The 144,179-nt window shown below is 45.9% G+C and overlaps 1 protein-coding gene across 2 annotated transcripts; it reads left to right on the plus strand.

Moving 5' to 3' along the window:
- Positions 1 to 28,157: 28,157 nt before the first annotated feature.
- LOC146184117 (uncharacterized) lies at positions 28,158 to 104,961 on the plus strand. 2 transcript variants are annotated; one of them, XM_084609269.1, is made up of 6 exons: positions 28,158 to 28,496; positions 35,193 to 35,478; positions 45,814 to 46,077; positions 52,271 to 52,330; positions 56,550 to 56,748; positions 104,411 to 104,961. In XM_084609269.1, the coding sequence occupies exons 1-6, from the start codon at positions 28,329 to 28,331 to the stop codon at positions 104,829 to 104,831; spliced, it is 1,398 nt and encodes a 465-aa protein (XP_084465395.1). In that variant the 5' UTR covers positions 28,158 to 28,328; the 3' UTR covers positions 104,832 to 104,961. The 2 variants fall into 2 exon arrangements, with proteins under 2 accessions (XP_084465395.1, XP_084465394.1); XM_084609268.1 differs by having other exon boundaries at positions 28,159 to 28,496; positions 56,517 to 56,748.
- The last annotated feature ends 39,218 nt before the right edge of the window (positions 104,962 to 144,179 follow it).

Here is a 144,179-nt window from a genome sequence, read left to right on the forward strand (position 1 = left end):
GGGATGTAGTGATTGTAGTACCCAGTCAGACCCAGGAATGCTCGAATTTCCGTCTTCGTGCTCGGCCGCGGGTAGTCTGCTACCGCAGAAATCTTAATCTCGCTGGGTTTCCTGAAACCTTGACCTACATCGTGACCCAAGTAGTCCACGGTCGCCCTTGCCAGGCAACATTTCTCGGCCTTTACGGTTAGTCCAGCTTGACGCAAAAGGCTCAGTACAGCTCTTAGATGTACCATATGGTCCGCCCATGAGTCGGAAAAAACCGCAATGTCATCTAAGTAAGGCACTGCGAATGTTTCACACCCCTTTAAAACCCTATCCATGAGTCGGGAAAAACAAAATGGAGCATTGTTGAGCCCGAAACTCATCATTGTTGGCTGGTAGCTGCCCGTCGGAGTGACGAAAGCCGCGTATCTGCTGGCGCGTTCAGTGAGCGGTACTTGCCAATATCCTCGAGTAAGGTCCAGCGTAGTCACATATGCCGCTCTACTGACCTGTTCTACTCTCTCCTCAATATTCGGAATAGGATACACTTGATCCCTGGTGAGAGAATTTAGCTTTCGGTAGTCTACCACAGGCCTAGGGTCTTTACCTGGAGCTTCTACTAAGATCATAGGCGAAGCATAATCGCTTTCCGAGTGTTTTATTACTCCTAATTCCAGCATGCGAGTTACTTCCCTATCCAGAATTTCTCTTTGCCTTGGAGAAAATCGGTAGCACCTTGATCGCACTGGCACGTCTGAAGTCAGCTCAATATCGTGCTCAGTCAAATCAGTCCTGCCTGGCCTGTCCACGAAGCAGGCCTCAAACTCTGTTATTATTTCGCCCAGATCGGACAGCTGGGATTTCTTTAGTTCTCCTCTCTGCTCCGTCTTTCTGAGAAGCTCCTGAGCGTTGCTTCCTTTTCCGCTGAGGCAAATCAAGTTATCCCCAATCTCCTCAGGAAGGTTTAACGTTAGATTTACCATGGTTTCCCTCTGCTCATAAGGCTTCATAAGATTGCAATGATAAATGCGCACTGCTTTACGCCTATCGGGGATTTTCACTGCGTAGTTAGTGTCAGAAAGCTCTGCAACGACTTTAGCAGGTCCTTCCCACTGTACTTCGAGCTTATTCTTGGGATCATTGGCTTGCTCCATAGCTAAGTCCTCTCGGGTTACACTTAGAAGTCTCGTGAGATTACTAGACACCGGCGGCAAGAGGTTACTCTCTAGAACGTCCTCATTCCGTGTCTTATCAAGCTCACTTTCTAGTTGACTTATCTGAGATGCCTCGCTCTCAAAGTTTTCTGACCCGCTATCTTCCGCCTCGACCACTGTTTTAACTGCCGTTTCTTCCGCTGTGAATTTTTCTGGAATGAGCAGTGTAGCTAGTTCTCGCGCCTTTGAACGTGTTAAGGCTTGCACAAATCTGTCTCCGAAAAGGATGCCCCTCTTTCGCAGTAGCATGTCCGATTTGTTAGAGAACAAATACGGATAGCACTTAGGAAGCTTTCCTGAAACGGCAGCCTCGGTTGTTAACTTGCCGAAAGGGCCCTCGATGACCACGTTCGCGATTGGCAAGCACACACTCTGTTCCTCCACTACCTGGCGGATCCATGCACACTGTCCTGTATAGTCGGAAGGCGACACATACGCCGGATGGACAACATCCATCGTTGCGGCCGAATCGCGCAGTACCTTGCAAGGCTTCCCGTTGACTACTAGGTCATGCAGGTAGGGTTCCAAAAGCTGCATATTTTCATCGCAGTCACTGACATACGAGAAAGCAAACTTTTCTTTCCGGCAGTTGACGGCAATGTGACCTTGCTCATTACACCTAAAGCATGTGAGCGGCTTCCTAGCCTCAAACTTATTCTTTGTGTTCTGCGCGTTGGTCACTTCCTCACTTTTCTCACTGCCGTCCTTTCTAGGGCGTTTGCCCGAAAAAGCCTTCCTTTCTTCGTTTGCAAATCTAGCAAAGTGCCTTTTCTGACGGTTATTCACACTCAACTTGGGCTTGCGGAGCCTATCTACTGCTGGGTTGCTGAATTGTCGGCGCGAAGCGTACTCCTCAATGAGTTCGGCAGCTTCAGTTGCCGACTTAATTTCGCCTCGGTCCTGTAACCAATTTCTTTCTTTTTCTGGGAGGCAGCTATAAAACTGCTCCAAAAGAATTCGCTCGACTACAGCGTCCCTATCACTGTAGGAATCAGTGCTCTTTAGCCACTCGCCCAAATTGACTCTTAAATTGTACAGGAATTCAGGGTAACTCTCGTCCCTGGTCTTACTAGCTTTCCGAAAACGTTGTCTGAACGCCTCGGCGCTAAGCCTATACTTTTTCAGAAGGCAAGCCTTGACCTTCTCGTAGTTGTCCGCGTCCTCCTTGCTAAGCCGCGCGACAACCTCCGCTGCCTCGCAGGGCAGAACCGTCAATAATCTCTGAGACCACGTGTCTCGCTGGAAGGACAGTTTTTCGCATGTTCGCTCAAAGTTAACCAGATACAGACCGATATCCCCTGATATCACATATGGCTGCATGTACTTTGACATCTTGAAACCTGCCTCCTTGTTGAGAAGAGGTACCGCTAGCTGGGGACAATTGCCCGACCTCTTGCTCAACTCTAGTTCTAATTTCCGGAGCTCAACTTCTAGCTCCAGCCTTTTTGCTTCTCTCTCAATTTCACGCTTCTTTTCCTCTTTTTCCCTCTCAAGTTCACGCGCCTTTTCCTCTTTTTCCCGCTCTTTCTGCTGTCTGAGCTGTTCCTTTTTTTGACCGATGAGGTTCCATGCTTCACTGAGCTCCTCATCATCGGTTCCCAGATCAGTGATTGCCTTTATAATCAAGGGTTTTCGTGCCAAACCACTTGTATCAATTCCCAATTCCTCACACAATAGCAACAGGTCCGGTTTCTGCAGCTTTTGTAGGTCCATGATCGCTCCGAGTGTCGGCTACTTCCAAAACAACAGTGCAAACTACCAAACCTAAAGGCGTTTCAACACTTTTTACCAGTTCTAAAATCTAACCCTGTTCTAGAACCTGGTCCACATCAGAAGAAAAGCCAAGCACTCACCCACACATGCGATCGATGTTCCGAGCTGCTCTCTTGTTGGCCGATTGTTGCGCCTGCTTGTTGCTTGAGATGCCACCTCCGATCACCAGATGTTGTGGCTTGTAGCTTCAGATCCACCTCCAATCACCAGATGTTGTGGCTTGTAGATTCAGATCCCAACGCTGGTCGCTGCCACCAGTCGTTGTGCTTGTAGATTCAGATCCCACCGCTGCCACCAGTTGTCGTGACGCTGGGGCTATGGCGACCCGGCCTTCACTTGGTAGCGTGCAGAGACTCCGGGTTGAAGAAGGACTGAATCTTCGAAGTTGGTAAAATATGTACAAGCAGGTTTACTGGCACTTTGAGAAAACGTATTTACAAGAATATTTACATGAAGAAGAAGGGTACATCAGCAAAATGACAAGCGTTAAGAGTTCATAGCGAGAAGCGACTGGATGAGCCGTTTACCCAGGGCCCAGAGCGACATTTCGTGCTCTGCAGCGTCCTTAAAAACCCCCTATGTCCAGCCCCTCTCTGAAGATGCTGACCAACCAAATCCAGGGCACGCCCCTCAGGTATCGGCATCCAATCGAACACATCACTGCACTGATGGTCTGAAGCACTGACTGGTCCGGCATTCATTCGTTGGGCGTGATCACTTGTTGGCGGGAAAAGCTTGGGAACGGCGAGGAGAGGAGGTACATTTCTATTCTTCAGCAAAGAAACCACAGGCTGGTTCTGGGGGTTTTACTTCTCAGAAACCCGAGTGCACGTGGCGCCGCATAGGGCTCCCAACATGGTCCCTTTTCGACAATTGCAAATCTTTCCTGCATTCCCGGGAAATCACTTAATGGCCGTATGAGTCATGCTCTTCTCTTGTCCTGCACGTCAGCGGACATGTCACTCTGTCGTCTCCTTTGGATAGGAGGCATTCATCACTGGAGGATAGCACTTCTCGACTGGAAGGGTGAACAAAAGAAAGCACTTCCTGCTATTTCCCGCAGGGGGACGTTTCTTTGTGTTTTTCCAGACGTTCTCTTGACAGGGCCAATTTGGCATTTGCAGGTTGTCCACAAAGCAAAACATGCTTACAAAACAGGATTCCTGGAAACAGGCTCACTTAGAGCCAATGGACCATCACCACATATTCACAAAACTTTTCCATGCCCACAGGCGAACAATAGAGCGCGCAAATGCGGATGCTTGGTCGTAACACCGCAAAGAAACGTCCTCAGTTCATGAACTTCAATCGCACATGCATTGAGCCAGCGCTTCGAACGCATTATAACTTTGGTATATTGAATATATTATCGACGTTTTACCCGCCCTGTTTGTTTACATATTATAGATGGCTTCGGCTTGTCTTGACTCAAAGTGTACAAATAATATTATTAAACTGCTGTTAAAAAATTGTTTTAATACAAAATGCTGCATATTATTTATTGTGACACATTAAAAATTTAACTGAAAGTTTTTATTTTGGCATAATGGGGTAATATGTGACATATATGTTACTGGCGGCTCGGCCAAAGTCTCGGCTAAGCCAGCCTAAGCCTACGCCAGCCATAGCCATAGCCGCTAGTCGCTCAGCACGAGTGGCCGTGTTCTCACCCTAGCTAGCCACCCTACCGTAGCTTCGCTCGTCGGCGTGCGATTCACAATCCGGTGCATCTAGCCGTGTCGGGGTAAGTAAACATCTTTTAATGCACTCATCAGGGTTTTTTAAGGGCTCTTCATTCTATCTAGTAATTAGCAGCGCAAATTTTGGTTTTGGGAGTGGTTCATTTGGTACGAGCAGAGGTGGGCAAATGCCCTCATTTTGGCCTTTCCTCCCTCGCCCTCAATTTACAATCGGCAGCCCTCCCTCACCCTCACTTAAAAAAAAATATTCGCCCTCCCTCGCCCTCATCCTCACTTAAAAAATATTGCTGGTCCTCACTCACCCTCACCCTCATCTCATTTGCCCTCCCTCACCCTCAACCTCATGCTCAGCAGTTTGAATATTTTAGTTATTTTTCATTATTTTCGATCCATGACAACGTTACAGCCAGTCAAAGTAGGCGCAAACTATTCTTATCTGCGTCTGTTTTAGGCAGTGTCAAGCCGCGTTGATCATTTAGCAATCCGAATTTTTCGAAGCTAACAATGGACTTAAATAAATGACGGGGCTGCGTTCATGCTGTAGCGTATCACTGGCAAGAGCCATCTGGTACTTGTTCCGACAGTTGCTGAGATTAAGATATGCACTGCACATGGAAACCAGAGGCTGTGAAAAGTGCAAAGAACAATTCTTGCAGTGCCCTAAGCATGCCAATCAAAGGCGAAACTTCGAGGAGGAAGGAAAATAACCACTGCCATAGTTTACCGGGCAAACCTGCCCATCGGTTCACACGCCATGTGTTTGAAGGAGATAGAGTGATCAAATACATTTACACAGCGCATGAGGAAGGAGGAGGTTCTAACTTCTAACCAGCCGCAGACGGAAGGCATGAGGCATATACGGCATATTAGACAACAGAACAATGTAATCTAATTCAAGTAACAGAAAAACGCTATCACACAGAAGCGTAAATTTCGAGGGAGTCAGGGGGTCATGACCCTCGATCGCTTCGCAGAGGGGGTTGGGATGGGGAGACATAGCATGCGAGCCCGGGGCCGTGCGCGATTATTCCAGACATGTACATGTAGTGTCATTTGGGAAACGCCGCATAAAAATGCGGTTTTTAGAACACGACGCCGTATCGCATCCCGCTTTCGTCCAAGAACAAACCGAAAACGCAAAGTGAAACACGTACCTCTGTTGCGCTTCTGGTTTTCACGAACGCCGCCTCAGTATTGCGTAAAATCTTTTTTTTTTTTCAATTTCTATTAAAGCTATACGAGAATAGGACGAGACAGCGCCTAACTAGAGCAGTACGATGTGCAAAGTGAACAGGCCAGAATTTCATGCATAAGGTTTGATTATGCTTCCTGAATAGTGTGCTTAAATCTAGGATCACTTATGAAAAAAGCAGTGCTTACAGAACGGGAACAGAAGAGCAACACATATGCGCCAACTAGCCGAAATCAGCACTCTGCATTAATTCGCCTAAGTTCACATCTCCATAGCTGATCTGCTTCATTCCGGACAAACCCGCATATGCAAAAGCCGGAAAACGGATTGTCTGCACTGTGAAGGCAAGAGCGGCAAAAAAAAATGACACTCACCCGGAACCTGCATGACGTCCTACACACCTTTCACTTGGACCGCGCATTTCCCAATAATATCCGAGGACACTGCCATAATTCAAACTTATTGGCGCACATAGTACACAGACGTCCTTGAGCATATAGAATTTGCAACAGCGCACCAAAGTGTTGTTTCAACAAGCGTCAACAACTTGAGCGATCCGATCGAAAGGACACAGCAACACAAACTGAAGGGCTTCCCCAGCCATTCCTGCAGTTCGCTGTTTCTTTTTCTTTTTTTTTTCTTTTTTTTTTTGGGGGGGGGGGGGGACAGCTGAAAGAAGACCCTTTCTTTGGACAGAGAGCGGGAAAGGACCGCGCGGTGGTGGACGCATGTGTATCCTTCCGAGAGCAATGCTGCCACGCCCATCCATGTCTCCACCCGGTGCCTCAGAGAGATCTGATAAGACCAGCCACAGCCGCCTTTTGAGCCCAGCCGTGGACCAGCGTGCGTGGTCTGCCCACCGCTCTGATATTTTTTTTTTCTTTTTTTAACAGCTTTCCTAATGACAGCTGCCCTCGCTATGGCAGGGGGGGGGGGGGGAGTCAAGCGCCTGTCGTCGGCGCATTGCCACAGGGTGCAAAGCTAGGCGCACACTGATTGTTTTGTGCGTTATCTGTCGCCCTCCCAAGAAGTCTTCAAACGAAGCGCCGCTAACCGAACCTCTCGGGCATGCAGGCTGAGGTGCACCCCGGCTAACAACGTTCCGGCTTACAGCCTTGTAGAATACTGTAGCCCGCCGAATGGAACATCTTCCCGCGGCCTAGTACGAGCAGTGGCGTTCGTTGCTTCGTTCACACTTCACACTGCTTCGAACCCATTCTCGAACCCGTCCACTGCTTCACACGAGAAGCAATCAACCGCTTGCACAACAACATGGGAAATCCGCGGAAGAGAGGAGGCCTCTTTCCTTCCACAGAAATGGCTAAGCACCACCAGGTGCACAAAAATCAGGCTGCCATAGTTTCAACCTGCCAGATGGAGATCCTAGGACATACCACGACTACGCGGAATTGGGCTTACTTTTATCTCAGCTGTCTGGTTTATTAATATTGAGTCAGTCTTAGAGTGAATGTGGGGCGCTGAAGATGAGAGGTAGTGTTGAGCGTTCGAGAGCAGGTATAACGCAAACCCTTGAAGCCTTCTTCCCTAAAGTCTTCCTCTTCTTCCGACCTGGTAGACGTTTTAACAATATGCGAGACAGGTGCTCTCTGGTGCGACTTAAGCCTTAGCGGCATGTATCTCAGCTGGTTATCTTTTTGTTAAGAAAATATAGGGACACTTATTAAAACGTTCTTATAAAGTCCGAAGCTTTGGCTTTGAGGCAGTGGGTCTTACTCGAGGTCTAAGCGTCCTGGAGGGCTGGAATTCGACGTCACCCTCTCATCGCATAGGTCAAAAGCACTCAGTGCGGACCTCTATAACCAAATGTGAATTGATGTTTTGTAGCTTTCCTGAAATCTAAAACCCTGCTTTACGTCAGTTAAAAATTCCAGTTCAGCGGTTGCCCTATTCTGCAGCATTGAGTCTACATCACTTTTTCGCTTTATATCGTGACGTACCAAGCACAGTAAATCATGCTTTGGATAAGAAGGTGCTGAAAGCCGACATAAACGTGGTCCACGCCTAGAGTGAAGCTGATCTTGGCAAATTAAGTAATTGCAAAATAAGAACACTGGCACGTTGCCGTACGTGCGACTCCTTAAGTTATGGATAAGGCGACGGAGGCTTCAATTGCTAACACAAGTGGTGAATTCCATCTTAATGTATAGTATGCTTCGTATACTTTTCTGCTTGTTTCGAACGCGAACTTCTTCAAGATTGTCGTTTCGCAGAATGGAGGTGCACGTTTTTGGAACAGAACCACGACACTGACGACATAGACGGCCAGTTCCCCACCACCCCGCCAGTACGTCTACTCCTGCGTGGAGCTCTGAAGTGCGACGTTTCTGCAACATCCAATTTGTTCTGTGTAGCTTCTGACACGGGAGATTGGTATATGGTAAATGACGGCACTCTCCCTCGGCACGAACCTGCCTAAGTGTTTGATACTGCATCCTTAGCTGCTTGTGCTTTCCTTGCACTATATTGCACAAGCTAGCCAGTTTTTCGTGTACAGTGATGACTACCAATACGTCACCTTTCTGAGCCATGTTTTTTAAGCGGTGGGAAATTTGATAGTTATATGGAATGACAACGGATCTTGTACCTTGCGCTTCTTCAGCGCAGCGGTGCTGCTCTACATCCCTAGCATCCCTGGCAAGGTCCTCTAAAACAAAGGTGACCACCTCAGAGGCAAATCTTGCACTGGGCAGTGTTTGCAGCCAGACATCCACGCTTATATGTGCCATTCCCCGTAGGCAGGATTTGTCAAGAGCGGCACACAGGTAGTTTTTAGCAATGCTCTTCTTAGGAACCTTTGAATGAGTTAACTGCTGGCTTAAAATACCTTCTTTTTTTATAGCGAGGCTGATACCTCAAGCATGGTTTGATTTTGCGAACAGCAACACATGTATCTAAGAACTGCAAGCACCCTTGCGCACCCAACCCGAAAGCGCATTCGGCAAAGAATTAAACCTGGTACAGTATTGTCATATCCCCGTCATGCGTGAGTCTATGACAGCATTCAGCCTTACGATCGTCGGGCATTCCGATGCATTAAACTTATTCTGAATACAGAACAGATGCTAAAATCAAAGAATATTAAAGAACCTTCTCCGGTGCAGGACTTCAACAGGTTAGCACGAAATGAGAACGCTCTATAGACTTTGGATACTGGAAATGAAACAACTCTTTCGCGAAATTGTGCTCAATGCTCACACGCTGTAGTTATTACTTTCAAATCGATGCTATGTTAACACCCATCTCAAGAAAACTGTCTTCAGAAAATAGAAAAAGTAAAACTTAATGCTATTGAAATTGCGGAAAAAACAATGCGCTGTAATTACGAGCCACACATATTAATGAACGATTTGGCAATTTTGATAATTCACAACAAGGAGAAAATCGATAAAATAAATAAGAAAATATTTCTTGTTCCTGCAAACACATGACAAAGATTGCAACGGATATTGAACTGTGGTTTATTTTATTGCAGCTATTATCAGCCCAAACTCAATGCTGTTTGTTTATTTCCGTTGGTTTTGTTGCGAATTGTAATTTACACAACTTATGAAAGTTTTATGTAAAACCTTGCTAACCAAACAGTCAAGTAACACTGTCAAGAAACATTTCGCATGCGTCGGCTACTCATGCAAGCTATCTGGACGAGAAAAAAAAACATGTGGCAGGGTCCCAGCAGATAAGATCACCCCACCTCGGTCTTTTGTGTTCAACGTTTCTCTGCGCGTCCCCTCTACTTTAGACGCGCTTTTTTTTTTTTCTGGGCGTGTTTTTTCCTAAATGGCAAAGAAACGTTAGCAGTTAGAAACGGGGGTCCTGTCTATTTTGCCGGTCCTGTCGTGTTCTGTGAGGCTGGAAAAGGCGACATCGTTCTCTGTGACTTCCTGGAGCTTCCTAGGGTCGTTTTTAGACTTTTCTTCAGCACAAGCGCCGGGGCAATTTTGTGGCTTTCGTTCCGGCATCTTCTATAGCTGCAGCGCCTGTGCCCCGTTCCATTACATCTGTTTTCTATACAACACATGCCCAGTGGAGGAGAAAGTGTGTTGTCCCTCATGCCTTTCGGGTTGCCGCGTGTTTTTTCTTACTGCAGAAACTACGCCTTTCGTGGAACATTTGCCCTCGCCCCTCAAACTCTGTATCTTTCCCTCCCTCACCCTCCCCTCACCGCCTCTACCCTCCCTCACCCTCGTCCTCACGAATTTTTCAGCGCCGATCCTCCCTCGCCCTCACCTCACCGAGTCAGATCCTCACGAGGTGAGGGTGAGGACGCCCTCATGAGGGTTCACCCTCGTGAGGATGCCCATGTCTGGGTACGAGTGTTCTAACGGTCAATACGCACCGCAAAATGCTTCTGTCGGTTAAACCGCTCGCTTATTCACGCTGAAATTCGCCACACGTATAGCATACAACCGTCTGTCTTTTTTAATACCAGTTTAGATTATGTACTTGCCTGATTCGACAACAAATCATTCGAAATCCTTCTGCAGCATCCTTGCCGCGGCGACCCATAAGCAGCCAAGCGTCGTTATCTGGGCCGCCGATCCTGCAGACACGTTTCAGCTTGATTCTAATCCTATCAGGCAAGTAAATTACCGAAACTGATATTAAAAACGATACAGTTATGTACTATCTGGCAAATAACAGCCGAATAAGCCAGCGGATTAACCGACAGAAAGATGTTACGATTCACGTTTAGCGTTACGCAGCTCTGGTTAAAATCGCATACGTTCCTACTGTTTGCTCCCAGAGGCTCTGCTTTTATCTTTTTAGATAGTAATAGTAGTATTCTCATCCTATGATTGTCATTCGCTGTGCAAATTTTTTGCGCGACCAAATAATTTCGAGTTCTCATTGTGGTATTTTGAACTGCTTTTTTTTTCTAGCTGCAGTGAGGAGCCTACACTCGGACTCAAGGGGCACCTCTGAGGCTGTCGCGAAATCGTGGCCGAGGCATTCATCGGAACGGTCAGCTCAACCCTCAAGAGCACATCTGACTAAGCACGTTCTTCTTGATGTATGTACATATCGTGAAATAAAACTTTCAATTCACTTGCGACTAGTTCTTTTAATGAAAACAGTGGCCTGCCACCGTTTTACAAACAAATGCATGTAAAAACCACGCGGATTTGCTAAGTATGCATGCTACTATGAAACGTCCGTACGTCCGCGCTCGGACGTCCGCTGGATTAACTGTACATGTCCTGCGGTCTTGCATCGGATGATCCGTAGGACGTCCGAGAGATGACTTCGGGACAAAAACCGGATGACCGACGGAGGTCCGAGCGTTCGAAGCGGGCGTACCGACGGTCGTCCGTCGGATATCAAATGCCTTGTGGGTACTATCAAGTTTCTGTTCAAGACAGCTGCCGCCGGTACATTGCGGCTCATCGTTCTGCTTATATTAGCTCTGCGATTAATGTATCGCCAAAGTTTATCATATCGTTATTTTACGGTGGGAGAATAGGATTCACAATAAAGATGTTTCATGAGTACACCATTTCGACAGCGTTGAACAGTTCCAAAGCGCCGATCGTCGCGGCTTCGAAGAGAAATAATTTAGGCCTATCGACGATTAGGGGGTTACGCACCCCGCCGTAGTTCGCCGCGCTCGCTCGCTTCACCGCCGCGGTAAGTGTAACGTACACATACCTCAGCCTGCTGGCAGCATCCCGCACTGCAAGCGTTGCGAACTTGCGCACTTTCATTATAAAGCTAAGACCGCGTATTTTTTGACGTTCCGCGCTCAGCACCAAGCCGCACAAACGATACTGCAAACACAGGACGGGGTTTCAGTATGCAGACGCTTGGCTGTAGGCCGTAACCGGAGACGCCGGGCGGCACAGTAGACAACGGATATTCAATACGGGCAAACGAGTACACTGCTGAAGCAGACACGCTCGTACGCTTCGCACACTCGAGTGCCGACCAGCGGCCTCCGTCAACAGACGCCGCCATAACTCGGTTTGCGATAACCACGGTTATACCCTCTTTACACGGGCGGAGTTAACCACGGTTAGCGTAACTGCGGTTACGCGAAACCGTGGTTAGCCCGTTTACACGGCAGACCGAACCATAGTTACACCCCTAACCGTGGTTATCGCAAACCGAGTTTGGCGACCTCGGTTTGCGTCGTTAACCGAGGTTATGGCGGCGTCTGTTCACGGAAGCTGCTCGTCGGCACTCGAGTGCGCGAGACGTACGAGCGTGTCTGCTTCAGCAGTGTACTGGTTTGCCCGTATTGAATATCCGGTGTCTACTGTGCCGCCCGGCGTCTTCGGTTACAGCCTACAGCCAAGCGTCTGCGTACTGAAACCCCGTCCTGTGTTTGCAGTATCGTTTGTGCGGCTTGGTGCTGAGCGCGGAACGTCAAATAATGCGCGGTCTTAGCTTTATAGAAAGTGCACAAGTTCGCAACGCTTGCAGTGCGGGATGCTGCGAGCAGGCTGAGGTACGTTACACTTACCGCGGCGGTGAAGCGAGCGAGCGCGGCGAACTACAGCGGGGTGCGTAACCCCCTAGTCGTCGATAGGCCTAAATTATTTCTCTTCGAAGCCGCGGCGATCGGCGCTTTGGAACTGACCAACGCTGTCGAAATGGTGTACTCATGAAACATCTTTATTGCGAATCCTATTCTGCCGCCGTAAAATAACGATACGATAAACTTTGGCGATACATTAATCGCAGAGCTAGTATAAGTAGAACGGTGAGCCGCAATGTACCGGCGGCAGCTGTCTTGAACAGAAACTTGTTAGTATCGCGGTTATCGGTCTTGCCAGCAATTTGCCGCTGGTCAGTGATCAGGAGTGATTCAATTCTGATATTCGGCTCAGTATTCCAGATGCCAATAAATTTAGCACGCTTTGTTTCTGACGTCGGCGCTAGCGAACCGCCGTGTCGTTCGCGTACCGTCTGCGGGAGGAGAGGCCAACGCGGCGGTGTTTACGATGGTCGATGAGGTGCTGCCATCGTGCGGGGCTTCACCGCGTTGTTGACGCCTTGCCGGACGGCACTCCGGAAACTAAATTATAAATAAAATATTTGTAAATGCTGCTTCGTTCCGCAGATCACCGCGTCGCTTCGGTTGTACTACTCGGTTGTACTTACTTTAAAAAGTAAGGAAACGTTGTTAAAAGCTTTGGAAACAGTCATAGCGAATAAGCAAATTCCGGACAGCTGGCGGCAGAGTAAAATGAATTTGGTTTATAAAGGGAAAGAAGAAAGGATGCACATAAAATCCTACAGGCCGATTACCATAACATCTGTAATGTACAGGTTAGCCATGCAGGCGGTGAAATTAAAGGTGCAAGCATGGGTTGAAAGTAACAAGATACTCGGAGAACTTCAGAACGGCTTTAGAAATGGTAGGCGCTTAGATGATTGCCTGTTCGTGCTTACCCAATGCATCGAAATATCTAGAGTGGAAAATAGACCTTTGTATTTGGCCTTCCTGGACATAAACGGGGCGTACGACAACGTAAGCAGGGAACTCCTGTGAAACATATTAAAAGAAGAAGGTAGCGGTTATGAGATAATAGAGTTCCTACAGGAAATATACCGGGATAACAAAGTAGAAATTACGTGGGAAGGGATAAGAAGTACGGAGGATGTCAAAGTATGCAAATGATTAAGACAAGGCTGTCCTCTATCACCGGTGCTGTTCATGCTTTATATGATAAACCTGGAACGGAGGATACAAGACAGTAACCTAGGTTTTAACCTGTCATACAGATTAGGTGGAAAGGCGGTAGAGCAGCGCCTCCCCGGTTTGATGTATGCAGACGATATTGTGCTGGTAGCTGAGAGTCTGGAAGAATTGCAAACCCTAGTTAAGTATTGCGGAGACGAAGGGGACGCTCTAGACTTCAGTTTTAGCGCAGTTAAGTCGGGCCTGATGATTTTCAACGGCTCAACTGATCAGGGTCTTAAAATTCAAGGCCTTGAAATACCTAGAGTAGCAGAATATAAATATTTGGGGGTATGGGTAAACGAAGGATTGGCATACATTGGAAAGCATGAGCAATCACTTAAGGCCAAAGGGCGAAGGAATGCCGGGATAATGAAGCATAAGGCATTGTGGGGATACAATAGGTATGAAGTATTGAGGGGTATTTGGAAAGGAATTATGGTGCCCGGACTTACTTTCGGAAATGCGGTTTTGTGCCTAAAATCAGAGGTACAGTCGACATTAGAAACAAATCAGAGATCCGTTGGACGATTAGCACTAGGTGCCCACGGCAAAACTACAAATGAGGCGGTACAGGGAGATATGGGCTGGGCATCTTTCGAAGTACGGGAAGCTCAGAGTAAAATATTAAATGAGGAACGCTTGAGGAAATTGGACAGTAACAGATGGGCAGCTAAGGTATTTAAATACCTGTACCTAAAAAGCGTTGACTCGCAATGGAGGAAAAGAACTAGGAAACTAACTAGTAAGTATGCTAGTAACAAGGACGGAGAAATAAAGAGCATTAAGCAACAGGTGAAAAACACAGAAGGTAAAAATTGGATAAATTCGATGGAAAAGAAACAGAGTGGAATTATACCGAAAGTGGAAAATGCAGATCAGGAAGGAAGATTTCTTTAATAACTCAAGAGGCAGTGCCCAACTTTTTGAAGCTAGATCAGGGTGCCTTAGAACACGCAGCTACAAAAAGAAGTTTAACAATGGAGATGACGCATGTGCTGTATGTGGAAACTCCAGTGAAACAATTGACCATATTATACTCGAATGCAATGGTATCCATCCGGAAGTTGATGCAGGCGCAATCACACTTCCTGAAGCTCTGGGGTTTAGAGATAACAGTGGCCGGGTGAATAAACCGGCGGTGGAAACTAGCAAAAAACGGCTGGAAGATTGGTGGCTTAAAAGCAGAGAAGTGACATAATGTTAGTAATGTAGGAGCAAAATTTAATAAATAGAATGATGGTTTAATTAACGATTCTAAATCAATAATTAAGATATATGAAGAAAAATGAGCATGATAGCTACTGCTACCACCCCGTTTCAAAGGGGACGCTCCTATATTCCATCCATCCATCCATCCATCCATCCATCCATCCATCCATCCATCCATCCATCCATCCATCCATCCATCCATCCATCCATCCATCCATCCATCCATCCATCCATCCATCCATCCATCCATCCATCCATCCATGGGCAATGGCAGCCGTAACCGAGAACGGTGGCGAGCTGTGTAAGCACAGCTAACTGCGATTGGCGGTTAACCGTGGGTAACTTCGGTAACCTCGGTTAAGCGTAACCGTGGTTAAGCCGGCCGTGTAAAGACCGTATAAAGAGGGTATAAGCGTAACCGTGGTTAAGGCGGCCGTGTAAAGAGCTGTGGCGCAGCCAGGGGGAGGGCTTATGGGGCTTCAGCCCCCCACGAAATTTCTTCGTACCGTCATGCACCGCAGACCAAAAAACAACCACCAGAGCCGGAAATCAATCTAGACTTTATCTCCAGTATGTCTTTTTCACACTCAAAAAGAGATATCGGTGGGAATGAAAAAAGCGAGGGGTGCATTTAGTTAAGCAAATTAAGCAAATTATTTTCGTCTGAAACAATACATGCGCAGAATACTCGATGGAATGAAAGCCCCGGACGGTACTATTCTTCCGTGCAATCATTGCATCCGGGCATGCAGAATTTATGGCGCATTTGAGAGGCGAGATGTTGGTGATAGGTATCTCGATACGTAGGAGGCTGAGCACCAACGTCAGCCCCCCCGAAAAAAGATTCTGGCTACGTCACTGGTAAAGAGGGTATAAATGGATGTGAGATAAGTCATATTTGAACAGCGATGAGAAATAACACTGTTCGGCATGAAATAATTTTTTTTCTTTCATTTAAATGGCGCGATAAGACGAGAAAGTGTAATGAAGGCTGGTCCCACATATTATTTTCCACAGGGTGGCTGGTCAAGCTATTAAATTTACTCTATATGTTGTTACGGACAACAGGGCTAGACTTGACTAAAACGACGGGACGAAGCTGTACCAGCAGGCAAAGTTCGGCGCACAGCACGCGAGTCAACTTCAGTGTCCTCTTCTTCCAGGCGCAGCAAGAACATGGGGACACGGTGGCAATATTATGTGCTGTAGAATAAAATGATGTAATTACTCCTTCCGCGTTTAACGTCATGCGTAGTAGTAATATACACATGATTTTGTTAGTGCAAAACTATAGGCTCGATCTTTGGTCTGCACCTCTTAATTTTCTCAGTTTCAAAATTTTGTTTTCAGTTTTGTAATGTCAGTAAATCTACTTCTACAGGCGTAACTTTTTTTCTCTTAGTACCGCTCCAGGCGCACCTTGGCTACACACGGATCCCCCCCTCCCTCTTTTCATACCCATCCTTTCCCAACCCTCGCAACGTTTAAAGGTGTGAGGAGAGAAGAAGGGTGGGGAGGGGGGGGGGGGGCGTCGTCGAGAGGGGTTGTCGATAATGGGAGAGAGACTGAGATTCTGAAAGAGCGGGGACTCGAAGGCTGGAGAGGTAGCGCCTTTGGAATACCGCATGGAAATAGCGGCCTGGGTTTCGACCCCACGGCCAATCTCGAGGGAGAGCGCGCTTTCCAATGGGGTTTGTTTCCACCTCCCGCCGCACCTCGGTGGGGTCGCCACCACCCCACTGCTGCGCCTCTGCTACCGCCGCTCACGCGCAAGGGAAATGTGCGCTCGCTCTTCGCTCCGCCCGCATCAGTTGCAACCCGCAGTTCCTGACATTTCACCCCTTTTGGTTTATGCAAAGACCTATGCGTCTAAGGTATTCAGCGTCTAAGGTTTATCTTGTACGAGGAATAAAATACAGTCAATAATCCACGCGCGCGGGCCTTCGTCAGGGCGGCCGCGCAAGGTCGAATGAAGCTTCGCGTACACTTAGCTCAACACTTTTTGCCCCTACATTTTGTACCAAATAAAAAAAATATGTACCAGGCTATGCATTGGGTCTTTGAAAGCTGTAAGTAGATGTAGGGCGATCTGACGCGAGTGCATAGCATACTGATGGGTGGAGATTTTGTCAACCGCTGCCGTTTTCGTTCGGAGCAAAAGAGGACGGGCGAAAATTCATGGCGCGTCTCAAATTCAGAGTAAGGAACAAAAATTTGCACATACAGTTAAAATTTCAATTGTCTATTGGAGTGGGCTGTTCTAGCTTCGTTCAAAACATATCAGTCGGTTGAAAGACCGAAGATGTATATGTATACTCTCGCGACTGACGCACATATATGACAGACGTAGTCTGTTTAATACATAGATAAAAAACAACTTTTAATCAAGGAAATGGGCATAAACAGTTATGCATAATTGAAAAGAGCGGCAAACACTAAGAAAAAAATGGTCCTTCAAAGTTACACATTGTACTGCATATTCATCATCAATTTCTCAAAATGCGACCTGCGGCTAGAAAATTCAGTCTCAAAATCTTCCTGCATGGCTAGTGCACATACGGAGTTGGCCACTCGTTCCTGTCTGTCACTTTCTTGTCATAATTAATTGACAAGAAGGATTCTGAGAAATTTTTCAAATATCAAAGAAACGGACCTTATAACATGGATGTTGTCAATTGCTTCCAGCAACTCATTGGTGAATTATCAAGTGCTGATTGAATCAGAATCTTAAGTACTTCGAGAACATTTGTGTGTAGTAGGTGCACGGCAGCTTTTAAAAAAAAAAAAACTTGTCCATTAGGGCAACAAGCTCTGGTTTCGAAAAATGCAGTCCACTAGAATTTTGAAGAGTGTACAGAAGAGTGTACATGGAACTGTTTCTTTCGCTAGTTTCAAGAAGAATAGCGCAAGCGTCACACCTGAAGTTGGTTAATTTACCGATATATCCAGCGACGTATGGTAAACCGGAATATGTGTGACAGTGGGTAATGGGATAGCAGGAGATTCCATCACTTCCTTCAGTTCCTCGCGATTGCTGATTGCAGCACAGCAGAAATTATGTTTTTTTTTTTTTTTGGCATCGACGCAAGGTGTCTTTGTTTTGCTCTCAGATGAAACGTCCGTCTTGACAATGTAGTCAAGTGCCGCTAGCTGTTTCGGCCCTCGCATCTAGCATATGTCGTTCCCTTCCGCACATTAGCCTTACTTTCCCGAAGAGAGCCTCAATGGATCGCTATGGGCTAGAAATGTGTCTTCAGTGAGAGTGTCCTTCTTTAACGCTTTAGAAATTTCTTGAATACTTTCGATATAGCAGGTGAACTCATTTGTAAGTCACTGCATCGAGTATCACCTACGTCATTTATTGGCCTCTTTTTACCATTTCCAGCACAAGTGGTGTCATGAATATCAAACCATTTTTTATTGTTTTCATAATAAGCTTAATATGAAAAATTTCATTAAAAGAACGTTTATTTGCAAAATATAAAGTAATGTTTATAATTCAACACATTTGGCAATATATGAATTATAATAAGATTTAGAACTCAACCCTACAACGTTTACTTTGACTGTTATACTAATACTTTATATCATGCAAGCATTTTGCAATTTACATTACATTCTTATGAAAACACATGGATGGTTTCGCATCTAGCGCTGAAATACGGTTTTGCTGTTGCAGACGAGATGCTGTCATGTTAGCCTTGAAGGGCTTCGATGTGATCACTGCTAACTTAGTCTTTTTTTTTTATTCCTATTCTTGTACAGGCTTGGGAAAAATTCGTATTAAAATGGACAAGAGTAGCTACCATGCCGCAATGTATGTCATATGCTTGTCGAACGTTTGCTGAGCGACGGTCCCGCACCGCTGCCTGTTGTTGTGGTGGCTGTAGAAAGAAGGAAAAGAAAATGCACGGGCCTGCTACTGGCTCTGTAGCTGAGCCACTTCCACTGCCTCGTGCGGACAGAAGAAAGAATAGAGAAGAAAAAGAAGAGGGAGAGAAAAACGCGTGCCGCAACAACAGCCGTCATCCACCACCGAAGCAGTGGCTGGGGCAATGACGGCCTACAACAGATAAAATTCAGTCGCAGGCTGGCCCCCGCCCCAAGCGGCGGTGACCTACCTGTCCCAGCCCCATCAGGGCCAGTATCAGCCACCCTTCACCACCTCCAACCCCCGATTCGTTTCAGTTCGCCCCGCTGCCCCCGTGCTGATGAGGGCAGTCGGGATGGCTCTCGGACCACATGCTCCGGATGGCCACTCTGCGTTGCGGACGCGGCCTGCTTGCGAACTCGACCTGCGTACGCGGTACACATATCGGTACACATAGGTACACATATTTAAACAGATGAGGTTTGTCTGCCTCGAAGCGATATTTCTGTTCCTGAGCTGAACGCTTTAACCGAAGCTGCAGGCCCCACCGAACGAGTGACGCTTCCTTCAAAGCTCTGGTGTCGGCTGAATTGCAACAGTGAGGCCAGCATGCGCTTCGCAACGACTATACAGAGAGACGCGAAACTTGAAATTCTCCATGAGAAATGCGTGCTCTTCTTTGCAAATGAAGGCAAAACATCCAGCAACAAATCAAGCATTTCGCACCGCCCCTTCATAGTAGCAGACAACACAGAACTAGGCAATTTTTCACCACTGCTGAAGTGCTCAGAAAGCCAAGATACGAAAACAAAATGCTTAGATAATTACACTGAAGCTAGTTAAAGCAGCGGCATGCAGGATTATTTATTAAAGAAGCATAAATGCACCACAATGGGGCAACGACACAGTGAAACACGCACAAGTGTCTGAAGCGGCAGCAATACCGCCGCTAGAAGTAGTTGCAGTGGCGCCATCTTATGGTCTCTACGCCAAGGAGCACGCCTGCGCCTCTCCGTTCGCGCCACTAGGAGAATATTCCAGTTCACTATAGTTTCGACACTTTCTTGTTTCGTGCACACTCGCTACGGTATTCTAGTACACTGTAGCTACGGGGTGTGCACGAAATATGTGCCGCCTAGACGAGAGTGTAAATAAAAAGTTTCCTCGCGTCCGAAAAATGGCTGCTGTAAAGTCAACGGCGGATATAAAAGCGGTGACGAGGAACCAGATTCGAGTCCAGCGTTAAGCTATGCTTGTTCAACACCTTGGCTGCGCTCGCGTTTCCTTTACGGATACCAAAATTCAACGGCCTTACTTTGGCTTCGGTGTCACGGAGAGCGCCCAGAAAAGAACCCGTGCACTTGCTCAAGCTGTGCGGGAAAGACAAATGACACCGTCTGCGCCGTGGTCCAGCCAAGCATGCCAGCTGCAGGTCTGCTAGACTATTTCAACCCGCAGTCATCCGAAGTCAGCAGACGGACAGCTTCAAAAGACAATGCTAGTTGGAGGGAGAACTATAAACTGGCTGTCGACAGCAACTTCAGAACACTGCCTATGCTGTATTCGTATATATACGAACACAGCAGCCACCGAACAGTCAGCCGGATCAGTGTCTCCGCTATCGCTTGTTAACCCGACAGTGTTCCCATTGGAGGTCATGCTTCGTGACCAAGCCTAACAAGAGCGCCGGCTCGCTGGAAAGGACCTTCCTTTCTAGAAAGCATGTGGCGACCCATCGAAACAGTGCACCAGACCAGCCGTTCGCACAGCCGGATCACAAAACGAAGGTAAGTTTGGAAAATCTTACAAAAGTTCGCTGCTGTCGGAGCTAGCTGTGACAAACAAAATACACAGACATGCCGGTTTCAAGAAGTTACGAGCAATTTTTATTTGCTACCGGCGTGGACACCTGGAGAAGGCCTGCATCACTATAAAGAAGCAAAGTAAAGCAGCTATTTTACGTAGCCACAGCTCAGATGCTTCACAATTACACAATTTGGTACATACCAACGTCAGTCAACTTCGTCAACGCTGTATGACCTCATGATCTCATATATTTCAAAGAAAAATATTGTCACATGCCCAGCACCGCGCGGCACCCGTCTTCTCCATCTTCTCGGACGACGTTCCAGGACACATTCTTGCCTACCTGGGCTGCTAAATGATGGTATAAAGAGTTCTTCAAAACATGGGCCATTACAATTTGCTTTTGTTGGCTCTCTGCAGTTTTATATTTGTATATTCGTATAACCGTTCTTTTGGTATGTGAACTCTAAACTCTCAAACCAAACTTTCGATTGCTTGAACTTGCATCATGTTGATAATATTGAGTTAGTATAGCAATGGGTATTTTAGATAAATCCACCGCTGTAGACATCCTACTTTTGCTCTCACCTCTGTAAGAGGCGGACATGACATTAAGCGTATGCGTACGACATCCGCGGGCGATATGAAGCAAAATTTGATTTAATCAATTGACCATAGTGCATCCGATAGACCATTAGAGTTGCGTTCCCTGTCTCTGAAATCTGCGAACCAAACGTCGGGAACTGTCTCTGCCTTCCCCTCACAAAAGTTGTGTAGGATACAACTGCTGCGACGACAGTAGGCATAAAGCTGTAGTTGATGTCCGCATGGCACCACACTACACTGTCCCTTAAGTCTCCCAAACGCATGCTCAACCACGTTGCGGCCGGAGCTGTGGCAGACTTCTGTTCTTTTGTGAGTCTTCCCTGTGAAGATGTGTAACCTTTCAATATCCGCGCAATTGCCGCATAAGCAGGATCACCAAGCAGCAAAAAGGGATTGCTCATCCAAGGAATTGCATGCCGATGGAAATCCTTCTCTCCTTTCGGCAGTAGCTCATCGGTTCTTCGATATCCTGAGGACTGTTGCATCACGGTCCACTTCCAGGCACGTTGCTTGTCACACTTCTGAATCTGCAAAGTAAGTGTTTACGAATTTGGACACTGAACACGCTCGCGATAACAAGGCTTTCATTATGAGGTGGAAAATGTTGGGAGATAAAATTAAAACGTTTGCCGAATTTTAATCACGCAAAACCTATAATGCTCCGTTCTGTATAGTCAGAAAAAGTTTTATGCATCGTAATTCCCTACGATTGTAATGCCGTATGGCGTGACAGACTCATCTATTGCTGTCCGCAAAATGCAACCGTGCTGGAGGTATCAGCCTCGCTAAAAAAGAAGGTATTTTAAAGCAGCTGCATGCCGCTCTTAACAACAGTCCTGCCTGTCAGCGTGGGTGTCTGGTAGCAAACACTGATTAGTGCAATATTTCCCTGTGAGGGCCTCTGTTTTAGAGGCTCTTGCCCGCCGCAATGAAGAAGCGCAAAGGGCAAGACCCGTTCCTATCTCATATTACCATCAAATCTCCCACCACTTCGCCTTTACAGCACCAAAAACAAAACTGGCTGGCGTGTGCAAGCACGTATAGGCTGCAGTATCGTCCCGTGGGAGAGTAGCGTCGTTTAGCGGATACCGCTGCCCTGTGTCGAAAGCGACATAGGACAAATTGGATGTCGCATGAAACGTCACTCTTCAGCGCGCAGGAGTAGGCACACTGGCTAAGGTTGGGCAACTGGCCGTCCATTGCCGCCACTGCCGTTGTTCTTTTCTACATGCAGAACCGAGGCGTGAGCCTCAGTTTCGTGAAACGACAATCTTGAAGAAGCTAGCGTCCAAACTCAACAGAAAAGTACAGGAAGAATATTGCTTTAAGATAGAGTTCGGCTGTTATGTTAGCAGTTGAAACCTCGGTTGCTTTATCCGGTAACTTAAGGAGTCTATGATGATAGCTTTCCCACACACGGCAGCGTGCCAGTGTTCTTACATTCCCATTACTTTTCCAAGATCAGGCTCACTGTAGAGGTGGACCACGTTTATGTCAGCCTTCAAAGGCTCCTTATTGAAAGCATGCTTTCCTGTGCTTGGCGCGTCACGATATAAAACGAAACAGTGATGATGGTTCAGTGCTGCAGAAATTGACTGACCGTTTTACTGGAATTTTTAACTAGCACAAAGCAGGGTTTAGATTCGAGGAAAGCTACAAAACATCACTTCACACTCAGTGATAAAAGTTTTCACGGGCCGGGCCCGACCCGCTATGGAATGTTTTTGACCTATTGAAATGGGAGGGTGACGTCGAAATTCAGCCCTCCAGGGCGCTTGGATCTCGAGACACACCATGTCCCAACTCGCCGCAGGCACTTTCGTTGGGCTTGGTTAAAACGGTGTGTAATATCGTAACTTACGACTTCATGAAAATGAGAATGTTTTAAGTGCCCTTCATTTTCTTAGCATACAGATGACTAGATGAGATGAAGTACTTTTATGCATGCCGAAAAAGTGAGAGTATCACCAGAGAGCACCTGTCTCGCATACTGTTAAAGTGTCTGCCAGGTCCGAACAAGAGGAAGACTTCGGGGAAGAAAACATAGAGAGTTTGCGTGATACCTATACTCGAACGCGCAACACTACCCTTCAGCGTCTCACACTCCACTCTAAGTCTGACTCAATAGTAATAAGGCAGACAGTTGAGGTTACATTAAATCCGATTCCGCGCAGTCATGGTATTTCCTTGGATCTCTAGTTGACAGGTTAAAATTATAACAGGACTGCATTTGATTCTGCTTAGCCATTTCTGTGGAAGGAAAGATGTCTCCTCTCTTCCGCGGATTTCCCGTGTTGTTGTGCAAGCAGTTGTTCGTTTCTCGTGTGAGCAAGATGCCTGCTTTCAGATAGCCTCCTGTCCTTTTTTCTTCCTTGTACCAAGCACACGTATACACCATGTGCGTCTTACTAAACAAACTGAAAACGAAGCAACGAAAACCACTATGTTACAACAGCGTTAGAACACGGACAGATAGAGAGAGACAAGCGCACATTCATTCATCGGTCCGTGTTCTAGCGCTGTTTTAACATACTGTTACCAACTCACTAAGCCACTCCAGAAGCCGCTACTCCTAATAGGCCGGGAAGATGTTTCATTCGGGAGGGCACAGTGTTCTTCAAGGCTGTAGCCGGAACGTTAGCAGGCGGGGAGCGCCTCAGTCTCCGCGCCCCAGAGCCTTGGCTGGCGGCACTTCTTTTAAAGACTGACGCGGCACAAGAACAGTAAGGTATACACTGCATGGGAGGCGACAGATAAAGCACAAAGCAAGCAAGTGTGCGCTGGCTTCGCTCCCTGTGCCAATGTGCAGACTACAGGCGACTCCCCCACAGCGATGGCAGCTGTCATTAGGAAAGCTGTTTGAAAAAAAAAAAAAAAAAAAAACTGGCGGACAGACACGCACTCCTACTAATGTTGGTCCACGACTCCACGGCCAGGCTTAAGCGACGGCTGTGTTGCAGCTGGTCTCACCAGATCTCCCTGAGACGCATGCAGGGCGGAGACCTGGGTGCATTGGTAGCATAGCTCTCAGATGGATACACACGCGTCTACTGCCGTTCGTTCCTCTCCCGCTCTCTCTGTCCAAATTTCGAAGGGTCTGCCTTTAACTCAGACTCCGACAAAAAAAAAAAAAAAAAGAAAGCAGCGAATGGCAGGAACGGCTGGTCAGGCGCGCTTCAGTTTGTGTTGCTGTGTGACTTTCGATCGGACCTTTGAAGACGTTGACGCTAAAGCAACACTTCGCTGCGCTGTTGCAAATTCTATATGCTCAAGGACGTCCGTGTACAATGTGCGCGAAGTTTCCACTGAGGCAGTGTTCTCGGATATTTTCGGAAGATGCGCGGTCCAAATGAAAGGTGTGTACGGAATCATGCAGATTCTCTTGGCTTCACAGCGGAGGTAATCCGGTTTCTGCCTTTTGCATATATGCGGGTACTGTCTAGAATGAGTTGATCAGAAAATGTGAACATAAACAAACAGATGTAGAGAGCGGATCCGAGCTAGTTGGTGCATGTGTTGCTTTTCAGTCCCGGTTCTAAGCGCGGCTTTTTTTTTTTTTCTTCTTCTTCTTTTCTACCGATAGCTACATTGTATACCTACCGTATCGCTATTTCGCCGTACCTGTCCGAAGAGCTGTGCCTGTCCGAGAGAGAATAAGAAGAAGATGAATACAGATAACTAGGTAGTTGGTATAGGCGAACAACAACAGCGAGTTCCTAGGACAGAAGGCTCGTTCGTACGTTGTGACGGCGATGTGCCCCGGAGTTCGGTCGAGAGGCAAGGGTGGCTCATACGTGAAGTGATTCCCCTGTGGAATAAATAAAGCAGACACCATAGCGTAAACCACTATGTGCAAAAGCCATGTCTTTACTGTCAAGCCGAACCTAAGCGCAGCCATGCAGATATATGTTTTTCTTTTTTTTTTCTTATAAGTAAACCTAGACTTAAGCATGTTCTTCAGGAAGCATAATCAAACCTTATTCACGAAAATCTGGCCTCCCACCTTGCACTTGGAAATGCTCTACTGAACCCTGTCTGTTCTGCTACATATGTCTGAAACTGCAGCGCCCCAGGTTCTCAAGCTATGCCCCGCCTCCTCTACGCGAAGCGATCGACGGTCAGGACACCCTGACCACCTAGAAATTTGCTGTGTGATAGCGTTTTGCTGTTACTTGAGTCAGATGACATTGTTCTGTTGTCTAGTATGCCGTATTACGGCTCATGCCTTCCGTCTGCGGCTGGCGAGAAGTTCGAATCTCTTCCTTCCGCATGCGGTTGTGGATAATTTTGTCACTCCTTCAAAAATATGGAGTGTGAACCGGTGGGCAGGCTTGCCTGGATAACTACTACAGCGGCTATTTTCCTTTCTCTTCGCAGTTTCACCTTTGGATTCTTAGGGCACTGTCAGAATGAATTGCTTTTTGCACTTTTCGTCAGCTCTTGGTCTTCCTGTGCAGTGCATATCTCACTGTCAGCAGCTGTCGGAACAATTACCAGATGGCTCTTACGACTCGCCACAGCATGAACACAGCCCCCGTCGTTGTTTTAAGTACAACTAGAAGCAAAATGAAAGGAAACGCGGGAGCGCGTGGCCTACGCGCTTTGTAAAGCGCTGAAACCAAGATAAGACTAGAATCGGTGGCACCAAGGGCACGCTCGGAAAGAGCAGACGACCAAGATTACTTTGGGTGCGTCTTTACCACTGATTATTGTCACCTGTCTGTAGCAGAGCATTTGAAAGAGTGGAGGCCACGCGCTCCCGTGTTGCCTTTCATTTTTCTTCTAGCTGTACATTGTTAGCTTTGATGAATTCGGATTGCTAAGCATAAAATGATCATGGCTTGACACTGCCGAAAGCGGACGCAGAGAAGAGTAGTTAGCACCTACTTCGACTCAATAACATTTCCATGGATCGAAAACAATGAAAAATACCTGTAATAATAAAACTCCTGAACAGGAGGTTGAGGGTGAGGGAGGGCAGATAAAATGAGAGTAAATTTAGTAACCCGTCGTTCCGCCCAACCAGGGGTTGGCGCGAACTGGTTCGTTCTCCAGGCAGGGACCCGTTGCACCACCAGCGGTGCTTCTCCGTCAGGGACGGGTATCTTAACACCAGACTGAAGGGTCTTGACAGATGAACTTGATTACGAACTTTATGTAGTACATCTATTTACATATGTACACTTTTACAAGATTGCAAAGACATGACAACGACTGGAACCTGTTGGTCGGTCTTCCCGGGAGAGACTCCCAAATTCGGCAGAGCCGATGGTGCAGAGCACCTACCTAAGACCCGATCCAACCAAGAACACCCAACGAACCTTCGGCAACTTCAGTTTACACCTCGGGTTCACACCCCTTGGCCCGAGCTATCCAATCACTAGCCATAAGCGGCGTGATTGGGCCAAGAAAATTCACCCTTGCCCCGTGCCCGGTCACCGCTGTCTCCAGCGCTCTTTCCACACTGAAACAGTACAGGCAGGTGACCCATGGAGCTTCTTTTCTTTTTTTTTAGTTTAGGGGGAGTTGACCCTGTGAGCACTCGCGAAGATGTTCGTTCCCACGCATCTGGCACGCACCTGTCTGACCATCCGCGGACGACACCTGTCTCCTTCGCTTCTACACAGGAGTGATTAAGAGACACTGCCGACGCTTTGTGGCGCATTCCTTCGAATGAGATAGGGAGCGGCTCCCGCTTCCCATTCAGGAACTCGAAGGGGATTAACTAAGCAATGCGCTGCCACCTGCGCGCTAGACGCCGGTTTACTCCCCAGCCCCTTCTTGTCGACTTCCAGTCTACAGCGCAATGTACGCCCCCGCGCGCACCTTGACGATCCCTTACAATGAGGGTGAGTGAGGACCAGCAATTTTTCTTAAGCGAGGGTGAGGGAGGGCCAGGAATTTAAAAAAAAAAATGGGAGTGAGTGAGGGCTACCGATTGAAAAGTGAGGTTGAGGGAGGAAAGGTCAAAATGAGGGCGCGCCTGCCCACCTCTGGTCATGAGGCGGCCGGGGGGTAGGGTTGTTGCTCTGTTACTGGCCGCAATTTGCTCATCGCTCAGGAGTGTTGCCGTTGTCCACTCGTATTTATTCGCTTTTATGCCTTTGTAAGGCTGCTGTGAAAAGAAAAAAAAGAATAGAAGCACAGTTTGAACAGTCCTGAAAAGAAAACGTTCGTCCCTCAGTCGGCACTGGCGAGTAAGTCGCCGGTCTTGGCATTGCGAGTCCAGGTGCTGGGGATCAGGCCCTAGACGCCGGATACCAGTGGCGAAGTCTCAGGATCTTCCGGAAATGCGTAGCTCGTTGGCGGCGTCAGCTGCAGCGTAGGTCCGGAAGGAAGCTGGTCTCAGCTCCGTCGAAAGTTAAGATAGGGCATGTTTATGTCCAAGCATTACACTGGGACAAGCCACGTGCAGGCACTCGAAGTCGGTCCTACCATGGGAATCCCTCGGATGCAGCCTATTTCCTCTCGCTCGTTCTTCCATCGACGCTTTCCCGCGATGACGACGGGTAGCATGTTTTTCTCCTCTCTACAACCACATTTGTATAGAATCATTATTCAAAATTCTCGCCGTTTTCTTTCTTTTCTTATTTACAGTCGCTGCGTTTAACCTTTTCTTTGCAAGCAACGCAAATGCCCGTCCTAAGTGGCGTTCATTTAAATACGGCTTGCTGCTATCGCGCGCGCCGACGTCGGCCGCTCTCACCGTATTCCAATGGATGGATTATGTCAAGAGCGTCCCTGAATGCGCTGCGCGAGGAAACCATGCTAGTGGAGAAGTACACTGTAGCTTTGGTTTGCTATGTGCACTGCCAGCATGGATATTAAACAGTACGAGAAACTGAACCAAGCAAAAGCGTCTCAGGAACGAGTTCGGACTTACGAGCAGGCCTATCTTCTACACGGATTCAACTACCGTATCTCCGCGATGATATCGCTCATAGTCCTCATCGGCGAGCAGGCGCTCGAGGAATAAGCGAATAGGCGGAGCAGAGGGCGGTCGTTAGCCGACTGCACTTACTCTTCTCTCTCCCTCTGCCTTCACGTTGCGCGAGGAAGGGAAAACGGAGAAGACGCGCGGACGCGCGTGCGCCGTTCGCGCGCGCGGCAGTGTCGGCGGTGTGTTGAACAGAACAGACACAGACGTCCGCGTCGGCTGGGCCGGCAGCAGCGGCAGCGGTGCACGGCGCACCCATGTGTGTGTCGCCGCGGAAGGGAGGCTCGACTCGATTCGTTGCGTGCGCGCTGCAGCAGCGAGGCGTGCGTGATGCGATGCGTCGCCGTTGGTTGCAAAACCGGCAGAAAAAGCGGCCTGCGTATCCATTCCTTCCCACGGGACCCCAAGCGCCGGCTAGAATGGGCAGTAAAAGTGAACATTGCAGAGAACGGCAAACTTTGGGTACCTCCCAGGGATTGCTGCTACGGTATTTGTGAGGTAGGTTTCTTGCTGGTTTCTGATGAGCTATGCTGCAAGTCCTGTTGATTTTAGTTTTAAGAAAATTTTTTGATATCTGTCAAATGTTCTGTGTTTGTTAGCAAAAAAGAAAAAAAAAAATTTCCGTTTCCCTCGTGTAAATGCTTCAGCGTCAGTAGCCATGTCAGTAGCCATCTTGTTCCCGACAAAACGTGTGTTGTTTGCATTAGCTGTGTGCGAACTTCGCCGAGCTTGTCGAGATAGCGTCATAGCGTTTCGAACAGCGCGGAGTAAATCGTTGTCTGACCACCACCTCCGGGCTTTTCGCAGATTGCAGCCAGATCGGTAGGCAAATTGTGCTGGCATGATAGCTGCTTCGAACCCAGCAGCCGCAGCGCGCGGCCCGAGCGCTGAAAGCCAGCCGAGGTTCGGACAGCCCATCAAAATGTTTATCTCGTATCACCGTTGTGGGCTTCGTGAATTCTCCGACATAACAACGGGCTCTCAGTTCCATCCGCAACCGTATGTCGAGCTGCTTTTCGTGTGAGGGGCTAATATGGATTCGACTGCTTTGTTCGGGCCTGAAAGCTGCCGCTGTTGAGGGAGGTCGAACGCTGCAGTACTGGAACTTATCGGACTGATATTGTCGAGAATAGATTAAACGTGACTGACGGTAGCTGTCAGCAGCACCTTATGTGCGCCTCGAATGCCCGAACTTTTTTTTTTTTTTTGTCAGAAACGTACTTGGGAGCCTTTTTTTTTTCTTTTGACGTTTTTGAGGCAATGCTTGTTTGGCGCGATTCTTGTGCGCGTCGATCAAATAGCCGCAGCATTACTGCATTCTATTCTTTATTAGCTGGTCTTCCTTGTTTCATTGCGAGATATGCTTCTCATGAAGCACGTAATAGTGTAATTTCAGCTGAGGCAGTGGTGCTCTGCTCCACTATCGGGGATAAGCGGCCTTCATGTTGTGGCATGATCTCTTAATTCACAAGTGTTACATTTGCATTACTATTCTCTGCAAGCTTTATGGGTCTGGTTACAAGTTGCTACTGATAGCGTGTAATTAATGCCCTTTTCCAAATTACCTTTAATGATTTATTTGTTTTTGTTTGCTAGAGCTTAACTGTTTACTGGCTGTGCCATTATCTTTGCTGCGTGAAGACCTTTGATATGGTCAGCAGTGGCAGCACGTTGGAATTATGCATGTAAAGTGCTTCTATCGAAGTGTTACTGTTTGAAGATATATTGTTCCCCGCCACAGTGGCTCACTGGTTAGGGCTTAACTGATGAGCAGGCTTCGATCCTGGCTGTGGTGGCTGCATATTGATTGAAATGAAATGCAAGGTGCCTCTGTGCTACATAACGGTGCACGTTAAAAACCTAAGGTGATCGGAAGTTATATGGAGTTCTCCACTATGGCCTTGACTAGCGTTTGCAAGGTTAAACCTTGTACTCTCATGTTCGATTTCAAGACGCTGCAATCACGTTAGAGCACTCGGTCATTGCTGCATTGCTTGTCAGGCGGTCCCGAGATGCTCTGTGCTTGGCAATTTTGGATTGAGATTTGTTCGGGGGGGGGGGGGGGGGGGTCACTTAGTTGGCAGCAGAAATTCTACTCATTGAGATGCACACAATCAAATGGTAATTCTTGGAGCAAGTGTGACCTTTGTGATAAGGATGAGTCTTGTGTTTTGACCACGCTGCTGCCTCTTTCTCTTTTTGAACTGTGCTAAATTTTTGCCCCAATGTAGCTTCCTTCCTAACAGAATTGTCCCCCTAAAGTCATTTCGAGATGTGCTTCATCTTGATGCTTCATTATGTCATAGCCTGTATGGATGCTTTTGTTTTCCTTTTGCGGGAATTCAGTTTTTCTGCTTGTGGAGTGATTCTCTTTGAAGGCTCTAGAGCTGCCTGGTCCAAGTGGATAAATGTGCTTAGAACCTAAAATGAGGTGCAGCCAGTCTGTAGTCCTGGCCTGCATTTTTTTTTTCTGCCACAATTTCTGTAAATAATGGCTTGGGAGCAGTAACACTGGCCATATAGACACACTTAGGTGACAAAAAATGTTGCCCAAGTGGCCTCATATCAGTGACCATAAAAAAATGAAGAGATCCTGAGGGGTCTGGGAAGCTTTTTTTTTTTTTTTCTTTATAGATGCACTAAATAAAAGATCATTGTGTAACATATATTGAACTGTAGCTATTTAAATGCTGTTTCATAGATGTGAATATTTTGCTTTAAATAACTAGAAATATAAAAAAAAAAGTTTTTTATTGCAGTCTTTAAGGAAAACGGGGCACAGAAGGCTCAAAAAGCATCAATATAAAAATAAGAAACTCTAATAAATTTTAGAATATACAAAATGTGTTACAATTCCTCTTTTTTTTTTTTCTTAAATGTGGCTTGTGTATGTTTAAGTTTTCCCATTTTGTTGCTACTTTTGCAGCACCATGGAATAAAACAGGTGACTCTAAAGGGCCTTATAAAAAAGAATATTCAATGACATATTTACGTGATTCTGCCATTCTGTTTTAGTATATACTAAACAGAGGGGCAGCAGCTACGCCAATTTCGCCAGTTTGATACAGCTGCATATTTCTTTGCCAAGCTAGAGATCATAAGCGTGAAATTTGCGCCAAAATGCCCCGGCTAAAAGTTTGCCATACTCGGGGACAATATTCTGCGGCCGTGATATGGCCAGGTAAGACGTTTCAGACGCTGCAGCACGGGCCACTGGCTGTTTTATTTTGAGGTAGCATCTCGCCGTTCTAACGCCGTCATATTTTCTTGCAATCCGCGTGATTTGCGGTTTGAGGAGTCACGGATCATGCGGTGAAGCATACCCATAACGCAAATGGGCGTTGGTAACGAGGCTCCGCTGCTACTGCATCACATTGCGAAAAGGAATTTGCAGTTTTGGAGAAAAACTTCAACGTTCTGTTTTAAGCGTTGCATGCTTTTAATAGATGTATCTCTAGTTTTTTGTGCATCTCTTGGAAGTTTTCGGTGTGTTGGGCCATTCTGCAAGGTGGTCTCTATGCTGTTTCGTCGATAGACTCTTTCCCGTCATCACATAGCGTAGGAGGTGCGTCAGTTATGGCTTCTGTGTTTGTGCTAATATAACGATGGGATGCATGTTAAATTTATTTCGGGCGCCAGATTCAGGTCGGGAAACGTGCAGCAGCCTTAGATTTTGAATTCCATAACAGTGGAGCCCGTGACTGCCGAAACTAACGTTTATGGATGCTGGAAAGTTAATGCTATAAAGTCTGCTCTGTGCACGAAATGTATAACCTAACATCCCGAGTCATCGCCCATCTCCCCTTAATAAAAATATCGTTCAAAATCACCCAGTCATCGCCAGCCCATGGAAATCGTAATTCACCGGCTGAAGACGCGCTCGCTCGCCAGTTCGCTCGCCAGTTTTGTTTGTTTACGACTTGCTTTCTTATCTTTCGGCATCTGCCTTCTCGCCTTTTGGTCGCAGTTTTTCATTTCTTTGTCTTTTTCTTTCTGTGCTTGCTTTTGATTTTTTTTTTTTTTTTTTTTTTTTTTTTTTTTTTTTTTTTTTTTTTTACTGCGCTCGCTTTTGGGCACAGGCTGATTCCGTTCATGGAAGCTATGAATGGAATCAGCCTGTGCCCAAAAGCGAGGGCAGCTCCAGAAGAGCGTAACTTAAAAGCTAATTACGCTCTTCTGGAGCTGCCCTCGCCAGACACAACCTGTGGATTAGACAATAAAACATTGTTTTGTGAGTTTTATGATCAATATTCTAGATTTAAAAAAAAAAAATATATATATATATATATATATATATATATATATATCCTTTTTTCATTTTTCTTCAGTCCCTGAAGTTTAAAATTTAACCTCCTCGGTTTTATGGCTCACATTCTTAGCATGCCTTGCAGAACAAAATGCTTATTTACAAAAATTATGTGCTTGCCAGATTCCTAAAAAACATATACTAAGCGCCGGTGATAGGTGGTTCTAGCTAGATTTCTTTTGGATATCACATTCATACATATATTATGGTGAGGCTACCCAAAAATAATATAAAATAATATGCCTCTGCCCATGCCACTAGGTATAACGGGCTATCACATTCATACAGTCAGATATTCACATGTGTTCGTTTTTTCTACCGAAAGTAAGGTTTCTTTCCTGTTTAAAGGCTGCAAGATTTGGATCGTGCATGCAGTTTGTTTGTTTTCTTTTTTCTTTTTTTCCCGGTGTGCTGCTCCAAATATGGATTTTACTGCGCCAGAAGTTGCTGAATATCCTATTTCAGCTGTTGCACCCCTGAATAAAGGGCAGCTATTTAGATGATTAGTCAAATACATACAGATATTTTTGTTCAACTTGGATCCCAGAAGTAAAAATGTTATGAATATTAAAGTAAAACATCTATAGGTTTCTTTTTTGAGTGCTTTTCTGAAGCAGTCTTTGCCATTCAATTCCTACTGCTGTTGTTGCAAGTTGGATGTACATATTTTCCCACCTGCACCAACAAAATGCAGTGCAGCCAAATTACAAAGAAACTAATGTGTTATGTTACCCATGTTACACGGGCAGTTTCAACTGCCGTTCAGTTAAATCACAGTTCAGCGTTCCAACTGACGTTGAACTGATCGGCAGTCGACTGTAGTTACACGGGACATATCGCGAACCTCAGTTGACCCCCAGAATCCCGTGATCCTCCACATGCAAGCAATTCTTACTAAAAAAAAGTGCTTTATTTTTCATATATAAATTACTTTGTACAACATTTGCACACTCTATATTATTAAATTGCGGCTTTTGCATGCGTTTTCTTTTTCGAGTATGGAACAAATGGACTCGACACAAAGCCAAGTCAATCCATTTGAGGCGCGTCTGGCTTTGCTGCTTAATCGTCTTTTTTTGGTGCCGCTTCGCGCGCTTGTGTTTTGACACTCGTTTGAGTATTTAAAGTTGCAAGCTGGGACTTGCGCTAGCTAGGGCAGCAACCTTTCATGTGATTTTAGAATGCACAGCGGCTGGAAATGCCGCCGACTCTGTCGATGCGGCTGAAAGCCACCTTGTCAGTTGACTGGTTCAACTGGGACCGCCGACCTCAGTTGAACTGAACTGTAGTTGAGACTTCAACTGCAGTTGGCGCTGCCGTGTAACATCGCTAGTTCAACTGACCGCTAACTGAACTGCCGTTGAAAACGCCCGTGTAACAAGGGTATAATCTGTTTTGAAGGCATACCGGTGTCATAATATTGCTAAATTGCTCAAACATTTGTTTTCAGCCTTGTTTTCGTTTGCACCTAGCACAGCTTGCAGGTTTTGGGTTTTGTGGTTTATGGCTGGCATGCTTCAAGGTAAGTTTTACAAAGGATACGCAGTATGATCTAGTTTATCATAAGAATTGAAAATCTGCTCTTTGTAAACTATAGATCTCAAACCCTACTCAATGTGACTGAAAAAGCTTCACAATTTTGATGTTTATAAGTAAACAGCGGGTATGCAGAGTGAGCAGATGTAACTGCTCAGTAGCGAGCTAAATTTGAAAGTATGCTTTCTTGGGGCTTGGGTTGAAGTTTCAGGCTGATATTTGCCAGATTCATCATCTGAGATGAAGTCTGGGCTTGTGAAATCTTTGGACTTCTTGATACTGTTCATCAAAAAAGTATACAGTAGAATCAACGAAATCGAATGATGGCACCAAATTCGTAGCGCATCCTGATGCGAGCTTGACATTATTTTTGTTGACACGGCCACTCCGCTTTAAATAAATATTTCTTCTGCATTGCTGCGCGCTAAAAAAAGAAGTCACATGGAAATCAAAACTAAGTAGTCATTCTGTCTGCCTACATAGGGCTACATTTTCTTGAATAGAAATTTGCGTATGGCAGCACGTCAAAAAACCATCGTTCATATTTGAACAATAACTATTGAGGCACCCCTTAAATACACAAAATTAGGTGGTGTGTCGTTTTTATGGAGCCCCACTGCAGTGGTGCAGTGGTTAAGGCAGTTTACAGTTGTGCTCATGGATATGGGATCAAATTCCAGTTCTGGTGGCTGCTTTTTGGTGGAGGCGAAAAGCAAGGTGCCAGTGTGCTGTGCGATGTCAGTGCACCTTAAAGAAAACCCCAGGTGGTCGAAATTTCCTCAGTCCTCCACTATGGCTTCCCCTATAGCCCGAGTCGCTTTGGGTTGTTCGACAAACTAAATCTTTCTGTGGAATGGTACAAAAGCCATTAGTAAATGTAGATTTTCACATTAACTTGCTGGATGATAGTGATGCTCATTGAAGAACGTTAGATGATCGAAATTAATCCAGAGTCTTCTTTTATGGCTTCCCTCATATAACATATTGCCTGTGCTTATAGTTCTGGTGTAATTTTCAGTCCGAATGCTTTTCAGCACTACAGGTACAATCTAAAATGGGGGTACATAGCTGTCTGTCTGTATCCTCCAGTCAATGCTGAGTGATGAGTACTAATTGGAGTTCGCAGATGCTTGCTACAGCTAGATAATGACTGTTTCGAGACTTAAGACAGGTGGAGAAAACCATTTCATTGTTACCAGTCACTTTAATGATGGTTGGCAGGTTATCTGGGGCACCCATCAGCACCCCTGCCCGCTCAAAAGGCTGGTGGTGTGCCAATGATGGCATGCATTAACTCAAGAGGGGCACAGGACCACAGTTCTGTCTACATCTCTTGTCACTGCTTCCTGCAGGCACATTTTGAAGAGGACCAGTATGAACCAAGGCGGACGGACCGCAAGCTCAAGCCGTTTGCAACGCCAACTCTTTTCCCCCACCGGAAAGCTCCCAAGCGGCGTCGGGCGCTTGTGCGCGTCAACCAAGCGCAAAAAAATGGGGGTGCTGTTGGTGAGGCTAGCGTTGCATCCTCTTCTGCCGCAGCCACAGGTGCTGTCACTGTCACGACGGCCACTTCTGGGGTCGTGACGCCCACTGGCTCTTCAGCGGTGGTCACTGGCCAGCAGGCTGGTTTGGGCTCAGGTAGGTTCTCAAGTTACGTTGATTTGGGTCCTTGTTAGCCTTTTCCTTCTTCAGCATTCTTAAGCAGATTCTTCCTTCTTCAGCATTCTTGAGCAGATTCGTGCAGTACACTGGGAAGCCCCAGGCAAAGTGTTCCTCTGTTGTGCTATTACCAGTCTGAAAACGAGTTCCTTACTTGAATGCTCTTCATTCATTTGAAAACTAGCTGAGATCATGCACTGACTTTACCACGTATCATAATCTCAAGTGCTTTGGATCTTTTTTGCAATGTTTTGACTTTTGAGCATGCAAAGGACACCACATGTGGGACTTCCTGATACACGCAGTTTTCTCATTGTTCTGCTTCAGCAGACCTGTGTGTAGAAAGAGTTTCCCCTCACAGCTTTTTCTAAAGTTCTTTCACCATTCTTGTACTGGAAGTGGCATGTGTGTCAGCATGCACAGTATTTCCATGATTCTGCTCATCGACACGCTTTTAACGAAAACCAGTCAAGACCGGCTAAGGTGCACTACTCGCCACATTCTTGCCCTCTTTCACTGTCAGTTGCAGCAGATGAATAAGTTTGGCAAAAAGTAGCAGTCTAACCTCTATGTTGCACTATTAGCCAAAATGCCATTTGAAGAATCTTGGAGGATAGGCATCAAGGAAACGGCCAGTAATTTTCAAGCGCTGTGCTATGCACACAACCACCATGATTTTGCGGGTGGTTTTTATTTGGAAAAAGATTGTTACTCTGGTGATGGGAGTGTTTTCTATATGTTGGAGGATGGTAAAACTCTGAGCCTCAAAATGGCCCCATCACTTTGCCAGTGTGGCATTTTTTGCTGTTAGGGCTAGCTTTTGCTAGAATTTGTCTTTCAGTAGCCTTTTTTAGATTTCTAGCAGCTGACACTTTGATCATGCATGAGTAAATATGTTGGAAAAGACCGGTTCCACAATTGTGTTCATGTTGTTCTGTAGAATTCAAATTTGTTTGCATTTTCGTGTGAAATGTATGGAACATCGATTAAAAATAATTGCTGGTGTTTTAAGAGCTATTCAGAATCATAGCGAACTGCATCACTGTGTCATCTGACAAAGCACTTCGGATGTAGCATGCCGCAGTGCTTTGTAAGGTGGTCAACTGCACCGATTTTGAAACTGACGCAGTTTCTATTAGTTTTGTTCTGATAGTACCTAACCTTGCCGGCATCTCAGTGGACTAAAAATCTGTATGATAATTTTTGAGCTTGCTTGGGACGTTTTTTCTGCCTGCCTTCTTTTGTATTTATATGACAGCCATACTTTTCACACTGTGAATGAAAAATTTTTCAGCAATCTCGTATATTCGTGATGAAAACTGCAGCCGCAGTTTCAGCCTGATTAGTTGCTTCTGTGTTAGGCAAGTGAGTGGCACATTCTGCACCCACATGCCACTCGCTAACTGCCGCTAGGCCTAGCTAGCTTCACATCGAAGCTGCTGTGGATGATGCTTTGCAATCGGCCGTTGCCTAAGAAAAATAGATCATGACACTGAAGCATACAAAGCGGCGCGCACCCAATACAACAAAACTAAGAGTGCATTTCAGTTCACAACGAAACCAAATCTCGCCGATGTGGTGCGATGGTGCGGGGCACCTGCCCAGGCCACAAACGAGCCTGAGGTAGTGCCATCACTGGCCCTGGTGGAAGTAGCTCACGCTCCTCCACCATCCCCTTCGGAGTTAGGTAAGTGAGTGGCGCATTCTGCAACCACATGCCACTCGCTAACTGCCGCTAGGCCTAGCTAGCTTCACATTGAAGCTGCTGTGGATGACTGTTTGCAATCAGTCGTTGCCTATCACAGGGGGCCTAGTCGCGATAGCCACATTAGCTTCACTGCATGGTTGGCATTCTACAGAATAGTGGCTTCCTTGGAAATTGGCACTGCCAATCATGACGTGCCACGTTCCTCACTTCACACATTTTCATTTCTTTTACTGCGTCTTCACATGGCTACCACCACAGTCAGTAGATGCTCAAGGCCATGCCTGAAAACTGGTCGCAGGTCTGTTATTAGATGTTCTACTTGCAAAGGCATCGTGCATCATAAACATGCCCAGTAGTGCTATATTTTTGCGCAGAATTTTCACAGGGATACTTTAAATGTTTGATATGTGCAGTAATTCAATATATCTGGGATATGTACTGTATATGCAAAGTATGTACTTTTCAAACATATCTGACATATTCCGCAAATACATCTTCATCTTCAATTGCACATTCTTTATTTGAAATATCTGTAATTGTTTGTGTCTACAAATGTTATGTTCTAGCACACACTCAACATTTTTTCAGCATCGTTTTCCAGCTTAAGAGACCTGAAAATTCTAGTAAGAACCTCATATTCTTGATAGGAGGTAGTACCTTGGGCACCTAAAATGTGCGTGCTCTGGAGTGCTTGTAAATCTTTTTTTTTTTCATGGGTGGGAGAACTGCACTAATTGTGTGACTTGGATACAGATTCAATTTTCTGCATCAAGCTGCACCAAAGCATTCAAATGGTGCCGAAAATGCCCGGCAAGCATAATACATTTTTACTTCCCAGATATGTCACGGCTTCTAGGAATGTCTGAACATTCAAAATAGCTGGCAAGTAGTGCTTGCTATTTCCATCGCACTGTACCTGAATTACTTTAAGATTCGATCCTTGTTAATATACACCTTGCCATGGTCGCACAATGGTTAGGCACTTGACTGCTGTGCCCAAAGATGCGGGATTGAATTCTAGCTGTGGCGGACACTTTTTAATGGCGGCTAAAAGCAAGGCACCCCAAAAGAGGGCGGACCGATGCTACGAGCCATTTTTTTTTGTGAAAACAATAGAGACATTCTCAAAAATTCATGTCGTACATAGCGAGGAACTTGAAAAACATGCTTAAAAAATCTCCCCTTTCATTGTGTCAAAGTGTCTCACTAAACACCTGGGCACTGGATACAAAGTATCAAAACTTGCAAATTGACCTCTTGCTAAAAGTACAAACCAAGTGCCAGTCCTCCAACCTGAAAAACATTGTGTCGCTTGGGGACATCCCCGTCTCCATCACCCCCCACCGATCCTTCAACATTGTAAAAGGAGTAATATCTGAAATAGGCTTCATTGCTCTCACTGAAGATAATGACAGAAGGACTAGCAGACCAAAATGTCATAGCTGTTCACAGAATAAAAATCCGAAAGGATAGCTAAGAGATCCCTACAAAACATCTGGTTCGTACTTTCAATAGCTGCACCCTTCCAGAGTCAATTGAAATGGGATACATGACAATAGATGTCCGACCGTACATTTCAAATCCGAGGAGATGCTTCAACTGCCAGAAGCATGGCCATGGTTTGCAACGTTGCCGTGGCCGCAAAACTTGCGCAAAATGTGCTGCAAACGACCACAACTCTGACACCTGCACCGCACTCCTACACTGTGTGAACTGTGAGGGAGATCACCCCGCATACTCTCGATCTTGCCAAAAATGGAAAGAAGAAAAACAGATCATGACACTGAAACATACAAAGCGGCGCGCACCCAATACAACTAAACCAAGTGTGCATTTCAGTTCACAGCGAAACCAAATCTCACCGATGTGGTGCGACAAGGCGGGGCACCACAACGACCTTCGGCACCTGCCCAGGCCACAAACGAGCCTGAGGTAGTGCCATCACCGGCCCTGGTGGAAGTAGTTCACACTTCTTCACCACCCCCAAAACAGGCTACGCGTCCCTCAGGGTTGGCGGGCCACAAGACCTCTGCTCACGAGGCAAGGTCTAAAAAGATGGAACACGTGCCTCTGTCACGTTCGTCCAGCACCTCAGAAGAGGTAATGGACACAAGCCAGGACACCTCTTTGCCGTCTTTGTCACAGAAATGGCGGAGCTTTTTGCAACGAACAAGAACATACAAGGCCCGAATCATGGACCCTGTAAAAAATTTAACTTAGTCTCCCAGTTTTCAATAAGCCCACGCACTGCTCACCAAGGTCAGGAAAAATGAGTTTTTTTAGATTTGGCTTTTGGTTCACCTTTCCTTTGATTTTAAATGGGATGTTCTGAACAGCCCATAATAGCGACCACCTGCCAGAAATAATCAGCTTATCATCCTCACCATCAGTCATGCCGACCAAACCGAAACAGTGGAAACTTAGCAGATTGGGAGCTTTTTAAAGTAGAGGCAAATGTAGAAAAACTTTTCTCAGGTGCCCTTAGTGTCGACAAACTAAATGAACTTGTTCATGACATGCATTATTACTGCCGCACACCTCGCCATTCCACAGTCCTTAGGTGTGGTGCAACAAAAACACAAGGTGTGGTGGTCTTGAGAATGTAAGGAGGCAAAAAAGCAACAAAATAAAGCATGGGGTGTTTTCCGAAGGTACCTTACACACGAAAATCTTACAGCTGTTAAAAAGGTCAAAGCTAAAGCTCGATACATCCGTCGCAGCTCCGAAAAAGAATCATGGCAGAAGTATGTCACATCAATAAATTTCTCAATGACGTCAAAGAAAATGTGGGAACAGTTCAAAAATTCAGTGGAAACTTTTCCTCTTTTACGATTCCCATTCTCAAAGCCCCTGGTCTTCAGACTAGCATCAAAGATCAGGCCAATATACTAGGTGAACATTTCAGACACGTTTCAAGTTCTTCACACTACACAGAAACGTCCTTAAAATACAAAAACTTAGCTGAGAAACAGACTCCCAACAAGTGATGGCAGAAATGAATCGTATGATAGTTTTATTACACTCCAAGAAGTAAAGAATGTCCTAGCTGCTGGAAAACAGAATGCACCTGGCCCTGACAAAATTCATTACGAAATTCTAGCTCATTTATCCTAATCCTCTGTAGAGGCACTTGTGAAATCCTTTAACAAAATTTGGACTCTGGGAAAACTACCAGAGGCTTGGAAACAAGCTGTTATTGTTCCGTTTCTAAAACCTGGAAAGCCACCTACCTCTGCTGGCAGTTACAGGTCCATAGCTCTGACCACCTGTTAAGCAAAATGTTTTGAAAGTGTTTTGAACATCCGACTAGCCTTCAGTTTAGAATCTCATAAATTTTTAATATTCAGTCATCAATGTGGTTTTAAAGAAGGATGTGCAACGCCCGACCACATAGTGCATCTTGAAAATACTGTCCGGGAAGCTTTCATACACAAAATTACTTGGCCATTTTCTTTGGCATGGAAAAGGCATATGACACGCCTTGGAGGTTCGGGATCCTACGTGGTATAGCAGATTTAGGCTTCCGGAGCCGGATGCTCAATGAAAGACTTTCTATCGGGTCGTTCATTTCAAGTACGTCTCGGTACCACCTTGTCAAGGAACTTTATTCAAGAGAATGGGGTACCTCAGGGGTGCATTTTAAGCACAACACTGTTTATTGTAAAAATGAATTCTATTACCAAGGTAATCCCAAAATTCATTATGTTCTCATTGTATGTCGACGACCTTCAAATAGCCTGCACATCATCAAAAATGTCAATTTGGGAAAGACAAGTACAAATAACACTAAACTAGCCTCATGGGCTGATAGAAATGGGTTCCAATTTTCCCTGCAGAAGACAGTGGCAGTAATGTTCTCGCTGAAACGCGGTACACAGACCGACCCTAAGCTACACCTAAATGTGACTGAGTTGCCAGTACAGAGTGAACATAAATTTTTGGGGTGTAACGTTCGACAGAAAACTAACATTTCTGCCTCACATAAACATTCTAAAAAGGAAAGCCATGAAATCTATGAACATACTGAAGGTTTTCTCTTGAAAGCACTGGGGGTCTTCTGTTGTGCGGTCCAGCTTGGACTATGGGTCCATAGTCTACGGGTCAGCTAGACCATCATATCTAAAGAAATTGGACCTACTGCATAACTTGCTTTTGTGTCTTTGTGGAGGTTACAGAACATCCCCTGTTGATAGCCTGTAGGTGGAGACAAATGATCCTCCGCTGAAAGATAGAAGGGCTTCACTCATGTGTGCTTATGTCCTTAGAATAAGGTCACAGAAAAAACACCTCTGCAATCCAATAGTCCGAACATGCTGCTCACGAGTAATTTTCACAAATAAACAAGCAACGATGCCACTGATAATGCGTTTCGAAGAAATTTGCAGTGGACACCTTGCCCGATACTGCATCAAAAAACAGCCCCCCTGCTCCCATGGTACAAACTTCCAACAGTCTGTGATCTCCACTCTAACACACTTAACAAAAGCCAAACTCCTAAAGAGCATATAATACAAGAATTTTGCGTTGTGAAAGAAAAGTAAAGTAATTATACAGAGTTTTATACGGATGAATCAAAAATTTCTACTTAAGTTGGCTGTGCCGTAGTGGAAGAGAACTGGGAACAAATAATTAGGCTTCCTCAGTGCGCATCAACCTTTACAGCTGAATCCTGACAGCTGTAGAAAAAGTAGTGAATGAAGGCGTTGGGAACAGTTTCATCTACACGGATTCGTTGAGTGTACTGATGGCTTTAAATCACAGAAATGCTGCCATGCCTCTAATTGGTGACATAATACATAATGTAAAAATGATCACGATACAGGGACATAATATAGTGTTCTGTTGGGTCCCAAGTCACGTAGGCATTGACGGCAATGAAAGAGCAGACAAATGTGCTGCACTTGCCCACAACAAATCGATTCACAAAGTAAACATGCCACATGGAGATTGCATAAAGTTAATGCAACATAAGCAGAAGGATAAATGGTAGTCGATGTGGAAAAACCAAGAAAATAATAAGTTGGGCCTCATGACACCCGTACTAGGAGAATGGAAATCGAGCACACATCAACAACCTTTTATGGAAGTGTTAGTATGCCGTCTTCGTATTGGACATACTCATCTTACACACAACTTTCTACTGATGAAACATAAAAACAGACCTGTGAATAATGCGGCTAGATACTCACTGTAAACCACATTCTAATTACATACTCAAAACTTGAGGCAGTACAGAGAAAACATTTTACTAAATTTTACAATCATACCATCCCATTCCACCTCACCTTACTTTTAGGAGAAAGAGCACTTGTAGACCTAGCATCTGTTTTTAGTTTCCTACAAGAAGGAAACTTTTTAAACAAACTATAGATATTTAACATATTCATTTACTCTTTTGCAACGAAAACATACATTAACCTTTCGCTTGGCGCATGATAGCCTTAGTTACTTATGCGCCATAAAAACCAACCCAACACACGCAGCTTGTGTTGCCCTTTTTTTTTTTCCGACGATTCTGTTTTATGTATTCTTTATCACTGGTAGCTATTGGCAGCATATTGGTAGCTACCAAAGCAGTACGCATGTGCCCAAGGCATGGTCAGACAACCGCACCTTTTGTGATGGAATCCCCCTGCAGTAAAGCATTAAGAAATGAGCAGAGTGTTTGGTATGTTTTAAGTTACTTAAGTGAAGCTCTTGTAAAATCTCATATTAGCCAGCCGTGTTGCTGGCCAAGAGGCTTGTTTCATAAAGAAAAGTCAATTTGTAGGTTTCTGTCTCTATCATGCGTGAAGGTAATTTACTCGTGCAGTTTGCATCAGGCAGCCTTGCTCTTCTTTGTGACTCTTGTACGAGATATTTTTCGGTTTACTGTCGGTTGCCTGTGAACCACATGTGCCATCTGTAGAATAATCTCTGTAATAGTTCGTAGTTCTGATTCATGTAAATCTGCTATTACTTTTGTTTTGATCCCAGAATTTGAAAGTTACCTTGTATGTGCTTTGGAGTGTAATGCATTATTTATAGAGCTGTAAGTGCTACCAGCACAGCTGTAGGGAGTTCATGCTTCATGGCAGTGTTGCACAATTTTTGGGTTGGTCTAGTAATTCAGGAGTGTTTGTGAGAACACTGCCAAAGTAGCAGAATTTTTAAGACCGAGTGGGGTAAATCATCAATGACCAATGCTTCCATAATTGGCACAATGCTGGACACCAATCAAAATTTGTTCATGCTAAGGAAGGCCAAGCATGGACAATAATTGGTAAGGTCTTAGACCATGATAACACCTACACACGGACACCATGTTGAATCCAAGCAGTTTTTCATTGTACGCCAACCATGTTGGCAATGTATTTTAGCATCTTCCTGTTTCCACCCTCCTGTAACCTTATCAAGCCTGTACTGCTTTGAGCGACCACTTCCGGATATATCTAATATATATTGAGACCTTCTATGATGTCTGAAAATACACAATATGGCCACTTCACAAGCTGGTGTGAAAATGCAGCAGTAAGCAGTTGATAGCAATGCTGCAAGCTTCCTTCAAAGAAAAGTGCTAGGTACTCTTGGAACAGGCTTCCAAAAATTTCATGCAAGTTTTCCATATATGTCATGCAAGTTGACTTGCTTGTTAGCTTGCCTGTATGAATGGGAGGCATAATTAATGGCTTTGTGTAGTTTTACAATTCGTAAGCTTGAATATCTGCAAATCCAACAGGAATATTGTTTGGTATATGACATATGAGTGCTGCAAAATACACCACACTGAAGTAGTACACTGATTTTGTGCATTTTTTTATTTCGGCCAAGCAATTCAATCAGCTCTAGTTGCATAGCTCATGCACTTGTTGACGCTGCAATGGCACGGTGCTTAGCAGTGCAGCCCCCGTCCTGATCGCCTGCAAACATAAATCACCTTTTGATGGAATCTGCGATGCGCGCCTCCGTCATAAAAAAAAAAAAAAAATGAAGCACTTTGAACACTGAAACAAAATCAACAAAGACTTTGCATCTTTTAGAAGGAACACACTGCAAAAAAAAAATTGAGACTAAAGGAAAAGCTATGGAATGCATATTGCAACTGCACGAAGCGGCAGGGACGAAAAGAAGAAAGCACAGGACAATCCCTGTCCCTGTTGCTTCACGCGGCTGCAATATGCATTCCATAGTCAACCACCAACGAGCCCGCCTTCGTCTGCTAAAGGAAAAAGCTAAGAACACTAATGGCTGGTGGCGTAGTTAGACGTCACATGGGTGCAGTGCATACCACTTTTACGTTCATACACACATGCAATTTTTTTTTAAGGCCTTTTTTTTTTTCTCATGACATTACCCACGACCTGCTAGCGCACCTAACGGTCTTTAGTTGCAGTGCCAAATACGAGCTGCAAATTCGTGCTATATACCTTGGTTGAACCACTCGTTTATTCGCGCCGAAATTCAGCTCACAGATAGCAGTGACCTCCAATGTCACGTTCACATGATGTACTTTCTTAATTTGATCAGAACCTTGCGCGTAGCTTGCAATATCGGTGACTCAAAACATTGCTGATAGCGGACAACGCAGGCGACGCGCAGAGTTCTATTGTGATCGAACAACTGAGCACAGTGACCAAACGTGAACTGAAAATTACAGATAGTCCGTCGTACGCGCGCACGTCGTCTGTAGGCCAAATTTCAGCTCAAAGAAGTGAGCGGTTCAACCGAATAAGTTCAAAAGTGTTTATGTTCCCGCCAAAATCACTTTTTTTTTTCTTGGAGTGTTAGCAATTACGAATGTCACTCTAACAGCCCAGGAATTCACGAAATAAGCACGGTTCGGCTTCCAAAGCTGCCCCGAAGTGTAAATTTTAGGCTTACCTTGTACATATAAGCAGCTCCAGCAGGTGGCATATGTGCACCGACCTACCCAGGTCCGAGGTAGGGACAAAGTGAGAGACGTGCGGCATGCCCAGGCGGACATATACAAATTCTCAAAGCAAAGGGTAACTTCACATGCACGAGTTACCGTGTGCAGTCGGCGTAAAACGTTATTTTAGTTAAATGCCATTTTAACTTATATAGAGCTGATTGTAATCTATGACTGAATTTTTTTGTAAGAGCTATTTCTTTCATCGGCAATGTTTGCCGGCTTCAAGCGCACGAACCTGAGCAAGCATGGCTAGATTGGCATGATTAGCACCTGCACGTCAGAAGGACGTGTGCGAAATGGGCGACTTAATAAAAAACGATTCTAGGCAGGTGTATGGGTCCTGGCAGCGTGTATGCGGCATGGGTGTGACCTATTCTGTGAGTTCCACACACCTCTATGCAAGGTAACAAGCGTGTATCCTCACTCAGTGGCCTTGTGGAAGGATACGTCTGGCAGGTGGTACAGTCAAACCTCATTTGAACAAAATTCGCAAAGTAGCAAATTTTTGTTTTTTGTTTTCTAATCTGTGGCTCCGCCATTGTCCGCCATTTTCTTGTTGTGCCAGATATCAGCCTAAACTGGTGCAGTAACAGCTGAAACGAGGTGAGCTAGGCGGCGTATTTACACAAATCATGAACTGACTATGTGCAAGGCAGATCTTCATCGTCTCTACATACCTCTGTGTATCATGCAGCAGTGACCAACTCTTTGGATGCGGCTTCTTCCCGGGGCCATCGGCCGCGTGTTGGCCAGCTAGCCACCACAACAAGGAGCGTTGCTGAGCCAGCCTTCACTGTGGCCACCTCAGGGGGCAACATCATCCTTGTGCCTGCCACCACAGTGAATAGCCAGGCTGTCATCATTGGCCAGCCTCCGGTTGTGATGCAGGCGAGAGCTACGGCTGGGGCTACAGCCATGGGGGTGGCAACTGCAAGTGGGTCGCGAGCTGTCAACCCGAGTGAGTAGCACTTGCTTCACTACCGTAGGGGGGATTTTGCCACCCACTACACCCACTGCTGTGATAGTTGAGTGGTATTCTGAATTTTTGCAAAGTTCGTTCCTTAAGATGATTCACACGGCGTCACTAAATGGGAATTGTCACCTCAACTATACCTATTAAATAGTTTATAATTCAAGTTCTTCTCTCATGCTGGTTCAGTTTTTGAACAGTGGCCATAATTTAGGCAGTGATCAGTTCACATGAGGCATACAAAAATGGCAGTGTAATGGCTGCTCGTTCACTTGTTCTCTTCATCCCTTAGGCAGCCTGATGGAAGAATTAAAGAATTAAGTGACTGAAGCAATGAAGCTGTCGCTTTTGTTTGCTTCGTGTGACCTCAGCATTGTCTCAACTATGTTTATGACACATATCTCCTTTGCCGGGGTGGCACAGTGGTTACGGCGCTCGACTACTGTTCCCAAGGGCGCGGGATCGAATCCCGGCCTCGGCGGTCGCTTTTCGATGGAGGCGAAAAGCAAGGCGCCCTTGTGCTGTGCGATGTCAGCGCATGTTAAAGAACCCCAGGTTGTCAAACTTTTCGGAGCCCTCCACTACAGCGTCTTATAGCCTGAGCCGCTTTGGGGCGTTAACCCCCCCCCCCTTTTTCTTTGTTCAGCTGTTGAAAAGGAAACGTGATGAGAGAAGGGATTGAATTATAAGTCATTTAGTTGACATGAGTGAGAAGGGCTTGTTCATGCTGGTTAGATAATGTTATGAAAATGACAGAACAGTGCTAACAGGCAGGATGTGAGAGAAGGAGATGTACACTTACACTAACTAGCAACTGAATCACTTATTGCAACAGAGAAGGCCGCAGTATGTGGAAAACATGGCGAGGAGATAGCCCGAGGGTCAGTTGTCTTTCAGGAAGTATCGCAATGTCATTGGTTAAGAATTGCAAGTTCTTGTGGGATGCAAGTCATCAGCACCATGTCACTGAAGTTGTGTATATTATACGACTTGGAAATCAGTCACGAGTTCTGGTCATCGCATTTGGCAGTGGCTAGGAGTGGAGTTTTTGTTCACAAATGTCTCACAGTCTTCACACTCGCCACAGTATACGGTTTTGTTGTTCTCCTTCCATTCTACTTTACATGGTGTGGCATATTTTCACTGGCCCTTCCTTCAAAGGATTACTGAGGACAGCTATGCCAAATTCTTGAAACATATTTACTCATGTAATGAAACCTCTTCCAAAAAGGTTGGCGTCACATTGGAAAGAAGGTTCATTACGCAAAAAAAAAAAAAAAAAAAAAAATCTTTTTTTTTTTTTTGAGAGAGAGAGAGAATTAAAATTGTATCCAGCCTGTCATCATGATCAAAAACATACGGTTAGCCACGATTCGGTTGCCAGTTTTTAGTATGCTCGCTTCAACAAGTATTTGTTATTATCACAAAACTGTAAGCTGATTTTTTTGGTAGTGGACGTAGCATCCTATTGCAGCAAGCTAAAACAGACATGCTGAGCACTGGCCCCAGTGGTTGGGTGTACATTAATATGCGAGGTAAAAAAAAAAAAAAAAGGAAACCTTTCACGCCATTTATGAGTACGTAATGCAGATGTTGAGCTTTTATCTGTGGTGTGAGAGAGATTAGGCATTTTTTCTCGGAATCTCAACTTCCCCACTGTAGGTTCTGCTTTCTCCAGAGCATTGTCCAGGGGTGGAAGTGCTGCTCCAATTGCTCCATTCTGCTCCAAACTGCCTTCGCTGCTTCATCCTGCTCCATATTGCTTCAAAACTGCTCCAGACTGGCTGCCTTGGTGTTCTTTTAGCAGAACAAGGGAACAATGCCACAGCACCAGTGGCAATGAACCTTGTGCTGGATCGAATCCCGGTCTCGGCGGCCGCTTTTCGATGGAGGCGAAAAGCAAGGTGCCCGTGTGCTGTGCGATATCAGTGCACATTAAAGAACCCCAGGTGGTCGAAATTTCCGGAGTCCTCCACTACGGCGTCTCTTATGGCCTGAGTCGCTTTGGGACTTTAAACCCCACAAACCAACCATCTTGCGCTGGCTTAGTACAAATGAAATTTTTGTGAGGGAAGCAAGCATGGAGCATAATAAAAAAAAATATTCGTTTGCAAGTAAATTTAGTATGTGCCACCAGCGATTGGAGGTAATTGCAAAAAAAGAAATGCGCTGCGAATGTGACAAAGCACCTCCTCCCAGCCTTTTGAATCGCCGGTGGAGGGAAGCGAGAGCATCAAGCGAAGCAGATAGTCCATAGTGCAAACTGCTATGAGCCGTTAGGTAGGAAGCTTGTCTGACTGCAAAGAACTTCATAAGTTATTCTTCTTCACTGAGCCTCTTTGCCAATGACAAGCATGGCAGGCCTACGGCAGACAAAATCATACTTGAAGTGTTATGGGTTGGTAAACCAAAGCTGTTAATCATTGGGAAGCTTGCCAAGTGTATTGATGTTTTTGTGGCAGCTAATGCGCATTTATTCAAGGCTTTCAGAGGACGTTCAAGTCCTTTAATACCATTGAGTTTCAATATGTGTGTTTGACCTTGTTTATCTCTAAAAGCAAGGCCCCATGGCTTTTTTTGGCGGAAGTCATAAAGCTAACCTGCTGTGTGAAAATGCATTGAAAATATCAAATCAAATCCTTATTCCACATCATTGACTAGAGGGCTCAGTCAAAAAGCCGGTAAGTGGCTTGACGTGGGCTGTGCCCTTCTGTACAAGGCAGCTAGCATGCACACATGAACGCATTATTGCTGATCAAAAAGCAGCACACTCTTTACATCATTATGCGTAAATATGTGTGTTGATGTAATTGTGAGTATGAGATTGTAAATACAGTCGAGTCCACTTATAACAGTATTTCAGTGCCACGAAAATTTCATTGTTATAACCGATAACTGTTATAAATGGTTTGCACGAAAAAACATAACTGCAAAGAGGGTCATAGACGGCAAGTGACATGCGAGCTCCGCCAAGGCATTGCTTTGGTGGCCCCGAAAGGAGCCTTGTAAAAAATATAAGAAGGTTGCCACGGTCACCTCTCAGCTTGAGAAATCCCGAAGTAATGCTGGGGTGAAGAGAGAGAGACAAAACTATTATTTAAAAGCCACCACCTGGCTGGAAGACCACATTGTTAATTAGCAGGGCAAACTGCTTCATCTTTGTGGTCAGAATTGGCCTGGTGATAGGCAAGTTCTGGGCACGGGCACCAAGACACCACTCGTAGAGGGCCTCCTCCACCTCTTTTAGGCACCTTGTTGAACGCGTTTGTGCCCACTGTGAAGCGAGGACTTTTCTTTGTCAAACTTCTCAGCGGAGTGGATGATCATTGACATCGTCGATTGCCATAGTGCGTACTTCTTAACCGAGTCACACACATTCTTACCCTGTTTGTAGTCCTTCACGATACTGCACTTTGTCTCCAAATCAATAGTCGTGCGCTTTCTTTTCGCCGGCAACGTCGTCCGATAATCAGTGTACGGATCAGCCATCTTCCGTTTCAGTGGAGATTCAAACGAGACTGAGAAACCACGTGGCCAGGAACGACTTTGACGCAATCAACTTGCACACACAACCAGATCCGTTGGCAGAACTGTGTAGAATGAGGGTTGAGCAAGCAAATCTGCTGTCGGCGCGTTGGCGAAGTCCATTCTTGTTTCGGAGGGAGGCGTGGCGTAGAGTTATGGGCACAGCCCATTTGTGTTCGAAGGGGTGGAAAGGCGGCGGGAGAAAGGTGCGCGAGGCTGGCAATGGCAGAGAAGTCCAGAAAACGGGTTCTATTGTAAGAGCGCATGGCGGGAAGGGTGCAGCAGCTGTAATTTCTTTTTCTTTTTTTTTTCTTTTTTTTTTTTCTTTTCAAGGATTTCGCATTCCGCTACCTTTTGGCACGAGCACTCAGGAGCCAGACTTTATTGTTATAACTGATAATGCGGCATGGGGGCATTGTAGTAAGCGGGCTATTTTACCATAGAAAACATACAAAAGTGGACTGTGCAGTATCTTTTTATTTTTGTAACCGATATATTGTTAAAGCCGGTATCGTTATAAGTGGACTCAACTGTATGTGTATTGATGTAAAAATTGATGTCAATAAGTATTTCAGAAAAGAAATGCAGTGCACAGTTTACAAATGTGGCAAAATAGAGGCACTAAATACCGTATACACTCGTGTAATGGCCGCACTTTTTTTTTCGAGATTGGGGTGAAAATCAGGGGGTGCGGTGATTACATGAGAAAAAAGACAGCGAAAAAAATTATTTGCGGGTGTACCTGCCTTTATTATTGTCAAAAAACTGCTCGTCCTCCTCCGCTAAACTCGTCGGGATTTCAGGCTCGTCCCGTGTCCAAAACATCACTCCTCGTCGTCGTCCTCCTCCTCCTCCGAACTCATCGGGACTTCAGGCTCGTCTTTGTCCCAGATGAGGTCATCCTCCGTACCGTCCAGCCTGTTTGATATCCCTGTCACCTTGAAATTTTTTTCCACAGTCTCGAACGAAACCGTGGCCCATGCTTCCAGTATCCAGTGGCAAACGGCCAAAAGCGATGCCCGTTTCAGCAATGCGTTCCGATTGCGAGATCGCATGTGATATGCTTCGGGCGATCGAGGAAATGGCTGTAAAATGGAGGAGCGAACAGACTTGGATTGGATTGGATTTGCTGGCCTCACCCTTTGTAACGGGCGGGCATCGCTGCGGATAGGAGCGCCCCCTTTGTAACGGAGGTGGTGGCCGCTGCCCCCATGCTTGACTTTTTTTTTCCTCAAATATTTTGTTCTTAATTCTTATTGGCAATTCTACTTCTAACATTACGCTTCATTTTGGCTTTCCCTTGATTTTTGGACCCCACCTGGCGGCAGTAACCACAAAACGTTCCGTATTTCTTGCACCGCACAGTAGACAGCACTGCCCAACTTCCTGAAATTCATGGTGCAGCTTTTACTCAGGAAATTTTTTAAAAGTTTTTTTTTTTTCCCAATTTTCTTTCTAAAGTTCGGGGTGCGGCCATTACATGCGTGCGGCCATTACACACGTGTCTACGGTAAACTTATGCTATGTAATAGTCTGTTGTCCATGCCAAGAATTGCAGTGTTTTGGTGTAGCACGTGGGGAAGAATTTGGTACCTAGGCATCTGTTTGGCATAATTAACCCGAGTGTGAGATACTTACCGTGATTCTTGTCTTCCAATTGTGTACGGGTTGATTCTCAGTGTGAGCTTTGCCAGTATGTAAAATAATTTATTACTTTGGCTGAAATAAGAATGATATCAATGCATTAGTGTTTCATCTTATATTTTCATGGCTGGTGTAATTAAGATAGTTCAGTGTGAGTGTTAAACAGTACACTGGCACTCGTGTGAATCACTTTTTTTTTTTTAATTTCTGCAATTTAGCAAGGTTTGTCAATGCCCTAATATGTGGCTGCAAGGTAGGTGAGAGAGGAATTGCAGGTTATATAGTAGTTTCTTAACCGTGACTGGTATTAAGTACCAAACTCTAGAGGGAATGCCAATGGCTCTAGAAAGCCCAGAACAATGATTGCTGATATAGAGATCCCAGTAAGAGAAAATATTTACATTTCCCAAGACATATCTACATTTCCAAGGAGGTTTTTAGATGAAACTTTTTTTTCTGGTGTATGCTCAAGCAGGTGACATGTGCAGTTCTCTTCTTGGCTCTTAATTGGATTGAGATTTTGTTGGTCTGATTGATAGTACAGATAAAGCACCAAGAGCGCAGTGTGAGCATGCTTAACTACTCTAGGGTGAGCTGAAGCTGAAAGTATTGCCGAAAGTATTGCTTACTCGGAACATCAGTAGTCAGTAGATTGATGATGCAGGCTTACCATCATCGTCATTGACATTGTTGTTGCAGGTGAAGCCGAAGCTTGTGAGATTATATTCAGACTCCCCCCCCCCCCCCCCCCCTTTTTTTCTTTTTTCTGCTGTTGCTGTCATCAAGTAAAAGCAGTGCGGTCATGTGGCCAGTGGCAATTTATTTCCATTTTCTGACGCGAACTTGTTTTCATCCACCACCCTCTAGATACTGTTATATTGCCACCTGCCTAATGGAGAGCATGCAAAACCATCGGCCGCATTTGAATTGAGCCTGTGGTCCTTGTGAGAGCACTGGGTGCAGACAGCTACAGTGCACAGCTTTGTGGTAATTGAAATTTATTCTGTTTCAGATGCCTTCACATCAGTAGCTGCTGCACGTGCTGTGACTCCTGTCCAGTCTCAAAACTTAGGTATGGCATGGACCTTGAGCACCTTGTACCGACTATTGTGATTTTTGTGCAACAGCCAAAGTTTTTGACATGCTCCCGTTGGCCAATCTTTCGTATAATATGTCATGCAGTCTACCTAACATCAATATAAATTTGCCCAGGTAATCCATGCCGTGCCAGTCCTCATAGTGCACGCCTTGACCAGCACGTTCAAAGATAGGCACATTAGCCATGGAAGTTTTTTTGAACTAATATGGTTGACATATCTCTTGAGCCTAATCATTGGTACCAAACATTGGGAATCTGGTACAGTAATCCCTCATTATAACGAAATCAGCGGGACAGCGAAAAAATTCATTATAAGCAGTATTTCGATATAAGCCTCATCAAGGTTGTAGATGTCTTTGTCCTCATATTTTTCAAGTAGAGCTTGGAGCCGATGTTGGGCTCATGGCTGCACTTTCGCCAACGATTGTCTTCGAGGTCACGCCGTGTCGTTTTTTGAAGCGCTCAAGCCAGCCATTGCTGCATTTGAAATCCTTATGCCCCATTTGAAGGGCGGGAGCTTCGGCTTTTGCAGTAAGTGCAAGTCCATTTACAGGGAGATTTGTGCTCCTGGCGTTCTTCAGCCACTGTAGAAGTGCGCCCTCCATTTCCGGATATTTTGAATCAAGATTCCTCTTTCTCTTTGACGAGAAGCTCTTTTTAAAGTCATCCAGCACAGCGTCGCAGATGCCTATCTCGGGGAGGGAAGGCGAAGCCACTTCGGGAGGTGGGGGGAGGTTCACGGGAAAGGGTGCCTTGATGTGCGTGGTCTCCCGCCGCCCCCATGCGTGCACGCATGGCGCGCATCGAGGCACCCTAGCGCGGGACGCTGGGTAGCGCGGTAGCGCCGCTGACGCTGCCTCGCCGCCAATGTTTTCGGAAAGCTGTCCGTCATTTTAGGCGAATCCACTTCGAGAGCTGGGGGGAGGTGCGCGGGACGCTGGGTAGCGCGGTAGCGCCGCAAATGCTGTTGCCTCGCCGCCTGCAACGCTCGAATTCGTGTTTTCGGAAAGCTGTCCGTCGATTTCTACGTCAAAAGAGCAACAAAGCTAACGACGGACTTTTTTTTTTTCTTTTGTGCTAGCGCCAGAAGAGCTCTTTACAGCGGTAAAAATTTGCTCACCGAACGCACCCCATGCCAACGTGGTCTTTTGGCCACTTCAGCATCCAAGAGACCGCGCTTTTCTGGCATCGCAAATCATTAGAAAAACATCAATTTTGTGCAGATTCTATCACGGGGAACACCAGCAATACGATTCCGACCGGAGTTGACAGGCCGCGCGACGGCTGAGGACTGCCAAAGCATTGCTGCTCGTTGCTGTCGCTCAGTTTTTGGGTTTTTAGATACCCGCTCCGTGCAGTGCGGTATGCGCCAGCGGCAACGACAGGCGTTGGCGTCGCGTGACACATCGCCAGTGGCTGTTACCGCTGTATGCGCAAAAGCGACGCTGCCGCTCGGCGACGCCTCCGCTCGCCACTTTGCTGTAAGCGGGTCAAGCTCTTCGTGCACTTCGAGTAATGTGGCTTAAAATGCATGCATTTGGGTTGGGACCGGAAAATATTTCGAATAAAACAATATTTCGAATAAAGCGATTTCGTTATAATGAGGGATTACGGTACTTGCATCCGTGTAAATTTGCCATCATCAGGACATCAGCTACAAAATAAAAAAATATAAGCAAAGTGTAAAAAAAAAAAAAGAATCCACTGCTGATGATGATGGTGTAGCCTGCACCTACATTATACGGCTGTGTGCGGCTAAACCTTTGAACAGCCGAGGCCAGGCAAAGCCGACTTAAAAGTAAACATGGCCGCCAGCACTTGTCACTCAGGCTCAGGGCTGGCTTACGGTGCCCGTTGTATCATGTGGGAATGTTCCCAAGTTACAACGTAACAGCGGGGTTTCTAATACATGTAACTTTATGGAAGTCGTGCGGGGACTTGCTGACAATAACGTAGCAGCTGGGTAAATGCACATTGATGATTGGGTGTATGACAAGCGTCGGCAAGGACATGTGCAGTCATGAATGATGTAACGTAACATTCTATGTAGTCAGTAACATTCTATGTAGTCAGGGCTCATAGCCATAGTCATGACATATATATGTTGTGCAGCGTTCCATTACTGAGCACTTTACAAGTAACTGAAAGTGGACACAAAGGAAGCCAGCAGCCACTGGCATGAAGGAAAGCATAGATGTTTTTTTTTTTTTTTTTTTCTTTTTTCAGTGTTCATGAGCGTCAAATAATACTGTAGTCATGGAGGTAATAGACTAGAAAGCAGAAAAAGAAACAAAAAAAAAAAAACGTGCCGCCAGTGGTGTCTCAGTTTACGACCTTCTATGATCAATACCGAAAAAAAAAATCCTTCTGCTTTCCTTGTCGTTGGCAGTGGTTTGCTCTGTTTGTACGTACCTCGTAATGAGCCCCTCATTTTCTCTACATTTGTTTGTTGATTAGCTTAACGAGGCTTTCTACTCTGGCAGCCTTGATGTCATTGGTAGATTAAAAGAGTTATCCCACAGGTCCTGCCCTCCTCGTTAGATCATGTTCCATGTGACAGTCGCAATAACACGAGACGTTCTGCGTCCACCACTGTTGGTGAAGGTGGCGCTGGCGAACGCTTTCAAGGGTTGGTTGCATGCAACATAAATATCTAAAAAAGGATAATAACGAACAGCTGCTACCATAGCTCGGTCGGTGGTGCACCAGATGCGGGAATCTTATGTCATGGGTTCAGATACAACCAACGGCATGTGGTTTCTTTTTCTTCTATTTTCAGATGGATTATCTCCATGATTGCAATTATTTTACATTAGTATGCACCAAAAAAAAAAAAAAAAAAAAGAAATCACCTATACTTTTCTTGGTATCCCTTGTAATCTCATGAAGAGCCCTTCAGTTTCTGTGCATTCGTATGCAGTACTGTAAGGTGTAGAGTTAGTACAAATGTTGTGTGTAGTCATTACTCTGCTGTTTAAGTGTCTAATTTTTGTTATTATTCTTGACAAAAATACTGAACTTCTTTTGGTAAAGAAAAGGTTACGTATGTGTCTCTCAAGAAAACTATAGTGGTTGGTGATGTGAAGTTTACAAGAAGCAGCTGCCCAAGTGTGGAGTACATGCATGTAAATTTTAGCAGTTTGTTGAGCTAACGTGGCTGAACGAAATGGGCTTCTCATTGTCTTCTCGGTCAGCTTTTACCTCAATCCTTCAAAAACTACAATTGAAATTTCAAGCGCTGTTGTGTAAGCATGAACTACCAGCTGAAAAATGCAACAAGAAAAGAGTTTCTTTTTCAACACACAGCTCCAAATGTCCAGCCTGGTTTATGAATGGTGCCAATGCGCATTAATGCAACCTGATCTTATAGGAACTTCTGCAAGGCAAAACTGCCGGATAGATGTGCATACCTGCCAACTTTCCCGAATTGTCCGGGAGTCTCCCGAATTTGGATTACATCTCCTGATTGTACGGACGCGACCTCAGATCTCCTGAAAAGTGGCCGCCACAGCCGAGCGTTTTTTTGTTTGTTTTTTTTTTTTTAATTTTTTTGCATGCTATAGCTCAGCTTCTTGAAGACATAGCACAAAAAAGACAGGGACAACTAACATGTCCTCACGTGTTAGTGGTCCCCCCCTCCTCCCTTCCACTGCAAGCACCAGGAGTTCAGGGGCTTTCATGAGCCTATAAATACAGAGATAATTTCAAAATAAACTAGTGGGCCGCCACTCTCACCTCTTTCTGATGTTTCAGCCTTGATAATTTCTGAGTTATATGTGCAAGGCCTTGGCAGATTTTTTTTCACTAAAGGTGTTCACTGCACATCTGTGTGTAACTTTGTTCTTGCATCGTGGAGCACTATATGTGTAGTTAAAATTGAGTATAACAGTGTCACCACAACGAGGAAAAGAATATCTCACTTGATGCCCTCTCGGGCAACAAAGAAGCAATGGCAGTGACTGCATTCCACCCTTCGCCCACCCTAAGGATTGGCAATCGCAGGGCCAGAAGAGAAGGCGTAGTATTCTTGAGAATGCTTGCTCGGGTAGTATTCACACTGACGAGCGGGGGTTTTCTGGTTAAGACAGCCAACAGTTGTGAGCTTTTGGGGTCATTGAAATGCTCGAACTCTAGTACAGAGTTTTCTTTTGTGTTTCAGTGCTACCACCACTTGGCTGCCTTCCCAACGCAGGCCCCATCATCCTGGTGCCCATGAGCCAGCCCAGCATGGTCACCACCGTGTCCAGAGCCAGGTCCGCTGCCACTGTGGTACAGAGCGCGTACCAGTCTTCCCCCATGCCAGTCATTCTGTCTGTCGAGTCGCTGTCGGGAAGAGTGGCCAGCGCTGCAACCAGTGTAGTGTCTGCTCCGCCACCTCCTCTTGTTGCGAGGTGAGCAGGCTTTCGTGTGGGGCCCCTTGTTGCCATTATTAAGGCAAAAGCCTTTAATGGCTCATCCGGCATCCTCTCCTGTCCCACTGTAGCTGTCAGTCAAATGACATAATTCTCCTTGTCTACCGTGAGGAAGATAGTTACAAATCAATTCTGTCTCCACCGGTAATCGAACCTCCATTCCTTGGATCCACAGCCGAGCGCTTTAGCGAACGGCACCACATCCGGGATCGTGGAACACACATCATAATTCTTCTTGTCTACCGTGAGGGTGATAGTAGTGATGACAATGAAGCTGCAATTAGTGATAATGACAATGGTGACATTGGCAATGATAATGACGGTGCATTTAGCTGATAATGATGATGACAGCAAACGTGATGCATCGTGTGCACCAGCAACGCTTAGTCTTTTGTATTTATGCAGTTCTTTGGCTTGTTCATTAAAAAATGACATCTTTGAGGCCTTGTTTAAGGGGGGACACTGGTCTTAAAACTATTTTCGTTATTTACCAATCAAAATTGATGCAACTTGGTGGGTTTGTGTAGTTTCTTGTGCAGATTCCAAAACTACAATTATTTATTTTGTGATCCAATTATTTCATGAGATAATTACACCAATTAGTCTAATTCTTACAAGAACAATTACAAAATGATCACTGAAGAAAAACTTCAGGTGAACACATTGCTGGACACTAGAAAGAATGAGGAACACAATGTTGCAAGCAGTTTTTTGATTAAGCAATTATTTCGTTTTATTGCATGACAAAGATCAAAGGTCAAAATATAGCATATAAAGGTCACAAAAAAAAGCCATTTTAAAAATTTTGAACAAGACATTAAAAAATCTACTTGCAACATTGTGTGCTCCACATATTTGGCTTCATGCTGAAAAAGAAATTATTGCTGTATCAGCAATAGCTGCCGAGATATTAAGGCCACAAAACTGCAAGTGGTCGAGAATGCATGTTTTTAGAAAAGAGCAAAAAAGAAACAGGGCATTATTTAACAGACATTCACTGGTGCAATGCACACGTTTACAATTTAAAATGGCTATAAACCTCCAGGAATGTAGTCTCTTTGCTTTCCAACGTCCTAGTGTCGCCTCTTTCATTTTGATTTGCAGTTGCAGCACATTCAGTTGTCACTTTTTCGGCTGCGCGCTTCATATGCAGGCAGCGGTTTTTTTTTTTGTTACGTACGTCGGTTTGCTACGTCCTCGCATCAAGACCGCGGTGAGGAACGTTTATTGCGGAAAAGAAATGTAATTTGGAGCTGTTTGCTGCTTCCCAGTGCTCTGCATTGCACTGGAAGCAAGTGAATTCCCTAAGGACTATGAACGAGGTCCGATCGGCGCAAACGCGCGGCGAGCTCTACGAAGACGTGTCCCGCAGTTTACGCATTGGAAAATAAGTTTGACGGCGATTCCTTATCCCCGTTCACTTTTTTAAATGCCAATATCGCCGCCATTTGTTTTACGCTTCGCCAATCTCGGCAAACTGTTTAGATCTGACGATCGTGAACTCCGCATCGCCAAGTGGACTGTCCGCCGCGCTGCCGTCATCGTCACGAACACAATCCGTCTACCGCTTCGTTGCTGGAGTTGGCGCGAGTTCAAGCTTTACCTGTTTTGAGCTTATCTTTCTGCTCATCTGCAGCCTGCGTTATCACTGTCGCGGCGGGTGCGACCGCTGGCAGTAGCAGTCCCCCGTGCTGGGGAATACGCTAGGCCTACTTCAGGCTCGTACACACGATCGTTCGGCGCACGATTTTTGTCAGCCTGAGCGCGCACAGCCGGGGCAGGGCATCACTTGCGATGATTATTCAACTATTTTTTGCACTTTTTTTCACAAATTCTTGCTGTGAACGCACCTCGCGGTTCGGAACCAAGCGCGGCCGGCGTCACGTCTCCGCCGTCTCCCCGCGGCTTGGGCGCGCCGAGCAGACGCCGTCAGCCAGCTCCACCAATGCGGGGACGCCTTATCGCCACGTGCACCCCGAAAGCCAATGGGATTGCAAATGCCACGTTTTCTTTTTTGCTATTTTTTATGCGACCAATGGGCGAATGTAAACAGCAGAGGCGGCAATTTGAAGACGAAAGGCGGCTCTTTCGAATGAGACCAAGATGGCTACGGTGCCGCGCACAAAATGGGAGCTACGCCTCGCGGAAAATGGTTGTTTCGGGGGTCGTTTTCGGCCCCAATTTGGGCGACATCGATTATATAAATTGGCATTGTGACTAAAATACCGACCCTAGATATAAAAAACTTAGCAGATAGGTAGATAAAGAGCTACTGATTTCGCAAATCACATTTTCTAAACAGTGATTTTTTCACGATTTTTTGGTCCGAAAGACCCGTGTCCCCCCTTAACATGCAGGTAGTCTTGTGGGCTCGGTCTCAACTTTCTTACACAGCTTGCAGTAAGGAATGAGTAGCCAATTCCCTCAGCCATAAACAGATCTACGTGATGCCTTTCCCGTGCTTCTGCACACGCACTTAACGTTCATATTGATGATGTGAATTTTTTTTTGCAACCTCATCAGATTCTTATCACTTTGATTCTACTGTATAAGAAGCATTCAGGTCTAGTGCAGTTAAACCTTGATGTATTATCATCATTACCAGCCGGACTATGCCCACTGCAGGGCGAACGTCTCTCCCATATTTCTCCAATTACCCCAGTCTTGTGCTAGCTGCATCTAGTTGACCTCTGCGAACTTTTTAATCTGGTCCCCCCACTTAATTTTCTGTCACCCTCTGCTACGCTTTCCTTCCCTCAAAATCCAATTTGTTACCCTAAGTGGCCATTGATTGTCATTTTTTCACACTACCTGCCTTGCCCATGCCCCATTTCTTCTTGATTTCTACTAAAATGTCATTAACTCGAGTTATTTCTCTGACCCACTCTGCACGTTTCCTATCTTTTAACCCTTAATAAACGTACCGGTATGTTTTCGCACTTTCCTGTGTCACTGACGTACCGGTACGTTCTCTATCGTGCATTCAAAACTTCGTGCCTGAGCGCGAAGCTGGCACGCTTGGACAGGCTGCGCCATGTGTCAAATCTTTCTACAAGTTCGTATTTTCGCCCCGCGCTGTGTTGGTACGTATACAGTCGAACCCGATTATATTGAAATTTGGTTATATCGAACTCACGGAATATCCCCTTGAAAATTCCATGTAAAAGTATAGGAAGGCCGCGTCATATATCGAACTCAATTTCACCGGTCGTTCGATATATCGAACTTCACACCATGCACTCGAAAGTGCCTTTCCCAAAGATGATCTCATCATCCTCGGCCATTTGCCGTGTGGCGTTTTCAAGCCACGCGTGGAAGGAATGAGAGGGACAGTTCGGCTAGGGCAGCGCCACGCCCATTCCCGAAAGGCGCGCGCATCTGCGGTTATCGTTTCCCGCACGCCAGCACGTGAGGTTTGCGAGCCATGTGCGTGAATGAACCGGTGGGAACGAGAGGGGAAAAACGCGGCAGAGCGATGCGCAAGGGTGTGCCCATTCTTTTGCCGAGCTATCTCTCTCCTTCCTCTTTCCCGGCCTTCGTTCGCAGTAGCACACGCTAAGCATGCGCAAGGCCAGCTCAGCCCGTTTTCAGACAGAACGTCTGACGCTTTCTCCAGAGTGTGTTGCGAACCCTCTGCACGCGGCGGCTGACGTGGCTGTGGTGCCTGCGGAAGTTAAGAAGCGGCAGATCTATTTTTTTTTTTTTTGTGAGATTCGTAAATTTTTATTATTGTGCTGCACGCGCGGCGTAGCGTAAGATATGGCGTTACAAAGCGACAGTTTTTTTTTTTGTTTTTTTTTTTTTTTGCGGGAGTCGTTTACCCTTGCATGTATGAATCAACGAAAGCACACGGTCAGCTGCGATCATGGCACCGGCTTTTAGCATTTTTCGCTTCAAACAGCATTTGCAGCTACTGTATCACGCTTTCCAATGATTTTGTGGCAGAGGACTACACCCGCCCCAAGCGCGGCGTGATAAATCGAACCAGGCTTGTGCAATTAAGCCATCAAGGGCAGTCTGCCAAGTTCGCTCTCCGCCGCTGCAGGAGCTATCAAAAGATAAACACGGCGCGACGTTATCACTGCGCAGCATCTTAACACGCTGCCAAGAAATGAGTTGTGGATGAGACGACCAAAACGGAGTGCAACATGCAAGTGAAAATGCTGGCAGTTTCTGCCGCGGCGACACAGAAAGCTTGTTTTGAGCTGCCGCGGTGGCTCGAACGGCAGAGGGACGCAGTTCCAACAAGTTGGAAATTTTTTGCTCTGTCGCTGCCGCTCGTCGCTGGAGCGAGCTGGCCTTAACACTTAATTTTTTTTTTTTTTTTCATATTCTCGAGTGTAAAAGTGGAGGGTCGGTTCATTATGCGAGTGAGTTGATTACGCGACAAATACGGTATCGTTTTTTCGCATCGTAAGTGCCGTCCCAAGCCGATTTCTGTATATCGAATTATCGATATATCAAACTATTTCGCGGTTTCTTTCGAGTTTGATATATCCGGGTTCGACTGTATACTGAAGAGTATGGAGCGACAGCACCCACCCCCACCACCTTCTTTGCCGGGGGGCGTGGTCTCTCTGCGCACGCTACTCTATCATGCTAAGGGATCATGCGGCGCATGCGTTTTACAGCACGCACATGCGGTTTTGGGTTCAAGGGCTGTTTTGCCATATGCCACAGGTTTGCAGGTTCTTATTTTTATTTTGTTGGCGTGTCTGCTATGACGCCGCGTTCAGGGGCTCACGCCGTTGCCTCTCCAATAGGTTGACACGACTTTATTGCTGCTTTCGCTTTCTCTTGCCGTGCCCTTGCTTACGGCTAGCAGCAGTAGAGGAGGTTGTTTTAGCCTGTTTCCATCTCCCTCTGTCATCTTGATTTCACAATGTGCCATTGAAAGTGCGCCCTCTGTGCGCGCGGTTACTTTCGGATGGCTGACCGCACGGGACCTTCGACTGTGGACTGGAGCGATGGCTTTTTTATTACCGTATGTACTCACATAATAGGCGCACTTTTTTCTCAAAAAATTCGGCTTAAAGTTAGGGGTGCGCCTATTGCGCGGGGTAAAATTTCCGCAAATTTTCAGACTCGCATTCTCGCGCTTTAAATTTAACATATGTCTAGAACATGGCTACTCTCACATAAATGCCGATGAACCTAGCATAAAAATGAAAAAGAAAGCTACTTACGTTTCAATCAATAGACAAGAAACGTCGAGTGCACGCACACGAAAAATTTATTTACATACATGCACTGATGCTCTACTCATCAGATTCGGATTCGATTCGGAGTCCGAGAGCACACACTCATCACTGACCGGGGACTCGCTTTCTTTGTCCGAGTTCCACAGCATCGCATCTTCGCTCGCATCTAGTGCGTTGGAGATCCCCGTCTTCTTGAAGCTTTTTCTAATGACATCATCAGAGATCTCTCTCCAGGCTTCCACTATCCAATTGCACATTTCCACAGGCGGCCTCTTAATTTTGCCACCTGGAGTTAGCTGATGCTGCCCTCCAGCCATCCAGTTAGTGTACAGCCTTCGAACGTTGTCCTTAAAAGGCTTAATTAAGGACACGTCCAAAGGCTGCAGTACAGATGTGAAGCCGCCCGGAATCACAATATCCATGCGCAGCTCTTTCAGCTTCGCTTTAACACTTTCCACGAGGTGTCCGCGAAAACTGTCCAGAACGAGCATGGCCGAATACAACAGGCCACTTGCCCCAGACCGTCTTTATCCAGTCCAGCATCAAATCTTCATTCATCCAGCCTTTCTCCTGGACCCTAACGTGTATATCACGATGGAGAGTTCCCTTGGGAAGCGTCTTCCTTTTAAAAATGACGTACGACGGCAGTTTGTGCCCATCCGCTGTCACCGCTAGCATAACAGTACATCTTTGCTTCTCTGTGCCAGATGTTCTAATGAGAACACTTCGTGCACCTTTGTCCTCCACAGCGGTGTTTCTTGACATGTCGAAACAAAGGGGCGTCTGATCTGCATTCCCGATCTGGGACAAAATAAAGTTCTTTTGCTGCCAGAGCCGTATCACAAAACGGTGAAAATCCACCACCTTGTCCTCATATGCCGAGGGCAAGCGCTGGCACAACGTTGTCTGCCTTCTCAGGGTTAGCCCATGGCGTCGCATGAAGCGCGTTGTTCACCTGAAACTTGCCTTAAAGTCTTTAGCTTCGATGCCCTGCACTCGGGCAATTCTAAGCGCCTCCGTCTGCACTATTTCGAGGGACACGGCACAACAGTCTTGTCGGAGGCGCCGTATGGGCTGAACCAGTTTCTCCTCCACTTGCAGATACTTTCCAAACTTTGCACCGCGGAAGGCCCGTCGTGACTTGTTGGTGGCTTGAAGTTTTTCCTGCTGACTTCTCCAGTAGCGAATGCTGATTTCGCCGACACTGAAATGTCTGCTTGCAGCACAGTTTCCGTGCTCCACTGTGTACTGCACAGCTTTCAGTTTGAATCCAGCTGTGTAGCTCCCATACTTCCCCATTGTAGCACACACGACAAACCTAACCACACGCAGCTTGCAAAATGGCGAAACGAGGCCCCTTAGAAGAATAGATAGATGGTAATGGGTCTACCCTTTGTGTCAGATGGCAGCTTGCGCCGCCTAGCGCCTTGCCTAAAATGCGCATCGATGGCGATGACTCTGCCGCTTGTGTCGCGTCGCCCCTGACCAACGTCTCTTGTAGCATTGCCATGGCATTGCGTCCGATTTTCCCCAAGAAAAACAAATGCACAAGACACTTCTCCTCCTCCTCCTCTCCTGGAATTCATTTCCCTGAGTCTCCCAGCTTTCAGAGCTCCCACAGAGAAGGTAGCGTAAAGCGTACATTCTCCGTGTGGCAGTTGGGGGGATCGGTAGTTGACGGAAGAACTTTTTTCAGCCGTTGATATTTTTTTTCTTTTTTGACGGTCCGCGTGTTGTTGTACTTGGCCGTCACAACCGATACTGTCGTGCATAAAGCAAGCAAAAAACTGTTTCCTTCCTCCAAGCTGTCATACTTCGCCGTCATCGTCATGAGTGTTCCTTGCCTAAACTTCGGGCTCATTCACAGTAGGTTTCAGATGCGGCATCTCGCGTTGTGGAATTTAAGTGCGTTTTTTCTTTCTTCTTTTCATTTATTTATTTTTTTCCCACCTTAAAGCAGGCGCGTCGGCTTCCAATCATGTAAATATGGCATTGATCTCAGTGCCAAGTTCGGGGTGCGCCTATTATGCGCGGAAATAAAAAAAAAATTGATATTTCGCACCCAAACTGGGGGTGCACCTATTATGCGAGTAAATACGATATAAATACGAGCCAAGCTCGGATTCGGTCTCTCAAAAAGTATTGAGCAGTTTTCTTATATTATCCTCATTTATCTAATTTATAATCAGGCTGATAATGATGATGTTACTCAACACCTGCAGAACACTGAAATGTGCATATTCTATTGGCTACGTGATTTGTATAGCAATCATAATCAAAAATAAATCTCTATGCTCGTTTCCAGAAACCAAGCCGACACTGGGGGTGCGTCATGGCCAGAAACGCCCGACAGCGAAAGGGTTAATGTTACCCCTGCCATTTTTCGTTCTGTAGCCCTCTGCATTGTCTTAGCTTAAGAATCCCTTTTGTCAGCCTCGACGTTTCAGCCCCATAGGCGAGTGGTAGGATGCAACTGTTATACACTTTCCTCTTGAGCGTGAAGGCTCCTTCTAGAATACGGGTTCGCGAGCGATGGTCTCGCCCGACGAGTGAAAACCAAGTCTTTCTTAAAAACACTGGTTTATTCCGGATCAACAGAAAAGTATAAAATAGAAAAGAAACAGCATTGGTCAAAACTGCGCTGGAAACATGCCGTCGAAGTTCGCGACAATGGACTATGCAGAATAAAACGGAACAAAGGTCAGGGCTTCACCGCGGCAACACAAAACACACTGCGGCGCGGATAGGGCTAGTAATAGGGCCAAAACGTTGATCACGGTACAAAAACATTGCTACTCGCGTGGCAGCACTCACGCTAACACTCCTAAGGCTTCCTTGAAGGCGCCGCTTCCGTCTTTGCCTCGCAGGACTCCGCTCTGTCGTCCGTGTACATCCCGCCGGCTTGGGACGCTGCCACGCCGCCCTTCTCCAGCCGGCCGCCCGGCGAAAAAGCCCTGAGCCCTGCTTCCGACGCGCTTATCTACCCTCTGTCTCGCGCCGATAACATGCCGCCCCCGCTCCGGGCAGCTCGATCATGCGTACTCGCGCTGCCCGGGCGGACACCAACACAAACAGAAAAAAGCGCGCGTGGTTCGAAACGCTAAAAGGGGCTGTGGTGCCCCACACTCCCCCCCTCTCAAGACTGGACACCTCCCGACGTGTAAAACAAAAATAACGCGGGATAAGGACGGAACTGGTACTGCTGCTGGCGGGGTGCATGCTTGGAGGTATCCGCCGAGCGTGGGTACCCGTAGTGCCTGGTAGGTCAAGTGGTTCTATGTAGCTAGTGGACGGCCGTGGTAAGCTCGGAGACCGGCCACGTTGACTGGTCCGGCTTCTCGACCACCCTGCACATGGCGAATAAAGTAAGAAAGCCGAGACGCGCGCTTTGTTATCGTGTAAGGGCCAGTCCATCGTGGAGCGAGAGAAGCAGCAAACCCTTTTGCTGCATCACTTAGTGGGTGCGTGCGGCGAAGGACTTTGTCGCCGACTGTGAATTCCAAAGGTCGCCTTCCCTTGTTGTACTGGTTACAGTGTTCCAGGCGGGCAAGGTCCAAGTTTTCCCTTGCCTCCTTCAGAGTCTCGGCCAAGCGGCTGGAAAGATCATTCGCAAATTTAGAATGGCTAAGACCCGGTAAATCAGAGCCATTCAGAGCATGCTCAATAGGGAACCTGAGCTCACAACCAAGGAGAATGGCCGCTGGCGTAAAACCTGTTGACCGGTTTACCGTGGTTCTTGTGGCGAAGGCCATCTCCTGGATACGAGCGTCCCAGTCCTTGTGCCGCTCCGTGAATGCCACCATCATAGTCTTGAGATTTCGATTCACTTGCTCTGTAATATTTGCTTGAGGATAGTAGGGCGTAGTCTTTTTGTGCTGCACGCCAAGAACTTTGCAAGTGGCAGTGAATATCCTACCGGTGAAATACGTGGCATTATCAGTGATAAGCTGAGCTGGGAAACCAAAGCGAGTGAATGTTTCTAGTAGCTTATCCCAAATTATTTTCGAGTCTAGCCTACTCAGGGGATACAATTCTACCCATTTCGAGAAATGATCAGTAATTACTAGCAAGTAGCGATTCTCTTTCACTGATCAGGGATAGGGACCCATTATGTCGCAAGCTACAATTTCCCATGGGCATCTGCTCTCTACAGGTTGCATGAGGCCCGGTGGTTTTCCTCCCCTTGGCTTCGCGGTCTGGCACGTATGACAAGTGCGGACTAATGTCAGGACATCCCTTCTCATGCGGGGCCATGTTGCAACGCGACACAATTTGTCATATGTTTTCTTGCCATCGCTGTGACCTGCGAGGCGTGTATCGTGGAAGTACTCTAGAAAATGCTTACGTAGGCCCTTAGGAACGACCACACAAAATGCGGACTCACCACTGTCGGTGTCCGCAGCAGGTATATACCGCAGGATCAAACCATCTTCTGCTTCCACGTAGCTGTCATAGCTTCCGTTAAGCGCCCGGCTCCCTGCAGGGTTGGCGCTGTTCAGGCTTTGGCGTATCTGGTTGCACTGGTCGTCTGAAAGCTGAGCGTCAAGGAGCTGTTGATGGGACACCAGTGTGCCCCAGGTGTCGGCAGGAGCTGTCGCAGCATGGACCGCGGGTGCTCGCTCTCCCTCGCCCGGAAGTGGAGATCGTGACAGGGCATCGGCCACTTTGTTGAAAGTGCCTCTTCTGTATTCTACCCTGTAATTATACTTTTGGAGAGCGAGTGACCAGCGGGCTAGACGGCCAGCTGGATTTTGCAACCTTGAAAGCCACGATAGGGCCTGGTGGTCGGTCTGAATAGTGAATTCTGCGCCATCCAAATACATGCCAAATTTCTTGAGGGCAAACACAATCGCGAGACACTCTTTCTCTGTCACAGTATAGTTCCTTTCCGGTGCCGTCAGTGTATGACTAGCAAACGCCAATGGGCAAAGCTTTCCTTGATGTTCTTGAAGCAATACCGCCCCAATTCCGTACTCACTTGCATCCGGTTGTACCGTGAATGGCCGGTTAAGGTCTGGAAGCCGCAGGCGTGCAGTATCCGCGATGGCTGCAGACAGTGAACGGAATGATCCCTGCTCGGCTTCTGTCCATGACCAGCGGGCACCCTTCCGGAGGAGCTGATGGAGGGGTCGCGCCAGGTCAGCGCAGTTCGGGATGAAGTGGCGGTAGAATCCCACCATGCCCAAGAAACGCTGGAGGCTCTTTATGTTGGTTGGTGGGGGGAGCTGCAGAATGGCTTGAAGCTTCTCTTCATCCGGGCGAACTGTGCCCTGTTCCACAATGAACCCAAGAAGATTGATTGTGCTTGTCACCAACTGAACCTTGCCGGGGTTAATGGTGATGCCCGCCTTCTGCATTCGTTGAAGGACATTCGTTAGATGACGGAGGTGCTCTTCTAAGCTTTCTGAGAACACTACTACGTCATCCATGTAGGCCATAGCGTAGTTAAATTTAGCGCCTCCGAGCACAATATCCATTACCCGTTGAAAAGTAGCAGGTGAATTGCACAACCCGAAAGGCAATCGCACAAATTCGAACAGTCCCCGGTGGCAAGTGAAAGCCGTTTTCTCAATGTCGCAGTGGTCAATCGGGATTTGCAGAAATCCCCTACTGCAGTCAAGAGTTGTAAAAAATTTTGCTTACCCAAGTGAGTACATGACAGAGTCAACAGACGGGAAAGGGTAAGAGTCTCGCACTGTCACAGCATTCAGACGTCGATAATCGACACACAACCGTGCTGTTCCATCCTTCTTAGGCGCGAGAACAACAGGAAACGCCCAGGGGCTTTTTGATGGTCTCACCGCACCGGTAGCCACCATTTCGTCGAGGGCCCCATCCAGCAGCGCTCGCTTGTGGACACTCAAGGGCCTTGGATTGAATCTGATAGGACGAGCATCGCCGGTGTCAATCCTGCGGGTTAGTACGTTGGCCTTCTCCGGAGCCTCCGTGAACATTGCTGCAAAGGGCCTGAGCATTGTCGCGATTCTGCTTTTTTCTGCTGGTGACCCCGTGAAGGAATTCAAAACGTTAGAATACCACAGCCTGTGATATTGGCCGAATGGCCGTTCGTGGCAAGCAACTGTGACTGTGGCTCAGCGGCCTTAGTCTTGAACTGAAATGCTTCTGTACCGGTGCCATACCGGTAGGTTCCCTTACTGAGATCTATCACAATTCCTGCCTTCACTATGAAGTTACGGCCTAGTATGACTGGCCAGGATAGTCCGGGGAGGTGTAAGAAACGCTGTCTAATCTTTCAACCATTTATAGCAACTGTTAGGCGGGCTGCTGAGGTTGCGGGTACTATGTGAGTCGACGCCATACGAAGGTTAGTGTTTACACTCCGCAACCGGACACATTTTGTCTCACAGGAATTTTTCACCTGATCGCCGAAGACTGACACCGTAGACCCTGTGTCTAAAAGGGCTGGAAGCTCCAGTCTGGCCATTTTGACCAAGACCAGCGGGGTCTTGTCTGGTTGGCTTTCCTCAAAAGAAGTTGACGGGACTGCACTCACCGAGTGTTTGTAGGGTTTCTCGGGGTCTGCCTCATGCATAGCAGGTGGTGACAATGGTACCGGTGTCGATGGCACCTGGGTCGAAGGCACCTGGGTCGGTGGCACTTGGTTCGATTCAGGCAGGAAAGGTAGCGACTGGATCAGCTCTCCCGGTGGTTGGCCACGTCTGTGCGGCCTGGCCGCTGGATGGTGCGATGACCAAAACACCCTCCCCTGTGTTGTCCTGGATCTGCGAATCGGAGGAGTTGTGCCCGGGGGCGACGCCCGCTTCTCACTTGATGGCGACACCGTTGAACCCGGTGGTGACGTCCACGTTGCACCCGCTGGTGACGTCCAGAGAGAGAGAGACAACTTTATTTGCCCCAGATGTTGTGAATTAGGGCAGATGGGTCCTGTGTGGCCCCCAGGTGGGGGCGACATCCTGGGCCCACGAAATGAGTGAAAGTTGTGTGTTCCTGTCTGGCTTGGTAAGGAGTTGGTGCCAGCTTTCCGCAGAGGGAGCTGGCAGGAGGGCCCTTGGGGGCGGGTTATTTACGCATCCCCAGAGGATGTGCGCCTGAGTGGCGGGTTCTCCGTTGTTACAATTTGGACATGCGGGGTCGTATTCCCCGTTAGTAATTAGTGATAGCCTGGAGTGACTAAGAAATGAGTGGGTCTGTAATCTGCGCAGCAGGGTGGCTTGTGCTCGGTCGAGGTCGGGGTGGGGAGGCGGGAAAAGGCGTCGCGTCTCTTTGTGTAAATTGGTAATTTCGGCAAAAGTCTGGGGGGCTTCAGCGAGTGCGTCTAGATGCGTGAGACCGACCGCCCGGATTGTTAATCCTCGGGCAAGTTGGTCGGCCCCATCGTTTCCAGAGTTGCCCGCGTGGGCGGGTACCCAGACTAAGTTAATTTTGTGGTCGGGAGTGCAGCCGCGCAGGATGCGTGCAGCAGGAAGGCAGATGTAGCCTGCCGAGAAATTTAGAATTGCTCTTTTTGAGTCACTAAGGACTGTACGCGTACGCGGGTCAGCGATGGCGAGCGCTATAGCTGTTTCTTCCGCTGCGGTGGGGGAGGGGGCACGCACTGTGGCGGCGGAGATCAGTGTAGATTGCGGCGTGGTAGCACAGGCCACATATGTTGTTGCATCTTGCCTTGCCGCGTCCACGTATGTTGCGTGTTCATCGGTATGGTAGGTTTCATCGAGTGCCCTGGCTTTGCGTTGACGGCGCGCGTCGTGTCGGCCAGGGGGCATGTTTTTTGGTAGTGGTTTGACAACGAGGCGGCTGTGTACACATGTCGGGAGGGGGGCTGTGGGATGGGGATCGCCTATTGGGTTGACGTTTAACCGGTCAAGGATGAGACGGCCGTGATTTGTCCTGGAGAGGCGATGAATTTGCTGTCTTGTGTGCCTCTATAAGTTCGGAAAGAGTGTTGTAAATCCCCAGTTGGAGGAGGTGTCGTGTGCTAGCATATTGTGGCAACCCTAGGGCAGCTTTGTACACCAAGCGGATGATGCTGTTAACTGCCTCCTCATCTTTTCGGCGAAGGTGATAGTAGGGATAGGAGTATACTATCCTGCTAACGAGGAATGCCTGTGCACGGCCGGTCTCAAGGGAGAGGGCGCGCGCTCTTTCTTACGGCCTTCTCAATCGCTGCGGGAACAATGGGAACTTTTCTCCTTGAGCTACGCTCTCCGCCACCGCAAGGGGCGCGACCTGCTCACTGTTCGCTCCGCGTCTGCTTCAGCGGCGGCGGGTGGTTTTTGCCTGGTTTCGTGTTGTCGCTCGCGAGTTTCGTGGTGAGTGCAGCCCCGAAATTAGAGCACAGAAGGTAGATGCTGCAGCGGCATGTCGTCAACGTACCACACGTGAACGGATATAAAAAACAGTGTCGTTCAGCAAACGTTCGACAAGCATGGCATACATTGCGGCACGGTAGCTACTTTTGTTCATTTTAATCCGAATTTTTCCCAAGCCTGTACACGAATGGGAACAAAAAGAAAACTGAATGAGCAGCGATCACATCGAAGCTTCTTCAAGGCTAACATGACAGCAACTCGTCTGCAACAGCAAAACCGTCTTTCAGCGCTAGATGCGAAACCATTCATGTAGCACCGAAGATGAAAATAATTTCATAAAAATGTAATGTAAATTGCAAAATGCTTGCATGATATAAAGTATTAGTATAACAGTCAAAGTAAACGTTGTAGGGTAGAGTTTTAAGTGTTATTACAATTCGTATACTTGGCAATGTGTGGTATTATAAACATTTTAATTTTGCAAATAAACATTGTTTAATGAACTTTTTACATGATAATATGCTTAATATGAAAACAAAAAATGGTTGATATTCATGACACCACTTGTGCTCAAAGTGGCAAAAAAAAAGGCCAATAAATGACGAAGGTGATACTCGATGCAGTGACTTACAAATGAGTTCACCTGCTATATAGAAAGTATGCAAGGAACTTCTAAAGCATTAAAGAAGGACACTCTCACTGAAGACTCATTTCAAGCCTTATATAGCGACCCATTGAGGCTCTCTTCGGGAAAGTAGGGTTAATGTGCGGAAGGGAATGACATATGCCAGATGCGAGGGCCGTAACAGCTAGCGGCACATGACTATATGACTACATTGTCAAGACGGACGTTTCATCTGAGAGGAAAATCAAGGCACGGAAGGAAGTGATGGCATCTCCTACCATCCCATTTTCCACTGTCACATATTCCGGTTCCCCTTACGTCGCTGGATATATCGTTTAGTTAATCAACTTCGGGTCTTACGCTTGTGCTATTCTTCTTGAAACTAGCGAAAGAAGCAGCCCCATGTAGTACGCTCTTCTACGAGGACAATGTTCTAGTGGACTGCATTACTGCATTATCCGAAACCAGAGCTTGTTGCCCTATTGGACAACCCCCCCCCCCCCCCCCCCTTTTTTTTTTTCGAAAAAGCTGCCGTGCACCTACTACACACAAATGTTCTCGAAGTACAATTACGATCCTGATTCAGTCAGCATTTCAGAACTCAACACTGAGTTGCCAGAAAGGAATTGACAACAGCTATGTTATTAGGTCCGTTTCTTTGATATTTGAAAAATTTCTCAGAATTCTTCTTCTCAATTAATTGTACTAGGAAAGTGACAGAGAAGACCGAAAGGCCAACTCCTTATGTGCACAAGCCGTGCAGGAAGATTTTGAGCCTGAATTTTCTAGACGCAGGTCGCATTTTGATGAATTCATGAATATATAGTGCAATGTGTAACTTTGAAGGAAAATTTTTTTATTGTTTGCTGCTCTTTTCGATTCTGCTTAACTGTTTATGCCCATTTCATTGATTAAAAGTAGTCGCGAGACTACATATACATCTTCGGTCTTTCAACCGACTGATACGTTTTGAACAAAGCTAGAACAGCCCAGTCCACTTAACAAGTGAAATTTTCACTATATGAGTAAATTTTTGTTCTTTACTCTGAATCTGAGACGCGCCATGAATTTTTGCCGGTGCCTCTTCTGATCTAAACGAAAACGGTAGCGGTTGACAGAATCTCCACCCAACAGTTCCCCATGCACTCACGTCAGGTTGCGCTACACCTGCTTAAAACATTCAAAGGCAGATTGTATAGCCTTGTAAATTTATTTTTGTACAAAACTTAGAGGTAAAAAATGTTGAAGTGTACCCGAAGCTTCATTCGACCGTGCACGGCCGCACTGACGAAGGAGTGCGCGCGTGCGCGGATTGTTGACTGTATTTTATTCCTCGTACACGATAGATGTTCGATGTTGATGACGGACTTTGTATAAACCATAAGGGACGAAATGTCAGGACCTGCCAGTTGCAACTGACGCGGGCGAAAATAAAAGCGAGCGCGCGTTTCCCTTGCGCGTGAACGGCTGGAGCGGAGGAGCAGCAGTGGGGCGGTGGCGACCCCACCGAGGCGCGGCGGGCGGTTGAAACAGACCCCATTGGAGAGGCCGTAAGAGAAGAGAAGCGCTCTCTCCCTCGAGACCGGCCGTGGCCTGTGTTAGCCGGCAGAGGTCATCCTCCATCATGCCTCTACGACGTGTGGAAATGCGGCGAATAAGGCCGATTATTTGGTGAGCTGTGGTGCGGAGGCGTTGTATTGCTTCGGAGTTCTGTGTATTGTTCTGTATTAGCATGCCCAGGACACGAATGGTCTGAACGGAAGGTATAGGGTGTGTGTCGATGTGGAGCGTGATGAGCTCAAGCGCTGCGGGAGCCGGTCTGCGCACTCTCCTGTCGTGGATGACAAGCAGCTCCGATTTTGTTGGGGAGCATGTGAGGCCGTTTGCCTGTACATAGGTGTGGACAGTGTCAATGGCTGTCTGGAGGGAACTCTGGCTGTCCCCGCCTGAACCAGAGTTGGTCCAGAGGGTGATATCGTCGGCGTATAGGGAGTGTTTTACGTGAGGTATGGCGTTTAAAATTGGGGGAAGGCCCCTCATGGTGACATTAAAGAGGAAAGGGGAGAGGACTGCACCTTGTGGGGTTCCTCTGGTGCCCAGGGTAATCTTGTCACTGATGAGTTCGCCAATGTGGAGTTCTGCGGTGCGGTTGTGTAGGAAGTTCGCGATGTAATTGTAGGTACGGGTGCCTACATTCATCTGAGCGAGATTTGTCAAAATGGAGGCGTGTGATACGTTATCAAACGCCTTGCTAATATCGAGGCCGAGAATCGTCCGTGTGGCCCGGATTGGACCTGGGTCGAGTATGTCATGTTGTATTTGCCACATGATGTCTTGAGTGGAGAGTCCGGCTCTGAACCCAATCATAGTGGGCGGAAGGAGATCTTCTTTGTCTGCGTGGTTTTTAAGCCTGTTAAGGATAACGTGTTCCATCACCTTACCGAGACAAGATGTAAGGGAAATAGGTCGGAGATTGCCCAGCTTAAGTTTTTTGCCCGGTTTAGGTATGAAGATCACTTTGGCATGCTTCCAGGTATCCGGAAGGCGACCATCATGCCAATGGGTGTTGAAAAGTTCCGTGAGTGCTTCGATGGACTGGTCATCGAGGTTACGGAGCATTTTGTTAGTTATATGATCGTTACCTGCGGCGGCGGAGGTCTTGATGTGATTGAGGGCTGCATGAACTTCCGCTGTTGTGATGTCCCTGTCCATGTCGGTGTTTGGAATTCCCGTGTATGCCGCGGGGATGGGGATGTCGGTCGAGGTGTTAGTATACCTCTGTCAGAGTGTCGAGCAGTTCCTCATTTGTGCCCTGAAAAGCGTGTATTACTCGGGCGAGGTTCTTGTGGGATGTGGCCTTAGTGTGGGTCGGATCAAGGAGATGTTTAAGCAGATACCATGAGTTTTTACAGCCTAGCTGTCCGTTTAGGCGGTCGCATGTTTGATGCCATTGTTCCCGGCTAAGCTTGGTGGCGTAAGTTTCGATTTCTCGCTCAAGGCGTGCGAGGCGAAGTCTGAGAGGGCGGTTATGTTTGCGTCAGAGCCAGTGAGCGTGAAGGCTACGCTGTGCTTCCCACATGTGGATGAGTTTGGCATCAGGGTTGGGGCCATCCTCCTCTTGTGTAGTCGTGGAGGTGGCATTTTCGGCACCCTGGAGTAGTGAGGCTGTCCAGGTGTCCAGGTGCTCGATGGGGATCGGTGCACGTTTAGTACGTACGTATCTGAACGCGTCCCAGTTGGTGTGCTTGACTGTGCGGCGAGGGGCTTTGCTGTGTGTGGCTGTGAATGTCGTGCTGAGAACGTAATGGTCGCTGCCTATGTTCATGCCGAGATTTTCCCATCGTGCATCTGTGATGTTTCGAGCAAAAGTGAGGTCAGGACAGCTGTCCCGTGTGATACTGTTACCTATGCGGGTGGGTCTGTCGGGGTCGGTGAGTAGTGTAAGTCCCATAGTCTGGGCGGTTTCCCATACTTTAGCTCCTTTACGGCCGCATGTTCTGTGGGGATAGCCCCACTGCTCGTGCGGCGCGTTAAAGTCACCAAGTATGAGCAGCATTCCTGTGCTTGCGACCATGCAGGCCTTGCGGATAAGGGTGGCTACTCGTGTGGTCTTGTCGCTGGGGGGGCTGTAGACATTTAGGATATGAATAGGGGCTTGTGATCGGGTATTCGGAAGGACCTGTATGAAGGTGTGTGGGACTTCAGCGTAGTTCAAATCCAGTTGATTAGCGGTTAGATTTCTATAGACTAGTATCGCGGTGTTGGGTCTTTGGCTGCGGGTTTTTTGCTGGTTGTATGCGGCGTAACTGACAAGTTTAGTGTCTGTGTATGTTTCTTGGAGTGCTATTATGTGAGGGGTACGCGGCTGAGCCTGCAGGGAGTGCTCTAAGGCCCGCCGCTTTGCCTTGAAGTCCCTGCAGTTCCATTGCCAGACTATGATGGGGGAATTAGCCATCGCGTTTGGCGTATGGTTCGGGGCGCTGCGAGAGCGCCATAGGTGATTTTAAAATACCTCCTGCACGGGTGCTCGAGGCGGCACTTTCCGACGTGGCGACAATAACGGATGGTGGATAGGTAGCGGGATTTGGAGGGGTTGCAGATTTCGGAGGGGTGGTGGGCTGTAGTGGGCTGGTGATGGCATCGAGGCGGGCCGTAAGGGCTTGAATATTTGCTGCCATTGTAGCGTAGCTCTCTGTGAGCCGGTCGATCATGGGAGTGAGTTGCAGTAGGGTGTCCTCAAATTTGGACCTACGCGCAGCGGAGGCCTCAAAATTGGCGTCGATGTCTGCTAATGAAGAGGGGGGAGACGCTTTACGTTTTGGGCGCTTAGGTTCGTTGGTATCCATGCTTGGATCACTGACTGCGTCAGAGGTAGGAGCGCGAGCCACCTGCTGCGGTTGCAACCTAGCGTTCATTTACGCAGATTCTAATGTTTGAATTTTCGCATTCGCTTGAGCTAGTTGAAGTTGTAGTTTCTTTACCATGTCTGCCAGCTCCCTTACCTGCGAGTCGGGAGACGTGGCGGTGAGTTCTGTGAGGGGTTTTCAGGCGACCTGCTTCACTGTCTTGGCCTGTTCAGTCTGGGGTCTGGCTCGGGGGCTTCGTGAGGCGGAGACGGAACGGCTCCGGCTGGAACGGCTGTCACTGCCGAGTGGGGGGAAGGATTGATCTCGAGGAGGCTGGTGGCGACTCTGGGTACGGTCGCGGGGCCGAGACTGGCGTCCAGGGTTTGTCTCGTCCGCGTCGCTGTCCATGTCGGTGGTTGGTGAAGAGGACTTGGCTGGAGTGGATTGTGTGAAGCGGTATTTACAGCTTCTGCTGCCTGTAGGGTGGCCTCCCTTACAGACAATACACGACGCCTGGCATGTCGGTGGTTGGCCGTCCGGGGGAGGATCGTGCGCAGTGCCGCAGCGGCGGCAGGTTGGCTTTCTTGGATGGGGGCATACATCCGCTCTGTGGCCCAGCTTTCGGCAGTTAAAGCACGCCTCCGGGCGGCTTTTGTACGGAAAAACTTCGAAAGTAAAGCCAAGGTACCGCATGTATCGGGGTAACTTGGCACCGGCAATTGTGATCACGAAGTGGCGTGTGCGGCCCATGCGGCGCGCTGCTACCACTGTGAGGTCCGGGTTTCTGGCTTTGAGCTCAGCCTGAATCTCTGCGTCGGTCTCGTGGCTGTGGGCTCTGTAGATTATTCCCTTCACCGAGTTGTCGGGGGCTGGGGCGTACGTGGCGACCGGGATGGCGACATTGTCTAGGGTGATTGTTTGGACCTTGGTGTAGAGGAGAGCGTGATCCTTGTCCGGAGTACTGACCGTGACGGTGTTGTTGCTCGGGTGGATTCTAACTTGGTCGGCGGTGATGGCCACGCGGCTGTCGATCTGAGCAGCGTCATAAATAGATATGGCCAGTTTGGCGGGGCCAACGGCGTTCAGGTCGACTGTACCTTGAGGGCGAAGGACGATTTTGTAGTCATCCGTCGGCAGGCGAGGGAGTGGTCGTTTTTTCGCAGGTGGCGGTGGGCGGCTGCGGAGACGCTGGCTTGAGTGAGCTGTAGTGGCATCAGACGCTGGAGCGTTGGCCGGCGGCGTATCCGCTGGTGTCGGTCGGCGGTATCGGCGTTGCATTTCAAGCGCGGTCCATGTGCCGTCGGCTAGGTCCGCAAGCGAAATGTCCGTGCCGGTGACGGAATACGGCATCTCTGAGCTTGAGGGTGTGGAGGCGAGTCGAAGTGAGGCGACCGCAGCCGCCACAGCTGGGAGCGGGCACGCCCTAAGCGTGCGCAGCCATTAGGCCTACCTCCCTCGGTCAGGTTTGGCAGCAGGAAATTGATCGTAGAGACAACAAATCTCGCCTAAAATCGTTGAAATTTGCACAGTCCACGCCGGATAGGTAGCGAAGGGTCTGGCGCAAATTCGGGTGTAGTCGGTGGCGAAAAACAGGCGAAAATGCTCGAAGAACGCGGAACGCATGTAGAATGCGACCGCTAGCGTCCGTGCCAGAGAGAAGAACCTGGTGACGTCCACGTTGCACCCGGTGGTGACACCCACGTTGCACCCGGTGGTGACACCCACGCTGCACTGGTAGGAGACGTCCACGTTGCACCCGGTGGTGACACCCACGCTGCACCCGTAGGTGACGTCCACGTTGCACCCGGTGGTGACGTCCACGTTGCACCCGGTGGTGACACCCACGCTGCACCCGTAGGTGACGTCCATGTTGCACTCGATGGTGACACCAATGCTGCACCCGTAGGTGAATGGTAGCCGGCAGCCGCTGTAGGAGATCTCCGGGATTTGCGCGCTCTGGCGTGGGGTGTCCCAACTGCTGCCACACAAGGGGTACCAGCGCCTGCGTATGGCAAGAAGACACGGGGCCCCGTCTGACCTGTCGCCCCATGAAATCGGCTCGTCACCTGAGTAAACGCATCAGGGCTTGTGACTCCGTGCAAGTCGCCAGCCCCCGTACGGCACAGCCTGGCGTCTCCAGGCTGCGTGCTGCTGATGATCCAGGCCACGCACAGGACGGCTCAAGGCAAGTCTCTGCAGGGGGAGGTGGTTTGTACTGGAGCTCCGCCAGGAAAGATGCCTCGATGCGGGATGCTTCTCTAGCCATGTCATCAAAGTCTGCGAACTGGCGACGCCGGAGATATGGCTGGTACCTTGGATGGCACCGATGTATAGCATGAGCCACCTTCTCTGGTTCCGGAACTGCAGGATCTGCCCGCTCATGCAGCTGTTGAAAACTGCGCAAAAACTCTAGCAAACCCTCGTTTTCGCCTTGCGTCCTGGTGCAAAGCTCGTCTTTCATACGGATGTCATAGTCAGGCGGCAAAAACTCTTCTCGAAAACTGTCTATAAAATCCTGCTTTGTTGTGAACGGCCGCTGTCTACGCCTCCAGGTTGCTGCGGAACCTACCAAAGCTATGGGAAGCACATGCGTGACCAGAGCGCTGTCCGAAATTGCCATTGCCATCTGATAATCGTCGATTTCATAAAGGAAATCGCACACAGATTTCTTGTCGGCGTATCCTTCAAACCTTGGCACAGCCAAATTCAGCCGCAGCTGATTATCGCGGTACAAGGGAGTGGGCGTTAACGAAACTGCCTCGTTTCCTACCATTTCTCTGAAATGTGCCTTTGATTCAAGTAGCTCGTTCAGGAGGCCAAGAATTCCGCTACAAATGTCCGACGGTTCGCTTTTCCTGTCTTCTGAGTGCTCATGCTCGGAACCCGCCCGTGTGGGAGGCCGAACTGTCTCCGTTAACTGGGCGCTTGCACCCGGTAAGTCCGACATCGCTACGCACGAAACTGCATGAACCTCAAATTGGTACACTCGCAGGGCAAGCCAAAGCTCGAGCAGAAATCACGTTGGGCGCCAAATGAAGGCTCCGCCTTCTAGAATACGGGTTCGCGAGCGATGGTCTCGCCCGACGAGTGAAAACCAAGTCTTTCTTAAAAACACCAGTTTATTCCGGATCAACAGAAAAGTATAAAATAGAAAAGAAACAGCATTGGTCAAAACTGCGCTGGAAACATGCCGTCGAAGTTCGCGACAATGGACTATGCAGAATAAAACGGAACAAGGGTCAGGGCTTCACCGCGGCAACACAAAACACACTGCGGCGCGGATAAGGCGAGTAATAGGGCCAAAGCGTTGATCACGGTACAAAAACATTGCTACGCGTGGCAGCACTCACGCTAACACTCCTAAGGCTTCCTTGAAGGCGCCGCTTCCGTCTTTGCCTCGCAGGACTCCGCTCCGTCGTCCGCGTACATCCCGCCGGCTTGGGACGCTGCCACGCCGCCCTTCTCCAGCCAGCCGCCCGGCGAAAAAGCCACAAGCCCTGCTTCCGACGCGCTTATCTACCCTCTGTCTCGCGCCGATAACATGCCACCCCCGCTCCGGGCAGCTCGATCATGCGTACTCGCGCTGCCCGGGCAGACACCAACACAAACAGAAAAAAGCGCGCGCGGTTCGAAACGCTAAAAGGGGCTGTGGGGCCCCACAAGCGATACCAGTAAGCCGCTACATAGTTATAATCTGCAAGTGCTTGCCAAATGGTCTCCTTCCTAATCTTATTCTCCTAGTTATTTCCCTCTCGTGGTCTGGATCCGCGGTCACTACCTGTCCTAAGTATACATATTCGCCTACCACATCCAGTGCTTCACTACCTATTGTAAACTGCTGTTTCTTCCAGAGGCTGTTGAACATTACCTCACTCTTCTGCATATTAATTCTTTATTCCTACCTTTCTTTTCCTGTCAAAGTCATCAATCATTCTTTGTAATTTATCTACCTAGCAAGGTAATGTCATCAGTGAATCGCAGATAACTGCGGTATTCTCCATCAGCCCTTATCCCTAACTGCTCCCATTCCAAGTATCTAATACTTCCTCTTCAGCAACCTGTGAATAGTACTGGGGAGATTGCGTCTCCTTGCCGAACCCCTTTCTTCATGGGAATTTTGTCACTTTCTTTATGCAGAACTGTGGCTGCTGTGCAGCCACTAAAGATATCTTCAAGTGCTTTCATATACAGCTCGTCTACACCCTCATTTTGCAATGCCTGCATGACCGCTAAGGTTTCTACTGAGTCAAATGCTTTTTCGTAATCAATGAATGCTATGTATAAGGGCTGGTTACATTCCGAGCTCGAGACGTTCTGCCAGTAACGAGGTTAAGAAAGCCTTAAAAGCTATGAAAAGGGTAAAGCAGCTGGGAAGAATCTGGTAACTACAGATTTGTTGAAGGACGTGAGGGGATATTGTGCTAGAAAAACTGGCCACCCTGTATGCGCAATGCCTGGTGACAGGTACGCAAACATTATCCTAATTCACTAGAACAGGGAAGCAAAGAACTTGAAAAGTCAGACCAGTCAGCTTACTATCTGTTATGTACAAGGTATTTACTAAGGTAATTACATTCAGAGAGAAAGCCTTTGTGGTAGAAGCAGGTGTTACGTGCGTGATGGCGTTTTGGTTTCACTATTACCTTCGGCCATCTGAACTGATAGTTCCTGATCGCATCCCTGATTTGACGGCGTGTTCGGCAGCCACTGCTGTAGCCATGTGGGAGAGAGCCAGGGAAATGAGGGCTGGTGGTGGCGGGCCACACTGGCTTTTCCGGTTTACTTTCTCCACGTGTGCAGTAGTGCCTTTCATCGCACATGCTGAACTGAAATTCAATTCATGCTGATCATTGTTTTGTGCTGCAATCGTGAGCATGTGCGTCTTTGTGCCTGTGCGGACAGCTTCTGAATGGGAAGTGAGGTCGTCAGGTGGATGGGTGTGCCTACCGTTCTCACTCATTTACCGAGCTTTATTAAGCGCGGTAATCACGGTGCAGGTTCCTTGACAGTGACAGTTCCAGTGCCATATTTTGAAGCGTTCCCGTGTGTGTGGACGGTCTAGACATTGGCTGCCACCTTGGATGTCACAGTTGCTCGCATCCCCCGTAGGGCTGATGAACTAGTAGGCTTTGGCTCGAGGTGCTTTTATTATCGGGTCTCTTACGAGAGCCAGTTTCAAGACGTTTGTTGTTACGTTCCAGTTCCTCATATGGGGGTCCACAAAACGTGCGCCCACACACACACAAACACGTAAAATAAAACAGTCACACAACAGCTTTGGTCTGACTAGACAGTTTTTCAGGGTTAAAAGCCCGGAGGTTTAACTCTTTCGGGACCGCGCCATAGGCCATCGTGTAAAAATGCACGATCAAATCGCGCGCGCTCTCAAGCTCAAATATCCGCTCATTGGAACACGTGTCGCCATCTAGTGAGTAGTCCAGTATCTAAACTTTCGGTTTTGGTGTAGTTTGCCTTTTTCACGGCAGGCGGCGACGCGGGAGAGATTTTAATCTTTGGCGCGGCGGCGGCGCAGATTGAGAACCATGGCGTCAACCTCGCGTCAGGCCGCAAGAAAGCACACACAAAAAAAATGTTGTACATAAGCCTCCCACTTTTTTTTGTCTTGAAGTTAGAAAAGAGGCATTGTATCACATTTTGTATATTCTGAAATATTTTTATTACTCTTTTTTATTTCCGTATTCAAGAATTTCCTTCTTTTTTATGTTTTTTTTAAGAAGAAAAGTTATATTTTGAGATTTTTTTGTGATATCATGTATATTTTTAAGGCATCTCAATTTTTTTCTCGTGAAAGTGCGTTCATTTAGCTACATAACAATATATGTTACAACAAGCTAGCAGAAAATGTCATTGAATAAAAAAATATTTTCCAAGTTGTCGGGCGGTCCCAAAAGAGTTAAAGCCTACTTCATTTTCTGAAAGCGAAAGAAACTCGAGAAGAGTGTGGAAACTGAGAGTGCCTGCCATACAGGGAAAGGGAGAGCTTCTATGGCATTTATTGATGCCAGCATCAGCGAAATTCAAGCTGTGGCTGCTCTGTTAGGCAGGCTGCAATGCGAAGCATCTCGAGTGTCCGAAGGACGAGCATTGCAGCATGGGGAGTCCTTTCTAATTAGATGCATACTGATGCTGACGCGTCGCCTCTTCCCCAGATCTTTCGCAGGTGATGGTGGGCCAACATACCAAGTATGTGCTTTAGCTTTTGCTCACTCCCAGTTCTGCGACCAGATCCTGGAACTGCAGCAGTTCGCACAAGGCCGCCCCCTCTCCCTACCCCCCTCCAAACTTCCGCACAAAGAAGGGTTCCCCTACCACTTCCTTCATTGTGACTTGTATGATTGTAGCTAGAAGTCTCTTCGAAATAGGGGGAGGTGTCGGTGGTTGATGAGGAAGTTGTGGGAGAGGGCGTTGGAGGGGTTGGTTGGTTGTCTGTGGGTGTGCTGGAGGGACATGGCTGTGTAGCAACAGCTTAGATGCCAAAAAAATCAATTTTTGAAAGAAAGCATTTTAAAAATGTTTGTACCTTCACGCGCTTGCCCTCAAAATATTAACGCTGAATTCGATTGGGAAATATGATAAAATTGGCTTTGAAAATGACACAGGAGGCACAAAAGTTTCCTAGAATGGGCAAAATTTTTAACTTCTTCTTGTGCACCACGGATGGAGCATTCGACCGATTGTTGTCACTTTGGGCTTGTTTTGAAGCTGGCATCACTCAAGCTGAACATCTAGCCTTACCAGCATCCCGAAGGGTGTTTGTTTCAACGTGTCTGATTGGCTGGAGCGCACTGCCTCCCGCTGGTCGGTGTGCTGCTTTTTTTGCGATCCTTGCTTGCGGCTGCCGCTTTCAACATGCATGCTTTTGTGATCGTGTTTCCCGAAGCACCATTAGATAGTATTTGGCCCGTATTGCTGGAATCTCTAGACATGCTAGTTTGAAGATGTGTCAGGTGTGTAGAAAAAAAAAAGGGAAAGTGCATGTATGACAGCATACTGCCAGCATCACATGTTACGTCCTAAGTGGTGCATTCACAGCCTAGCTGCAGTCCCATGTATCATCATTGGATCATCGGCTGATGCTTGCAGTAAAATCCAAGACTGCATCGTTACAGTGTGCTATTCTGTTGACAAGTATGCGAGAAATGCCGCAAACGTGAACGGGCGTCTCCCATCGGAGAGCGCAACGAAACGAAAGTTCAAGTTGCTGGACGTTTAAAGTCGTGAGCGACAGCAAGGAAAATAGGTGACCTTGTTGCCATCTTGAAGCATTTAGCATGGTGGCTTGTGTCACAAGACACATCAGGGTCACATGAAGATGATGGCACAAGTCTGCAGTGCGAGGCTGCTAGCGTTGGTCGCGTTAAGGAATTGTATGTGGAGTTTGGCAACGCTCCAAGTAGCATGGACAGTATCTGATGACGGCCGACTTACTTCTGGATATAGCTCCCACACTTGTAGGTTAGGCGCGTAAATGAGATTCGGGCTGATCTTGTTGTTGACCATGTTCTGGCATCAAATTTTGCCTTGGCTATGCTAACGGACTGGAAGAAAATGACCATGACCATGCAGCCTGGCTCACCCAGCATGCTGCACAGTGCTAGGAAACCATAGACTGTAGAGCTGGCCAGATGGAACTGGAAGCAACCCTTTGCTTGTATTGGCGCTCATTAGAGAAGTACAAGCATCACTACACACTACCGTGCTGTCAGGTGGGGTAGCCAAACATGTCATGCACTGACTGAAAATGCAGTCTGTGGCTTTTTAAAGGCTGAAGAAAAAGAAAAAAAAGAAAGAAGAAGACTGCGTCAACCCTGTGCGCAAGCACATGGAAGCTCCTTTGCACACCCTTATGGACGGGAAAAAAGGCCTATGTGAGCCTATGTCTTGTGAAGCCACAGAAATGGCTTGCCAGGCAAGGACAAAGCAGTTCTGGCCACGCTGCAAACAATGTTGACTGATGAAACATCAAAGTGCAATCTTTACCCTCCCTAAAGGCCCTAGATTCAACAAGTACAGCCTGTCTGACTTTGGGGGCAAGGCATTGTAGCCTGTGTTTAGACAACAGAGACAAACATGCCCCTGCTTGATGGATGTAGCATTGGGATTACACGGATGAAAGCCTCCATGCCATGATTTGGGAAATCCTACATGCCTCACTCCGCTGCACCGAAAGGGGAGTGGCTGAGGCCATAAGCTGCTTCAACCAGGGCATGATGAAAAGCAGTGCACAAATTGCAAAGAAGCTTGGCTACAGTGCGGGAACCTGCTTAGCGCGCCGCAACCTTGAGAAGAACAGAAGCAGGTTCAGTCTCAAAAGGAGCACGTGGGCAGTACCACTGCCAAGGCCAAGCAACATAAGCCGAGAAGGGACCCTGCATGTAGCCCTGGTTTGCTGTTAACCAATTTCAGTCTGGGACAGTGACCGGTTTTAGGCGATGTGAATAAATGTTCCACTGTGTTTTAGCTCGCGAGCAGTCTGCGGCGCCACGTGGCTGGCACGTCGCCATCTCTTGTCATGCTGTACACTCCACGAGAAGTCCGCAGAGGCACGCGGCCCGCGCGTCACCGACTTTGCGATCGACTGTCACGCTGTGTGCGCCGTGAGTGGCAAGCTGTGACTGCGCGATCGTAATAAACTTTCTCGGATGTGAACAGATATGCGCGACTGCCTTTCCTATGCTTCTGCATACTTATTTTCGTTTGTTTTGATGATGCAAGTTTTTTTGCAACCCCGTGAGATTCGTATCACCGAGGTACGACTGTATATGTATCACTCTAGGATCATTTTGCAATTTAATTAACATTGTAATGTGAGAAAATTAAATGTAATTGTACATTATTAATTGATGCTCATTTCTTTCCTATAATTTGCTTTCAAATGAATAAAAATAGCATCAACCCATAGAGCACGTCTTTGTCATTGAGACCAGACAATTTTTTGGTTTAAAAAGGCGAAGTTGCTAAAGCCTTGTAAGAAGTACCTTTAGCTTGCTTTTTTTTTTTTTTTTTTTCTACATTCCTTGAATCAGGGCAGCTGTTGTAAGAAGGCAGCCTTGGCAGCTATGGCAGCCTTGTAAGAAGTACCTTTAGTTTGCTTTTTTTTTTTCCCCTACATTCCTTGAATTAGGGCAGCTGTTAAACATCTATTTACAGATGTGGAATCACTGTGAAAACCTGGTCATGACTGCAAAATTTTATTCAGATTGGACCAAGAATAAATAAATAAATAAATAAACATTAAGACCCAGTTCTGCATTTAGAGGGGGACGAAGGTCTTAATTATAGCTTTTTTTTAATTTATGGCTAGAATATTGTGAAAATTTGCACACACATGTGTTTTTCTCTCCTAATTCCAAAAAGGCAATCGTATATCAGCTGATGCTCTTAGATAAGATGTTATCTTAGAGTTCACAGCATAAATAAATAATTTCTTACGCAGCTTTAATGAACTTAGCGTCACATTTTGTTGCTTTCAATGAATGGGTTGATAGCCAAAGATTTCCCATAGCTGATGACATTCTTCTTTTCCTCTGAAGGCATGTTATCCTGACATACGATGTCGAAAGTAAAAGGGTGTAATATTTGACACTGGAACTCATTACCCTAATTGCAAATTGATATTTATGCCTTGCCTAAACAAATTAATTGAGAATGTCATTGGTTACCTCATTTCTCAAAAAAGAAATACCAAGGTTATTTTTGTGAGCCAAAAAGTAGCTATCAAAACCCTGCCTAAAGGCTGAGGAGATCGGCCATAAATATGAAACTGATAAAACATCACTTGAAATTTGACCATGTATTATAACATAAATAGTCAGCAGCCTCACTGTGATATCCCCCACATGTTCTTCCCATTTCCAAAACTGACTACGGATTTTGAATATGCAAAGTAAAACTGCCAGTAACTGTGGCCAAGATTTTGGACTTGTATTGATATTTCAATTGCAATTTGCAAAATCTCTACAGAGTGATGTAAATATAGGCCCCCCCCCCCCCCTGATCTTTTCAATATGACTGCAGTTATACGAAATTCATCATTGTCACGCTGTGAGAATGTAGAGAACAAAATGCAGTAACGCTGAATGTGGAGTCCAGAAACATGAACAATGAGAAAAGCGCATTTCAAATTTTAGACTACCTTTAACTTTTACTACATTGCAGCTGCAGCAACGTACATATAATCGTTGTGTAGCTTTGTTCTTCATGTGAATAAACATTTGACCATACTCTCCCAAAATATGCTGCCCCTAGAACCAGCACAAGAAGCTTCATTGACCACTTCACATGCCTGTGCCCTGCAAAAAAATCATCTAAAAAGGCTCGATCGAACATTGAAATTTTATGTTCCGCGTGATATTCCGCGTCATCAGGCATGCTTGCTACATAGACATCGTTTAAACGTGGCTTTCACGCGCAAGTACTTGTATTTAATTGGACAGGTGGACTCGCCGGAATGTTCAACTTGTGGCATCCCAGAGACTGTGGACCATATATTATTGGTGTGCCCAGTGTATGCGGGCGAAAGAAGTGTGCTAGCCGCTTCCTTGAAGCGTTTGGACAAAAGGCCTTTGTCAGAGGAACTGCAGCTGGGCGCTTGAAAGGACAAGGGGAAGGGTATCCAGGCAGTGCGTGCTCTTTGCCGTTTTTTGTGTGCCAGCGGGCTTGATTCGTGCTTGTGAGGCAAGCTAGTGTGTCTGTATATATATTTCATATGCCTTCTCCCACATCGTCACCCATCATGATCTTCTTTCTTCTCCCCTTCCCCTTCCCCAGTGCAGAGTAGGAGGCCAGATTTGAATTATTCCGGCCAACCTCTCTGCTTTTCCTTTAAATAAATCCATCCATCTATGTGCCCTGCAAGGCAAACAAGTACTCAAATTTTGCGACAAAGTGGTCTTGCCATATCAATAAACTTGCGCAAAGATTTAAGGCTTATGTAGTGCGGCATATTTATGAGACGGACCTAATAAATTGTTCACTGTCCCAGAATGAAACGTTGCTATACAGCAGATACTGATTCTCTTGATGAAGCTAAAGCTTGAAATTCTGCTTCCCTTGCGCGCAGCGATACGGTATACTTCCCTTTCGCCGCATTTCACATTTCACTGGATCAAAAAATGTGCAAAGCAGCCGCTGCAATGACGAATGTAAAGAAAAAAAATGGAATGGCACACCAGTCACACTGGCCAGTGGGAAGCATGAGGCGGGGGACTCACCTTGTGAGTGCACGCTCCAGCCAATCGCGGCCTGGCAATGACCTTTAAAAAACCCGAGAGGGTGGTCGTTCTGCTGCAGCAATGCCATTCTGAGATGCTTCAAAATGCGGTCAATGAAATAAGCTTCAAAACGAGCCCAAGATGGCAGTGATCACCCATCTGCTTCGCCTGCAGAGCGCGTGAGAAGTTTGAACACATTTAACCCCTTCTGGGCCATTTCATACCTCCCCATGTGTTTTGAACGTTGATTTTAGCGTACTTCCTTGCCGAATTCAGTATTGACTTTTGGAGGGCTGGTGCTCGAACGTACAAAAATCTTGAAAATTGTTTTCCTCAATCTTTTATTTATTTTATTTTTTTGCCCATTTTTACAATTTTAAGGGACATTTTTTTTTTCTACATCAAGTTTTGCTAAGTTGACGAATTGAGCAACCTTGGTCAGGTCATTGCTTTGTCGCATATAAAAATATAGAGCCAGAAATGTTTGGGACATTGCTCTGTTAAAGTATTTGCAGTGACTACACGGTGCAGACAGACCCAGCCAATTTTCTAGTACATGGTGCATCAATTCGGTGCATCACACTCAAGTCTGTAATTGCCATTTCACACTTCCGGGAAGTTGTAGTAGTAAAAACATTATTCACTACCAAGATTGAGCTCTTTTTCTTGAACCTTTCTATAACTTAGTCAAGCGTTTTCTTTGTTTTTTTGTTTTTTTACCTTCTTTGGGGGCAAATGTGGCTTTTGTACACCACATTTCATGCATTTTTTTTAGACATTAGGAGCAGGTTTGGCTCGCATAATTATTCTATAATATGTGTACAGTGTAGCTATATTTGTTTTATTGCAATCGACAATACCCTTGGGACTAAAATGTTTTTCAAGTATTCAGAGGCCATCCACTGAAGGTGAGGCACTAGGCATGAAATTGTCTCAGAATGGTACATCTGAGGGAATGGTAATAAATATGCTCATTGTGCACACTGGAGTGTTTGCGCACTGTTTTAGGATGCTTATTGCCATGTCCAGCAGCTTGTACAAGTGTGCTCTTCGATGCCACAATTCCATCAGCAGAAAAACTCAATAGGGATATTGTGCTGTATGCTGCCCGTGCTGCGTAGTGAGCACTTTTGGATGATATCCTGGGGCCAGCCTGGCAAGAAAGCTTGGCAGTATTTCTGCTTGTTCTTTTGTAGCGAGAGCTACATTGGCCATAGTCTCGTCATTTCGCCATGCCTGTCCAAAGAGCAAAGAAAGAAAAAAAGAAGTCGAAGAAGTAAAAAGAATGAAAAGAAGAAGAAGCAGACATAACTCGGTAGTAGGTAAGATGAACGACAACAGCGAGGTGCTAGGACAGAAGGTTCATTCGAACATTGTGACGGCGGTGTGCCCCGCAGTTCGGTGTAGAGACGATGTCATACCACTAGAAATCTTCTACACCCGAATGTTAGCGACGAGAGGCAAGGGGTGCTCATACATGAACTGATTCCCCTATTGCATAAATAAAGCTGGAACCATAGAATAAACTACTATGTGCAAAAGCCATGCCTTTACTTTCAAGCCGAACCTAAGCGTAGCCATGCACATTGTTCTCGTGTAACAACAGGTTTAAGCACAACCTAAACCTCAGCTAATTTTTTTGTACATCAACAAGATGGAGAAACTAGGAGACGTCATTCCATTGCTGTTCCACTGCCAGCAGCCCAGAGTGAAGGCAACTTTGGGCGCAAAAACTGTGAATTGGCAAGCCAGTTGAAATTTCAGGGAGACAGCAGCTTTGTTCCTTTTGTCTGTGTGTGTGTAGAATGGAGCAGTGATATGAGCCAAATTAGGGGCCAGTGAGCATGGAAAAAATATGCGGTGCATATCTGCCAACTCTTCCAATTTGACTGGGAGACTTCCAATTTTTTACCTAACTTTCTGATTAACTTTCTGATTGAACGACCACTCCCTAAATCTCCTGATGAATAGCCTCTGCCCGCTTAAGAACAGTTTTTGCAAAATCAGAGTTCAGTTAGAGCCAAAGTTGCTGAGGCATATTTTTTTATGGCTGTGGCTCGCTGTGTAAAAAAAAAAAATTTGGCGCTGGTTTTGAACGGTGGTGGTGTGGTGGTCATTTCTTGTCAGCAGCGGTGCAGCTGGTGCAGCCTCAGTTTATGCAGAAACTTCGCTGGCTTTGCCTCTGTTCTCAGGTAAAGGGCGGTCTCTAAGCATGCTTGGCATTGAAGAGTTGTTGCCGTGGCTGTGCCCAAGCTTCACGCCATCTGATCTTCCTGTATCATGCTCGGCCACATGCCTCGTGTTACTGAGCTGCGCAGTGCTGAGCTATGTCCGACGATGGCCCGATGGTTGATCTTTCAGAACTATCGTGGCCAACAACAGCGGTTGTGGGCGGACTCGCACCTAATGAGGCAGTAATAGTTTGTCATTAAAACGCTAAAATGGCACATGGTGGTGAGAGAAAAAAATACCAGTGGGGGAGGCAGCGCGCCGATCACTTTGTGTCGGCTGCGGAGGCATTCTGACAGCACTTCATGGCAGTGTGCAGATGTTTTGGCACACACCTCCAGGACTTGTATTTCATACTTGCTGTTGCTACTTGTGTGCATGTTAGATGTTTACTTAGATTAGGACTCATTAGACACTACCTCAAAGCACCCCAGAAACATTGAAACATTGGGCGAGGATTCCCCTCCTTTGGTGTGGATAAACATAAATATGTTCCAAACTTTGCTTTCACTAGGCTGGCAGGTATGGCGGTGAGGCAGGTCAAATTAGTTTGGCCGTGGGTACATTTAAACACTACACTCCATCACTAAATTAACATTCACATGTTTCATGCCCTAGAAATGGGAACACTAGTGAGTGAAAGTAGAAACAGAAGCCTACATCAAGTACTTGCACTGTCTACTCGTACCATTGTGCCTCCAAAGTCATGGTCTATGTTCATATCGCAATGTACAGGTGTGAGCAAGCCTAGCTTGAAGCTCGTGAGCAGTCCTCAATACTGCATAGAATTAAAAGCAAAGAACGAGTACATTACCCTAAATACAATAACTGCATGCTAGAATATGCACGAATGTGCATAGTGGTAATAAAATAGCTCCCGTGCCTACCTGTCACAATGCAGCATTAAATTTGCGACACGCTCACAATGTTCCAACCTTCTTGGCGTGCGGGTACACTCAGTGCTGGGGATCTTGACGTTGCTTAAATGCGTCATTGAAGCGGCAGGCACTTCCGCTTGTGCAAGACATTTGTAGCCATAGGCTGATGAGCTCTTTGTCATCATTAGTTGTTTGTTTTGTGTCAGCTAAAATAAAGTATTTAGCTAAAACAATGTACTCATCTTCAATAAGACGGCATCATTCAATCATGCAATGAGGAAACTTGTTATTACATACAAGCTGGTGATGGCAGGGTCCTTCCTGTTGTTGCCTTCTTGTCTACTGCAGCACCACCCATGCGTCACAAAAATTGTCAATAAATTGTACTGCACATTCATTTCGCATCATTATCAAGAAAACAGTATTCAAGAGGCATATCCTCTTAAATTGTTAGACTCCTGCATTTTCGTTAATGAATGTGAAGCATTTCTCAATTCAGTTCAGGTCCTACTTGGACAAGGGCCGCGACACACCATGAAAGCTGTCACGAGGCTGCTTTCCCCACCTCAGACGAGGGGCTCAGTTAGTGCCAATTGCGCCGGTTGGGCGAGGCACCCCTCAGATAACACATGGCATAAGAGTGGCTTCTTTGGTGCCAGATTTGAGATTAGCAGCTCCACTCGGTGGCGATTCCGTGTGGTTGTTGCGTTTCTTGGTCGTTGGAACTGCCGACAGATGGCGTGTGGCTGTGGCCGACCATGCTTCCTCCTCCTCCTAGCTACCACATTCCTCTTCCCCTTACATTGCCATGGAGGCTGGGAGAATTACGATCTGTTTCTCACTAACCTGGCGGGGAGTAGTGGTTTGCGCATTCAGCTGGGGATCGGAGGGATAGTGGTTTGATTTCCAGTGGAGATAGGTTTCTTTTCTAAGTGCCACTACGGTGGACACTTTCTGAGCACAGAACGCAATCATGCCGCTCATGAGCCAGGAAAGGCATTCGCCTTAATATTTTTATTTTTGTGAGGTCTCAAGCTGCGTTATGTACGGGCAAATATGGTACGTCATATTGCCAGACAATTGTTTTTAATTAAAATTGCATTATCTAAATGGGAAAAATATTACAGCCGTCCAGTGTTTCTCTAATGGGGGTCTGCAAAACCGATATCGACAAAAAAAAGAAAGGTCATTCAATAGGTCTGGCCTAGCTAGACAGTTTTGCTGAGTTAAGAGCATGGGAGGTTCAAAGCAGACTTCAGTTTCTTGTAACGAGAGGAGTGCGGAAGCGGAGAGAGAGAGTTCTCTGTTTGTTGATGCCGCCATTGGTGAAACTCAAGCTCTGGCTGCAATTCTGGACGAGGTTGGAATGCAAAGCGTGACAAGCAAGTCGTATGGTGTTGGGAGGAATCGAATCTTTTCTAGCCGCATGCATACCAGGGCCAAAGCGTCACTTCTTCAAGTGCTCAGCAGGTTGTGGCATGCTGGATTATAAAGTCTGTGTTTTAGTGGCCAGATTAGCCTTGACTCAATCCTAATTCTGTGACTAGCTCCTCGAAATGTGGCAGCAGTCTGCACAATATCGCCTCCTCTCAAGGGGTCCCAACACTTCACTGGTCCACAAGGGGTCCCTAACACATCCATGGCCAAGAACCAGTGCAGTAAGTAGTCTATGGAAGGCAGAATGAGACCACAGTTTCACTCAACTATATCCAAGTTTACTATGGTGTGGTTAAACTGTAGTAGTCGCTATAGGATGCAGTGAGAAATTAATTAAAGGGAAATTGATAATATTGACTCTTAACAAAATGCGATAGCATTCTTTTTTGTTCTCTTTGTCTTGAAGCCTTGAGTACATGCTGTACCACTACATCCACTACTGCTTCTTGTATCTTCACTAAGTCAGTGTCATTGCTATACTCCAATCACTATCACCAGTCATGAAACTGTGGCTGATGTTTTATTATGATTGGTGTGTCATTGCAGCTGTTGACTCAGAATAGCAAGTGTGTCATTGTAGGTGGTGCCTCAGTGTCTCAGTGTAGCTGATGGTTTATTCTTGTTGAAGGGCATGCCTGAACACAGCTACACTGCATACTTGAGTCTCAGCACTAGATGAGCTGGGTGTAGCGTGGAACAGTTCTTTGTCCTTCTTCAAGGTAGTCCTAAGAATAAGCAAATTGGGGGATGTTTAAAGGGCCTGATGCAAAAACTAATATTAAAGGTCCACTGGAATGGGTCACCAAGAAGGGTAAACAACGCCATGACACTGATAGATATCATTCCCCTGCAAAAATTTTCGATCTAGCTTCTGCAACACCAGAGATATCGGCAATTAAAAATGACCCTTCCAATTTTCTCTCTCAACTCGTACGCCGAAGGGAGCCATAAAAAAATAAAGAATACAAGCAAGTTCAAAGCTCCGCCCAGAAATATGTTCCTTCGACAAACTTCGCGTTGCCGCGCGCTTGCTCGCTGGCGTACTCGCGTCAACCCGTCCTCGCTTGCACACGTCTGAGGAGTTCGCCAGTTCGCGCAGCGATGGTTAGTGTAACCGCGAACCCGTGGTTAGCCCATGTTACACGATGGACCAAACCATGGTTACACAAATAACCGCGGTTATCGCAAACAGAGCTTTGTCGACCTCGGTTTGCTTCATCAACCGAGGTTATGGCGGCGTCTGTTAACAGAGGCTACTCGTCGGCGCCCGAGTGCGCGAAACGTATGAGCGGGTCTGCTTCACAAAGTTATTCATTTGCCCATTGTATCGCGTTTAAAGATCGATGTATAGAATATGGTGCCGCCCGACGTCTTCGATTACGTCCGACAGCGCAGCGACTGTGTACTGAAGCCTTGTTTTGCCAGCAGTATCGTTTGAACGGCTTGTTGCTGAGCAGAACGTCAAAAATTGCGCGGCCTTAGCTATGAAAGTACACGAGTTTGCAATGCTTGAAGTACGGGATGCCGCGAGCAGGCTGAGGTACGTACGTTACACAAGTACCGCCGGGGTGGGGCGCGCGAGCGCGGCGAACGACAACGCCGTGCGTGACCGTCCCTAGTCGTCGCTAGGCTTGAATTATTTCGCTTCGAAGCCGCGGCGGTCGGCGCTTTGGAACTGATCAATACTGTTGTAAATAGTCTACTTATGAAACTGCCTCTTTGTGAGTCCTATCCTGCCATAGTAAAATAATTATAGGATTAACTCTGGCGACACATTAATCGCAGAGCTAGTACGAGCAGATCGGATGAGCTGAAATTCACCAGCGGCAGCTGGCTTGAGCAGAAACTTTCTTGTATCACGGCTATCGCTCTTACCAGCAATTTGCTGCCGGTCAGCGATCGAGGCTTCATACTTGATATTCGGCTCAGTATTCCAGATGCCAACAAATTTTAGCACGCTTTATTTCGGACATCGGTGCTAACGATCTGCCGTGTCGTTCGCGTGCGGGAGGAGGGGCCACAGCGGCGGTATTTACGGCGGTCGAGAAGGTGCTGCCATCGTGCGGTGCTTGACCGTACTGTTGACGCCTCGTCAGACGACACTCCGGTACTCCTGAAACCACGTTATATGAATAAGATATATGTAAATACAGCTTGGTTCCGCCGATCACTGCGTCGCTTCGGTTGTTGTACTTGACGGGCAATAGCTGCCTAACTGATAAGGACGGCGAGCTGTATAACAACAGCCCGCACATAGTTCGAGCAGCTCGCAGCTTGGTTCCGCCGATCACTGCGTCGTTTCGGTTGTTCTACTTGACGGGCAATGGCCGCCTAACCGATAAGGGCGGCGAGCTGTGTAACAACAGCCCGCACATAGTTCGAGCAGCACATGAGCAGACAACTTTCACAGCTACCGGAAGTGTGTCCTTGACGTCTTGGCTGCAGTGGCAGCAGCGAATGACAGCTTCTAGCAAGCCTTGCCAGTCAACTCGCCCGTGACGTCACGGTTTAAGGAAATAGTTCCATGCGACACCGCCAAGCGACGACCTCTCTGCCCGCAAATTTCAAAAAACGCTGTTTTTAAAAATTAATAATAAATCGCTGGCTTTGTTCCAAGGAGTTATACTTTGGGTTAATGCTCAAAAGGATTTGTTCTACACACTGAACACGTTTATCAGTGGCTTCTTGGTGTCCGTACCTTTAATGGCTCCCTTTCACCAGCTCCCTGTGCAGATCCCTGTTCCCATCTTCAATGAAATGCTGGTTGTGTTCGACAAGGGGCTCGCGATGTACTGTCACGACAGGTCACGTCCGCAGACGATTCATGCGACTGCAAGCTGGAAATTTCGTTGACCCAGTATGGGCCTTTCATGTCCTACCAGGGGAGTGTGAAAATGGTGTTTGTAAAGCATGTGGGGAGAGTGGCACCCTCGACCACATTATATGGTAATGCGTAGACTCACCTTGAGTCAAAAAAGATATTAATAGTAGAGAGAGCTGGGAAGCCTTGCTGCAGAGTGAACATCCCGCTCGGCAGCAACAATCCGTCCGCCTAGGGGCCGAGGCCGCGAAGAGACAAAATCTCTTTGTTAGCCTTTAGTCGCGGAGGCTCTAGCCCCTGTCAGCTCTAGCCCCTGTGGGGAGTAAGGGGCCTCCATTTATTGTGAACAATAAAAGTGTTACCCATCCATCCATGCATATACGAAGCTGACCCCACCGACTGTCTGATCTAGGCGTCTGTGTGGCGCCTTTCATTTGGCGCTTCCTCAAACGCCGCACCACACAGCAAACAGAAGCAGACCCAAATGTGCCGGGGTGGAGGGCTACGATCCACCGCGCTATAATGGCTTTCACCTCATCGCACTTTAGTGGTGCAAAGTGCCCTCTAGAATTTTCATTTTGCTGTTACAACATGAGCTGATCTTCTGGTGTTTAGTTGACTCATGGTTGTCTCTGTAGCGCACAGACGTGAAAGAACCATTATATCTGCAAACCTTGTTTCCAGTCTGTCAGACAAGGTGTTTGCAGCACTGCCAATGGCAGGGACGCCCTGGCCCAGTTAGGGTCATGCACACTGTAATGGGATTTTTCACAGAACTTTTCGAAAGTATGATCACTGTCCTAGATCTCCTGATAAGTGATTCTTACGTGGGCCTCTGCCCACGTAAGAATGCCGTGCCGGTGTTGACCGCTGGCGGCATGTGGTGTGGTCGTTTTTTATGGGTGGTGGCGGTGCACAGCTGATGCAGCCGCACTAGCTGTAAAATTAAGGTTCGCTCACTTCATCTTAGACCTCAACTGAAGGGCAGCCTCTCTGCATGCTTGGCATTAAAGGGTTTTTGCTGCGGTTTTGCCCAAACATCCCACCAAGTGATCCTCCTGTATTGCACTTAGCTGTGTGGAATATCACCGAGCTGCGCTATGCCCAATGGTGGCATGATTGCTCATCTTTTGGCTGCACTGGTGTAATGAGAAGGTTCAGTTAGCGGCGGCACATAGACATCTCGGCTCACACCTCTAGAACTTCATTTCATGCTTGCTGTTGCTGCTTTTATATATGTTTAGGATGTTAAGGTATTTAGATTAGGACTCATTGGACACTAAGCACTGCGGCAGAGCTGCTACGAGAGCGCTAACAAGCAAAAAAGAAACAAAATAAAGCTTGGGGAGTATTCCGGAGATATTCAACACATGAAAACCTCATTAAGTTTAAAAAAGCGAGAGAAGAGGCACTGTACACTCGCCACAATGCTGAAGGAGCATCATGGCAGAACTATGTGTCCTCAATAAATAGCTCCACAATGTCTAAAAACATGTGAGAGCAGGTCCATAAACTGGATGGAAAACCCTCCCCCTTTACGATACCACTTCTGACTACCACCAGTACACCAACGGCCATAGAAGAATAAGCAGACATACTGGGAGAGCATTTAGCCATAGCATGAAGTTCTGCGCACTATACACATTCCTTTTTAGCATACAAATCAACAGCTGAAAAAGAAAATCTTTCAATTATGGGTAGGGCAAATGAACCTTTTAATTCTTCGATTACATTTGAAGAAATTGAGAGAAGTGTTGCTTGGCAAACACACGGCGCCAGGGCCATATGAAATTCGCCGTGAAATGCTGGTTCATTTATCTGAATCATCAGTAGAAGCACTATTGAAACTCTTAAACGCTTTAATAAAATATGGATATCGGGAATACAGTCGAACCCGGATATATCTAACTCGAAGGGGATCGCGAAATAGTTCGATATATCGATAATTTGATATACAGAAATCGGCTTGGGACGGCACTTATGATGCAAAAAAACAATAACATGTTTGTCGCGTAATCAACTCACTCGCATAATGAACCCACCCTCCACTTTTGCACTCGAGAATTTGGAGAAAAAAAAAAAGCGTTAAGGCCAGCTTGCTCACATGCCAGCTTGCTCACATGCCAGCTTGCTCACATGCAAGCGATTAAGCGATCTCAGCGACAAGCGGCAGCGACGGAGCAAGAAATTTCCAACTTGTTGAAACTGCTTCCCTCTGCCATACCAGCACCGCCGCAGCTCAAAACAAGGTTTCTGTGTCGCCGCGGCAGAAATAGCCAGAGTTATCGCTTGCATGTCGCACTGTCGTCTCATCCACAGCTCATTTCTTGGCAGCGTGCCAAGATGCTGTGTTTATCTTTTGATAGCTCCTGCTGCGGTGGGGAGCGAGCTTGGCAGACTGCCTGTGATGGTTGCACAAGCCTGGTTCGATTTATCACGCCGCACTTGGGGCGGGTAGTCTACTGCCACAAAATCATTAGAAAGCATGATAAAGTAGCTGCAAATGCTGCTTTAGCACGCTGCAAAAAAAAAAAAAAAAAAAGGCGCTTCGTAACGCCATACCGTACGCTACGCCGCGTGTACAGCACAACGATAAGAACAACCGACTCTCTCTCAAAAAAAAAAGAAGAAGAAGAAGATAGATCTGCCGCTTCTTAACTTCCGCAGGCGCCATAGCCACGTCAGCCGCCGTGCGCAGAGGGTTCTCAACACACGCTGGAGAAAGCGTCCGACGTTCTGTCTGAAAACGGGCTGAGCTGGCTTGGCGCATGCGTAGCGCGTGCTACTGCGAACGAAGGCCGGGAAAAAGGGAGGAGAGAGATAGCTTGGCAAAAGAATGGGCATACCCTTGTGCTTCGCTCTATCGAGTTTTTCCCCTCTCGTTCCCACCGGTTCTTTCTGGTTCATTCACGCACATGGCTTGCGTCACGTGCTGGCGCGTGGGAAACGATAACCGCTGCCCTAGCCGAACTGTCCCCTCTCATTCCTTCCGCGCGTGGCTTGAAAACTTCACGTGGCAAACGGCCGAGGGTGACGCGATCGTCTTTGGGAAAGGCACACTTTCCAGTGCGTGGTGCGGAGTTCGATATATCGAACGACTGGTGAAATTGAGTTCGATATGACGCGACTTTCCTATACTTTTACCTGGGATTCTCAGGGGGATATTCCGGGAGTTTGATATAACCAAAATTCGATATATCCGGGTTTGACTGTAATCCCAAACGCGTGGAAGAAAGCCATTGTAGTGCCACTCTGGAAACCCGGAAAGTCTCCAAATTCTCCATCCAGTTATAGACCAATAGCCCTGACGAGCTGTCTCGCAAAGTCATTTGAAAGTATTCTAAGTATAAATTGATGTTTGTACTTGAATTCCGAAAAGTGCTGGACATTCACCAGTGCGGTTTTAAGAAAACATGTTCCACTACTGATAACCTTGTCCGCCTCGAAAATACAGTTCAAGAAGCCTTTATACATAGGCAACACTGTCTTAGTCGTTTTTGACCTCGAAAAAGCCTGTGACACCACATGGAGGTTTGGGACCTTGCGCAACTTGGGAGAGCTGGGGATTCGTGCCAGGATGGAAAATGCCTTGCTGGCTTTTTATCTAACCGGTCATTTCAAGTACGTCTTGGTTCCACATTGTCTAAAAACTTTACTCAAGAAAACAGTGTGCCACAGGGGTGCATCTTAAGTACTACTGTCTTAAACTCCACAGCAAAAATAATCCCGAAGTCCATCATGTGTTCTGTCTTTGTTGATGACCTGCAGATAACATGCACATCTTCTAATGTATCAACATGCAACAAGCAAATCCAGTTTATATTTAAGAAACAGCGCAAAAGGACAGAGACGAGTGGAAGGAGGTACACAACGAGTGCGCTGAACTTGCAACTGTCTTTATTAGGAAAACACTCCTCAATTTATACTCTACTCAATCAGTGCATAAGCGCAACGTCAAAAACGCGTGTCAAACCCAGACGTACTTATCAGGATAAAATCACTTACAAATTACGTGTGTGTGCACTGAGCCTTTAACCTTTGTGAAGTAGGCTCATTTCTCTGGCTGATAAAGACAGATGGTGTGCTGACACACCCGTCTGTTTTACTGGTGATATGGAAAGCCTAAGCCAGCTCTCTTGTGCGCCGGTCACTATGCACAAACAACACTTCTACATCTACAAAGAATGGAACACATTCACATGAAAAGCAATGTTTGACTAAGTTTGTGGCTTGTTTGTCTAATGCATTACAGTGCTCCTTGAGCCTAACGTTGATACATCGGCCAGTTTGGCTGATGTACGTGTGGTCACAAGAGAGCGGAATTTGATACATTACACCCTTGTGACACGGAACATACCTACTTACACGCTTAATGTTACACTTATTTCCTTTGCGTCCTTCACTCTTCCTTTGAATGGCAGCCCCCAATTTTTCTAGTTTGTTAGAGGCTGAGAATAAAACATCCACTCTGTGCCTAGCCCCCACTATCTTTAATCTGTTGATAAGAAAATAGAGACTGATCTAGCTGGAACTGTATCCCGCATTTTCCGCTATGTGGACGATTTCCTTGTGGTTGGGGGGTCCCTGGAACCTGAGGATGTGACACGAGTTCTTGAAGTTTTCACAAGAAATGGGTTGGGACTGAAATTCACCCACAAAATTCCTCAGGAAGGGCGTTCTTCAGTTCCTTGATTTAAAATTGACGTTTCAGTCGGACCATATCTATTGGCAATATTCTCCCAGAAGTGAGAAGCACTTGCTGAATTATAAATCCTTTCACTTTAAGCTTGTAAAAACCGGTATACACCATGCGCAGCGCCTATAGGGGCGCCACTGAAAGCCGCGTAGCGGCGGCCGTTGGAATCCGAGGCGGGCCTCATGCGGCAAGCGTGGCCGTGGTGCGCGCATGCGATCTGCCGTTCGTGCGTGTCTCGCGGGCACTTCGGCGATGACAGTATGCACACGGGAATCGCCCTTTATAATAGTGGATATGTGTTCGATATCACGGCCGTCTGAAACTACATCGCCTCCACATGCATCAAGTGTTTCCTGCAGACTGGCGTCAACAAGGTTGCGTACGAAGTGGAGCTCATTTTGAGTGCCCTGCTTTCATTACAACGCCACGCTAATTTGTTCATTCCTTGACCTATGAACCAATATTCTTTCTTTGCTTAATGGTACACGCTTGCTTCGTTTACATGCAATAAATTGATACAACAAACTAGGCAGCGTCTTCGAAACTGCGAGCGGTTTCCTACTGGTGCGACCGTGGGAAAAGCCAGCGAACTTGCAAACCAGCATTCTGAGCATCAGAAAAATAGCTCATATTGGGCTCCTGTAGCAAGAGTTCAGATATTTTATGCTTGCGCTTTACCACTGCCTGTACAGGACGAATTTCACCTATTCCGTCGTCAAAAAGGCAGATCGGGTAGATAATTTCATGGGGAAGCGAGATATCAGCAGAGGCAATATCTGAAAAGCTTCGACACAGGATAGCCAAGAGCATATTAGATTTAAATTTTATATGCTATTTTATTATTGCAGTATCATCTTCATTTCATTTGTATCACCCTCGCACCCAACTGCAGAATTGCAGCGCGCTTTGTAACAAGCTGTAGAACCTTTAGACTGAATATCAAGTACAGCGACATGTTATGTCTTCGTAATCTTGCCACCGAACAGAAATACTGGCTCCGGTCTTCAAAGTAATTGCATGGGAAGTTTCAAAACGCATGTTGGAAAATGTCTGTTCAATAACCTGCCGCACCGGCTCGGGCTACTGAGGGAGATCGAGTTATCGATCGAGTTATAGATGTCGATGCACGCTAAAGATTGTCTGGCTAAGCATTGCATAAATCTAATGCGTATTGTATATTCCCGGCAGTGGAGGCAACCAAGTTTAAACAAGTGTTCACGGAAGGTGCAATGACAAGCAGAAAACACTGAAAACATAGTTATCACTCAGCCCTGCCACACGGCAAATTTATTACCTTTTTCATCGAATGATCAAAATGATATTTGTTTGCTGCTACGCGAGAAAATATAATGACATTCAATGAAAACGACTATAGGTATCGAACGAGTTTGAGGTACTTATCCGAATGCGATCAACGAGGAAATGTGTTATCTCGACACTAAAGACTCGATGAGAAGATACACCCAAAATTAACTACAAATGTGCCACCTGCATTAAATATACTGTGCCCCTATAATTGTGCAGCTAGTCATGTTTGTGAAATATGCCAAATACCACTGCAAAAAAAAAAATCTGGCACCCATCGCTGCCAGCCAACCCATAGGCACCGCACCCAGCGCGGGCGGACATGTCGCTCCTGCTGCAGGGGTCCGTCGGCACCGAGTCGCCGACACAGAGAATTTCTTTCGCCACCTTCAGAAAAGCATGCTCTGTTGATTTTGAATAAGCGTTTAATTTGATGAAGGAATAAAAAAAATACCTTTACGAACAATCACTGTTACGTAACGAGATTTTGGAAGAAGTGAGAACTGCAATACAAGCAATTTTCTGCTATTAGTAGCTGCCGCCGGTGTGACGCAGCTTTGTTGACGCCGTGGTGTGACGCCGATTTTGTTCTCTAGCTCCGCTGCTAAGGCGTTACCGAAGTTACACCTTCCATTTACTGTAAGACAATTTGTGAGACAATTGAACTGATACTACGGCAGTTTTACGAATATGAAATTTACTATTTCCAGAGAGATTCCAGCTACGGCTTTGATGCGAAACTGTTTAGGCGCATAGGCATAGCGACGACTAGGTCCTAGCACACGGCCAGAGCGCTTTCGCGGGCAGCGTCGTTGCGGTAAGCTCGCGGTATCCGATGTGGCAAGCGTTACGAATTTGCCATATGCTTTCTTGATGAGGCCAAGCTCGGGAATTTTTCGAAACAAGTTAATGAGCTGTGCGGTGGCACAAATTGCATTCTTCACGATGAAGCACCTCACTCTAATACGCCGTTGTTTGCTGCTACAAACTATTTACGAATCATTCGCCGAGCGAACAATCTGGCGAAAACGTACAGGAGTCAACAGGGATGTAGTATGCTGCGTCGTATGGCGATATTCGAAGGTTCTATAGAAGCGCCGTCGGACAGTACACTAGATACTGCCTATTTTACGTGTTGTTCTTGACACTTGCTTTAGTGCACAAAGTGTACGCGTTGTTGAAACTCGTACGCTGTTCGCAGTCGAGCGCCGAAGTGCGCACCTTCCGTGCCCTTTCGTAAACAAACGCCGCCGACACTGCCGCTAACTTCGTAATTGATAGTCCTAATCAACAGGCTGGTTACAAGGCATGCAAAACATGAATGTCAATTTAAAGGCTGCTTTCGTTTACAGCGCAGTCACCTATCGCAACATATTGAAGGCGCGCCAACATTTCCATGTCAATCACAGTTACCATACTTTGAAAATGGCATTAGCTTTGGTCGTGTAGCAGCGCGTCGAAAAAAATGACATTAACCTGAACAAATGTCATTCGATGAGATTGCTTGTTTTCTGCGTCGAAAAACCGCAATTCACGGCTGCCGTCGTGAAGCATCGCAGGAAACTTATACAAACGTGTTCCTGGCAAGGTTTTATGTCTGTTCGAAAAACCAACTATGCAGCAATTCTTCCCGATCATTGCTAAAGTTTGACAGCGGCGTTATATCTGTTAAACCACGACCAAAGACGAAAACACGACGCGCGCGCATAGAGGCCGACATGAACAGCACCCGACCGAGCCCGCCTACGCTTTGCGGCTTTGGCAACAGGCGGCGTTGTCGGCGTTTTGCACATCGCGTATAGTCGATAGTTGTTTAAGGATGGCAGTGCAAAAGTCTTGCCCTCATCAAATGAGCACTAGTGTCGCCACTCAGGTTAAGAAGTGTAAGGAAGCGGGGTACCCTGAGGCCATTCTAGTGTCTAGTGCAGACAAAGTTATCCGAATGTTAAAATGTTCAGAACGCGGCTCGGAGATGCAAAAGGTTCCTAAAGAACGGAAGAAGGTAGCAGTTAAGCCATATGTGCATGCCTTATCTCACAGATTAAAGATAGGGGTGGCTAGGCACGGAGTGGATGTTTTATTCTCAGCGCCTAACATACTAGAAAAATTGGGGGCTGCCGTTCAAAGGAAGAGTGAAGGACGCAAAGGAAATAAGTGTAACATTAAGCGTGTAAGTAGGTATGTTCCGTGTCACAAGGGTGTAGTGTACCAAATTCCGCTCTCTTGTGGCCACACGTAAATCGGTCAAACTGGCCAGTGTATCAATTTTAGGCTCATGGAGCACTGTAATGCATTAGACAAACAAGCCACAAACTTAGCCAAACATTGCTTTCCATGTAAATGTGTTCCATTCTTTGTCGATGCAGAATTGTTTGTGCATAATGACCGGCCCACAAGAGAGCTGGCTTAGGCTTTCCATATCATCAGAAAAACAGACTAGTGTGTCAGCACACCATCCTTGTCTTTATCAGCCAGAGAAATGAGCCTACTTCACAAAGGTTAAAGACTAATTGCACACACGTGTGATTTGTAATTGATTTTATCCTGATAAGTACGTCTGGGTTTGACGCATTCTTTTTTTATGTTGCGCATGTGCGCTGATTGAGTAGAGTATAAAATGAAGAGTGTTTTCTAATAAAGACAGTTGTAAGTTCAGTGCCGTCGTTGTGTACCTCCTTCCGCTCGTCTGTCCTTTTGCGCTGTTTCTTAAATATCGATGATCACCAACTAGCCCAGACCTCCATTCTTTCGCAGATCCAGTTAGCAGTAAATAAACTAGCCACATGGGCTGATAGAAATGGTTTCAGGTTTTCCACACAGAAGTCAGTAACTCTTGTTCTCACTCAGACAAGATTTGCACATAGATCCCACAGTTCATCTCAATGACGTTGCTCTGCCAATAAAACATGAGCACAAATTTCTGGCCATTATATTCGACAGAAAGCTGACTTTCCTTCCACACATAAACTCACTAAAAAAGAAAGCCTCCAGATCTTTGAATATACTGAAAGTGCTGCCTTATAAACGCTGGGGATCAGACAGAACATGCCTTTTACAGATTTATCGTTCTGTTGTGTGCTCATGCTTGGATTATGTTAGCATAGTGTACGGGGCTGCAAGGCCCTCATACCTGAAACGACTGGACCCAGTACCCAACTTAGGTTTGTGTTTGTCAACAGGTGCCTACTGGACATCGCCTGTACATAGCCTTTACATGGAAACAAACGAGCTGTCACTTTCAGAGAGAAGAACTATGCTGACACTTCCTTACATGCTGAAAATTCCCTCACTACCAAAACACCTTTGTTACACAATAGCTACAAAATGCCCATCCGGGACACTGTTCAGTCGGGCCGCTTCTGCTTTGTTTCGAAGAAATGTGCTGAGATTTGAACTTAGTAGATACACTACCTGATGTCGTGCATTGTCTCTACCCTCTGTCACCTTGGTACAATTTCCCAAATGTATTGGACTTCACACTTACAAAATTCAACAAAAACCAAACACCACATGAACACTTACTACAGGATTTCTTAGCGCTCAATGAAAAATACAAATTATAAAACGTTCTTACTGACTCTTCTACAACAGCATTTTATGTAGCTAGTGCTGTAGTTGAAGCTCAGTGTGCTTCCATTTTCACTGCGGAGTGTTACGCTGTCTCCTTAGCAGTTGAAACAGTCAAACGAGAATGCGAAAAACAGTATCATTTACATAGATTCCCTGAATGTATTTACCGCCCTTCACCCTAGAAATGCAACTAAACAATTAATAGGCAATATCGTGCACGACATAGCAAATGCCACTGCATAGGGACTGAACATAAAACTCTGTTGGGTGCCAAGTCACGTAGGAATCAAAGGGAATGAGGGAGCGGATTCATGTGCAGCTAAAGCTCGAAAGAAACATACAAAGAAAGTATGTTTACCATTTAAAGATTGCATAAAGTTAGCACATTATAAGCAGAAAGATAAATGGTTGTTCACTTAGAATAATGCAGTAAATAACAAACTTCATTTGGTAAGGCCTGTGTTTGGAGAATGGAAATCAAGTACTCACCATGAACGTTTTAAAGAAGTGGTTCTATGTCACCTTCGTATAGGTCACACACATCTCGCACATAATTTTCTACTCTCAAAACAAGACAAACCCCTATGTGATGTATGCAGTGACGGTCTCACATGTCTTATACTCATGTAAAAAATTTGAAACACTAAGAAAAAAACATTTCACAAAGTTCTACAACGAACACTTTCCTTTCACCCAGCGTTGGTTTTAGGTGAAAATGCCGTTGTCAACTTATCCTGCATTATTAATTTTTTATAAGAAGCTAACATCATACACACAGTATAACCCTGAACAAATTACAATCTGTAAATACACCAAACTGGATTTTTAACCTCGAGCTTGGCACATGATAGCTTCAGTTGCTTATGTGCCAATAAACCCAACACAACACAAATATACACCATCATCAGCTTAGAGGACAGCAACAGTTTCCCGCCACCACATTGCATGGTCACCTGCCAGCATTTTTGCAGCCCATTCCTTTAACATGTCATTTTATGTTTTGCGCAGGCCGCCTACCTATGACGAACTCCGACGAGACGTGGAGGTATTGAAGCAGGATGTCGCCAACACGAGGCGCGAGCTTTGCGAGACTGCACGCCAGATGGCGCGGGTGAAGACTGCACTCTCTCGCCAAACGGAGCGGCTCGCGCGTTTCCTGCGGACTGATCAGGTCGACAGTCTCGTGAAAGGTCTGGGCGATACTCCCGTGGCCTGGACAGAGCCCACTCAGCGCTTTGCCTTGGACATATATCGCTTTTCACCCAAGGCGTACCGTGCCCTGTTGGCGGGCAACTACCCGCTTCCGTCCGAGAGTGCGTTGCGTAAATTCTGCGTCGAACATGGTGTACGTGATGGTGTGCCACCCGAGTTGATGGAAGTGGAGCTACCAGACGACGAGCTGGTCGGTGCGAACATAGTGTGGCTGTGAGCCTATTCGTTGCCCATAAGGCGGCGCTCCCACCACCAGGGTGGCTGCAAATGCCGTGGCGATGCGGAGATCACCGACTGCCGCTCTAAGGACACCTAAGAGGTATTTTATTAAACATATTGAAAATGTTTGTCTCTGTATCTTCTCTGTAGGCTCATTGGAGCATGCAGCTCTGATTTCCTTCCACAGCTTTTGTAACAACCTCACGGACACACATTTTCTTACTTATGAGAAGCGCTACAAGCCGCTATCACTGATTTAGCTAATGCCTGTCCAAAGCTGCTCTCTCTCTCTCTTTCTCTGCTTAGACTTGAAGTGAAGAAAGAGAAGGTGGTGAGGTGCTTCACGCAGATTAGCACTGAGGAATCTGAGCGGTCATTTTAAATTGGGTTATAGGGGAAATAAAGGCGCAATGTCTTTCCCACTTCTCTGTGGACACCCAAACAGCACCACAATGAAAGGGGGAAGTGGAAGCAGAAAGTTGGTGTAATGGAGAGCTATGGAGTAATTGCAAATATTGCACATTTCTTTTCCTCAGCCAGTTTACAATTTTATGCATGCTTCACACATTTTTCCGAAGGAGGATTGGATTGTAAAATCTTTATTTCACTGCTTAGAGCAGGTTGAAAGAGAGACATACTCTATAGATGGCCGCTAACCCATGGCTGGTGGCGATCTCATTGGCCTGCTCGACGGCGCATACTTCAATTTTCGGGCCCAAGCTGACCAGCACTACCCCCTACCGCTGGGGGAAGGGAACTGTATTAGTTCTGCCTGGAGCAGATAATCTACGCAGTTCCAGAGAATGTGGTCGTATGTGGCTCTTTTGCTGCACTTATTGCAGTTTTGGTTGTACTGGCCAGGGTATAGGTACGGGTTGGAGCTTTCAGTTTTTATTTTCTGAGAATTCGGCTGACTTTTCTCGTTTATTTGCAAACACAACTTCCGTTTTTTTTTTGTTTTTTATTGCTAATATTTTCTGCTGAAGAAATTAGGTTTTTTTCGATGGGATAAGAGGCATACGTGCACAGTGGAAAGTGACATAGTGTTCATTTTGGTGGGTTCTTTCTTGCATGTGCTTCATGCACTTTTATTTAATGTACAGTTGTTCATATATACAGCTAAGCTCCTAGAAGAAAATGCTATTGCCATGATGAAATTAGCATTATGACAAAATGAGTATTTAAAACAAATTCACACGTTAGACAAAGGAGTAACTGAAATATTATTACGATTTAAATTTTGCATAAACCAGGTCATTTAAAAAACAAGTGTGCTTCTCTCGGCTTGTGTTTGAGAAGTGTCGCGTGGCAAGAAACTGGCGGGCTATGGTCTTCACGATTTCCCTGGAAGCACTTGCGCTGCGAATGCTCTGGTCTGTCCTTCACCCCTCGAAGTGTGCCTTGCTGCAGGCACCCCTCCTCAGACACTTGACATGCTTATCAGGGTCGGGAAGCATGGCTGAACTTCTTTTCCCATTCGTGGGGCCATGAACAATGTTTCAAAACCCTCGACCGCTGTATTTAACCAATGATCTGGCTGTCTCACATCATGCCCCAGGATTGAACACTTGCAATTTCCTCCCATTATCGAGAGTTTGCAGTTTGCATGAAGAGGTACTGACCTTTTTCGGTTTAAACTGAACCTTTTAAAATGCTTTCAGCATACCTTTATCGGTGTTTTTCGGTTCAAACCGAGAAGTCCAACCCCTAGATACATATATTATGGTGAGACTATAAAAAAAAAATAATAATAATATGCCTCGGCCCGTGCCACTAGGTATAACGGGCTAACCCCCAAGGTACAGTAAACTAGAATGTTGGGTAGTGTGCTCCCCGCGGTGTCGACAGGGAGCGGTGGCGCTGCGCGCGTCTTTACGGTAGAGTGCCTCGAAGCGGCGCGCTCCACGGGTAAAATGCCAGTGCCGCACTCGACCTATGTCGCAGTAGCCGCGCCAACAAATTAGAATATTACCGCGACATTTGCGTGGGTTTTGCTGAAATGGCTAAGCGGACCTTGAATTGAACTTCTGCGCTGTGCACATGTTCAAACAAAGTTAATCAATGCAATTGTTCTTTGGGATGTTCACATAGTGTATGTCACTCATGCCTGCATTGCTTCCCTGGAAAGAAATTATAATACTGCATATCCTGGCATTATACAGCTCTTTCCATTAATGCTTAACATCAATAGTAATAGCATGGGATTCATGCCAGGGACAAACGGGGAAGGAAGGAGGGTCGGCCACAACAACTGTTTATTCACAAGCAGTCATGCTGCAGCACACAAAAACAAGATGGGCATGGAGATGGCAGGTAGAATGAATGCATATAACTGAGACAAAGTAGAAGAGAGGATGCATTATGTTTTATTCGCATGTTCCGCAGAACAAGAGGCGCACCCCAAGGCTTTCAGACGGCATTAACAGCTACTGCATACTTATTTGGTGAGACAAAGTCACTGCTTTATGAAGCATATGAACAGATCTGTCACCGCTACATATATTTGTGCTCACGCATTTTGCTGCTTATTTCCTTCACTTGCTCTAGCACTTCACAGCAGCGCTAGCAACGGCTTAGTTTAAGGTGTTTCGCTCGTTCTCGTTCTGCCTTTTTTGAATCAACCCCTTTCACATAGAAGTGTAGTCTGCTGACTAAATAAAACCTTATTACTTCTTCAGATAGGCCTTCTGCGTGAATGGGGCAACCAACTTAGTGCAGTCTATTTCTAACTACTTCCAAAATATCGAGAATAATTTCAGAATGCCAATCGTTGCAGCTAAAGCAGTCTGTGAAAAGGTTTTCTAGTTTCGACACAAAGCCATAAAGCTGTGCCGACGGGTACAGCAGTCCTCCATGGTCGCGGTATTTCGTCAGCCTTGCAAGGAAGAAATTTTCATTGGAAGTAAGGCCATGCACATTGGCACTTTGTCTTCAATACAAACTTCCGTGCAACATAGCATGCTACATAAAAAACAATTCTAGAGTCACTTGTAGCTACATTCTAACTGTGATCATGCCCAGGTGTGCAAACTAAACTCTGTTCTTTAGCTGAAGGCCTTGACACTGCATTTGAAGGCTGCTTATCTGGGCATACTTCATTACACCCTTCTTCGAAATCTAGGAGGGAATCTAGCTCTGTCTCAGGATGATTACCTTGTGATACACATTTTACGAGGCCATAAAAAGAAAGGCAGTTTACTAGAATTAAAGATTTGGTTGGAGTAGGGTGCTGCTTGCATCCTGAAGACTGTCTTATCATTCCAAATAGATTCTCTAGTGGATCTTGGCTAAGTTTTGAAGCCATCAAATATCTGTACTTCAGCTTTCCTGTCAAGTATTCCAATAGTTGAAGTGTGCTGGAAATAGTCGCAAGAAGACCAATGGCTGTTGATGCACTCAAAAAACCGCGACTACTTTTTGCATGCGTCTCCCAGTCGTCAAGGGAAGTTAAAACTGTCTCCAAAACATTGTGATGTTTTGATCCCGGCTGCAGAGCCTCCAGTGGAAACCTGGTCAAAGAAAATTAAAAATATCTTCAAAACATTGTGATGTTTCGATCCCGGTCGCAGAGCCTCCAGTGGAAATTGGGAAGTCATGGCTTCTATGAGCTCTTGTATCAGTCTGCACTACACAAAGTAAAGAAACCTTCAGCACTTGACACGATGATAAGCATCCATTGCAGCACCAGCCTGGAGTGTCTAAAGTCAGTTTTATGGTGTATATAGGTTTTCAGGTAGTTGCTAGTATTGCATTATTCTGTAGTACTACTGAGCATGATAGATAGCTACCAGAATCGGGAAAGAAGACTGGTTGCATGAAATTAGCAAATAGTTCTGCTCACCTGAAGAATGTTTTTGTTCCAGCAATACATCCAAACTTCAATTCTGGCTTGTAAAGGTGAAGGCTTTGCTGGACTTTAATTCAAAAAAGCTAGAGCACATAGGAAACTCATCTTTTCAAAACTGTTTGACTCAAGGTGGCTTCGCGTCATTCCAGGCATAGCCTTGAGTGTTGCAGTGGTGGAATCCATTTTGAATGCCTCCTTCACATGCTCCACAGCTACCTGTTCACACAGATTATAGAGACATCAATGTAGGTAGCAACTAATTGAAACTGAAGGTTGAGAGTGAGTGAAATTTACTTGTCTATCTGTAGTCTGAAATCCAGTCTTCAGAAGGCAGTTCCGTAAGTATTTCAATAAATGAGGAAAACCTGATATAAAGAACAAGCTCCTTATGGGTTCCACTGGATGCTGGACTTTACATTTCACGAACTGAGCAGTGCCTTGAACACCTATTAAAGGGCCACTTTCCATGGAAGGACCTTTTAAGCAAAGTAACCCAGTGTTTCCACCAGGTACCGGAGGTAGTCTATGCAAAATGCTACAGTGATATGCACGCCGCAAAGCAACGAAAATACAAATCAAAGCTCTCGTGTTCTCCTTCGGGAAGCCAGCTTCCCCATTCCCTACACTGGCCCATTGAGCCGCAACTATGACGTCTTAGTCGAAAACGACATCCATTGGTCAGTCTGGCTGTCTGAGGGTGAGGATGGGTATCTACAGCTCGCTGCGCGCTTTTCCCTCACCACGGCCGGACTGAATCCAGCGGCGCGCACTCCCTCGCCTGTTTTCTTTTTCACACACGCGGAGTGCCATGCCCCACCTCCCGCCAAACGCAGAGGAGGAAGGGGAATTGGTCTTGCGGAGGCTAGACGACCGGGCAGGAGAGTGAAAAACCTTTGCGAGGGAATGGGAGGAGAGAAACACTACAGAATCGGGTGATTGCGGTGACTGTAACTGCGTTATTAGTTACTCTTTTTGAAAACATTTTGCAGCCTTGCGTTCTGGGGGTGAAGTCTCACAGTTACTGGGGAAGAAAATATTCTCAACCGGAGGGTGGACAGTAGGCCTTTAATCGCCACATCTTGCGACTCCAGGTCACACCATCGCACATAATAAAGTCAACGAAAAGGCCACTTTTCTCAGCAAGAATAGTAGCCTCTATGACTATTTTTGTCAGTGTTTCAGCATTCATGTTGCCACTGGTAGCAACGCAGCCAATGATTTGGCTCCATTTACCCACAAACGATACAAAGAGAACGACTATTTCATTTATTTTTTCCCTTAAAGGCCCGAGGGCATTACATAAGGGGGGAGCAAACTCAATATACAATGCGAACAAGCACAGAAACATTAAAAGCATATGCCATGATCAGATGGCATATGCTGCTGACTGGGTGTGGTGAAAGGGCTAAGGTCTACATAGCCTTCAATCAAGCCACCGTGTTTCACATTCAAGCTTTCAGAGAGCTTCAGCTCGTCAATAATAAGGCCACCATGCCTTCTGTAAGGGTCAATGTCAGCAGCCTTTGCCTTAATTTTTTTCAGAACTTTCTCATTGAAGCCGAATGATGATCAGTATGATACAAGGTAATGTTTCAGGGTAGACTTGCTTGGGAGACAGAAGATGTCATTTTTTTTTATGTGCTGATAAAGCTGTGGGCTCTTCATTTTCATTATTATGCATTCAAGCACCCATTTCCTTCTGTAGCGCATTCCCTTCGGTTTCACCCATGCAGCAGCAAAGCATTGTTGAACAGTCTCTTGCTGCCGTGGGGGCAGCGCTGAAATTTTTTCGTTTAAAACGTTCTCCCCTATACAGGCTGCTAGTTTCTGCGCCTTTTCCAAGGTTGCAGTTACACTCTGAAGACGCTTCACATGCTCTTCTGTGACAAAGCTTTAACTTTCTGTGCAGATGACCGAGTTGATCTGGTAATGTTCTGTTGGACCCTAGAACGGCACATCAACACAGCTTTACTGAAGTATCGACAGGAGATGCATCGTGCACCTTTAAAGAGGAAAGCAATATATTTCCAAGTGTTTCCAAATGACATCAGAATATCTGCAACATGTCGATGGCAAAAAAAGATTCAACGTTAAAAAGAAATCTGTGATTACCTGGTTTAGTCACTGTAGTTAAGTCTACTGTTGTGCTGTTTGGGACAGATATGTATGTGCAGAGAAGGGGCATTTGTATAGGGTCATGCGTTGCCGCAGTCCTATGTAACATCTTTTTATCTTCTGTTGACAGATCAATTTATGCATCCCTTAATGGTTCAGGTTTTAAAATATTTAGGTATGTTGATGATTTCTTAGTCATTCTGGATAACGGCTCTGCAGTGATTCAAAGTGTGGAACGTGTCCTTTCTATTTTTACGATACAAAGAAAAGGAGTTACTTTTACCCATGAACAACCTGTGGACAACAAGTTGCAGTTTCCAGATTTAAATATAAAAATTTGTGATGAAGTGTGTTGGAAGCATTTTCGCAGGGCTAAACAAGAGCTACTTCCATATGGTTCAGCCCATTCAAAAACTGCTAAAAGAGCGATTGCTTCCCTTTGTTTAAAGTCGGCCCTGTTAAAATCATGTGAACATATGGCTGAGGATAGCTTCAATAACCAATTACAAAGGCTTCAGGTGGCCGGTTTTCCGGTTACGATTACTTGTGGGGTAGCAGAGACTCTGCTTCAGAAAATGAAAGAGGAAAAGAAGGACTGTAGATAAGTTGAGAAATAAACGCCCACAAGTAATACCTGATATTCATAGAGTGGCGCATTGCCTGAAAAAGGTGGCAGGTAGGTATGAGGTGCCAGTTGTGTTTTCTGCACCAAAAAAACTGGGTGGTTTGCGTGCATTAATAGGGAGGAGAAAGAAAGCACAATGTGATAAGAAGCATGTAAAGAGTTTTATTGGATGTGTGGTGGGAGTGATTTACGAGATTCCACTCGCATGTGGTAAAGTATATCTAGGGCAGACTGAAAGATGTATCAGTGATAGAATAAGGGAACATGAGAAGTCCATAGAAAATGGAAAGCGGTCAAAGTTACCACTGCACTGTCAGAAGTGCAAGTGTGAGCCACTGTTCAGCAAGCTCAATATTTTAGGGAAGAGTCGGGACAAGATGGGGGGGGCCCGCGAAATTTTAGAGGCGTTCTGGATACAGAAGAAAGAAGACGTGTTAGTGAAGTTTCGCTGTGTTTACGCAGGAAAGAATTTACTTTTATAGAGGAATCTTCTTGAGTAAAGAAAAGAATTGAGTTTATTATCGGCCCTAAAGCTGTTATTTTTTAGACACCTCTCATGGGGTGGGGGGAGGGGGGGTATTGTGGCCATGTTTGTTTATTGATCCTTCTTTCTCTCAAGTACATGTACTTCTCATTCTCATGTACTTCATTGCTTGGTAGACATGCTGGGCAAGTTACAGTTCTTTCTTTACATAGGGACTTCACAAGTGAAGTGTTTTGGATGGACATGTCTTACTGCACATGTGTGGTGGTTGTCTGCTAGTGTGTGACTATGTGGTGGACTTTGTGACTGTCCTGCTTGGATGATGGTTGTGTTACACTGGGACGATTGTGATATTAGCTACTGTGCAAAGAAGAGGGGTGTGGAGATATACTTGAGTGTAGAATTGGTGACTGTCATGCTTGGACGATGTTTATGTTCTGCGGTGAAGAAAGTGCTACTATCTACTTGGCAAAGAAGAGGTGTGTGAAGAAGATGTACTTGGGTGTAGAAGAGGATGAGTGGTGAAGAGGAAGTGTGTGTTCAGATCCATATTACAGTTGGTAGTGTGCGCCTGTGTTGTGTTTCTTCTCATGTGATTGTGTTTGTTGCACCATATTTCTGGGTACTATGCAGCACCAACTTGCCCCTCAAGCTGTTATTTTGAGATGTGTGACACCTGTGAAAGACACTTAGCAAAAATAGTTTATTTTTAACCAGTGGTTTGTGATTGTAAGGAATTAAATTTGTTGCAAAAAAAGTCCATTCTCAGATGTGGATAGTCAGACAAGTTGTCTAATTATACATGATTATCATAATGCCCTCACAGATATGCCATTCATGTTATATGCATATACTGTATGCAAAGGAAACAGAGCAATTAGAACAAGCGAAGGAGGTCCTGTGCTCTAGCTCTTCCTAGAGCTAGAGATACAACAAGAGATTCCTAGAGATACAGTAATTCAGGCTACGTTCGCAAGGTTGAGGCGCAGTCATTCAAAACATTAGTACAGATACCTACTAATAATGGAATAATTGATGATGACTCCATGGTACGTACCATATAGGATTCATGATAAATTATTCCGAGGCAACAGTCAGAACATTTAAAGATATAAGCCTAATGTTTCACAAGCATACAACTGTTCGAATGTGTGACACATAACTAATAGTAGTATTTTCAAAATCAACTGCTGATCGAGACATATGTACACCATAGAGAATTATCCCATAAAGCAAGGTCTCGAGCACCTGCTTCATTGCGTGCCTGAAATCTCTTAAATAAAGCATGCCTCATAATGAAGTTGCAGCATACTGTGATGATGGTGATTGTGGCGAGTGTGCGAGTTGCTAGAAAAGAAGTGAAGTGCGGCCCATGGTGCGGCCGCGTGCGGGGCGTGCCAGTGCGCGAGAGTTTGTTCGGGCAAGAGAACGGGACGGACGTTCCTGGGCGTCGCTGGCAGCTGAGTTCATCTTCCTGGGCCTGGCGTACAAGGCCGGCTCGCCAGCACCTGCCCGGCACCTGGTCCGGGGTCTGGTGCCGCCCAGCGCTTCGTCAGCCTGCGAACGACCTCCGGAGGCAGCTCGACTGCTCCATCATGCCTGGCCGCCGCACTTGTGCTGCCGCTTTGGTGCCTTTGCAGTACCCGGGCGTGACCACCGCAGTACCCCGGACTGCGAAGCAGACGCCGAACACAGACGCCGGAGCGTGGCCTACCGCGCCACCGAGTCCTCGGGCGACTGGGCGTGAACAGAGCCCACGTCACACCCCGGCCGCTGGTCTTGCCTCAACCGGACGCCGAGCACCGGCGGACTCGCCTGCACCGGCATCGCGTGCACGAGCGGTCAAACATAAGTAGGACGGTTTTGTGTTTGGATATGTCCCACTAGGTAACAAGCTAGGCTGTATGCATGTGTGTTGCCCGTGATACGTTGGTCAAGAAAAGAAAAGCGTGCGTGTATCTGTGAACCTGCTCTGTTACCTGCCAGAGCGCCTGAACGGACCTGGGCCCATAACGTAACATCACACATACCATATGCCCAAATCCACCAGTACTGTAAGCTACCTGGTACCAGCTGACCTCTAAGCATGCAGCTACTAGGCAGGCTACCGAGGCGTGTTCTGCAAGTATCAAGCTGTTCAGCCTTTGGCAGCTCCTTCCTTAACAGCTCAGTATTAGCACCTGCCATGAGCTGGCACTAGAGGACCAGTGCTCTATGACTAGATTTCTTCAGCCAACAGGAACAAGTCGGGAGGATTAGCCCCTTACTGCTCCATATTCTTCACCACTATCTCAGCATGAGGGTTGGCCATGCAGTGAGGCATCAGCTGCAGTGACCCAGACAAAGTTCCAATGCCAGTCCTTGAACCAAGTCTGGAATCGTGGCAGAGGTAGTACAAAAGGCTAGGATGAAAGAGAGAAGAAAGGCAACGCACAGAGATTTCCACCTTATAACAAATCTGGAAGTCTAGATATATTTGGGTGCTATCTCTATCTAGTTTATATTATAAGCAAACAGCAAAAGCCAAACAAACTTAGGAAAGTAAGGTTCCAGACATGCTCCTCACTAACATTGTGCGATATCTGTATGCAGACTGGAACGGCATTCCAGACAATGTTGCTATAATCACTTGCTCACATCACTTCGTTGCAGACTTAAAAGCTTTCCTGTAACCGTGGATCTGTATTTTTTTAATTTTACTATCTCTTTTAGGGTCTTTCATGAAATGAAATCTAGTACTGCACACCAACAGAACATGTGCAAAACTGGATATGTCAGGACATCCCATCATACGGGCCAGTGAGCCTTTTTTTACATTTAAGCCTTTAATAATTTCACACCACTTTACAATAATATTGCAGCTCTCAAGACTTCGATGAAACTTTTTTGCAAGCCCTTGATGAAGAGTACCAGATTGTCGATAAGGACATGAGATGCGTCCACCGCACTGCTGATGGACAGCTTTCTTCCTTCACTTTCCTGTGTGCTTTAAATTCTGGCTAAGCACTGTGAACATCAGCAATACTGCATCGCAAATCCTGCTCATGCTAAAGACTACCACTGCAATGGGCACACAACACAGAAGGAAATAAAACAAGTCGAGAGAATAACACGCAGCCAATCCTGACATGTTAACGGTTCTGCACACATTCCTGCTTGTCAGCCGGTCAAGGTTAGGCAAAGGCTTAACAAAGTCACTCGCTTAGCCATAGCATCTGAGGCAATGCACCTGGTGCCAAATGATACTAACCAAAGCCATTTACCATGTGACCACATTAAATGCATATCTTAAAAGAAATTCAGAAAAAAAAAACTGATGACTACCGAGAGTAAGACACCAGCACTTGCCAGTCATGAATAAAGATTATCAATCTCGTGGCATGACAAAGAAATCAAAGATTTGTTAATGCATGATACCACCTCAGTGTTCGTATGTAATAATGGACACCTAGGAAATTTTCTATGTCCATGGATTGAAGTAGTACCTCAGCGTACATCACATTGTTGAAACAGGTCACCGTTGAGGGCGATGCAAAGGGCATCTTGCATTACCAAACCTTCAATTCCTTTCTTTCACCAGAAAATTGCCCAGCTTGATACATAAAAGACAGGTCTCTGTTTCGCTCTTGGTCTTGATTTTGTTTTATTTGAGTGTTTGCTCATTTCACATGCATTTAATCATGCTCAAGAAACATATGCACTTGGTTGATAGCAGTCTTCCTACTTTTGCGATTTGTCCTGCACTCTTGGTTCAGTATGCTTCATCACTAACTTGAGCAGCCACACACATTGATAGTGTGGCAGAGCAGGGCCCACAAATTCTCTAAATTGCACCCTTTTCGAAAATGCCCCCTTCGGTGAAACCAGACTGAATAAAACACTCGATCAGTGTGCTTCCACTTGCTCTGGCCTGCACTGCTGGAGCTGTACACCATATAACAAAAAAGCACCTAGTATACAAATGTGATGAGGCACTATAGCTGCACTTGCCTTCCTGCCTGATCAAATTTTACGGCAACAATACCAACGTTATATAATATTCGACAACTTGTAACTACCAGCTGCGCATTCTTGTCCCATGAGTGCTAACATACTAGCTAAATGATGATGTATAGTAGGATTTCCACAGTACATAAGCTTTACTGACTTGTTTTCTGATAGGGGCCTCTCAAGAGTATTTTCTTCAATATGTTTTAGGTTAGGCTCTGCTGTTTGGGTGTAGTACTCTGGATGCAGAATGTCCCTACTGAAGGTGTCCACAGTAGACCTTCCGGTGACATACCCATAAAGCTGGCAACGAGTTGGCCTGATTATGGGGTTTAATTATTGCCCTATAGCGATTCAAGCTATGAGGGACATGCCGCAGTGAAGGGCTTCGAATAATTTCAACCAACTGGGGTTCTTTCATGTGCACCGATATCATACATACAGGTTCGCACTACATTTGGCCAGGATAAAACCCAGATCCCCTGCCCTATAGTAGCTGAGAGCCCTATGCAACAAGCTTAGCAGCATGCCTTGGGGTTCAGAACAAGGGGGGATGTACAATGCCTGCACTAAAATAGAATGAGTCACTGTTGTCATTGGTGTCACACCGTTTTCTTGAGCAGGCTGATCAGTCTTGTTACCGACACCATTACCATCCCATGGACTGTAACAGCTATTCTGAGCAAGGAACACTGTAATTTAGGATGAATTAATGCATTCATTGGAGGGCTTCCGTACAAGAAACCGTTTCGGAAACTTCTAACCAACATGGATCCCCCAGTTAACAGCGATCATTTAGCCCAATTAACATGCACACAACTAATGCAGTCATTATCTAGAATGCACCATTTTGAGTTCCTTACAAGATTTTTACTCAGGAGTTCCTATCATATATATGGTGAAATAAAGAGCACAGTGTTATTTCCAGTCGCTGTCTTTAAATGACATTACTTGCGGTAAACGGCTTCGCGTTCTCCATAGAACACTCCGCAACAATGCACTGCAGCTGATCCACAATTTGGATCGCACATGGGAATTAAATGAGGCGCCAGTGTCGCAGCAGTATTCTGGTGCACATATAGTCGCGTCACAAAAGGCTGAAACAACTGCGCCTCAAAGTTTCGTGCATTTCTCAAAATTGTATGTTCATCCCGCATTATATACCAGCAGCCTTGTTTACAACGCCGAGAAAAATGGTTTAACTAAGAACTTTACGACTGTCTAGTGTATCGCCCGATCGAGTGATAACTTCTTGACGGCGGCTAGCCCAGAAACGGGACGTTTGCTACCAGAGTTATTGATTTAGAAAGGTCCTAACACACACTAGTTGGCTATTCCCGCATGTATTTATGTTGTCAGCGTAAGAGACTGGCATTTCTCAAGTGTCGCTTACACTAAAACTCGGTTCGAGCCGAAAAGCAGCAAGCACGCTGTTTGCTGCGTTGTGCGTCGTGTGCGTGTCTTTCATCGTTGCTAATACGCCGACACCAAATGAACCCCCTTCCTCCTGTCCGAGGCAGACGACGAACATGCGTGACGCCATATGCACTTTGGAACGCGTAGCTGTTGCCACGGCAACCGAAAACGAAGGAACTGACGTCGCGTGACGGCGACGATGACATCAGCATCTACTCTCATCTGAGCTGGAGACAGAATGTCGCCGATGCGGGAAAGCGTATAAATTTAGTTCGCAAGTCTGAAAATGTCCCTTTTGCGAAGATTTCGACTTCCTTGCTGGTCGATAAAGTTTTCGTGCTGCTGGCTGAAGGGCATCTTGCGACGTGCCCGCAGCCAAAGGTCTAGCTGGAAGTGCAACACTAGTATGTTTCCAGCTCGTGTATCGTCCACGTGAGCAAAGTGCATAAGACCATTTTACCGCGTTGGCGTCACTCTTGCCATACATTTGGGGAGCTTAGGAACAGTAAGGCCTTGCGAAATGGAATCGTTTCTGTAGTGACTAGTCTACCTCGGTGGCCAACAGTATTAAATTATGACTGCATTTCCGCCCAATGAGTCCAAGACTTGCCCATGTCGGAGTTATTTAAATACTATTGTCTTAGTAACTTCTTGCAACTCACCTACACAATATGTTTCGACGCAGGCAACAAGACGCCCAAGCGCATATTGTTCGCGCTAAATGAAGAGAACAAATCCGTAGACATTTTATACCTCATCCTTTGTCAGAGGCTGGTTCCCCCTCCTGTGCGTCCCTGCCGTACACGGAATCATCGTCAGAGTGGTCAGTGAAAATAATTTTGTTTACATTAAGCTACAAAGATGCGGCAATGAAACGTTTGTCTAATTACTTTACGCGACGAAATTTTGAAGACGATTGCCATGGAAGCCGGTTCAATCCCGTAAGGAAACTTTCGCGGGTACATTCTGCAGTGCATGAATTCCCGTCGTTTCTGGCCTCTTGTGGAGCCCTTCAAATGGCGTGGCACATTTACAATTCATGTGTGGTGAAGCAACTGTAAAAGTTATGGGGGACACGAGCTCTGCATGTAAGAGTCTGACGCAATATAGCAATAATGTCTCCTCTCTGCGGCCCCCCTGACATGGGGTTCCTCGTTCACGCAGACTCTGCTCGCTCAGTTATGAAATCCTTATTGCTGACTGAATTTCTGAACGGCCATTGACTTGATATCTTAAGGAACAGACAGTAAAAAAAAAAAAAAAAAAGACTGTCGGCGAGGAGGGACGAGTTTCGCTCGGGGTTCACTCACGGTGGCATGATTAAGATGCAGGTTCTGTTCCAGGAAGAAAGTCGAGCACCAAGCCGGGGCCGGTGCTTCAGCGTCAATTTCGAAAAGGGCATACGATTGCCAGCACCACTCACCGGATTCTAATGGGTCCAAAGGGCGTTGTGTTCAGTTATTCTGGGACGAAAAACTTGAGAAAAGGCTATCAGAAACCGCAGACTCAAAGACAAAGGTATAAAAATTTTACCTGTCTCCCTAAAACGGAACACTGTACATGCTCCGTTCCTTAATCATTTCAAAAGGTATTCTCAAATTACTACCATTAACGTTGGTTCCGCATGTCTATGGGCAATAACGACAACTATATTTACCACAGAAGGAGATCAAAATATGTGCTATCTACAACTTAATATCGCAGGAGAAGTTATCTCTGTCGGTGGACATATATCCTTGTTAGGCCAGCGGCCCGCTTCTACAGAAGAAACTTGTACACTGTAAAAAAATTCTGTTGAAAAATACAGAAATTTTCTGGCAGCTGTCCTGCCAGAAATTTTCAGTTCTGCTATTTTTTCTGTTTTTAATTTTTCTGTGAACAAACGTTTCGTAAAATGCTAAAAATTTTCTGTTATGCGGTGTTTTCTGCTTTTTTTTTCTGCTGCAGTTAAAAGAAAGATGCAAATATATATTTTTTTAGTCGTCTTTCATTTCACATGTTTTTCTGCCTAAAATACCATTAAATTGTGGTAAGCGCCAATTTCTTCAATGAACACCATTTTTAAAAGCCTTACTGACTCCATTTCACGAATCTCTCTGCGCTGGCAATACTCGATAGCACACATAAAGTTCGCCGCGCATCAGCCGTAACCTAGCCACCAAAAAGAGGCAAGAGGGAAAAAGCATAACGGATACCACTGTAGCAGGGAGCCAACCAATAACGGGCCTCAGTGTGGGGCCACTCTTCGTTCAAATCGAAATTGTTACGCAACCGATCATCGGATTTCGAGATTGTCATACCATTTCGCTTTCTATTCAGCATTTACCTACTATCCAAGTAAACATCAGTTTACGGTGGAAAATAGAGCAGACGACAAAAATGTACCGAACTGCTTCCCTTTTAATTAAGGTTTTGACTGGAAAACAGAAAATTACTGTTTTTTTCGTGAACGTATTTCGGTCAGTGAAGTAGAACAGATATTCTCTGTTCGGGGACAGAATGTTCTTTAAAATACCTGTAATTTCACACACATTTTTTACAGTGTAGGCATTGTGCTTCAATTTTATTCTTTTTAGTTTCACATGGTGAAAATAAGAAAGCTTAAGGAAGACAGAGATGTAGAACTGTGTCTTGTGTGTGTCTTTTCAACCTGTGCTTTGCAGCACAGCTATTTTTTCTGCCATGAAAACTCATGCGGTCTCCAACCTTTCTCTTCCAATCAAGCCCAGCTTTCTTAAACATCACTTCTAATTGTGCGCTAACTGTGGAGTGCTGTGAACTTTCTGTTATGGGCAATTTCTTGGGAATAATGAAACGTTTCAAAGCCGGAATCTTTCCTTTAAAGTTTATCCTGAGCTTGCGCCGAGTAGTTGGTGCTTTCAAAGCAAACCAATGGAGTGATTATCTGGCAATAAATTCGAGAATGTGTTAATGGCAGTTGTCTCCCTTTTTATATACAGTGTTGCAAAGCACTTCATTTTTTCTATACTTATTGCTGAGACGATGTTCGTGCATTTTTAATATTGAAGACGTTAAAGTGATTTTCGTGATAATACCAAGCGTAGAGGCACCATAATATAATTTATGAAAGACCAACCAGCTTTCCGATATAAATTTTTGACATTTGATATTTCGTCTACACCGCCGATTAAGAACATTTCAAAATGGGGCTCGCCTTTAATGTCGACATAATTCAACCTTTCTGTATAACATTACATCTTCAAAATGAGAATGAAAGTAGTTGATTATTTTATTATACTGAATTATTTGTCGAATAATCAAGCTTTATTAAGTGCATGGTGTCCGTTTTGCTGTATAACCCACCTTCACAAAACAGCGCTGATGTACTTAGCGTGTTTTTTAAAACACATGTTTGTAAACTGTTTATAAATACCACTCGGTTATAATATATTCGGTTACAAGAAGTGTCTATGTTTAGCACCACAATCGTGGCGCGCGAATGGGCTAGTCACGTGGTTTTATTTCTTTTCGCGGGCTTTCTTCTGAGCCCGGAAAAAAAAGACATACCTGTTGTTTTCATTATCGCAATTGCTGGAATGGGGGTTTCTGAAGGCGCTCTCCAACTTTCCCATTCACATTTTTTGTCTAAAGTCCATATTTATGAAATTAGAAAAATTAGCATAATTAGCCAATTAAGTAATTGCAAAACAAAATATTGCCTGTAGTGCGCAAGGAGACTGACAGTTATATGCAACTGGTCTCACTGGCCTACCACAAATCCTTGGTTCAAGTTAGCTGGAACACCAGTGTGTGTGTATATATATATATATATATATATATATATATATATATATCGCAGTACCCGTGTTCAAACTCGACCACAGCACCCACCTTTGGATAAAGGCGAAACACAACGGCGTCCGTATGTTGTGCAATGTCAGCGCACGTAAAGACCCCTGGTGGCCGAAGTTATTCCGTATCCCTCCACTGCAGCACTTCTCTCTCTTCATCTTTTCACTTCTACCTTCGTCTGTTCCCTTACAGCCCGAATGAGGCTTCCATAGAGGTGTCACAATTACTACGGCTTTTGCTTCCTATAAACTTAAGCGCAATGTGTGTTTGTCTTCCTATCTGTCCGTGTTTCTAGCAGTGTTTTAGCATATGCTCCCTTCCCTTACGACACGGTTGATACCGTATTTACTCGAATCTAACGCGCACCCGTTTTTCGTGACCCCCACCCCCGAAAAAAAAAAAAGCTCCGATTGTAACGCGCACCCGTTCTCCGCGAAAAAGAGTACCGCGCACCTAACGCTTTCATACAGCAATACAACTTTGTCTAGTTTGGAAAAGCAAATATTTAATCTCGGTGCACTAAAAAACACACACAAAAGGAAACGGCTTATCTTGCCAAGATTGTCACTATGCCGGCACAAGGTTCACTCGTCGTCGCTGTCAGACAACTCCTTGTCACTGCTGACGGACCAAAGCATCTCATCCTCGGTGCCGTCCATGGCATTCGATATGCCACATTTTTTAAAGGCCTTGATGACCATGGCAGACGGTATCGTGCACCACGCATCTTTCGCCCATCCAGTGAACTCTTGCAGCGAGGCACGCTTCATTCTGTTGCTGGGAGTGAATTCATGGCAGCCACTCACAAGCCATTCGGTGTACAGCGCCCGAATCCTATCTTTCACTGGCTTGTTCAAGCAAACATCGAGCGGCTGGAGCTGCGATGTTATGCCACCTGGTATCACGACAAGGTCGGTGTTGCACGCAGAGAGCTTGTCCTTGATGCGTTGGTCGAGATGGCACTTGAAAGCGTCGAACACAAGCATCGCACGCAGGCCCAAACTGCCGCCGGGTCTCTTGCGCCAGACGTTATCGATCCAGTCGGCGACCAAGTCCGTTGTCATCCAACCTTTTTCATTGGCGCGCACAATCACGCCACTCGGAAACACGATTCCTTTCGGGAGCGTCTTGCGCCTGAATATGAGATACGGGGGCAGCTTGTGTCCATCCGCGGTGCAACAAAGCATTGCGGTGACGCGTGTTTTTTCGTGGCCGGAAGACAACACGCGCACTTGCTTCGCCCCCTTCTTTTCAACGGTTGTGGTGCAGGCATGTCAAAGTACAGCGGTGTCTGATCGGCATTTCCAATCTGGCCGAGGTGGTAGCCGTACTTGCGGCGCAAACTTAGAACGAACCGTTGAAAACTGTGCAGCTTTTCTTCGTACTCTTCAGGTAACTTCTGGCATATCCCTGTCCGCCTTCGAAGAGAAAAGCCTTTTCTCTTCATAAAATTAGACAGCCAGCACCTGCTCGCTTTAAAGTCGCTCCGCGTTAGCCCTGTTTGTAGGGCTAGCTGCATCGCCCGGACTTTGAGCAGGTCCGTCGTCACCGGCCGCTGCGCCGCTCGCTGCTCTAGAACATATTCTGCGAGCCGCTCTTCTATTTCGGTGAACCGGCCCTGCTTCGGTCCACTGAAACCTTTTCGTGTAGCCTTGCTGCCGAAAATCTTTTCCTTCTGCTTGCGCCAGTCCCGCACGCATGTTTCCGGAACTCCGAATGCGCGTGATGCGGCCCGATTTCCGTCCGTCTCTGCACACACGATGACTTTCCTTTTAAATGCGGCATCATGATGAACTCGACGAATCTTCGGCACGTCCATACTGGTCGGTCAATCGCAGAAAACGGGTAGGCTAACCAAGGGTGCGTTCCAATACCCCCTCGTAGACGTCTACTTAGACGGCTACGCGAGCAGCCGCCATCTTGGGACGCGTTCCAATTCTCGCGAAGCAGTCTCGCGAAGACGGCTTCGCCGAAGTCAACATCGATGCAGACTATTTTGCTGTCTAAACATGGCGGACAGAGCGCGTTCGCGCTGAGCGAGTCGTGCGTGCGGTTGTTGCAGTAGTTGTACGGTTGTCGTGCTCTTTGCGAACGCCGGAGTATATGCATATGAACGATCTTTCAAACGTGAGTTGTTACGTCAATGTATGCGCTGGCTAGAGGCTAATTTAGCTGTCTTTATGGTCGTGAGATTCATAGCACTGCAGATTCTTTTACCGCGCTTAAGAGGAAAGCGTGCGTTAGATGCTGTTGGTCCTCTTTTTTAACTTGACGAGTTTGTCGTGATGTTATCGACGAACTCGTCGCTTTCTGGGCACCTCGCCGGGAGTCAGGACGGCTGCTGCACGGCGCACGTGTGTGTTTCTATCTTGCTGTAGTAGCCGTGGCAAACTCTTCCGCGGATTTTCAGTTAATCTCGGAAGAACGAACTCGCCTGACGATGCCGACTTGTTGCGCATTGATTTTTTTTTTGTGCCTGTACATTATTAAAACGAGTTGTTGTATTTGGTTTCCTCGTCTAGTGACTACAGACAACAGGTGTAACGGCACAGTTTTTCGTTTGCTGTAGCCGGTTATCACCTTTCATCCGTAATCCCCTCAAGTTTACAGTATTTTGCATGTTTTCATTCTTACAGCTGTGTGAATGAGACATCTGAGAAGCATGTACACTTCAGCATCAGTAATAAAAAAGAAAAAACAGACTAACGTTCTCATGGGGCTCATTGCGTGAGAAGTCTGTCTGCTACAAGTTAACCTATTACCAGTCTATCTACGTTGTGGCGATTACACATGTAATATTGTTGCTGCAAAAAATCGACGAACCGTTAAAAACACGATTTTCACCTGTATTGTCGTAAATCTTTAAAGAAAACAACGTTATAATAGTTCTTGAAACGGTTTAGTTCAACCTTTATGCCGCGAGGTGACGCTAGGCGTAAACAGGTAGACGCGTTCCAATACGCGAACCTGTAGACGTCTACGTAGACGTCTACGAAGCAGTCTTGCTAGACGTCTAAGAATTGGAACGCACCCCAAAGCACATGTACCAAAGCACACGAAGGACGCTACTGCAGCTAGGCATAGACAGCTAGACCAGCTAGTAGGCTCGAAGTGCATACCAGGCGGCCATTTTGAAATGCCGATGGCGATATGATATCGGAGATTTAGGGTCGTACTCGATTCTAACGCGCACCCAATTTTTGGACACGATATATCGGAAAAAGGTGCGCGTTACATTCGAGTAAATACGGTATGCTTCTAAGCAAACCGCTTATGTCACTAGGAGGAAATAAAAAAAAGTAGCTTCTTTATTGTTCTGCTATAGTGCCTAGAATATACTGGCTAGTGTGCCGAGGGCGCGCGCTGGCGTGTCCGCCGCGGTGATGCCTTCCCGCCGCCACCGCGGGGCGGCGCTACCAATAGCTAAGGTGCTATCGCTCCGCGTTCGCGGCCTCGGCAGCATAGGCGGCATATAGGTCCGGATAGCGCGCTGCGCTCTTCACTGCGAAACCTGTCTCTTGACGGTTTAAGCGCACTTTGTGTCTAAAAACAGTCTTGGTGGAAGACATTCATACCGTCCTAGTACTGTGCGGAGAAAATCATACGCTCAAGTTGCGCTCGAGGAAGCGTTTAACAAATACTGTCTGGTCCATGTCTGCTATATATCTGTTTTATTTATTCAGCTGAACCGGATAAGGTCTTAAGCAGAACACATATTGACTTCCTGATATCCAGCGAGAGAAGAAATTTGAGAAAACCACCTAAAGTTGACACGTTGCAATAGTTTGTTAATCTTTGATTAAACGATCGAGTCCGGGCCGGATTCAATATATTGCTATGAAATATTCCGATGACGATTTTATTTGATCTAGAGCCACTCGATTGCGATCCACGCATCGCGATTGCGGATGTAAGGTATCGTATGCATCTTCCTTCTGAGTGAGCGCTCAGTCAGCCCAGGTGGTTGTCCCGAATTATGGGAACTATATTCTCAATCGCGATCTAACCCGGAACGGATCGACGACGACTGTTATTGTCCGTGTGACACAGGTATCCGAAAATACCCTTAATATTTTACACTGCTCATTAATCTAACTTTGAATTTTATTTACTCTTCGGTCTTTTCTTATGGTCCATGGTATATCGCGATGCCGCAGTCAAGTGCTACGAACGTCAATACGTATACGGGCCTCATGCTTTCGGATAGGTTACGTCGACGTTTCTGCAATTCAGTCATGCTTATTGCTAAAGTGATATATATCAGGTTAGTGACGTTTTATAGCGTCACATATATGCTACAGAAAAGAAGGGCGATCTTGCTTTTTCGTAACATATATTGCACGCGTGCATGTTTTCAAAGATCGCATACGACAATAAACACAAGCAGTCTGAATCTGACTTCAGTTTTTGTTCTTACTCTTTATTCATTTGTTTTATTAGGAAGCCACTTAATTGTTGCTTCATACATAAATGATTATTATGCGGTGTGCTTTCTTTTGTAACAGAAGGAAAGGCAAGAAACAAAAGTGGTGATATTGTATCACTGATTCTTTTTTTTTTTTACAAAGTCTACAATATAGTAAAATTTGAGCAAAAAGGCGCAGCAACAATAAACAAGTAAAAATATAGAAATGCACCGCTAAAGGTTTTGGAGAAAGGCCGCACATATGACACCGCAATAATTTTAAAGTAGTCTGATACCAATTTTTGGTGGTATTTTTTTTTTTTCACTTGCTAGTGATGCGCTAGATATTCCTGTATAATTCTCCACGTGGTTTCTCGCTTACCACCGCTAAGTAATTTATAATTAACCCCGCCGGGGTGGCGCAGTGGTTACGGCGCTCGGCTACTGTTCCCAAGGACGCGGGATCAAATCCCGGCCTCGGCGGCCGCTTTTCGGTGGAGGCGAAAAGCAAGGTGCCCGTGTGCTGTGCGATGTCAGTGCACGTTAAAGAACCCCAGGTGGTCGAAATTTCCGGAGTCCTCCATTACAGCGTCTCTCATAGCCTGAGTCGCTTCGAGACGTTGAACCCCACAAACCAACCAACCAATTTATAATTAATTTTACTTTCTTCACCAGTTTCGGCTTCGCGGTTTCAGCAGCCGAGCGGTTGTTGTACGGTCACAATTGTCTAGGTCAGGCGCGGGATTAAAAAAAAAAAAAAAAAAAGCTTTAACCACAGACTCACTTATTAGCTCCTCATTTTGCGCTTTCAATAGAGCCACTTGTTCTGCGCTCCATGCCAGTTTTCTCTTAGCTCTTCTCAGAGCGCGAGAAATGTTGCAGCATTTATTTGGCTAGTTGCATGCTTTTTCCTTCTTTCTGCGCATCTTGTGTAAGCCTCCGCTGGTATTTGCATTAAGCGCAGCTAACAGTGCACTCTACCTATATAGCTCTATCTTCAGCTTTAGATATAATTGTTGTATTGTACGCGCTTGTTTTTTTTTTCTTTTCCGAGAATATACACTGTAGTGTCCACAGAACTGCGTTCAGGCTTCCAAAAGTTATCACTTTTTCTATGTACAAAGTGACAAAGTTCTTTTTTTTTTTTTTTTTTTTTTTTTTTTTTTTTTTTTTTTTTTAGGCTCGATAACGCGCGTATAGGCTACAGATCCAGCAGGTGCTTCGGTTAATTTGGTCCAAGTTGCAGGTATGTAAATTGAGTCAGGCTCAAAGCTGTACGTCTGCTGCTGCGGGCATGAGTTCTCGCTCGGCTCTTCTGCTGCCAGTTCCTTGGAAGCATCGTCAAACATCCTCGACGGTGCGTGCATGGCTGTCGTCTGCACCACTGGCATTTAGGCACTGCGTTTTTGTCGTTTAGCGGCCGGTTGGTCACAGAGGTTCCTCAACTTTCTTTTCGGTGTCTTCTTAGGCAGAAGATGGTTCGGATAATGGTCGAATAGCGTTGGCACGGTTTCGGGCTTAATTCGTGGTCTATCTCTAGCGAGCTCGTTGACGATGCCGTTTACTGTCACTTTGAACGTTCTCTCGATGTAGCTCTCCTCAAAATATTTTTCGCAGACAACACACGTTGAAGTCAACTTGCGGTCCTGTCTTTTAATCAGCCGCTTCCACTACGCAAGCTGCGCAGGGTCCGATGGCACACCGAACATAGAAACCTAGTCCTGATTCGAGCGGTATCCACTCCGACAGAGCGACACGAAACATGTCTTTTCCCTGCCCTGATGCTTTATTTTTAGCATCATTAGTCGTTGCAAATTTAATTATCTCATATGAATGCAAGAAACAGAACGACTAAAACAAAAGAACAGCGTAGACGCGTCCAAAGCGCTCGAACCCACTGATGCCTCGGCCAGCGCAGCTGCGGCAAATCAAGGGCGCGCCGGCGGCCGACGGCGTCGACGGCACCTTTACGATGAGCAGCGCCCCTGGCGGCCAAAGTTGGAAGGCATCGCCGGCGCGGACACCTCCTCCCATTGAGAGAGCCCTCCGCACGGCACACTAGCCAGTATATTCTAGGCACTATAGTTCTGCTTAAAGGAATATTGGCCTCGAGATCGAGCAGAGTCTCCACCTTGCGGCTCAGCGGCGAAACCTACTCAGTGTGGATGCGTTTTCGCGTCGCGTGCCAGCCCGCAGTGATTTACGCCCGCGCATGCGGCGTGTACAAGAGTGTTTTTGTTTACTTCACAGTTCCCGTGAGCTTTTGCTTACCTATATACCACTTGCAAAATAAATATGAACAGTCTATAACCCCACGCTTCATTAAAAAAATATATATACTTGTCCGTATCGAGCATGTCATGCTTGGATAAGGACATCATCCATCGCGGTCTTCGACGCTTGATATCCTTTGACATGCAATGTCTCAAACGAAGTGGCACTGTCGTTACCGCCTAGTCAGAGCAAAACAGGTCGTTACCGTCAATAGAAGTTAATGCAAACGCTCAGAAATCACATATTCCCGTTTCTGTTTGGAATACCGCAGCTACTAGAACATGTGCCACCGCAGACTGCTTCATATAGCAGAATGCAGTTTGAAAAGACCACTCTATGCCTGCTATGCCGTCTATATGAACGATAAAGTTGTGTGAGTATTTTTTTTTTTTTTTTTTTTTTTTTTGCTTTTAAACCTCTGTCGCGGTGTGTCAGTGGTAAGGACGCTCGACTGCTGATTTCGAGAACGGGGGATTCAGTTACAACCGTTTCGAAAGGCGTTCCTCTGCTGTGGGATTTGACTGCACAATAAACAATCCCACGTGGTAAATGTGGTGTTAATAAGGAAAAAAAAAAACGACACCAAAACCAGCCTCTGCAATCATTCGTCATAGCCGATGTCACTTTCATGCGTTAAACCCGAGCCAATATGCATTTCTTTTCTTTTGTTGTTGAAGGCTTCTGTGCATCCGTAAAAGATTTATTGAGCAAATTTTGCTTTAGAGAAATGATCGAATGTTTGGGAAACATATTCCCTGCACCTAATTGTTACCCTAAATATTACATAATACAATTAGATCAATTTACTGGTGGTTGCCTATTATAATCCCTTTTCGTCGAAGTGCTGTCTTCCGACAAAACTCTTCAATTCTGACAAGGAGAGTAAAACAGCTTCATGCGGGCTTAAATATCAGTGTTTAGTTCGGGAATAAATACATTTTTATAGTCGCATGATAAGATGACCTCCATTTCTTTCGGAATGGTTTTATATCCGGCATCTGTTTTGGAAGCAACCCTAATATTTTACTTCACATAAGATTTAGTCACTGCTAAATAATTAGTGATAAAGAAATTTTCAGCCTGTAAAATCTCTTCCCAGAACATGACAGTGCCCATGCGCAGTTTATAACGATGTCTTCGAAGCGAGTAATTCGTAGCTTGCACTTTAACGCTACTGAAAATTAATCGCTGATTATTGTAAATTTTGTCAAGTGTGTAAAAGTTCTCTCACAGGGTGAAATTTATTCGCATTGCAAAACAGAATAATTACTTTACTAATTTACCGTTATATATTAACATCACACAGATCAGAAATCCCTTATACTTTCCTCGGATTCAGGAAATCATTTACAGTTAGTGGCGCATGTGTTAATACACTATCACATTCTATGACAGTGGCCGCAAAAAGCATCTCGACAAATTCAATCCACTCAGCGCTGTACACGAGAACAATCAGCTTTCCTGTGCTGCGAGGTTTCCTGTATAGTGTCGGTGTGATCTCATTTTGGGTAATACTTGTGCGTGGTTGTCTGGGCCAGAGTTGAAGTGCACTCAGTCTAAAGCAACTCGCCATACAGTGCGCTGCCAATGCTACATTTAACCTGCTTAATCCTCGAGTCAAGTATGATATAGTGAACCAGGCTGCTTCGATTCAATCTAAATTACTGCAGGTCAGAGCACGACCCTTGTATCTGCGTGGGCTTGACACTAAATTCGCCGGTCTCACTCACATGAGACACGTGCAAACTGTTTAAAAGTCGATAAGAAAAACAAAGCTGTCATTAGGCAGGCCCAAGCATTAGGCGCGTGTGCGCGGTACAGCGCAAGAAACGTGCAAAGTAAATCTAGAAGACTGGTGGTTTCGTGCTTTGTTTTCCTAAAATCCGCTCTTCTTCTGCTGCATTGGCGAAATCCTTGGATATTTTTCTGCAATATTGCAGAAATACTGTAGAAGACACGTTTTCATCGCCAACAAACCCGCCGTAAACTCGGAAGCAGACCTACGCAGCGTGCGTTTCTGCGAGCGCCGCCGACTGCCGATCCACACTACCGAAGTGACGGTGGCGCCACCTCTAGGTCGATCTCGCGGCGAATAGTGTCGGCGTGACCTCATTTTTGGGGAATACTTGTGCGTGGTTGTCTGGGCCAGAGTTGATGTGCACTCAGTCTAAAGCAAATCATCATGCAGTGCGCTGCTAATGCTACATTTAACCTGCTTAATCCTCGAGTCAAGTACGATATAATGAACCAGGCCTTCTCGATTCAATCTAAAGTACTGCAGGTATCTGCATGGGCTTGACACTAAATTCGCCGGTCTCACTCGCATGAGACACGTGCAAACTGTTTAAAAGTCGATAAGAAAACAAAGCTGTCATTAGGCAGCCCAAGCATTAGGCGCGTGAGCGTGGTACAGCCCAAGAAACGTGCAAAGTAAATCTAGAAGACTGGTGGTTGCGTGCTTTGTTTTCCTAAAATCTGCTCTTCTGCTGCATTGGCGAAATTTTTTCTGCAATATTGCAGAAATACTGCAGAAGACACGTTTTCATCGCCAACAAACCCGCCGTAAACTCGGAAGCAGACCTACGCAGCGTGCGTTTCTGCGAGCGCCACCGGCTGCCGATCCACACTACCGAAGTGACGGTGGCGCCACCTCTAGGTCGATCTCGCGGCGAATAGAAAAAAAACTGACCATTTCCAGTACGGATGTTCTTGCAAAGATAGAATGGTGCTATCTCTTTGGCCACTGACAAAATAAAAATTGCAACAGTATTTGGAACTTGTGATAGTAAGCTATGGTCACTGTGAATTGAAATCTGCTGTAATAATGTAGTACCAAGATGAAATAATGCGTAAAGGTGAAGCTGCTGACTCATTTATTGGGAGTTACACATTTTATATGGCTAGCCAACACTTCTTAATTTTTATGTTACCCCCACGTCACCCATAGTTATTCGTGAGGTCTTATTCTGGAGCATATATGGCTACATCATCATTATTTTCTATTTCATTCCTGAAGGTGCAGCTCCTAACCATCCCAAGGGACAAGAGGAATGTACATCAGAAGGTAATGCTATTAATGTTTAGATCTAGTGCCAATTTCTCAGTTTTGCTCATTTTTTTCTCATTGCATTTACCGATTCCTTTTCGAAGGCTCACACGCTCTATCACGTTCAGGTAGGCTTGACATGTTGCTGGCAACTTCAATGCAAGTTAACTGTGAGCAACATCCACCACTATATTTTACCTAGGCATTATGTGATGTAATTAGCTTTTCCATTTTTGTTCTGTATTCACAGCTCCTCAGCCACCAGATAGGGATGAGGGGCACATGCAGATTACCGACCACAACATGCGTGAGTACTGTCTAGTATAATACCTTAAGCTTGCCTGCAGCTCGCACCTCATTTTAACTGTTCTGGTGCCCTTCTCTTGCAGCTTCTCAACCTACCCAGGAACACACTGAGCCGCAGTGCTCCTGGCAGTGTAAGAGAAATTGCAATTTAAATTTCAATTTATTTATTTTCCTTTTGTGGGTTTTTGATAATACTGATGATATGAAGTTAGGATATTAGCAGCCGTGTATCACAATTTCCCTACTTTTCTCTTGTTGTGTGGCAATGAATTCTTCCCATCACTTCTGTGTAGGCTCCGCAGTAACCTCCAACTTTGACTCCCACATCAATTCTAAGTGGCATATTGTTGAGTGCACCTTTATTAGCCCTAACTGCATGGATTTATTTTCACTGTCTGTTATTTGTATTTATGAAGGTGCATCCCCTTCTGACCTGTCTGAGTGCATGGAGGAATACACATCAGAAGGTAATGGTCATAGTGATTGCAGCCAGCGCCAATTTTTCAGTTTTACTAATTTTTCACTCATTGCATTCACGGACTCTTTTTGCACAGGCTCACATGCTCTGCCCCATGCAAGTGGACTCGACGTGTTGTTGGCAGCTGCCACACATGTTGACTCTGAGTGATGTCCACCAGTTAGCATTCCCTGTGCATTCTTTGGTGTACCTATGTTCATCATTTTTCTCATTTTCAGCTGTCAAGCCACAAGAAAATGTTGAAGGGCACATACAAGCTGCATGTCAAGATACCTGTAAGTACTGTTTTGCTTAATATTGTTGCCTAAGCCGACGTACAATTCGCTGTCACAGTATGCTGCTGCCTTTCTCCTGCAGTTTCCAAACCTACTCAAGAATACTCTGAGCCGCAATGTTCCTGGCAGGGTGAGCAAAGTGGCGATGTAGAGAGGCTTTTCATAGTAAATTTTCTGACTTTTAGGTTTTCATTCTTATGAACTCTTTTCCTTGTGCATGATTTGCTACAGCCTGCCCTCAGCAATTGATGCCAGGCTCATATGTGAGCTCCTGTGAGTTGCACCTTATTGAGCGGTATCATACTACACATTTCAGGGCCAACTTTTGTGGTTTGCTTTTTGTCTTTATTGTGTACACCATCCCCTGAGTCATTCACAGCCACATTGTTCCTGGAAAAATACAGACAGTACATTTCTAATTGGTTGCTGTTTATTTAAAAAAGAAATTAAATTAACCAGATTAATGTGGTATATTGCATGGATAGGAGGAACACTAATAATGGTGCTGCATAAGAACCTGTATTACACTCAAAAGAGGTATAGATATTCAGTGAAAAGATGAAAAGCAATACTTGTTACAAATAAAATGGAAACAAACCAAATATGTCACCTTATAACGGAAAACGCAAAAAAAAAAAAAAGGCATTTCAGATTACGAAAACAAGGACAAGTACAATGACGCGTGAGCACATATGCTGCTAAAATTTGGTTCTTCAGAATCTGTGGAAATTTCTTTAGATAAGATGTCCCACTCTTTCAGTGCGCATAGTATGACAGCATGTGCGCAATATAATGAGTGCAACTTAATTTATTTAACTTTATTGTGTGCACTATGGAAAGCTGACTGAAAGGATTCATAGACAAGTGTTTGATGGAAATATGAAAAAGCGATAACAGGGCATATAGATAGTGATGGGCTAAGTTTTCCAACTCTACCTTGGTTTCATTTCGATGGCATTGATGGCACTTGCATAATTAGAAAATGTTTATTAATACTTTCATGGGTTTTTAATAATACTGAAATGTCAAGCCATTTGATCTCTCGTGGAATCACGCCTTTGTCACTTGCTCACTGATTGCTGACTTTTGTGCAGGTTCTGCTGTGCCTGTGAGTGGTGTAACTGAGAAGCCTCCCTTAGAAGCTTGCTCTCCTATTGACTGTGAGTGGTACACACCACTGACACTTCTGCCTTGTTTCACAATCTCTGTCACTTTCCTTGTCTTGTAGACACTATTCCACGCTCTAGTGCAACTGCTGGTCATGAAGAAGAGGGATACAATGCCTTGAATGGTAAACAGCACTACTGAAATTTTGCAATAATTGAGGCATCAACAGTGTGGTTTTACTTAGTGCTTTCATTACACTGTATTGTTAATAGGGGACTGCTCAACCACCCAGACTCTGTCAGCTGAAAATGTGGCTGCGCTACAGATGAAGATAAGGCAACTGGAGGGCCAGCTGGAACAAGCTCGTCGTCGGGTGGCGGACGCACAAAAACAAAAAAATAAGGCAGTCGAACAGAAAAACGCCCTACGAAGGCAGGTACAGCACTTCTTGGCACCCGATCAGCTACGGTGCTTGGAAAGGCCCATTATGAAGGGGACACCATGGTCAAAAAGCACGATAGAGAAGGCCCTCAAGGTGCGTCTCTCATGTGGAGGCCGAGGCTACAATGTTGTCCGGGAGCTTGGTATGCCGTTGCCCACCGAACGGACATTGCAGCGCTACCTCGAGCATATCTCCTGGCATACAGCATGAAATACTACGTTCCCTTGCTATCAAAGTGAGTAGGACAAGCACTGGCAGTCACTTCCTTGCTGTTTTTAGACTTGATCTTCAGATTAATTCTGCACTTGAGTTACTTATTTATTCAGTAAGGCAGTGTTGCCGCAAATATTTAATGGCACGCTATTAGCTTTCATCCCAAACTCTTCCCAATCAAGTTCTCTGAACACCTTCTATGTCACGAATAGTACCGTAAATATAGTGTCTCCTTGAGCGATACCCTTCTAGACTGCTATATTAATCCTTGTGAAGGGCTGTGTCACCGCTATAGATATTCTAAGGTATCTTTACGTATGCCTCCTCTGCACCGTGGATGCACAATGCCTGCATGGCTGCACAGGTTTCAACTGAGTCATGCTTTTCTGGTAATCAATGAAGGGTAGAATAGTGGCTGGTTACATTCTGTGCATTTCTCTGTCACTTTATTAATGGTGGGAATGTGGTCTATTATCACGTAGGCTAGTCTTCTGACTGAATGTTTAAGGTTGCACTTCTTAGGTTAGTGATCACCTTAGTAAAAATCCTGTAAACAATGGATAATAAGCTGATCAATCTGCAATATCTTGAAGTTCATCACACATATTTCTTATGGATTAATATGATAACATTTGTCCAAGATTCCAGTACTGTCAATATCATCACTTTGCTTTTTGCAGGTTAGCCAGATGGATGACTCCGAGCGGCATGCTGTTCTCATGCTAGATGAGATGCAGCTGACGCCAGGGCTTGCCTATGACCAATCAACAGGAACAGTGATTGGCAAGCCAACTCTCTCTCTAGCAGACGGCAGCCTGCCAGAGAACGCACTGGCTACTCACGGCCTCGTTTTCATGCTAGGGGGTGTTACAATCCGTTGGAAACAGACTGTTGCATACTATTTTACTGGAAATTCTTTCAGTAGTGATGATACAAAAGATTTTATCATTCATATCCTGCAAGAATGTGAAAAAATTGGCATTAAGGTTGACGCCATTGTCAGTGACATGGGAGGTGGGAATCGGGGCTTATGGAGGTCCTTTGGCATTCTTGTGGGCAAGCATTCGAAGTATAGGATTTCATGCCCTCACCCCTGTGAACCAAGCCGGCAGCTATATTTTATGGCAGACGTTGCCCACTTACTGAAGATCTTACGCAACCATCTTACACGTGGCCAGTGCATCATCCTGTCAAAGGATATAGTTGATAAACATGCCTTGCCATGCAATGAAGTTAATATTGAACACATTAAGAAGCTTGTTGAAATTGATTCCAAACTACAACTAAATATTGCCCCCCACCTCAAGGAAGCTTGCCTTGATTCGGGGCATTTTGAGAAAATGAAAGTTGGGCTAGCCTTTTCTTTATTTAACCATGACACAGCAGCAGCTCTATGGTTCCTTATTCAAAGGGGGGACATAGAAAGCGATGCACTAACAACGGCCTGGTTTTTTGAAACTGTGTTTAAATGGTTCAAAATTTAAACTTCACGCACAACAAAGCTTGCTGCTAGTAGATTGGATGAGGAAAAGTACAGTGATGCAGTGGCATTTCTTGAAGATGTTATTCATCTCTTCGAACATCTCGGTATCGGCAGTACTACCAAGCAGTCTTGGAAGCCAGTTCAGACAGGCATTATTTTGGTTACGACTGTTGCCTTGAAATTACAAGACTATTACCTCAACACCAAGGGCTTCACCTTTGTGCTGCTCAGTCGGCTTGGACAAGATGCTCTGGAAAACTTGTTTTCCACATTGCGTGCCAAAAATCCAGTGCCAAGACCATTAGAGTTTCGCTGTGCACTTCGAGCAGCAACTATGGCCCAGTTTTTAAGGCCAAGCAAAGATGGAAGCTACAGTCATGACTGAATTTTTTCTCACTGGTTTGAACACCGCAACTGGAGAGGGAAACAGTAGTGTTGATGCTGACCCAGTTTCTTTTCCTGAAGATATTCTAACACTTAGCGTTCCCGAGGAAGAATCGCTTGTTTACCTTGCTGGGTAGGTTGTCAGCATGTAAAAAAAAAACATGTCATGCTGTGATGATTGCATCAGTGCCTTGACTTGCAAAGGAAGCTGGCACACTTACAAGCCTGAAATCACATACAGAGGATACCAAGCTTGTTCTCCCAGCACCAGCTGTAGTAGAGTTAATAAGGCGGAAACTTGGGCGAGTTGGAAAGCATTTGAACTCATCTTTTCTAGCGCTTCTTTAACACACAAGGGACATTAGATGAAGGAGGAACACATAAGAACAGGGCGGACGCTAGATCTAGCGTCCGTCCTGCTCTTATGTGTCCCTCCTTCATCTAGTGTCCCTTGTGTGTTAAAGAAGCGCTAGAAAAGATGTAGTAGAGTTATTGAAGGTGGTAGAGAACTTATTTCAGACAAATGAAGCAAAACTTCTTCAAAATGAATTAACTCTTGCTCAACTGGAAGCCTCTGCCCGAGAGAATGTGATGTGTGTGAATTGTTTCCCAGATTGCCACAATGTTGTTGATAAGTTGCCGAGGGTGTTCTTGAGGACTAGAATCCACATTCTTCTCCGTAAAGAAAATGAGCGAATAACTCAAGACAAATCAAACATAAAATGTGGAAGCCGTAGCATCGGTAAGCTGGTTGCAACTATTAATGTTAAGTAAGGTATTAATGCATTTGGCTTTGTAAATTGGTTGGTTCGAGATTTAATGTCCCAAAGCGACTAAGGCTATGAGAGACACCGTATAAGACAGCTCTGGAAATTTTGACCACCCGGGGTTCTTTAACGTGCACTGACATCACACAGCACACGAGCGCCTTGCTTTTTGTCTCCTTCGAAAAGCAGCCACCGCGGCCAGGATTTGATCTCACATCCTTGGGCATGGCAGTCGAGCACCCTAACCACTGCACCACTATGGCAAGCTGCTTTGTAAACTGCATGGCTTAACATTGCATGACATAAAGGCGCCTTTTGTATTTCACCCATGTCAAAATGAGGGCACTGTAGTGATACTGATCATGTTAGCTTGTGGTAAGCAGCTGAGCAAAGCCGCTGCAGTGGATGTCCAGTCTACATTTGGTAGCTTTTTGGCAACAGTTTCTAGTGAGCTTATAAGGTGTTCTTGAACAGTAGGATCATGTGTGCTTTTCTGCCGATTTGTAGTCTTACTTGCTTGTTTGTACTTCTCAATCCCTGCCTTGAATACTCTTTTCTAAATTTGGTTTCAAGATTAAAACATTATGGAAATAATGAACTAAGCAGTATTTACCTGTCATTGTTTGTATGTTTCTTTTCTGTTCTTGCGATTAATTGCAACTAGAATACTGTGTGCTGCAAGTTTTTCTTTTAGTATTAGAATGCATGTATGCATTTAAAGGCTATCCTTTCAAGATCTTAATGAGATATACATATATCTGAAACCAAATACTGAAATCCACTTGGTCATACCCATAAACTAGAGGACCAGGCTATTGCCACTGCCCGGGGAGCTGTTAGCATCACTTCCAAAAGATATAGTCCAAAACAAAGTATAACATTTTTTGGAAGTCAAGTGCAATCAAATGAGGCCTGGAAAGACTGCTAGCACAAAGGCTGTGTTGTATGCCACGTCCCCATTTTATTTCACGCTGCTTGAACTTCCTAAATATTGCTGTACCAGCTGCGCCCATAAGCCCCTCTTTTGCAATTCATACAAACTATGCTCCTAAGGATGATGCTTTGCTCCATTAGAATGCTGGCCAAGAATTTAAAAAAGAAGCGAGTCTTAGCCCCTGCATAACGATACTGCTTAAAAGTTCACCCCAAGTGATAACACACCTAAATATCCTGAATGGTTGGTTGTGGTACAAACTGACATGTGGACTCACTGGGTTTGGTATGTACCTGTGTATGATTAATTAATTTCTGGAAAAGAGAATTTTATAGGCACTTAGGTCTGTTTTTACAAGCGGCATATTGTTAGCATTCATACTTTAGCTGTCCAGTACCCAAAGGAATATAGAGACTAGAGCACAGCACGGGCTTGGGCTTACCCAAAAGCCGCAGGCCGGGCCGGGTAGGGCAGCATTGTGGCGGGCCTGTGAGTCTATGGGCCTGGGCTTGACTCAGGCCTTTGATTAACAAGTGGCAGCTCAGGAAAAGGTGCCAATTTTGAACAATTTCCAGTGTGTGAACTTCTTTCGGTAGATTCATGCTATGCGAAACGTTGGACTGGAAACAAATTATAAGGCAAAGCAGAAATGTCAAAAAGTACACCATACACTCTACCATTTTGCACGTGCACACTGTCAGTTGCACTTTCAGATCTTTTAACTTCTGAAGAACTGGGTGTGTAACAGAAGCCCTTAATTTGTTAAACGGTATGTTAGCTCTGTGAGAAATGTTATGTATGGCAGCAGAGAAATCAGTGAGGTCATAAGCTAGACTAGACAAGTAGCCTTCGTTAATATTAGCTAGCCTGGATTCAACAGGAAACGGTACCCTGTTATTACAGTTTTGTTGTTAAATTTTCAGTTATACGCATCGTACTGGCATTTTTCATAGAGTGCGGCTTTTTTTGAGTTGTTCCCATTTGGCCCTCACAGGTTTTATATTTATTTGTCAATAGTGACATTATACTATTCTATCATGCTAGCCTTCAGTATGTGAAGTTAGGAGGAGGCTGCGAATGCGAGTAAATCTGTAATAACCTCTTTCATTAATGCTAAAACTTTTTTTTTTTTTACCTAAACGTTGCCCATAGTGCGGTCTCCATTTTTAAGTTTTGTAGCGGTTTTTTTCTTCTTTTTTTTTTTAAACGAGATGCGTAGTACCAAAAGTTTTTGGCTTTACCGAAGTGCATTTAGTACTCTGGCTGTTCCGAGCCTGAGCCGGGCCTATACCTCGCGGCCGGGTCTGGGCCTATATTGAAAAAGTCGGGCCGGGCTAGGGCGGGTAACAAGAACGGTTGACGGGCTCGGGCCGGGTGAATAATTAAGGCCCGCGCAGTGCTCTAATAGAAACTATACGAATATGGAAGATTACTCGGACAGATGTATTAAAAGCGAGGTAGGTTTTGCTTCTCGGTAAGTGACTGATGCAGATGAAATATTTACCTAGAACTTTATTATGACATTGTTGGCAGGCGAATGCTATTTGCGAGGTAGCTTTTTCTCCTTACTAAGCAACTATTCCAAAAAAAATTATAATGTTGGACTCTATATCGTTACAGTTCACGCACGCGAACAACATTAGGGGAGGCATGGATAAGTACACATGTAGCGTATTTCGAGCACTCCTTGAAGCGTCTTACCTGGTCCGCGATACACTGCAGCAGACCAAAACCAAAAGCCACTAGAAGAGCAGATGAACTACGGGCATTTAGAACGCCTTCACTTGCAAGCGTCTTTTTGCATGTCATACCAGGCATCCGTTGTAGCACGTCCAACGTTCCGGCGGGGATGGTCGTTTTCTTTGCATACTCCTCTTCACCATAACAGATCACCGCAAATGCATTCCATCGTGATTCAGGGTCACATTCAATGCACGCCCCACTCTTTCAATATCTAAATTGGCATGCCGCATAAAGCCCGGCGCACCGGGACACTGTGCGCGGGCGGCTTATCAAAACAATCTATCTATGCGTGCTCATTTTTGCCTTTAGACTATCCAGTGAACCATGCAAATGTTTCTCCGAAGTCACCGATGTATTTATGCAACGGGACGCACGGTTAATGCGGAGACATCGAGAAGAACTCGGCAAGCACGGGAACCTCAAGCAACTGATTGAAAAGGCATGGCCTCCGAGAGCACCTCCGCGCGCACGTTTTTCTCCGTTCCAACCGGCCGGAGAGAGCGTAAGCGCAAGTTGGAAAAGGGGCGTGGCAGAGTCTTTCGCCGCACCGCGGCGCTCGCCACCTATGCATCAAGTTTTCCGCCGCAGCTTGGCGCAAACTTTAAAACACGAGTTTCCTCAGCTTGCGCTCGTACCACAGTCGAGCTGCCAGCTTTAAAGTGCCACGGGCAAGGCGGCAGCCAACAATTTCGCTATCGTTAAAGTACTAATAATATAAGACCCACATGCGCAAAGTTAGGCAGCGACTACCCGAAGCATGCATGCGTTCTCTTGCTCTGGCGCTCTCTGCTACGGTTCCGCGTCTTTTTTTTTTTTTTCTTTTCTTTGTCGCCGTACATTTGCGAGTTTACAGCATTTACCAGTGCGGCGACTTACATAAACATCCATCGCACGAATGCAATTTTCTAAATGGTTCCGCCACAGCCACTTGCTTCTCACGACAGCTTTTTTTTTTTTTTTTTTTTTTTCTTGCACAGTTTTAAAGCAGCCTTAAAAGATTGTAAGCATGCAAGTTCGATAGAGTCCTTACGGAAAACAATTTACATGGGTTTTTATAATATGCTTTATGGCAAGCTTGCTTAATAAAAAAAAAGTTCGATAAAGGTGAAGGTTAATCGGGGCACGTTCAGGTACCTCTGCCGTCATATGAGTATATGCGAGGTTTTCGGAAGTCATCCCATTAAAAATGGATCAGCTTATAGGATCGAAAGTGAGGAGAAGCTATTACCTCGTTTTTAAACTGCGCAGCCCGCCATGGCATAAATGTGCGTAATTATCAAGCGAGTTCCAGCTTATTTCTTGTTTTCACTTGTTTGCATATGCTACAGACTGGGTTCAGAGCTTTTATTTTTAATTTTTACTCCTATGCCTATACACGCAGAGGGCCAAGCCGAGCAAATGGATTAATACAAACGAATTATGATTAGACTATAGAATGGCACTATCATACACGCCTGCCACACTATAGTTAGCAATTTTTGATTAACTTTCAATAATATGCGAAACTTATCAGAACATTTTTGGCACTAAACATCCGCCGGTTGTAATGATACTAGCCACTTTCTGAACAAAACTGCGAGGCAAACACTGTGAGCAGTTTAAAAAAGACATGATCTTTTCCCAGCAGTATACACAAAACAGATGGAAATGTGATAACCCACAAAAAAAAGCAGGTGGAGTTGGATCCGGTTCTTTTAACAACCGGGCAGAGGACAGCTGCACCAGAGTGCTCACTGCGCGCACGCGCGTATTCTCGCTCATTTCGCCGTTGTGTTCCGCGCTCTCTCTCTCTCTTTACGGAAATAAAGTTTTCACGACCACCACCAACCGTGTTCCATTGTGTTCCGCCGTTGAGCACCATTGCCATAACCATGTCAAAAGCTATTTTGACATGGTGCGTCATCTGTCGGCAAGCGCGCCAACGGCCGGGATGGAGCTTGTCTCACTGCTCGACAGATGACGTATCGTGTCAAACTAGCTTTTCGCCTCTCTTCTGCGAAAATTGTGCATGCCACCGAGAGCAGTTTTTTCTATATTTCAGGAAATCTAGGCATGTGCCGATGTTGAATCACTTATCAGATAACGTAGACTATATTTTGCTACTTTGTGAACGTTATTTCAGCTCGGATGGGGTTGTAGATTTTGCATAGGAATTTTTTAAATCCCAGCCTCCAAATATTCAAGGCCCTGTAGATGAAGAGCCGCAAAGTGGTTCGCTGGCCCTAGGCCAAGGAAGCCACATCTTGGTCAAAGTGTTTTTTTTTTCTTTAGAAATAGCTATGCAGCATACCCTTCCCTACATGCCTAAGCAGATGCATGCAACTCTTTTTTTTTTTTTTTTTTAGCCAGATTATAACAGCCCGTGTGTGTTGTTCAGATATCATTGCCGTGCAGTAAACAAATTGAAGGAAGTTGCCTGTCTGTTGAAATTTTGTGTCCTTGTGTTTTTCACCGGTACATTAGCAAATCAATAGTGCTTCAATCAGTTTGACTTCTGCTGTGTAACTTAAGACGTCATAAAGTCCTTGTTAATTTTAATACTGGAGTGCTCATGCCCGTATAATCATCCTAAATATTGTGGTTATCCAATCCTCTCATGCCACAACAAAAAGGAAACATACCGAATGTATATGCAGCATGAATGAAGACGAGAGTTCCGTTGCTAAGAAAGGGGACAGCTGGACAACTGCCATAATGTGGGTACAGACCTATTCAGACACGAGTTGCAGGTAGGATATGGCCTACAAAGCACAGTTCAACGAAGAATGCCACCAATTTTTGTTCATTGCTGCTAGGTTAAATGTACCTTTTTGGCTCAGAAACCATAGTCCCCAGAGTTCATAACATTTTCACAACCAATTCAAGCTTATTGGTTCCATCAATACCTATGGTACCCACCAGACTGATAACACACATCCACAAGCTTTTGTCTGTAGAGGGTGCTAGGAAGCTGCTAACAGATATGGCCTACAAAGCACAATTCAAGGAAGGATGCTGACAATTGTTCATTGCTGCTAGGTTAAATATAACTTTTTGGTCCAGAAACTGTAGTCGCCCGAGTTCAAAGTGCATGAATGCATATTCATGTGACAGCCTTAGAGGCCCCCTTCTCTAGAAAATCCTTCCAACTGTGTTGTGAGCAAAAAATTACAACCTGATGGTAGTTGGCAGGTGACATGGCTAGGCACTGATTGGGCAGCTCCTTTAAAAAGATGAGGGCAGTTAATTGAACCCACTGGGATCCTTGAATAACAAATCACAGATGTGAGAAAAAGTAGGGAGACTCTCAAACTTCACCTTAAGAGTAAATGTGATAGTGCCTTTAGTACCGCCTTTCCATTCCGTGAATTTTTTTGTGTGTGAGCGATGCCATAGTGGAGGGCTCCAATTAATTTTGAGAATATGGGACTCTAACCTGCAATGATATCCGAAATTACATGGGCACCTTGCTTCTCGCTCCATTGAAATGCAGCCGCTGCGACCAGGATCAAACCTATGTCCCCCGACTCTGTACTTGAATGCCTAACCACCGAGCCACTGCTGCAGAGTTGTCATCGCATGTTGAAGACAGCATTTCTCAGACTTTAGTGCTGCAAGGATGTGGGCTGAAGGCAGGTCACATGGATGTGCCAGGCTGAGCACAAGTAAAATTTAATGCTTTTATTCAAGGTGCAAGTCAAACAGATTTGCTGGACATGCTGCTGTACAATGCACACGACACGACAAAAAATACAAGTCTTCTTGGCGGGCGAGATTGCTTCTTTCTGGGAAAGTTCTCTTCAGCAGGCTATACAGTAATGCCATGCAAGATAGTTTCGCACTGCCGTCTAATGAACTACAATGGTAAACTCTGCTGTAGTAAAACTCAATATAGTGAAGTGAAGTATCTCAGCTTTTCTTCCTTACACTACTGTAAAGAAGGGGACAGAACAACTGAAAGCTCGCAGCACGAGACAGCGGTAGCAAGTGGAGGCGTGACAGGTACAGTTTTGCCACACTTAACTATGTCACACGCATTTCTCAGCTAATGCCTCTTGAATGAGAGAAAAAGCAGAAGACAACATTGTGTTCATGCTAAGCTTTCATTTTTTTATAAACCGACAAGACACGTTAATAAGCAGCCATTTAATTACCAGATAGCATCTTCAGGCCCATGTCATCATCAAAAACTAATATTGTAAAGACCCCAATATAGTGAAGAATTTTGCTAGTTCGAGTGACTACTAGGGAGGGGTTCTACTGTATCAGCAGAACTAGGCAAAAGTTTCATCTTATTTACTTTCACAAAGCATACACAAGAAAATTAGTGCTAACAGGGCATGAGAGTTGGTTAGCGTGGTATATTCTTGTCAATGCTGGGAAAGGTTTGCCCCTTTTAACATCAAGAAGTACTTTCTGTGAGTGACACAGCTGATGTTGGAAGGAAGAGGACAGTATCCAAGTACCGTAATGCTGAGCATGGATTTCCTGATGCGACGAGTTTCAGAAGGCACCTGTTGTGTAAGAGATTTCGGCTGGACATGAAGGACATTCACTTCAGTGAAACAAATTACAAGTGTGAACAATATTATTTATCAGCGAAGCTGCCAAGAAGTGATCTGTTACATTGCAGAGTCAAAGAACAGCACCCATTGCCCCCCGAAAATCAAGGTGGTTGCATTTTTTATAGGCCTTATCACTCCAGAGCCGCAAAGCCAGATGGATGCTTCCTTAGCTCAAGCTTCTCGATACTTTCAGAGTGCAACTTTGTGGGTGTGCTGTACCAGCAGCAATGGTCTCTTGCAGCACAGGCAGCACCAGCTGCCAATAGCACCGAAGTGCGGTCGAACTGAGCTCCTGCCTTGTGTCTGTACCTCACGCCATTCAGTTCTGAGTCAGAACTGAATGGTTTGCCTTCATTGCGCCAGCCTCATTCTGGTTGGTGCAACAGATTGACTCCACGATAGCTCAAGCTTCTCAGTACCTACTAAGTGGAACTTTGCTTGACCTGAAGTACATGTGAGTGAAGAGTCATGTAGAGGAGACCTTGAAAAATGCTTCATTTCAGATGGTTTTGAAAGCCAGATTGACTAACATTCACGGTGAGGCACTCATAAATTTGGCTGTGAATGCATAAACCAAAACCATTAATCAACTGATAGTCAAAACAGGAAACAATCATCACACTGCGATGTAGTGGTTTATGTAGCTGGGGGGATGCTT

Source organism: Amblyomma maculatum, chromosome 7 (assembly GCF_055883805.1).
Source record: "Amblyomma maculatum isolate TAMU_Amacu chromosome 7, ASM5588380v1, whole genome shotgun sequence".
NCBI classification, from domain to species: domain Eukaryota; kingdom Metazoa; phylum Arthropoda; class Arachnida; order Ixodida; family Ixodidae; genus Amblyomma; species Amblyomma maculatum.

Bases quoted from the DNA above. Each gene is read 5' to 3' on its own strand.
- LOC146184117 (XM_084609268.1), top strand. From the start codon at position 28,329: ATGCGATGCGTCGCCGTTGGTTGCAAAACCGGCAGAAAAAGCGGCCTG. The intron at 52,331-56,516 runs GTATGGCATGGA...TTTGTGTTTCAG, and splicing joins TGTCCAGTCTCAAAACTTAG to TGCTACCACCACTTGGCTGC. The intron at 56,749-104,410 runs GTGAGCAGGCTT...TGTTTTGCGCAG, and splicing joins CCACCTCCTCTTGTTGCGAG to GCCGCCTACCTATGACGAAC.